Below are 144,179 nucleotides of genomic sequence, written 5' to 3' on the forward strand. Positions count from 1 at the left end.
GCAACATTTAACCCGAAGGACCTGCCCTCTGTGATGTATTAATTCCAGTCCCCACTTCTTACTGTTTAGCACTCGTCAATAATCATACTTGAAAGTCATCAAGGGGTTAATCCATGCATTAGTTCACAACCCTCATGATCTATTATCAGTTCTGGAAACTCCTCCACAGACATAACCAGAGCTTTGCTTTTCTAGTATCCTAGGCATTTCTCAAACCAGTCAAATTAGCCATCACAGAGCATTTGACTGTGTGAGAGTCCTTTATAGTTAACATGCGGTAACTGCCTAAAGCCTTGCTAGCCTTGGTTTGCAGCTGAGTGAAGATTCTAGTCCAGGAGAAGCTTGTGATTTAAAATCACCAAGTCAAACTCTTTCCTATGCCCAAATCCTCTCTTCTCTCTCTCTCTCTCTCTCTCTCTCTCTCTCTCTCTCTCTCTCTCTCTCTCTCTCTCTCTCTCTGTCTCTGTCTGTCTCTGTCTCTCTCCTCTCTCTCTCTCTCTCTCTCTCTCTCTCTCTCTCTCTCTCTCTCTCTCACACACACACACACACACACACACACACACACACACACACACACACCTTTTTCAGGCCCGACATTCTGAGTTCCTCTAATTCCAGACAGGTCCTTTGAATAGTCACTACTTTCCTGGAGCCTCAAGATTGTTGAGTTAGCGAAGGATTGAAGTCCCTAGGTAGGGAAGTTATGGCAGAAATGACTTCCTAAAGTTCATCAGACTTCTAGAAGAAATTCAGTAGTCTCTCAAGTTATTCTTCGGTCCAAGGATTTGGGATGGAGGAATTTATTTCTGGGCAGTAGAGATGAGCTAGTTTGTTGTTTGACTGTAGAAAGAAAACATTGATTATATTCAATACTTTATAATATACAATGCTTTATGTTTTCCAATGTATGGTATAACAAGTCTTTCTCTATCCCTACAGCAAGCTGCCAAATAATGACATGGAGACTTATTATTAATTATAAAAACTTGGCCTTAGCTTACACTTGCCCCCACCTAGCTCCTATAACTTCAATTAATCTGCCTTTATTAATCTACGTTCTACCACTTGTTTTTTTAACCTCTTCTCCATTTTTGTACATCTGACTTATTCCGAGTCTTGTGGCATCTCTGGTGTAATCTGTGCACCTAGATTCCTCCTCTCCTTCCTCTCTCTTGCTGGAAATCCCACCTGTTTCTATTGGTCATTAGGCTCTTTATTAACTCAATCACATCAATATATCTTCATACAGTGTACAAATATTCCCCAGTGGGGTAGTTTTCAAAATTTTTATTAGCATATATTAATTATACCCAGTGATGAATTTTATTATGCCATTTTCATGCATGTATATAATGTATTTTGACCACACTTATACCCCCGACAAGGTGCCCCTTGTGCCCTCCTCGCTCTTGCTGATCACCTTCTTCTCCTCAGTTAGTTCCTCACCTACTTTTCTATCTCAGTGCACACAGTGCCCCCCACGTGTGTGTGTGGTGTATGAATCAAGGATTCAATTAAGATTAATTGCTGGAGCATAGGTGAGGGATTATTTACAAAAGCATAGACAACTACCCGTGACCACAATACTGAAGAAAATGTCTCTACCTCACCTAATACCCATTAACTGCCTTTGAGCCTCAGGAAGAGGTGTCCCATTTATAGCTGAGCATTTAGGTCTCTTAGTCTTAGCATTCTGACCAGTTATGAGTTTCCCACCCTTGGTCATTGCAAAAAGAAGCTTCTCCACCCAAACCTGATGATAGAACGAATCTCTAGACATTCATGCCTAACTTGTCTTATTAAATTTTCCTAACCTGGGAGGTAAAGAAGTTAATAATATCACCACAAGGACACAAAAATCAAAAGAATAAACAAATTCCTTAGCATACTGTCTCCAACTCTTCCAACTGCAAGGGTAACTTGAGGACAAAAGGGGAATTCTCTTGTTCATGTAGCGGAGTGGTTCCTGGCAAAACTGAAAGAAAGACTTGCTGAGTACTCCAGCTTTACAGACTAGAATACAGACAATATTGCCAAGATTTTCTTTCTACCCACTAATTTTTATTTCTTCTTGTCATTGCTTGGATTCATCCTGTACAGAGGCTCTCTCTAGAGTGGAGAGTGTCCTCATTCATATGTTGTTACAGTTCATAATCAAAGTGAGGTCTGTCTTTACTTAAGACACTTTTAGTAAGGACTCTAAGCTTCTCAGCTTAAGCCACGTGTGAAATTCACTGTGTCAGCCCCCCTTTCCTAGAAAATGCAGTGCTTTGATTGGACGGGACCTACATCCTGTACTCTCACCTTTGTAGTCAGTGGGATAAGGTACATCCTCTGATTTCCCACTTACCAAGAGGATGAAGGAGCAATGAAGAGAGGGAACAATGTCAAGAACAGAACACTAGGGATGTGGTAGAGGTATGGAGCAAAAACCCATCACAGGTTACCAACCAAAAACAAAGTCCACTTTGTTACTTCAAAACATCACACTAAAAGAACAGGAGGAGAAACAAACTGGTTGGACATACAGAAGTATTTAAGAATTTTTTTAAAGATCTTTTATTTTTATGTGTATTTGTGTTTTATCTGCATGTCTTGCCTAGTACCCACGGATTCTAGAAAAGCATGTCAGATTCTCTGGAACTAGAGTTATAGACTGTTACACAATGCCATATGGGAGCTGGGAATTGAACTCAGATTCCCTGCAAGAGCAACAAATTCTCTTAAATGGTGAGCCACCTCTCCAGCCCTTAGTTTTAAGGAATTTTAGAAGGCTATTTAAAAATTCTTAGCCATTATTTTTTCAAGCCTCAAGAAAGGTATAGAACTAGAAATGTGATTACATATAATAATGTAAACCAAAATATTACATGTAATGCATAATTTAAAAGTTTAAAATTGTTTTGATAAGAGTGATATTTGAGAAGCCAAGAGAGCAGCCTTTCTCAACCACTGTGTACTGACAAATTTTTTACACTCTTACAAGTTATTTTATTATATGAGTTACAGCTAGGTTATGAAGACAGGAGTCAAAACTAAGGTGCAAACATTTATTGGTTTGATTAAAGATGAAAACAACCCACTGGGTGTTAAAATAACATTTAAAAAGTTGCATTTGTAAGGGGTATATGTGCGTGTACATACATGTATAAAGATGTGCAAAGATATATACATGAATATGGAGTCCAGAGGGGAATGTTGGGTGTCTTCTCTCACCCCAAATCTCTCAGTAAACCTAGAGCTCACCATTATGGCTAGCCAAGGTAATGCCACCATTATGGCAAGCTACATGGGTGGCAAGCCAACCACAGTGAGTCTACTTGTCTCTGCCACCTTCACTACTAGGGTTACAGGAGCATGCAGCCACACTTTGCTTTTTATATGAGTACTGGTTATTCAAATTCCAGTTCCCATGCTTGCAAAGTAAGTGTCCTCACCCACCGAGTCACCTTCCTAGCCCCTAAAACAGCTTTACAATGCAAAACAATTACAATCTCTATCTCCTAGTCAAGGACATTCTTAAGTGAAATGCATTTCACTTTCTGCCAGTGTATGTGAATAATAGTATATATTAGCACCTTTCCCAGGTCTATGCCACAGTAACCATCAGTGTTCATCAGCTGTACAAATGTCAACATTCTAGAAAGAGAAAATATTATTTCAGTATCATTAGAGAAATTCTTTTGACCTTCCTAACTCCTTAAGAAGGTCATGGACATATCTGTGAATGACATGCTGAAAATCAAAACTTCTACAGTAGAGGAGATTACCAAGTAATTTATTTGATCAGTGAGACTACTAAGAAATAATAATAATCAACCCAACTATATACAAAACAAATTATTCCATGATACTTTAATTTCCTTCTTCAACAGAAAAATTGGACCTGAGAGTGAAGAGTAAAACACACACACACACATACACACACACACACACACACACACACACACACACACTGTGTGTAATGCTTGTGTTTCCCAATTTGGGTTATTTGGCTCATTATGACATTTAGTTCTATTCAAATAATATAATTGTTTTTTATCTTTTCTTTATCACTGAATAATGCTCCTTTGTGTGCATATGTGTGTATGTGTGTGTATAATATTTTATTATGTGTTGGTGGGTATACACATCAATTCTATATTTTGCCTACTATTGTTGTCAGAGGTTTCTGTCCCAACAGTCCTGCAGTCATTCAGTCCCAAAAAAACACACAGAGGCCTACATTAATCATAAACTGGTTGGCCTAGTAGCTCAGGTTTCTTATTAACTCTTATAACATATTAGTTCATAATTCTTGTCTGTGTTAGCCATGTAGCTTGGTACCTTTTTCGGCGAGGCAGCCACATCTTGCGTCCTTTGTGTCTGGGTGACAACTGCAGATTGATTCTCTCTTCTCCTCAGAATTCTCCTGTTCCCATTAGCCTGCCTCTACTTCCTGCCTGGTTGCCCCACCTATACTTCCTGCCTGGCTACTGGCCAATCAGCATTTTATTAAAATTAATACAAGTGACAGGATAAAAGACTATTGTCCCGGCCAGGCAGTGGTGGCACACGCCTTTAATCTCAGCACTTGGGAGGCAGAGGCAAGTGGATCTCTGTGAGTTTGAGGCCAGCCTGGTCTACAAGAGCTAGTTCCAGAACAGGCTCCAAAGCTAGTTATGTGTCTGACTTCCCCTCTGTCTGGATGACGACTACAGACTGACTCCCTCCTCTTCCAAGAATTCTCCTGTTCTCATTGGCCTGCCTCTACTTCCTGCCTGATCGCCCCACCTATACTTCCTGCTTAACTACTGGTCAATCAGCATTTTATTAAAAATAATACAAGTGACAGAATAAAAGACCTTTGTCCCACAGCATACTATGAATAGTGCCACCAAAAAATGGATGGACAGGTATCTCTGTGGTGTGCTGACTGAGATATCTTTGAATATATACCCAGGAATAAAATCAGCTATGGGTTGAAATTCACATTTTAAGGTGAGCCACTTATAGACTTTCATAGGACCTTGCATGGGTTTAGATTTTCTTTTTGTGTGTGTGTGATTATTTGACCAATGTTTGTCTTTATCCTCACCTGATGTGATTGTAAATTACATATAGGGGACTAGATCTGTTTTCACTTGGCATTATAGATCAGAGCATAGCATCTGGCCATAATAAGTGCGTTGCAATTATATATCAAATGAAGGAGAAGATAAATGATGCTCTTGTAATGTTTTCCTTCAGCACAGGCCTCTAATACCACTGCAGATAACAGGTGGAGAGATCCACTTAGCTTTGCATTTCTTAAACATATCTCCTCTGCAATTCTCTTATTCTTTGTGATAATTCATCTACAGTGTCTATTAGATCTCTGAGAGGCTGGAATAACTATTTAATGCATGGTTGCATTCATGTGCCAACTTCCAGTTTGTTCTTAAAAAGGAAGTTTTACTGGATAAAGCTCTTCACAGAAAATGTTTGCCAATCCATGCTTTCCACAAAGAAATATATTTGTTGGGACAGCATTTTGTGTATCTCAGGCTTGTCTTGAATTCACTAGGTAGCCAAGAATGACCTGGAATAAGTGTTCCTCCTTCCTCGACCACTCAAGTACTGCCTTTGTGACTACATTCCTACCAGAAATGTGTTTTTAAAGTCCCAGATCTGTGATTAACTTGTACATATCCCTGGGCTTCCTAGTTAGTTACACATATAAAATGGTAATTGTGTATGGGAGCTTGACACAAAAGTTATGCTGGGAAACTGACAATCTTTCTATACCATCTTCACGAAAAAGTTCCCTTTGATTTGTGGATGGACTTGCTCCATACAGAGCTGAAAATTTTGACTGTTTTGCACAATGGCAGCTGACTAATTTTTTGTCTTTTCATGCTTTCTTTTGACCCTTCTTCCTTCCTTCCTTCCTTCCTTCCTTCCTTCCTTCCTTCCTTCCTTCCTTCCTTCCTTCCTTCCTGTCTGTCTTATTTCTCTCCCCTTTCTCTTCCTTTCCTTTCCTCCCCTTGCCTTTTTACACACTTAGATGTAATCCTTCCTGACTTCATACATGATAGGCAAACATTCTGCCATTGAGCTATGGCAACTACTCAACATTTCTAATGTACATCAGGTTCAGTTACCTTGCGCAGATTGCCTCATTTATTCCTCCCACCTCCATAGTGTACAGAGCATTGTTATTTTTTGCTTAAATAGATTAAGACAGTAAGACACAAACAATAGTTACATTATATACTATTGTCACATTGATTATGTAAGAACTTGAGACAAATAATTTGACCTGAGAACTTGCTCAAAACTACATACTCTTAACGACTGTATTCCAGTCTGCCTGAAATCTTCTCTCTAAAAGAGCTTATTATTCATGATTTCTGAATCGAAAGACACTCTATTATGGTATAGTTTTTAAACAGTACTGCCCTGTTTCAGGTTAAGATATATAAGAGTTTTTCAAATCCAATGCTCTGTGGATTTGAATGCACACCCATAGATTTCAATTGATGAATATCTTTATCATTGGTGTAAGTTAAATGACAGTGAGGAGGAAGAAAAAGAAGACCGAGCTGTCTTTAACAGTAGTGTTACTTCATCCCAGCCCATTGTCAGAGAAAGGAAATGCTCTGGGTATTGGTTTCACAGTCTGTGGATCTGGTTACCTCTTACCAGCTAAGCAAAAGTAAAAGTATCTCAATAGGTTGCATATTGCTCCTTGAAAACAGAACAGAAGCAAGCAGTAATCGATTAGTGCTAAAACAAAGTCAAAACAACACATTCTATATGCTTAAAACTAATGAAAACACATCTATTGAACGAAACATAACTGCAGTGTCTAACCTATTTTATTCGGTTTTCTGATAGGATTTAACAGATCTATCCAGAACAGTTGTGTCGTGACTTCATCCAAAGCCAATGGTTGGCTCTAGTTGACTTCTTTCTGAGTTTTAACCACAGTTATTATGGGTTCAAGTTAGTTCAGTGTTATCTTCTGACAGATAATCCTTCTTCCCATAAACCATTCATGTGATCTGAAGATACAGGAGCAGAAGACAAAAACAACCTAATTACCTAAACTCTAACAAACTCAAGATCTTCTCTACTCTCAGATAAGCCATACTGTTTTATGGTCACACACAGTTCCCATTCTATTTTCTGTGATAATAGCTGTACCACTTGGAGTCAGCACTGACAACATGAAGTTCCCTTGTTCTCTGTACTCAGCTTTTTGTTGCAATGGACACACTTTGTTTTTACTGTTGTAGTCTATTATGACACTTGGCTACTGGAAAATCTATTCTAACTATGCTAGTACCCATCCCCAAATATTTGATTTGATAAGGTTACTAGTTTAAGGAGCATGCAGATGATTTGTTCAGTTCCCACCAACAGTCTCATAATGTTTTAATGACAGAGTAATGTATAAAACTACAGGACTTTTCAACATGGACAGATTTATTCAGAAGTTCTATTGCTCTTTTGAAAAAATGGCATAACAGTGCTTTTGCTATGTGAAAGTATATAAAAACTCCAATGTTGCTCCCCACAGTTTTATAAATTATTACACAAGAGACATATTTTATTTATTGACCTATTCTATTACTTAATTTAGTTATTATGTGTGTTAGTGTATGTGCCTGTGTGTGTGTGTGTGTGTGTGTGTGTGTGTGTGTGTGTGTGTGTGTGTGTGCATGCCTTATGGAGTCCTTTGTCTTCTTCTACCATGTTTTTCTTGCACATCAAACTCATGTCAGGCAAAGGGGGACATGCCTTTATGTACTAGGCTCTTTTGCCAGTCCCTTAATGACCTATTTGAATTCTTTAGGTTTTTGGTTGTCAAGTACTGTATAAAGTGGGACTTTTTTCCAGCATAGAAATATTATTCATCAATTCTTTCATTCGTTCATTCAACAATCATTTACTGTGTGCCAGCCTATGTTGCAGTGCAACAATCTGGTGGAAGAAAACTCTGCCCTTGTGGAGCTTACATTCTTATTAGAAAGACAACTGGAAAGTAAGCACAGGGACTGGGGCATACTCAGTAGTAGAATGTTTGCCTAGAAGACATAAGGCTACACCACACACACACACACACAGAGAGAGAGAGAGAGAGAGAGAGAGAGAGAGAGAGAGAGAGAGAGAGAGAGAGAGAAGTTCTTTATTTAGCATTGCAAAACATCAACAACAAAAATGACAGTTAATAGTAAATGCCATAGAGGGTAGCTGGGGAAAGCCTCATGATCATGTATAGGGTATAACGATTGCTGAGCTCTTAGTAAAGTGAGAGACGTCAGGGAACTGAACTCAAAGTAAACAGCGTCAATGAAAAGAGTTGGGGTAAGACACTTCTTGAGGTTTTCAAGGAACAGCACAGAAGCTGAAAGGGCAGAAGCCAACTGGAGGAAGAGGGGCCTGAAACGAAATGAATGAAATGAAAGACCATGAGACATCTGGCAACCCGAGACACTGTGTGGTCCACTGGCTGGGTCAAATCTTTTGAGTTTATCGTATGATTCAAAAAAAAAAAAAAAAACTAGTCTTGGTTTTGCACTTTTTAATTTTAGAGTTTCTATTTATGAACTAGATGATTAATTAGGAATGTTTTATTTTGATATCTTGATATTTAATTGTGACTGTTGAGATAGCTTGCATGTATCTGAATTAGCTCAGAAGTTTTCATTTTCACAGGAAACATGATTCAGAAATGAAATATGAGCAGAAATAACAGGAATTGATGCATGTATGGTGTAACAGTTATCACTGAAACAGGCTAGCTCTCAGAAGACAGCTTGGTTTTTGGCACGATAATGTCTGACATTTAAAAAATGCTTTCAGATTGGTGATCTCATCGGACTCTCATAACAGTCCCCAAGACGTGGGGAGGACAGGTGGCATGCTGGTGGGGAAAGGGGAAAGTTTGTGTAGCTTAGCCCGCAATTATTCAGCCCTTGAGTCATTATAGAAGGCTCAGACTCCCAACTCTAAACACACTCATTGGCCCCCAAAATGGATCATTGAGTAACTTTTTGACTCAGAGGTCAGCAGTCTGAATCGTCCAAACTATTAACTGTTTCTCTTATCTCCCAAGTGCATAAACATGTGAGTTAACAGCGGAGGAGGAGTCCTTGGTTTTTTCCTCTCCTTTAATTTTTTTTTAAAAAAAATTTCCCCAGACTTGAGTCATAGACAGGATGCCTGTATGTCACTTTCAAAGCACAGCTCTGTGCTCGAAGAAGAGATGGGTGGATAGGGCACTGAGCACCTTGAAGATCACAAGAGTTGACTGCTCGGTCCATTTTCTACCCTGGCAGACATCACTCTGAAAGTGTGTGTGGGGGGGAGGGGTGGTGCTCAGCTCTTTGATTCCTAGTTTTATTTTATTTTATTGTTCTTTGGTTTGGTTTGGTTTGGTTTGGCTTGGTTTGGTTTTTGCTCTGCTCAATATTTTGACAGGTTAAATGTATGTCTCCTTATTCTCCAGCCATTGTATGTTAGCATGTTCCTAACGATAGCTGCTACAAAGTGAAAGTAGCCCTGCCCCACACTGGCACTGTCACCTTCCACAAATGAAATGCCGATCTGACAGGAGAGCCCATTTTGGACACTGACAAGAAATTGGGTAACCAAGAACAGAGAATTCCAGACTTCAAAATGCCAGAAGTGAGGAAATAATCCATGAGTCAGTAAACTCATTTTGTGACGTAGCCTGGGGCCGAATTCTCAGTTATTTCCAAATTCATCTAGACTTTCTCCTTTGGCAAGCTTCACATGTCCCTTCTGTTCTCTATTTCCAAATCAAACCTCCCAGCCAATCTTCCGAATACCGCATCCACTTGCACACTTAGCCTCTCTTGTGGGATGTCACAAAGCATGGGTAGACTCCAAAAAGCTTCCTTCCCTGTCTGAGTCTTGTCCTACACAGTTGTCCTTAGGGATTCTTGACTATCTACCTATTCTCTTCCTATCCCCAAACCTGGGGTTTCTTAAGGCTTTTTACCCTTGAAAAGTATTCAAAATGCATTTCCTTCTTTCCGTTTCCATAGACTCCACAGGACTACCTCCTGTTACCTAGACTACTGCAGCACCCCCGAATGCTCCCACATCTACATTCTCTCCCTTTGAATCTCCTATGATGTTATTGCATCAAAGGCAGTTTTTCTGGGATGAATGCTAGAGCACCTTCATGATAAAACTATCACGGCTTCTTCTTACCATGCTCTGACCATAGGCACCAAACTCTTACGTGGCCTACCATATGATCTGGCATATGCTTGTTGGCGGCCTCATCTTGAACTCCTTCAATCCTCACACTATCTTAAAAAATAAACAAAACAAAATGACCAGTGATGGTGGCATATGCTTTTAATTCCAGCACTTGGGAGACAGAGGCAAGCAGGTCTCTGTGAGTTTGAGGCTAGCCTCATCTATAAAGTGAGTTCCAGGACAGGCTCCAAAGCCAAACAGAGAAACCCTGTCTTGAAAAACCTAAATAAATAAATAAAATAATTTTTAAAACATCAAAACAAAACAAAAAAACAGATTTTCTTTGCATACCCCAAGCTAGCCGCTAATTTACAATATTCCTATCTCAATCTCCTGAGATGACAGATGTGGGTCACCACCCCCATTTAATCTTTACACTCTTGGCCATTTTGCTCCCTTTGGATGTAGAACTTTCACGTATTTTGGTTTCTCTGTAAGAACTAAATACTGATTTTCTATATTTCTCAGGTCTCTCTGAATTATCTTCCTAATCCAAGTATAAACAATGACCTTAAGATGGCTTTTCTTGAACTGGGCAGTGGTGAAGCATACCTTTAATCACAGCACTTGGGCTGCAGAGGCAGGCAATTCTCTGTGAGTTCGAGGTCTGTGAGTATGGAGTGAGTTCAAGGGCAATCAGGGCTACACAAAGAAACCCTGTCTCAAAAAACAAACAAACAAAAAAAACGAAAGGAAAAACAACAAAAATAGAAGATAACTCTTTTTGCTTCCCTGACTAAGCCAATCAGTCAGTTATAAGGTGCCAGAGCACTGTGTGGTACGACATCTTAAAGGTTTTTTTAAAAATTCACAATAATTTACAAAATGGTGGTGGTGCATACTTTTAATCCTAGCACTCAGGAGGCAGAGGCAGGTGGATCTCTTGAGTTCAAGGCTAAACTAGTCTATAGAGTGGATTCTAGGATAGCCAGAGCTACACAGAGAAACCCTGTCTTGAAAAAACAAAAATAAAGATGAAAACTAAACAAAGAAAAAAAGAATTTATAGATCTATATCAGGGAATGGCAGTCAGCCGGACAGAACTGTATAGCCTTTGCCTTCCTTGTCAAAGGCCACATCACTAACCGGTTAGCAAAGACTTCTCTTCCCTTCTCTTTCTCTCCACTCCCAGCCACCCTACATTCTGCTCCCCCTCTTTCCTTCCATTTACTTTCCTTGTTCTCTATTAAACTGTTGTAGTTTCCAAAACAGACTTATGCTATGCACTGCTGATGGGGAAAATATTGTATAGAGTTTTGTATTGGGTTTGGATCGCTCTTGTTTAGACAAAAGGGGGAAATGATGGGAAAACCTTGTTACCAATTATCTTTAAGAGGTGGAGCCCAGGTAAGGCGTGGTTTTCTGGGACTCAAGAAAAAATGTGTGCACCACCCAGGTGCTCTCTCTCTCTCTCCCCTATCTCTCCCCCCTCCTCTTTCTCTCTCTCTGTGTCATTCCTGCAGGACACTGCTGTGCTTGGATTGCTCGTTTCCTGTTTAGAGAGTTTTCCCATTATAATAAATAAAAATATAATTTTTGTATCCTTTAGTTAGCCTGGTTATTTCAACGTACTGTAGGCTGAAGTGGAAGTCACTGCACAGTCCAGGCAGGCCTTGACCTTGTGACCCTCCCAACTTTACCACCGAGGTAAACGTCAAACCCCTACCCCATTCCTTCTTTCTGGTGACTCCTGTCTCTAAAAACAGCCAAGTCACTTCCTGCTCTTCCAAGTCCCACAGTAAAAGGGTTTGTCTGTCTGGAGAACAGTCCTTCCAAGTTGCCTACCAACTCAGCGGCCTCAGCTTTGGACAGCCAGCCTTCCTTCACAGGGTTGCTCTTCCAAGGATAGGCCAAGAAGTAGATGACTTCACTGGCTGGTGTTGTGGGTTTTCATAACTTACTGTATGTCTCCACTCCCTAGACTCGAGTTCATTGAGGGCAAGATTTCACCATGGGGCTCCCAGTGCTCACCACAAATCCATGTTCCCAACAAACACTTGCGGAATGACTGACTGACTGTGTTCCAGTAAATTGGGTCAGAACTTTTTTCACAGAGTACTAAGTAATGGAAGTTTTAAGCTTTTTTTAATTCTTCCTTAAACTACTGACTAAATTGAATATCCATGCCCAAATTCAGATACTTTTCCTAGGCTTTATTTTGGTATTTTCTGTGATTGAAACAGAACACTCCTGCCAATTTAAATGCCAATGTTATGAGAGGAATAAACACAGTTGTGCAACTGGAATTCCTAGTGTAAATCACTGAAAATATTGTCATCTAATTGTGCCACTGGAATAATTTATTAACTTTTTATTGTGTTTTTCCTTCTTATAAATAGATAATAGTCTTTAAAAACAGATCTAGTTTTAGAATAAAATTGAACAGAAAGTACTTTTGAGTTCTTACATGCACCCCGAGCCTGCACATGCACAGTCTCCCACTAACATCATGCTCCAAACTGAAGCTTTGCTGCAATTGATGGATCTACCCTAATGCATCCTTATAGCCCAAAGTCGATAGTTTGCACTGTGGCTCACTTAATGCAAATGGAGTGAAAATTGTCTTCTCTGTACCTATTGATAAGATTAATTCATTTCCTTTCTTTCTTTCTTTCTTTTTTTCTTTCTTCCTTTCTTTCTTTTGCTTTTAGTTTGTTGTGAAATTACATTAATTGATTTTCTTATATTCAACCAAGCTTATAGATCTACTATAGGTCCACTATATAATTCTTTTTGTTAGATTCTGTTTGCTGATATTTTATTGAAGAGATATATATCTATGTCCATATAAGACTGGTCTGTCGTTTTATTTTCAGTTAATGCCAGTCTGATTTGGATATTAGGAAAACACTGGCCTTTAAAAGAGAATACAAAAACTTATTTTAATTTCTTGGTACAATCCATCAGTGAACACATTTGGTTCTGCAGCTATCTTGGAAAGTTATTGATTAGTGATTCAATTTTAGTAGGTTTAAAAATAGTCCACTCCTATTTGATTCTGTATTTCTTATGCATATTGGCAGAAGATAGGAATCGATTCATTCTTTCTAAGATATCATTTATTTTTAGGTTTTTTGAGACATGGTTTCTCTGTAGCTTTGGAGCCTGTCCTGGAACTCGCTCTGTAGACCAGGTTGGCCTCAAACTCACAGAGATCCACCCGACTCTGCCTCCCCAGAGCTGGGATTAAATGCGTGCACCACCACCTGACTGATATCATACTTTTTGTAGTACTCCATTACTATCCTTTTGCTGACCACAGACTCTGAGGTGACATCATTGCTTTTATTTTTAATATAGCACTGTGAGTCATCTTTGTTCTTTAGATAGTGTATCGAGAGACACATCTAACTTCTTTCCCAAGCCTGGTTTTTGGTTTTGTCGGTTTATCTGTTTTCCTGTTCAAATTTCATTAATTAATGTTTATTATTTTACTTCTTTATCTTTCTTTGATTTTAATTCTATCTTCTGTTTTTGAGTTTCTCAAGGTGAAAGATTAGATTTTTTTAAAATCTTTGTTCTTCTAAAATAAACACATTCATTGTTTAAAAATCTCCTCTAAGGAACAAAGACAATTTTTTCTTTTACTTCATTTCACAAATTTAATAGGTACATTTTTCATTTACTTCAAAGTACTCATAAATTTCTTTCCAGGTTTCTTCTTTACCCTATGTATTGTTAGAAATTCATTATTTTATCTCTGAATGTTTTGTATTTTCTCACTTTATTTTTTGGCTTTCTGAGACAGGGTTTCTCTGTAGCTTTGGTCCTAGAACTCGCTCTGTAGGCCAGGCTGGCCTCGAACTCACAGAGATCTGCCTGCCTCTGCCCCAGAGTGGTGGAATTAAAGGCATGCGTCACCACTGCCCAGCAGATTTTCTCTGCTTTCTTTTGGTCATTGATGCCTAGTTTAATTCCACTGTGGTCTGAGTGCATGCATTTTGTTATTTCTATTTTTTTGATTTGTTTAGATGTATTTAATGACTTTGAATGTGGTTTGGTTTTGGTATATGTTCAACTGGAGATTTTAAAGTGTTAAACATGCTTTAGTTAAAAGTGTATGATAATCTAATATTATTGGGTGAAACAATTTATAGGCATCAACTTTTTTGAGATAGTCTTGCTATGACTCTCAGGCTGGCCTCAAACTCAGAATCTTCCTGCTTCTGCTTTCTAAGTGCTAGAAGCACAGGCTTTTGTCACCATGACTACTTTGTAGATATCAATTGTGGCCAACTGATTGATGATGTTTCTGAATTGAACTATATGCTTACTGATTTTTTTGCATGTGGGATGTGGCTACTTCTGATGGAGAAATCTTCAAGTCTCCAACTATTTCTCCTTACACGCTGTTAGTTTGGTGTGTGTATTTGAATGCACTTTTGTTAGGTGCTGTTTTGTATAATAGTTAGAATGATCTTTGATAGCCATGCTTGAATGAATGATGTATTAGGTGCAGAGCAAGCAAAACTAAGGAACAGATAGCATAACCGATAGATAGAAACTGCAAAGAAACAGCAAATGATCCTCAAATTGAGAGTTCACAACACCCAGCAGAAGCCAGGCACTGTTGGAGCATACCTTTAATCCCAGTATTTGGGAGGCAGAAGCAGACAGATTTCTGAGTTTGAGGGTAGCCTGGCCTACAGAGTAAGTTCCAGGAGAGCCAGAGCTACACAGAGAAACCCTGTCTCAAAACAAAACAAAACAGAAAAACAGAAAACAAAATAAAAAACAAATAAATAATCAACAACAAAAATCACCACCCAGCAGAGACACCTTGACTGAAAGAGCAAGGAAACTTCATCAAACCTAAGGCTCACAAACATCCGGCAGCAGTTGCCTGGGGAAGTTGAGGCAGTCAGCTAGAGTTCCTCATTGAGCTTCTTCTCCAAGGATAAGTTTCTGACTCTCGGTTTCCACCATAGGTATTTTTATGCTGTGCAATAAACTCTGTTGGAAATGTTTTCTCCTAGCTGTTCTCCAAGGCATGAGTGTTTATTCTTGGGCTATTTTTTTCCCTTCCTGAGTTACAGAGTCATGGAGCCAGCATGACAGTAGATGGTGAGGGAGCACGGGGAGGGGGGGTGACATAAACATGCCATGCGTCTGGGATGATGGAGGGTATCCTCAAACCCACACCCTGATTTCAATAAGTGTAAATAGCACACGACAATTTACCAATATATTGTATATTACAGGCACATGCACATTAAGGATTGATATACAATCGCAGAGAATTTAGTCATTATTTTGTAATGGCCTTTAAAAAGTATGGTGATTTTTCTGTCTTTGATATCCACTCTCTCTAAAATTAACATAACTAAGCCAGACAGTGGTGGTGTATGTCTTTATTCCCAGTACTCAGGAGCAGAGGCGGACGGAGCTCTGTGAGTTCAAGGCCAGCCTGGTCTACAAGAGCTAGTTCCAGGACAGGCTCCAAAGCTACAGAGAAACCCTGTCTCAAAAAACCAAAAATAAAAAAAAATTAGCATAACTACATAGCTAGTCAAGATTTTGTTTACTGTTATTGTGATATTTTCTCCATACTTTCACTTTAAATTTGTGTGTCCTTATATTTACAATAGGCTTCACACACACACACACACACACACACACACACACACGGTTTTTAAGACAGGGTTTCTTTACGTAGCCCCAATTGTTCTGGAACTTGCTCTGTAGTCCAGGATGGCCTCGAACTCAGAGATCCTCCTGCCTCTGCCTCCCAAGTGTCGGAACTGAAGGCGCACACCACCGTGCCTGGCCTTTTTATCTTTTTTTTTAAATTAAATTTTAACGTACATAGTAACATATTTCATTATGGTAGATTCATATATATGTATCATTATCATAATAGGCTTCTTACAGGGGAAATATAGTATGGTCTTGTTTTTCTTTCTTTGTTTTTTTTTCGAGACAAGCTTTCTCTGTAGCTTTGGTGCCTGTCCTGGAACTAGCTCTTGTAGACCAGGCTGGCCTTGAACTCACAGAAATTCACCTGCCTCTGTCTCCCAAGTACTGGGATTAAAGGCGTGCGCCACCACCACCCGGCTGTATGGTCTTGTTTTTCTTCCATTTTATAACCTCTTTTAATTAGTGTGTTTAAAACATTGATCATTAATTATTAATATAATTGGGCTAATGTATGATATTCATTGTTATTTTCTATTCATTGTCCTTGTTCTTTATTCATCCTGCTGTCTTTCTCTGATGTTAAAAAATTTTTACTTCCTTTTAAAAAATTATTTTATTATTTTATGTGCATGAGTGCTTTGTTTACATGTGTGTCTGTGTACCACATGCATGTCTAGTGCTCACAAAGGCCAGAAGAGGGGGTTGGATCCCCTGGAACTGGAGTTACAGTTTTGAGCTGACGTGTGTGAGTCCTGGGAATCAAGTCCAGGTCTTCTGCATCTTAACTGCTGAGCCATCTGCCAACCCCAGTCATTTAAGTTTTAAATGACTGTTTTGTGTGAGTCTATCCTATTTCCTCTCAGCATACCAATTACATTGAAAAGGTTTTGGTAGTCTCCCTTGACTTTACAACATAGTTTTGTAAATAACTCATTCTTTTTCCTTAATGTGTGTGCTTACATCCATACTATTTGCTTTTGGTTTTCTGTTGAAGTTGCTTTTACTGTGTAACTCAGGTTCTTTGAACTCATGGTTCTATCTTCATCAACCCAAATGCTGGGATAATAGGTATGCACCACTACCTTGTCTCAAGCCACTTTCAAATAACCATCCACTGTTTCATTACCTTGTATCTTTTTAAATGATTACTGATATGTATTATACATAGATATAAATATATTATATGCAAATATAACTTAATACATTGTCACTATTATTATTTTGTACAAGTATGTCATCTATTAGATTAATTAAGATTATGAAAAGCTTTTATCTTCCTTTTTTTCTTTTTCTGTTTCTTTTTTTTCGAGACAGGGTTTCTCTGTGTAGCTTTGGAGCCTGTCTTGGAACTAGATCTGTAGACCAGGTTGACTTCAAACTCACAGAGATTGCCTGCCTCTGCCTCCCAAGTGCTGGATTAAAGGTGTTAGCCACCACCTCCCAGCAAGTCTCTTATGTATATATAACTTTATAAATATATATATAGAGAGAGAGATAGATATAGATAGATATATAGATATATAATTCTCTTTCCTTCTGAAGACTTCATTTTAGTATTATTTATTTTATGTGCATGACTGTTTTTCCTGAATGTATGTCTGTACAGTATATGCACACCTAGTACCTATGAAAGGCAGAATAGGGCATTGGATCCACTAGAACTGTCATTATAGATGGTATGAGCTGACATGTGAGCCCTGGGACTTAAACAAGGGTCCTCTGGAAAAGCAGCCAGTGCTCTTAGCTACAGAACCATCTCTTTAACACTCTGAAGAACTTAATCTAACATTTTTGGAAAGCAGATCAGTTTTAACAAATTTCCTGGGCAGAAGAGATGGCTCAATGCTTAAGAACACTGACTGCTCTTCCAGAGGACCTAGTTTCAATTCCCAGCACCAGCACCCACATGGCAGCTTACTACTGTCTGGAACTCCAAGATCTGACACCCTCACACAGACACACGTGCAGGCAAAAACACCAATGTTCATAAAATAAAAATAAATTAATTAATTAAAACACAGATATCCTTAATGTTTATGTGCCTGAGAAGTTATTGTATCACCTTTAGTTCTGAAAGAAATTTTTTCATGATAAATAATTCTAGGTTGCTATTTTTATTTTCTATGTCCTCCCAACATTGAAATGCTTCAGTGCACTCACTTACACAATTTTTTAGAGAATCATGCTATTCTAATCTCTATATAAGATTTCTTCGTGCTGACAGTGGTGGTAGACACCTAAATCCCAGGAAGTGGAAGGCTGAAACAGGAGGGACAAAGTTTGAGGCCAACCTGGGCTACTAAATGAGTCCCAGGTTAGCTGAATCAGTTAGGTAAAACTTTTTCCTCTTTCCTCCTATATTCTTTCAGATATTTCTTCTTTCTTTTGATTTTTGTAGTATCTTATGCCTAGCTACATAGTGGTTTTGATTGCTTATTTGCTATTCATCCTTTCTGAGTTTCTCTTAACTTTCTGATTGCATAGTTTTATGTCTCACAGTAATCTTGGTTTAAAAAAGAGACATTATGACATACTTCATGATTGTTCTTGAATTTGTGATCCTCCTACCTTAGCATACTAAGAATTAAGATCACTGGTGAAAGATAAACCTGCTTCACATTAAGCATTTCTTAGGCATTGCTATTTAAAACGGTTTTCTGTTACTTTCTCTTTCATACCCTGATATGTCATATCCTTTAGAGTTGACTCATAGCTCTTGAACATTGTGTTTTGTCTTTTCTGCAGGGTAATTTTCACTTTGCTTTTCAGTTTGAGATGTGTCTGTTCACATATCTTTTAGCACAGCATTCTCCCTCAAGATAAGTTTCTCTGTGTAATACTTCTGGCTATCCTGGACTCAATTTGTAGACCAGGATGGCCTTAAACTCACAGAGATTCACCTGCCTTTGTCTCACGAGTGCAGGGATCAAAGGTGGGTGTCACCATTTTCTGGCCAAGCACAACAATTCTTGACATAGATGTGTTCATTTTACTAACAAGATTGTGATGGTTATTCATGGTTGTCAACTTGGCTACATATGGAGTTAACTAAAATTCAAAAATGGAGAAGCACACCTCTGAGAAATTTTTTGCTTAATTTTAAGTTAGAAGATCCACTTCTAATCTGCATCTTTGAGGTGGAAGACACTTTTAATCTAGATCTTTTGAAGCAGCAAGATCTACCTCTAATCTGGACCACACTTTCTGCTGGAAACTTATATAAGAACGTGGAAGAAGGAAGCTTTTGCTCTTTGCCTGATTTTTCTAGCCTTCCTGGCAAGTCCATTGGCACTAGAACAGGCTTCTATAGGATCCTGGTGTATACTGAGGACCAGCTGAGACATCCAGACTAGACTGAACAACTACTGGATTCTTGAATAGCTATTGTTGCGGTAGCTGGACCACAGCCTGTAAGTTATTCTAAGAAATACCCTCCATATATATGTATGTATATATATGAATATATATATACATACATATATATTCATTCATTCTGTAAGTTGTTACTTTAGGAAACCCTAAATCTTTCTCACACTGTCCATCTATTCAAGTTTTGATTTGTTTGTCATTTGTCTCAGTTCCAGAGATAGAACCTAGATTCCCACAGTTCCATGTTTACATATTACCAATGACCACCTCTAGCCACACTCATTTGTCCTTACTCTTTGTGGTAGTTTGAATGAGAATGACCCTCCATTGGCAATACTTAGCCACCAGGGAGTGGATCCATTTGAGAAGAATTCAGAGGCACGGCCTTGAAGCAGAAGTGGACTTCTTAGAGGAGGTGTGTCAGTGGGAGTGGACTTTGAGGTTTCAAAAGCCCCAAGCCAGGCCCAGTGTCTCTCTTCTTTCACTGCCTGCTGCCTGCAGATCAGGATGTAAAGCCCTCAGTTACTGCTGCAGCGCTATGCCTGTCTACTTTCCACCATGATAACCATGGAACAACCCCTTCTAACTGTAAGCAAGTCCCAAATTAAATGCTTTCTTTAATAAGAGTTGCCTTGGTTGTGATGGTTTTTTCACAGCAATAGAACAGTAATTGTGACACTGGTTTATGACTCTTTCTACAGGATTCATTAACATATGAATCATAGTTGTTTTAAATTGGCAATCTGATCATTCCAACTTCTTTGCCGTATACAAGTCTGAGTTATGGTGCTTGCTCTGTCTCTCAAACTTTGCTTTTTGCCCCTCCCTATACTTTGTAATTTTTTGATGAAATCCAAACATGAAATCAACTCTATTAATGAACATCTATGCATTTGATGGTGAGATGGGGTGGGGAGAGGAAGCAAGCATTCTCTAGTCTTATAAGTACCTTTTGGTCTATTAGTGATTCCATGCCCATGGGCTATGAACCTCACATTTCTCCCTCAGTCTTGAGTGAGACAGACTGGCTAGAGTTGGAGCCCATCTGTATTTCTGTTTTCCAGATAGTTAGATTGCAATAACAGTCTGATAGCTTAACCTCTGGTAATAGTTTCTCTTGAGGACAGGCCTTGGAAGGAACAGAATATATTGGCCTTTTTCAAAATGTTTAGTCTTCCCTTTCCCCTACAGGAAGCCCAGGGTCTCCAACCCCCATCTTCAATATGGGACCCTAGAAATCCTGAGGTAAATCTTATGGAATTACCAGTAAATAGATTTGTCCACACCAAATGTGCATGAATCCATCAATTACAGTTTAGATTTTTTTTTCCTGTTCTATATTCTTTTGGAGATTTCTGAGATAGAGCTCTGTGAAGGGAAGTTGTCACTCTCTTCGTCTCCCTGTCTCTACAGTTTGGGGGACAGTGACGTTCCTTTTGACTCTACATCTCTGACTTCTAACAATTATTATTGATTCTCCCCCCCCCCAGTTTGTTCAGTGTTTTATTTATTAGGATTAAGTAACAACTTCCACACTCTACATGCTGGGCAGGAAACCAGAAAATATCTGTTGGGCCTTGTGATAACATGAACACAGACATCTTTGCAACTCTTAGATAAAATTCAGGAAAACAGTAATATATGTTGAAGAGTAAGATATTGGCAGGCTAAAAAATACAGTCTTCATTATGTATTAATTGTACAACTGAACAAACAGTTCTGATGGTTTTTTGGCCATGCTTAAGTTTTCCATAAGAGAAGAATATCAAACTTGGGGTGAGGCAGCAATAATGGTTGCTTTCAGAATACAGAGGTTACATCCCAAGTCACACTTTATTTATTTGTACTGTGTTCAATTTCTGCGTGATAATTTCTTCTCCTTGTGTTATTAAAAGATAACATTCTTGGTTGAGTCCTCCAAATGTCAATGAGTGGCTGGAGAGTCCCTTAGTGGTGCAATATCCATGCTCAGATGTATAAGAAAATCTAGTGACCTTTTCCTCTAGTCCTTCATTGTTTAAATTTCCAAAATTCTGTTTTAAGTCACAACCTGCAAACTCCCCAAATGCATTATCACTCTTACTCAGCATGAATATTTTACTCCTGTAAGGCCAATTTTAGTTTCCTTCTCCATATACTCTGTTCATCCCCAGTATTCATCCTTGCTCATACTGTTTCTTCTCCCAAATTACTGTCCTGTTGTCCTTTCTGTGAAGCTTGCCACCATTATAGCACTGGCTGAAACAGCTTTATTCATTAACCAATAAAAGCAACACATATACAGAAGGACTTCCCACATCAATTTGTCAATTGATAACGGATCCTGTAATTCTTAGTGTTTACTAGATTTTTATTGGTACTTATCACATGCAACAAATAAAATCTAAGATGGACATGGTCCAAGGTTTTAATCTCAACATTTGTGAGGCAGCCTGTGGAGGTTTGAAAGAAAATGACCTCCAAAGGGCATGGCACTATTTATGGGGCGTGGCTTTGTTGGAGTGGGTATAGCCTGGTTGGAGGAAGTGTGTCACCATGGAGGTGGGCAGTAAAGGACAAAAAGCTAGTGAAGATGTAATTGAATGAGAGGGACATGTTCCAGTCCCAGTAAACAGCAGAACTTTATAACTTTGGCCATGCATTATGGAATTTACCTCTGCATCTAAGAAAAACTACTGAGGCCAGGCATGTGTCAGGGGTGTCCTGGAATGAAGGCTTAGAGAGGCTATTGAGTGAAGCTGCAAAGTTGAAGCATGGATTTCCTTGGAGACCCCAAAATGTGGAGATGCCAGAACCATGAGATACCTATCCAGGAAAGCTGCTAACAGGGAGTGGAACCAACCTAAGAGAAAGAAGTATGTTGTAATCAACAGAAATGAAAAGAGTTGGCAACCTGAAGAATGTTTTGACATCAGATATGGAGGTGCAGAGTTTGGAGACTGTCCAGCTGGTTTTGGCGCTTGTTTTTGTCCAGTGAAAATTTCCTCACCAGCCTCTCTTCCCTGTTTTGGGATGGTAATGTCTATACTGTCCCATTATATGTTGTAAGTATGTGATTTGCCTCTTGATTTCAGTTTTACAAGTGAATAGAGTTAAGAGATTGCATGACTCTCAGAAGAGATTTTGAATTTTTGACTTTTAAATAAGTTTGGGACTGTTATAGACTATGGAGACTTTTGAAGTTGGACTGAATGCATTTTTACATTACGATATGGCTATAACCCTTTGGGGGTCAGGGAGTGGGATGTGGTAGTTTGAAAGAAAATGGCCCTCCCAAAGGGAGTGACACTATTAGGAGGTGTGGCTTTGTTGGAGTGGGTGATGCCTTGTTAGAGGAAGTGTGTCACCGTGGGAGTGGGATTTGAGGTCTCATATATGCTCAAGCCATGCTCAGTGTGGCACTCAGAACACTTCCTGTTGCCTGTAAGATATAGGACTCTCAGCTACTTCTCCAGCACTATGTCTGCCTGCATGCTGCCGTGTCCTATCATAATGATAATGGACTGAACCTCTGAACTCTACGTGAGCCACCTCAGTTAAATATTTTCCTTTATGAGAGTTACCCTGGTCATGGTGTCTTTTCACAGCAACAGAAACCCTAAAACATAGATGCATGCAGATCTCTTCAAATTTTAAGCCAGCTTGTATTACATATGGTGTTCTGGGACAGCTATGTCTACATAAAGAAACCCTGTCTCAAGAATATAATTAACAAAACAAGCCAAAGAAAATGAGATGGAAAAAACATTATCATTATCTAAACGTGGCAAAACTCTGGATTTTCAGGTATTAGCTTTCACTAGGAGCTTTCAACTAAGAACTGAATGAAGCAAGGGTGCCTCCTGAATGATGTGTTTGTAGAAGGATACTCAGAACTTATGAAGGGAGATAAAGGAAATATAAGCTAGAGGACTTTTCTGAGGACAGAACATTCTTATTGATTTGAGGGACTGTGTGGCAAATATGGAGGATCACAGCAGTAGCCAGGTATTATGCTGTTATACAAGATAAACTGAAGAGCTTTCAAGGGAAATCTCAGAGGATGATGGCTTAGGAGACACATGGTATTTTTCATTTCCCTTCTCTCTCTCTCCATCTCTCCCTCCCCTCTCTCTTTCTTTCTTTTCTTCTTTCTGTCTTTTTAAAGTCAGTTAAGCTTTAGTTTAACCGACATGGCACTACACAAAATAAAGGATAGACTGTTTATACTGGGGGAGAGGAAGAACAAATCAAAGGAGGGAAACAGTAATATGAAAAGAGACATCACTCCGCAAAGAGCATCAAACCTTGAGTTAAGTTAAGCCATAACTACTAGTTAAGACTGCTTTCTCTGCACAAACTGCTATAGAAATGGACTGAAAATTGCTGGTGTTGGCAGACATCACAGATTTGAATGAATTCTATTTCATTCCTGTACTCGAAGTCTTCTCATCCATAAATGAACAAACTGTTTTTCTGTGACAAAGCAGCAATAACAGAAAGACTTATCACTCTTAAACTGCATTTATTGCAAAGCCAGTGAAATGTAAGAAGTTCTTTAAAGTCAATCCTATCACTATGCAGATTCCCAAAAATAGAAAAAAAAAAAACTTATCATACTATGTGACTTTTGCGTCTGGCTTCTTTCACTTAGTATACTACTGTCAAGGCTCATCCATTTCACAGCATAGATCAGCATTTCATTTCTATAAATGAGAATATTCCATTGAATGAATACAATATATCTGGTTGTTCAGTTAACTGCTGATGGGTATTAGAGTTGAAAAATATTTCACTATGGTTACACAGTTTTGCTTTTGTAAATAATGTTGCTATGGACATATGTGTACATTTGTTTTCATACCCATTTTCAGTTATTTTGGGTAAACATTCGAAAATGAAGTTACTGGGTTATTCAGTAACTCTTAAGTTTTACATTTTGAGGAAGAGATGAAGTACTTGCCCAGTTAGCAGCACCACTTTGCTTTCCTAGCAGCAATGTGGGAAGATTCAGTTTTAAGATATACTTGCCAATTCTTATTACTTTTCAGGTGATTTTTCTATATTGTTTTAGCTATCCATGTGTATATGAAATGGTACCCAGTTCTTATGATGTATATTTTTCTAATGATTAATGATGTTGAATATCTTTTTTTACATGATTTCCTTTTTCATCATTTTCAATGTAGATGAGTTTCTATTTCAGAGCATTTCTGAAATTTCACAAATTCTTTTATATAGTGCAAAAGATGAAAAAATGAGGAGAGTGAGAACGCCACTGCTGGGAAATGATATTTACAGGAGCTCAAATGTCCTCCTGTCCCTAACTCCCAAGAATGCTATGTGATTTTTTTTAATCAGCATTAAAAAGTCCTTTCCTGTTATTAAGCATACAGGCTTGGACTATTTGTTGATACGGCTAAACCAATACCAAGAATAAAATGGCATATATGGAATAAGAAAAGCAATAGTGGCTGGAACACACTACTATTGAAGCGGATACATCCATTGCACACATGGGATTTTGAAACGTGGAATGAATCTTTGTTGAGCACATGCAAATAAAGCAAGAATAAATTGGGAAAATTATATCAAGGAGAAAAAAATTTTTTCCTTCAAAATTTATATTTGCTTTCAGGCAGGTGTGGTGGCCCATTCCTTTAATCCTAGAATGCTGGAGGGTGAAGGCAGGCAGATCTTTGAGTTCAAGGTCAGTTTGATCTATGTAGAGAGTTCCAGGACAACCCAAACTACACAAAATAGAGAGACTCAAATCAAATCAAAACAAAACAACCAACAAGCCAAATACTGTATTTTTTTCATTGACACATTTCACACAAATTGATAAGATTTTATTTTCTTTAGATATTCTGGATTTTTTTTTAATCCAAGCAAGTTTTCTATAACAAAGGTGCTTGTATAAATATTGCTTATGGTTAAGTTATGAAACCTCTGGGACACTAAGGAGGTAGGCAATGTAGCCCAGCAGGATGAATGTTGAGCCTAGAGTGCAGAGATGACTGTTTCCCTTTCCAGTTCTGAAACAAGTAGCTCATAGCCTTGCATCAATTGCTGACTCTCTTGGAGTCTCCTATGGAAATGAAAAAAAGGACTTGGACTCTAGACAATCTTTAAAGGATGTTGTAGCCCTAAAATTCCATTTGAAAAAAGTTTACTGTTAGTTACTTCACATTTTAAAGGCGAATCCATATTTTTTTCTTGTTCATATTTTGTAGTAAGTGAAAGCTTGCTTCAGTCAAACTTATATCAACAAAGCACAAACCTAGGAACACAGACCTTGACGTTCCAAAGCCTCCTTTTGTTTTATATACTATCAGAGAGATTTGATGTAATTGTGTTGGTGATGATGTGCCCTTAGCCCTGAGGTTCTTAATCTGTGTTTTGCAATATGTATCATATTTGTTTTTTTTAATCAAACATGGTACAGCTAGTTCTGACAGGACATAGCTGTATTTTCTAGCCAGTAGATAAAATATTTGGCATCTTTCGAACTTTTCCAGTCTTAACTCCATAACTTCTGTGATCTAAAGTGATGTCACTTTGACTTTCATGTGATCTGACAGTATGTTTCTGTTTCCTACTGGGAGTACTGGTCTTGCAATACCTTCCTCCCAACCCTACTTGCTTGAAGGAAAAGTCATAAAAATGCTAATGTGACCCCCTGCCACCAATGAGACCTCTGCAGGCTTGCTAATGTAGGTTCAGATCAGGGACAACGCATTTACCTTTGGCTCTTTGTTCCAATGCAAGATTATAGACAAGTTTATGCTCAGCTGTACGTAAATGTAGCATAACCCTGCCTAGGTAGTGTTATGGTAAAAGTAAAATGCTGAAGATCACCAATGGCTGCAGAAACGCTGCAGGCGCCCAAGCGGCAGCAGTGGGCAGTGAGTCGTGTGGCAGCAGGCAGCCAACAGTGGGTCCCAAGAGCAGCCAGTCTCAGGCAGGGACGGCTCAGTTCCCCCTGAGTAGCTATAGCAGGTCACGAAAAGAGACAGACAAATGGGCATGCCATGAGACCACTCCGCAGGTCTCCAAAGGCAGCTGGTCCTGAGTGCAATGGTCGAGAGATAGAGACATGGATAGGCACGCCTTGCAGAGTGAGTAGGCATGTGAAAGCAATTTGGGCAAGGACCATTCTTCTGTCTATCAGATGAGCAAGCCTTTCTGATTGATATCTTCTGATTTTGGAAAGGATATGAGGAAACTGACACACACACACACACACACACACACACACACTGGCTGAGGTTTTTTCAGAAAGCCTCGGTCTGACAAGATCTTTAAAAATGTCCTCTCTGACATCATTTCTACTCTCTGGTGTCTCCTTACAAAGAGATTTTGTTTCGTGATTTTGCAGTGGTGGGGATTACTAAATCTTAGGGTACTGTGTAGTCTGGAAAGTATTTTACCACCAAGTTGTATCAACAGCATATCTAAAAAAGTTTGGCCAGATACCAAAAGATACATGTGCAAGGATATTAATTGGTGCACTAATTTCTAAGAGTGAAAAACTAAGTAAAAATATATTAGATTTATTATTTTTATGTTTTGTATGACTGTTTGGCCTGCACCTATGCTATGTATGTATACCACATGCATATTTGGTGCCTGCAGAGGTCAGAAGAGGGCACTAGAACCCCCAGAACTGGAGTTACAGATGGTTGGGAACCACCACTAGAATGCTGGGAATTAAACTCAGGTCCTCTGCAAGACCAATAACTTATTATAAATGACTGAGCCATGCTTCCAGGCCTGAGGCAAAAATTGTAAATGTTCATGTTGAATGAGCTCTCAGAAGGTTGAGGTTTTTCACAGATTCTGAAAGCCACCTACCTAGGTAGTCTGGATTAGAAGGGACTCTCTTCAAATGTATAAATTCACCTTGAAAACATTTGTTTTAAATTTCTTCTCATGAAAAGGGTCTAGGATGTTAGGGGCTGGAGAGATGGCTTAGCAGTTAAGATTGCCTCTCTGCAGAGGATCTAGGTTCGTTCCTGGAAGTAGGCCGTTATGAAAAGAGGCCTTACTTCTCTTTTAGGTGGGTGCATAGGTGCATATGGTAATTATTGTTCTTTTTAAAAATAATACCATGGTGGGATGTCCCGGGCAGCTCGCGGAGCAGCTGCAAGTGGCAGCGCCATGCGGCCAGGGGAGTCAAGGTCCCCGGGCGAGCGGCAGAGTCAGGCAGCTGGATGCGGTGGATGGCAGAGTAAATGAACATAAGGCTATACATAAAGCTAAACATTTATTACTTAAAGAAAGGAAAACATAGACAAACATAGAGAAAATAAAGACACATATACACACACACGCGCGCGCACGCACCCCCCCCCACACACACCAGAGAGAAGATGGCTGCGGGGAGGTCCCAAGTGGCTGGGGTGGGCATGGTTAGTTCTTAAAGTGTCCCAAAGTAATAACAGTAATAATCTAAAACAAACTTATTCATCCACATTCATGTTTTCCTAGGTTGATGAACATCCAGGATTTTTGTCCGGTTATCCACTGTTAGAAATAGGAGTACCTTAGTTTGCTTTGCGCTGTTGTGATGAAATATTCATCAGAGGCAGCTTAGGGGACTCAAGGGTTCCTTCCAGCTCACAGACCACCAAGAGAAGCCAAGGCAGTAACATGAAGGCAGGAACTGAAGCAGAGCTCACAGAGGAGTATTGTGTACGGACTTGCTCCTCATGGCTTGCTCTGCCCAGACGTGGCACCATCCCTAGCGAGCTGGGCTCTCCCAAGTCAATCATTAATCATGAGAATGGTGAAAATGGAGCTCAAGAGATAGCTCTGTGGGTAAGGGCATTTGCTGCCAAGCCTGACTACCTGAGTTCAGCCCCCAGGCCCACATGGTGGAAGGTTTCCCTCTGACCTCTACACCCACACATACAAAATAGACAAAACAAAACAAAACGAAACGAACAAATAAGCACTGTTTCACAGACTTGACTATGAGACAATCTGATGGAGGTATTTTCTCAATTGTGGTTCCTTTTCTCTGAAAAACAGCCATAAAGCAAATAAACGAACCGGTAGACCAGGATTAAAGGAATGAGTGTGTATAATATGGTTGGCTTACTGGTTTTATTATTTAAACACATCGCTAAATGTTTTCTATTTGAATAACAGATACATTTTTTATAGTCTGTGTCATATAGAGCCCAAGTAAAGTAGACTGTTTTTATCAGCATTTTAACTTAAAGGATTACAGACTGACAATTTTGACATAATTAGGGGGATTGTCTATTTCATAGAATTCATAAACTAAGGGAATATTGGAACATTGTAGGGCACAGGGGACAGCATTCTGGGCAGACATAGTTTTGTGAAGAAAGTAGCTCAAGGATTTTCGACCTTATATTTAATTTTTTTTTAAAAAAAAGTCAGTTGACAATTAAGAACCTGAAGAATTGATGTTCAATACTGTTCTTGTAGCATTCTTCCTTTATTTATTTTTAAATTCTCCTGTGTAAGATGAGAGAACATTGCACCTGAGAATTGTCTCAGACTTTTTGTCACTGGGAAAAAGTACCTGACAAACAAGTTGAGAGGAAGGGTCATGCTTTGGTTCATGGTTTCCGTGCGTCATCCTAGGCTTTGTTGATTCTACTTGGAAAGGCAGAACATCATGGAGGCAGGAGCACTTGGCAGAGGCTGTTCACCTCCCAGCAGCCAGAAATCAGAGAAAGGAAAAGAAAGGAAAGGACTGAGAGGCAGGTGCGACCAATGGCAAGCTCTACTTCCTCTACCTAGCTCCTGTGGCCTACAGTTCCTACTGCTTCTCAAAATAGTGACACCAGCAAAGGACCTAGTTCATTCCAAATGTACCCTATGTGGTACATTTCACACTAAAGCCATACTAGTAATTCCTGCCACCATTTCTACACTAATGTTACAAGCAGGTATTTTAGGAGCGCATTTTCATTTCATCCTCCTTCTGATGAGTCTTATGATTGAGATACATATTACCTCCAAATTGCAAGTGAAGAGGCTGAGGTTGAGAAACAGGTCGCATGATTCAGTGTAGGATGGTAGGCGTAGGTTCAAATCCCTGATGGTTTTTCCTCCTACCACTATCAGGTATAATAGTGGGTGATTCTGAGTAAGGCGCATTTAAAGATGTCCTTTTACTGGCCATTTAAGATTGTAACTTATATTGTATGTTAGAAGGAAAGGAGAAGGGATTTGAGTCAGCTACAAAACTGGTGATCTGTCTTGTTAATCTAACATGACTAGGTTAGAAGCACAAAGATTTTCTTAGATTTTATGACTACACTCTCTTTCTCTCACGGCTTTATGAACAATAGATATTTTTTTTCCTTCTTGGCAAGGTTGCTAAAGCAATTTTTAAGGAACCCTGCCAAGATTTATTTAGGGGACATAGGAGTTTTTAAAAAGAAGTTTCAAAGGAGAAACTGAACTGAAGTTTCATTGGACTTTGCATGCCAGCAGCTGTGGGCACTTGCACATGTTCAAGCACGTGTTCAACCTGGCCTTGGGGTTGGGTGCATGGGGTACTGACAGCTGATAGATTCGGGGCAGTGGAGGTGGGGGCAGGGAGAGCTAGTTGTTTTTAAGGCTGTGGCCTTGAGTAAATTGATCAAGCTCCAATGGACGGTCCCACCCCATGAGTACATGTGTGGCACAAACTGGAATCAGTGGGTTATGAAAAACACAGAAGATATAAAGTTAGGAGAGGCAGTAGGGAATGGAAGGGTAAATTCAAGAGGAGTTATGGAGAACAGTGGGGGTGTTTATGAATAAACTCACTGAATAAAACTCTCCAAAAATTAATTAAATATTACATATTTAAAACATAGGGTCTTAATAGAATAACTTATGAAGACCTGAGTCATTATACAATCAACAACATTAAAATTCCTGTTTTACGGCGTTAGATGGCTTTTCATTTGCTTGGGACTTTCAGTGAGGCTAAAAACTGATGAAATATATTTGAATAAAAATAAGTGATTATTAGAAAAGATAAAGCAGTGTTCAAAATAAAATTTATATCTAACGAGTACACCTTTGATCATTTTGTGTTTTTTTTTAATTTATTTAATAGAAGGGATCAAATCCAGTGACTTATAGCTGCTAGGCTGTGAGAGCCAAAGTTACTATGCCTAAGAGAAACAAAACTCTGCTAGGCAAGCCTCTTGCTCAAGGACAATGCTGTAGGCTGTTGTTTATGGGAGATAAGAAGCCACATGTTTTCACTCCCATAAACACGTTTGTTTGTCCCATCTGCACTAGATGGGCTTGGTCATATGTGGGCGGGACGCTCACATGCAGGAAATATGTCAGAATATACACATACCCCTGACTGGGTGTAGGCTGGAGGTGAGTTAGAATGTATGCTTGCCCCGATGGACCAGATAGGAAATGCAATGAATTATGGGTTTTTCTTCTTAAGATGTTGTAAACCATGACTCAGGACTATTGCCTGGGAACCCGGGCATGGACCTGGCCAGAGCCCATCCACCTGACCAGTATTTAATTAAAGCTTGATTCAAAACTGGCTTTAAATTGTGGTAGTGGTCTTATTCTTGATCAGTGCAATTAACGTTTTCTGGAGGCCCCCTGTGAGATTCAGACCACCCACCCAAATTTTAAAGCTGGACCTGCACTCCAGAACTCCAGGGCTGAGGACCACTTCAGGAGGCACATGCCTTGAGACTTTCCAAGGCTCCAAGGTTGCCTTCAGTTTACAGACTGTTGGAATGGACTGCATGCTGAGAAATGCAGCAAGCATCGGTGGAGGCCTCCTGATGAGTCATAATCTCAGTCTGCTTTGTGGGATCCCTATCTGAGAGGTGGAGGGAGTTCAATAGGACCCCAATATTCTCCTGTCCAGGGTCTGAGATATATAAATGTCTGAGAATGTGAAAGGTTAAATAAGTTCCGAGGTCCTCAGAAAACAATTTAAGATGTATAAATGTAAGTTGTAAAGATATAAATAAATGGTTTAAGGTATATGAAATTTATTTCCCCTTCTAAGCTGTTGTTACACTAAGATTCCAAAAGTTTTAAAATTAATCAGTGGAGTTCTGACAAGCTGGCCGAACTCTGACTCCCTTCTGCTTCGTCACAAGCTCAAAATTTTAAATTTCCGTTGGTTGTCTTCTAAGTATAGACTTAATAGTGCTTCTCATTAGGTTTAGAACATCTCTGTCCAAACTGTATCTAGCTCTCTGGACAGAGGAAAAAATGTTCATGTGTTTTAACCCCAAAGGTGAACGTCTACTCCAGCTATTTTACAGACACCAATTACCTGCTTTTTCTACAGTGTGGATTCCAGTATAGATTGGTAATGCTAATGATACCTAAAATGTCTATGTTTTTTGTAAACTGAACAAAAATTCATGTAAGCTTCAGAGAATCCGGGGAAGACATAAGACTTGGGTCTACTTCTCATAGGCCAGAAGGACTCCAGATAAGTACAACCTAATTTCCTCACCTGTTTCTTCCTGAGGATTGTATTTCTTCTTCTCCTGTTCTTGGGACTTCTCTTCTTCCCCCACCTACTAGGATAATTGGACCTGAAAATTCCAAATGTAAGATTTTCCTTTAAGTCCCTATACTTTAACTTCTGTCCCTAGTCTGTATCTGTCTCATCAGATTTCCACTTAGCTGACAGACACATCCAAGCATCATCTGCTGACTACATCCTGCTCCAAATGACTGAGAGCCGTGAACTTGCTGAAAGCTGATGCGTTCCCATTGTTGTGAACGCTTCCTGTCTCTTCAGCTGGACCAGTAAACCAGATGCTTCTGATGAATGTCCAATTGCCTGAATTCTCTCCTTGCCTTTGGCTAGCACTCCAGTCTTCCAGTCTTCCTGAACCCTGACAACAGCCTAAACAACAGTTTCAACAGGAAGTAGTTACAGAAGAAAGTATGTTGCCCCTTGTTTCCTCACAGGCTGGAATATTAGATCAAAAGGAACTCCCTAGCATATGAGACAAAATAGCTACCAAAAGTGTTTATTGGAATACCAAGAAAGGTACCTGTTAAAACCAAATAGACCCAGACCTATCAACAGGTAGATTCACTAGCTGAAATAATTCTGTAGTATGATAGGGTACTCAACCTGCTCTGTGTAAAACAGAGAGGTGAATGTATAGCTTTAAAAGAAAGTTGTTGTTTCTATATTAACCACTCAGGAATCATTAGAAATAATCTGGCTAAAGATCAAAAACACTGATGACAACTTATGCTGCAGAGGTTGTAGGGAAAAGGGAACACTTCTGCATTGCTGGTGGGAGTGCAAGCCGGTACAACCCCTTTGGATGTCAGTGTGGCGATTTGTCAGAAAGTTAGGAAACAACCTTCCTCAAGACCCAGTAATACCACTTTTGCGTGTATATCCAAAGATGTTCAATAGTGCCACGAGGACATGTGCTCAACTATGTTCATAGCAGCTTTGTTTGTCATAGCCAGATTCTGGAAACAACCTAAATGTCCCTCAATGGAAGAATGGATAAGGAAAATGTGGTACATTTACACAATGGAGTACTGCACAGCAGAAAACAATAACATCTTGAATTTTGCAGGAAAATGGATGGAGCTAGAAAACATTATTTTGAGTGAAATAACTCAGACCCAGAAAGACAGTTATCACATGTACTCACTCATAGGTGGTTTTTAAACATAAAGCAAACAAAAGCAGCCCATAATCCCAGAGAACCTAGACAACAATGAGGATCCTAAGAGAGACTTACATAGATCTAATTTACATGGGAAGTAGAAAAAGACAAGATCTCCTGAGTAAATTGGGAGCATAGGGACCTTGAGGGAAGACTGAAGGGGGGAGGGGAAAGGCAGGGTTGGGAGCAGAGAAAAATGTAGAGCTCAATAAATATCAATTAAAAAAAAGAAACCAAAATTAAAAAAAAAAGAAATAATCTGGTTGCACTTGGAAAAAAATCATTGCAAAAAAGGGGAACTGAGATGAAGGACGTAACTTCTCATTTCCAGGTTCCTTGTTGATAGTAACCCTGTCAGTCATTTCAGGACCTTTGGACCTTCTTCTGCTGCTAGCTATTGTTGATTCTTGCATCATTGGTTCCTTAACTAAAAGATAATTCCTGTCTGGTCACCATTAAGCTGATGGTTATTAGATCCCAATACAAACAGATAACCATCACAAGGTCAAAGATTTGACTCAGGACACAACTCAAGGGTGGAATGTGAGAGCCAAAGTCACATTTTAATTTTTAATTACTATGCCTAAGAGATCCACGACGCAAAAATGTCTCTGATCGGCAAGTCTCTTGCTCAAGGACACACAGTTCCTGAAATGCTGTAGGCTACCGTTTATGGGAGATAAGAAGCCACAGGCTTTCATTCCCCTAAACAACATTGTTTTTCCCATCTGCACTGAGTGTGCTTGCTCACGTGTGGGCAAGAGGCTCACAAGCAGGAAATACGGCAGGATATACACTTCTCCCTGACTGTGGGATGTAGGAGGTGCATCAGGATGTATGCTTGCCCTTGATTGGACCAGATGGGAAATGCAATTTGTTATAGGTTTTCCTTCTTAAACTGCTGCAAACTATTACTCAGGGCCATATCCTAGGGACCTAGGTATGGACCTGGCCAGCGTCCATCCACCTGGCCAATATTTAATTAAAGCTTGCTTCAAATTTGGCTTTATACTAAGTAGTGATCTTATTCTCGATTGGTGGGATTAGCAGGATTAACAGGCAAATGCGGTATCACTGAACTGTACCTCCAACTCTGTCTTTGACCCGTTTTGAAAAGTCACTTAGTTTATTATTTTGTTCACAGTGAGATCATTGTCTGAGGTTTCTGATTTCACTAGTTGCTTCAAACAAACCACTAAAGCAAATATTTTGCCTGGTTATCAGGTCTGTAAAAATAAAGTTTGTGAATGGCAAGGCAAGCTCTACCATAATTTGAGTATTCAAATATTATCACAGGGTCCTGCTGCTTGTTATTTGGGCTCCAGGAGGGAATTATTCTAGTAACCCAAGAAGTAAGTTTAAGATGCAAAGACGTGGTACGTAGTCAGTGAAGAACAGTTGTTTTCTGGCCTTCCATAAATAACTAATGCCAAGAGCAGCCTGGCTATCTGTTGCAGCTTCTCATTACACAAGAGCAAAGCTAGCAAGGCCTAAATATCAGTGTCTGCCAACCGAGCAGCCTGTTCAAGTCTATTTAGCTTCTAGAGGCTTTCTTTTTCCTATTTTTTTTAAAATAGCTTTTAAATGAAGTTTTAACATTAGCATACAGAGTAATGAGTTTCATTATGACATTTTTATACATATTTTGCTTTTGTCCCTCCATTCTACTGTTCTCAATCCTTCCTCTATCCGGTGTCTCCCCACCCCATAATACCTTTTCTGTTTTTCTATCGTGTATATCTCCCTTTTTATATTGTATTTTGAGTCTGGACAATTGTATCTTATGTTTTTCTAACTCTCCCTTTGTGTCTAATTTGATTTTGATGAGATGCTGCTGCCTGTGCTTCACAGAGAGCCTCTGGGAGTGATGGGAATTCCAAAGTCTAGGACCCGCTAGTTCTGTGACTGGACACATTGTTTCGTTTGCATCTGTTTCTCCATCTTTCAAAGATAGTAATCTCCCATCTTCCTAAGGCATTAAAAAAAACTGCACGGGCTCTAAAATGTCGGACAGCTGTTTGGGGGAGGGACAAAGGTTTTGCTCCAGGATCATAGGTCTTAGAGGTCTTTTCTTGCTTCCTTCCCTTCCTTTCCTCCTCTGCTCCCTCCCTCCCCTCTCTCCTTCCTTCCCTTCATTGTTAGTAGATAGAGTATGATCTTGAGACAGGCTTTCATTTTGTAGCTCAGGCTGGCCTCAAACTTAGATCTGCTTCTGTCTCCAGAGTGCTGACATCACAGACCTGTGCCATTCATTACTCCTTGCTCTTGGTTTTGCTCTTTAAAAAATAAAAAAAAAATACAAAAAAAGTGGTTCTGGAGGTACTGTGGAGATGTTTGTTTTCATTTGCTTTTATTTTTGTTAATTTGTGGTTTTTAATTTTTTAATTAATTAATTGATTAATTAATTAATTTTTGAGACAGGGTCTCGTGTAATCTTAGCTGACCTAGAACTTCTCTGATCCACCTGCCTCTGCCTCCGAAATGCTGGGATTAAAGGTGTGCACCACCACACCTGGCTGTTTTCTCCCTTGCACAGGTGGCTTTACTTTCTTCTTCATCCTAAGTGTGGTTGGTTAGAAGTGCAGGAAAAGATCTGGTAGATAATAAATTTGACAAGAACTGTGGGCACTAATTAATAGTTTAAATGATAAAGATTTTGAAAATACAAGTAGCTTTTTGGTCTGGTAGCTATATCTATCTATCTATATCATGGCATGTATATCATATATATATATGTATGTATATATAATGAACACATATATGTATGTGCATATGAACAAAACCCAATAGCTCCCTTCCTTTACACCTCGTAATGCTGGAGGGTCTTCTGTAAGCTCCTGAGGACTATTGTATTCAGAAGAGTTCATTTAAAAATGTCTGGGCTACGTGATTGATGAAGGAAACTAGAAAAGTCTTTATTATTTACAAGTTCTTTTCCTGCTTGCTCTAACAGGTTGAGTTATGTGGAACACTGGGTCTGTATGGTACCTGGGTTTTAGTTCCATAACTAAACTTTACGTTTGTTGCAGGAGTGTATGTTTGTTCCTCCAATTTCTTTTGTATTAACTCGAAGATAAATGACAGGTCTCTGGACAGTGTAGGTCCCTGGTAGAATATAGAGCCAGCTAATAATTATCTGTTTCTGGTATTACAAGAGGATCTCATAAAAACAAAGATGACAATTAAATTTGTTGTTTGAAGTCCTGAACTTTCTAGGTCACTCTTGAGAAAGGAAAAGTACACGAAATGGCTGTAGGCACATTGTATTCAAGTTGGTGGCTCTGGAGGAAATAAAAGAAGCACTACAGCTTTGAAATAACAGCTTACGAACAAACTGAAGGTCTCCGCTCTCAGTCAACCACACGTACAGTTTGTGCCCTTCGAGGTGCTTCTTAAAACTCAAATGTCAAAAATTTCACCTATTTAAGATCCAGATCAAAACATCTGGGGATTATTTTTTCTAGGTCCTCACATATGATTATGATACACATTAAAACTTAGCTACTGTAGCCAGCCATCTGAGATGAGCAATTGTGTGCGTATTTGTGTGTGCCACACAGTCATTCTATAAGGAAAATGAAAACGAGTAAGTAAAACACCCACAATAAGCAGAAGAAAGCAGCCAGTTCAGCCTTATGCTTATGCGTCATAGAACTAGAAGACTAGTTGACATTTCTCTCTTTCGGCGGTATATTCTTGACAGTTTGTTGTGGCGTATTCACAGTTACAATCTGTCTTGAAGCCCTGAGATAGTCTCTGGAATTTTATTTAGAACAATAATTTTTCAACTCTTTGGGGAGGAAGCAAGATGATCTCACAGTAGTGGCCTGACTTCTTTTTTTTTTTTTTAATCAGTTGTGGGCTCTTTTTCCTTGACCGAGTGATGTGCAAAACCCTGGCTTCAAGAGACATTTCTTGAGCCCGAGGGAAAAAGGATCTTAATACTAAGGATGGGTGGTTTTGGCTCAGGCTTTCAGGATCTAGAAGCCAACAAACTATAGGAAGCACGAGGTAGTCCAAAGATAGGTATCTACTAAGGACAGCTGGAAGATGACCTGGGGGAACTTTCGTCTTGGGTGGAGCCCTGGGAAGCCCGCTAGGGCGTGGGCTTGTTCCGCAGCTCCCTGCCGTCGGGGACCAAGCCCGCGCGGGAGGATCTGCCTAGCACTGCGGGATCGGCATCGCAGCTACCGGCTCCAGGGAGCCTTTAGCGACCCGCGGCCTCCCCCTTCCCCCGGTGGCAGCCCTCCTTCTTCGCAGCAGCCACGACCCCAGCGGGCTCCGCCTCTTTGGCGGTGACGTCCTCAGCAAGCGGGGGCGGGCGCGTGGGTGGGCCGAGCCGGCGGCCGCCTGCGATTCGGCGGGCTCAGCCACACCACCGCGCGCCCCCGCTCCGCCCGCCCCTCCGGGCGCGTCTTTTCCGGGCTCGCGCCGCGCCCCGCCTCCACTGGCCGTCCGGGTTGCGCGCGCGCCGCTGCAGCTTCTTTTATTTTTTCCACTGCGCTCCGCGGCGCGCCCCTCCTTGCCAGGCAGCTCCGGAGCTAACGGGCACGCGGGTTCGTCTCCGCGAGCTTCCTTCCCCTTAAGGCCGGACCGAGTGGCGGAGACGTGGTGCACGAGGCAGCAACCTTGGGTGAGTGATCCTAGGCTTGGGGAGGCTGCGACTGCTGGGTCGGCCCCCCCCCCCCCAGATCCCTGGCGGGCTCCGCGTTGTTCACCTGAGCTGGCTGGAGGTCAGGGGGCGCTCGGATTCCCGGCAGCGGCCGCTGGCTCCTGAAGCTCCTCGGATTCGGGGGAGATAACCACTGTCCCTATCTCCTTGGATGCTCTCCGGGATCTTCTAGAACCCCGCCTGACTCGTCCCTGTAGCTTCCTGTACCCGAGGGCCATCAGAACTCTTCCTTTTGGGGGTACAGGGCTTTGCCATGACTCAGTTGACCTGAGCACACAAAAGTGCCTGCTAGACCTCCAAACGACCTTTAGGGCGCCCCTAGACCTCAGCTCCATTTTGTCCCCTCCCAGTCACTCTGTAACAGGGTCCAGGCGCGCGCGGGTGGGGGGGGGGATGTGTTTCTGGCTCTAGAAAAATCTGCCCTCTCGAATTTTTTTTTGGTGGGGGGAGGTGTACCTTAGGTTTCGATAGATAGTCTCTCAGCATCCATACCTTTAGGTATGTGAGCAAACAGCTGGATCCTAGCTTCGAAGCATGCATGGTGTGTTCTTCCCGTCTTCGTCCCCGCGTTCAGTAGGTATATTTAATATTAGGTTTATTCACTTCCTCTTCCTCTCATTCGAATACTGAAAAGAACTGTGGCCGATGTCTATAGACAGAGAAACCTAGGAGAATGTGATTCATTGCCTAACCGGCAACATATTTGAAATCAGACGTCATTTCTCATTTTCACTCCGGCATCTCTTTCGAAGACATTTATTTTTCATTCTCTTGAAATTAATTTGCTCCTTCTTACTTTTCATCTTAAGAGAAAAAAAAAGCCAATCCTCACTCAGAGAAACGACGGTAAGGATCGGAATAAAGGGAAATGAACCTTGCTGAAGAAGTAAGCCGTGTGCTTTACTGGTTAATGGTTTAATCAACCAACCACTCAGTTTCCTCTTCTGTGAAAATATGCCCAGCTGTCATGCAGTTGGATTCAAGCATAACCGAGGTTCCTTCTCGTGTTTTGTTTCTTGGACCTCTAAATTCATGCTTAGTAACACGTTGCTATGGACATTTAGCCTAAGAAAAGTCGTTTCCTGTGCTTTCTTGTAACTTTAGTTTTTCTTTTTTCACTTCCAACAAGCAAGTCTTCCAAATGTTCTTGATATATAAATCAGTAAGTTGAGATCAATTACAGTGCTGCTACTAAGCATGTCAAGCAAAAATTTAAATGTAAGGCCTCCCTTAAATTGCAGAATAGCTCATCTTTTCGGCTGAATCTGCGAAAGTGCAAAACATGCTAGACTCCTGTTCGAATGAACCTTCTCTGCCACTTCCATGGAGGAACCAGCATTTATAGTGTACTTAATACTTGTAAATTGGGATAAAGGAGCTTGACATAAAAAAAAAATTCCAGAAGGGTTTATTGTACCGATTTAAAAGTTTGAGTGAGTTCAGCTTTGTGGGTTCTTTAAAAAAAAATACTCTTAAAAACTAAATCAAATACATTTTTTTTTGTTACTGAATTGGGTAGGAGAAAGAACAAAGAATCTTGCCCAATTAGGTGGCAAGAGACCTGAATCCAGACTCTGGAGACGTTCAGATTCTAGCCTCAGCTGTATCTATCTAACTATAGCAACCTTGAACAAGGAAAGCACTTTCCTTAGTTTTCACATATATAAATTAAAATAAGGCTATGCTTGGCAGGATGATTCATAAATCTCTCATGTTGGATTCTGTATTTTGAAAATAATGAGATTTTTATGCATATATATGTATTTTAATGCACTTCACATTAAGGCTGTGGCTGAATCTTGTTATGTCAGTTTAGAACATTTTCTCAAAGGTCTGAATATCAAGTTATTCTTAGTTCTTAATTCCTCATGACTTAATGAATTACTTTATGTGGCAGTACATAATTCAGAAGCAGTTTTACAAATGTTAGGTTAACTTCCACTTGTGGATGGAAAGTATGAACGCCGCACTGGATTTTAGACGCCCGTGGCCATTAGAAACTTGTAAGAGGATGTGGACATACTGCTTCAAAATTATAATCGGCTAGGAACTTTAAAAGCATACACAGAGGGGCTGGAACGATGGCTCAGTGGTTAAGAGCAATGGTTGCTTTTCCAGATGTCCCAGGTTCAATTCCCAGCATTCACATGGCTCACATCTGCCTGTAACCCCAGTCTCTAGGCATGGATCCAGCGCCCTCTTCTGGCCTCTGTGAGCACCAGGCGTGCATGTGTTGTAAAAACATGCATGGAAAACACCTAGACACATAAAATAAATATTCAGCTGGGTAATGTGGCCCCCTTGGATGGCAGAGGCAGGCAGAGCTTTGTGAGGCCAGTCTGGTCTACATAGAAAGTTCCAGAGCAGCCTGGGCTACATAGAAAGACCCTGTCTCAATCAGCAACAACAACAACAATGAAATAGTATTTAAAAACCAATTTTAAAAAGCATATGCAGACATCTCGCTCATTCTATTTATAAATTCATTCCATTCTCTTGTTCTTAGTGACTCATGTATTTTGTGGTAGACCTTCAGGATATGATGGTTAAGAGAACAACACCTATTCTGTGAAGTTGTAGTCTGAGAGGGTGGTGTGATTTTAATGAGACATGGGCATGTACTTTATTTTTATAAAAAATAGTAATATCCAAGTCAGGATGAACAAGATCCCCTCGAAGTTAAACCTCAATAGGGTAGGAGATAATTGTATTATATTGTGGATTGTTGATTACTTTTAGCTGTTTTTGGTTTTATTTTTTGAGACAAGGTTTCTCTGTCTAGCCCTGGCTGTCCTGGAACTTACTCTGTGGAGCAGGCTGACCTGGAACTCATTATCTAAATCGAAATAGTTTGACAAAACTATAGTTTTTCAGCAAAGTTTTTTTTTTTAAGTTATCTAAAGCACAAAGTTTTGCTTTCATTTAAACACAGCTTGAGAGTTTATTTCTGCATTTTGAATAGTGAAGTTACAAATCTCAATTCTATTCTTAGTAGGCTTTTTCTACTTCTCTAAAAGAATAAGACACTTAAATTTGTCTTCACTGTATCTTTTTCTTTTACAGTCATTGATTGTCATTTATTTTAACTGTTTCTTTTGTATTTCTTTTGTAACTGTTTCTTTTGTAAGGATAGAGGCCAGGACCCTGCTCTACCACCAACCCTTAACTGTTTTTGCAGAGAATATTGGCTGCTGGTGACGCTTATACTATCATAGTTTAAAAATTGTGTGTGCCTGTTCGAACTTGCTAGACTAGTGATTAGTGTAAGAATATTCATCTTTATGGTGGTTCTGCAGTAATCACTTGTCTGTTGTGGCTTCCATATCTGCTCCAGTAAGTGTGCAGTAGGGTGTCAAATTCCTACTAGAAAAGAGAACAAACTGGTGTAAGTCAAGGGACAGAAAAACACTCCCTGTGGCCAAATCATGTCCACCACCTGTTTCTGTAAATAAACTTCAATTGGAACATAGCCATATGGCTTCATTTATGTATTGTCTGGCAATATTCACAGGGACCCCGTGGCCTCCTAGGTCTGTTTACTCTCTGGACCATTAGAGAAAATTTTTTTTGATGAACTCTCAGATAAGGCAACTTTAACTGGGATTAATTTCTTCTATTTTATAAAGGAACTTTTTATAGCCTTTGCTTTTCTTTGAAGATTGCTTTCATTTTCTTCACCAAGCCTGGCAGTAGAATTAAGGCCTAGAGAACTTGGGAGATTGCCTTCTGTTGTTGAGGTGAGGGTGATTTCAGAATGAATGTCAGTTTACTGCATGGTATATTACAGTCCTAACAGAGGCCTATGCAGTTGAGTTATTCCAGGCCAAACCGCTAAGGAGTGAACTCGGCATTACTGCAGTTTTGCACCAGAAACTGCTCTGTAACCTTTAAGTCCACAGTAGGAGGCTACCAAGTTGACCTTCCGCTGTGCTTTATTATTTTGTTTGCACAACTTCCTTCCTTTGTTAACTTGACACTTTAGTTCTTTTAAATTTCCTAAGTGTCATGCTGAAAATGGAAATGAAGTCAGGACATTCGACTGCACATTTGGAAGGAAGTAGATCCCATCATATGCAGAAGTATAGTAAATATATTTTACAAATATAAATGCATATTTTAAGAATTGTGAAAACCATAAAGACAGTGTAACAAAGTCAAAAGGGCAAGTGGCAGATTTGTGAGGGGGGATAGTTTCTGAATATGCTGTAGAGATTTTAATTGACTTCTGTTTACCTGATTCCCGGTATTAAATGATGATTTTCATTCTTTGGTAAGAGACACTATAAACTGAACAATTGCTGCTAATCCAGTGTGCTTGTGTGCCTACCCGCTGGGCTTATAGGCTTTACTACCGAGCCTGGATAGTTGGTGTACATACTAGTGCTGATGCATGTGTTTGCTGGGGATGGAACCCACAGCCTTCTGCATGAAGTGCTTCACCACTGACCTATATCTTCATATTGTGTATTTAAAATATATGATTTAATATTTTATAAACAGATAAAATATGAGTGGGTGTAATTGGCATTTTTACTGAATCAAGTGAAATGATACTCAGTGTGTGGGAGTCACTTCACATCACATGGCAGGTGGGGGATGGCGGCAGGGAGTGGACATTGAAGAAAACAATTCCGCTTATGGATAATGGTTGAAACTGATGATGATCACATTAGGTCCGTTATTATGAATGATACTGAATTGTTTCAGGAAGAGTGGAAATTGCTTTTAAAAAAAGTATGCAATTAGGTACTGGTAAGACAGTATATATTTTATGTAAATACAGAAATTTGGATATTGTCTGCATGGTTATTGCTTTGCAAGTTTCTTCAGTTCCTTGACATTTGTATCCCAAGAATTCAGTTTAAATTTCTTTGCAATCAAGAGAAACAAACGTCTTGGCTTCTTGGACCTATATCAAGAGTTTGGTGAATGAGTCTACTTTTGCCACTGATAAAATGAAATGAAGATAACCTGAAATGTTTGCTAAGTGATGCATTAAGAATAGTTTTTCACTTGAATTTACCTTTTATATTAACGGTTCTAATTCAGATTAGATAAAGGGATTTCTACATGATAAGCATAATATGTAATGAACCTATTGATCCATGGGAAAAATGTACAGAAAATGTTTTTCTTCAAGTATGGATGTGAGCTTAGAAAAAGCAGCAGAGGGGGCTGGAGAGATGGCTCAGCAGCCCTGAGCACTGCAGCAGAGCACTGACTGTTCTTCCAGAGAACCCGGGTTCAATTCCAGCATCCACATGACAGTTCACAACTCTCTGTAATTCTAGTTCCAGGAGACTCGACACCTTCAAACAGACATACATGTAGGCAAAATACCAATGCACATAAAATAAAAATAAATAATTTTTTAAAAAAAGGATATTCCATTAATGTTTAAAAAAAGAAAAAGAAAAAGCAGTAGAGGGTTGTGAATTGATATCTTCCCTCTAGATAAGTAAAATGAATATAAAAGAAAAGATCCTCAGGTTTATCCGATTTACTAGGGAAATGTAAACCAATTGCAATAAGATACAATGCTAGAATTTAAATATAATAATTTGAACAAATGTACACACTACGTAACTTTTTGGTAAAGAATATCTAAATCCTCTCATTTAAATGGGTACGCATATTTTGGCCACTTGTGGGGGTGTGTGCCTTTAATCCCAGCATTTAGAGGCCAAGGCAGGGGGATCTCAGAGTTGAGTTGGAGATCAGCTAAACTACATAGTGAGCTCTAGGCCAGTCATGGCTACAGAGTGTCTCAGAAAATCAAAAATGAATATTTTGCTGTGGTACATAGTATCCTAGAACAAAGAGAAAAAGAAAAATTCCCATCAGAGAGACCTAGATGAACTGACATAGGAGATCTAGAGTATAGTAAAGGAGTTACAGAACGTGGTGCACCGTGATTCCATTTATCGAAAGGTAAACAAACCTTATCATGTATATAGACAATAAAAAAGGTATGATTGGTAGCATACTGCAGAGTAGTTATCCCTAGAGGAAAAGGGAGTGGCGTTAGAGGAAATCTGCTATTCTTTATAAAATCTGTAGTGTATTTAACTTTTTTTTTTTTGGTTTTTCAAGACAGAATTTCTCTGTAGCTTTGGAACCTGTCCTGGAACTAGCTCTTGTAGACCAGGCTGGTCTCGAACTCACAGAGATCCACCCACCTCTGCCTTCCGAGTGCTGGGATTAAAGGCGTGTGCCACCACCGCCTGGCCACGTATTTAACATTTTTAATTGTTGTTTTATTGGTAGCTGTACAAGTTAATAAGAAACATATGCCCACTGGAGGATACTTATGATTACTACATAGCATACGTAATATTTTGTACTGAGTGAGCATTCAGGTGGTTTATAAAACGTAACTTTTTCTCCCATGGAGAATCTTCTTCTTTTTTTTTTTTTTTTTTTTTTGAGACAGGGTTTCTCAGTAGCTTCAGAGCCTGTCTTGGAATTGGCTCTTGTAGACCAGGCTGGCCTCAAACTCATAGAGATCCGCCTGCCTCTGCCTTCCGAGTGCTGGGATTAAAGGCGTGCGCCACCATCACCCGGCGAATCTTTTTAATTATTCTACTCTGATAAAAATACATGTTCTATTGTTAACTTTCTGATACAGATATTTGTATGTACATGTGTGCATGCATACAGACACTTAGTATTCATAGATACAAACATCTAGACTGTCTACAAAATGAATTCTTACTGTACATACTGATTTGTAATTTTCTTTTTTTCATAGTGTACTGTAGGCATTTTTGAGGATTGGTTACTGTGTACGTGAAAGAGATACCTTATGAGTAAAAACACATACGCACACTGTTGTGTCATATAGTATTTTTGTAAAAATAGCTGGTTTGGGGGGCTAACTGTAATCTTGTGGGGAACGTTAGTCACCAGGTGTAAATGACCAACAAAGTTTTATATTCTCAACGTCAAGCCAGTTCAGATGATTTTGAATTAAAGTATGAACAAGTTGCGGATGTATGTCACTTTATGATGGGACTATATTCTGAGAAATGTATTGGTTGCTTTCATCCTTGTGTGAACATCATGGCTTATATTTATACAAAGCTAAGTGGTAGAACCCATTGCATATGTAGTGCACATAATTACATTCTGGGGTTCAAATATGACTGGAGCACAATGGGTTTGCTTACACTAACAACATCACAAATGTGACTAATGGATTTTTCTACAGCTTTACTAGGATATAAGGATTTGTAAACTTTTTTATAGTCCTATAGGACCACCATCAAACACACACACACACACACACACACACACACACACTCATTCTGTTAATGATGGTAGTGTCTATACAGACCTAACCTGTGTTAAAATTGTAGTTAAAGGTCGGGCTAAGAGTGCATGCTATTCAAACATGAGGGCTGAGTTCCAATCCCCTTGTAAAAAAAAGCCAGGCATGGTTGAATGATCCCTGTAAACCCCAGTGTTAGGGAGGACGGTGAGGTGGAGATGGCAACAAGCCCTAGTTCCAGGTTATGTGACAGACCCTGTCTCTAGACAGGGTTTCTCTCTATAACAGCTCTGGCTGTCCTGGAATTCAGTGTGTAGACCAGGCTGGCCTCGACCTCAGAGAGATCCACCTGCCTCTGCCTGGGATTAAAGGGGTGTGTGTGCTGCCACCATCAGGCTACCCCTATTTTTCTATTATGATGGTTGAAACAGCCCAGTTTTCAAGGCTGTCTGTCTGCCTCTTGGCCTCTTGGAGTTTGATTTCGTAGCGGGAAGATTCTCCACTCATAGGTGCAGTTATAAGGTCACAGACTTTATAGGAGCAGCAATATAGTGCTTCTCTATTTCTGACTTGGTCGATGAGGAAAGGTTTTGTAAAGTTACTGGTGAATTCTGGTGGTTGTGAATGAGGCTAATGCGGCGGGGGGGCGCTTACTGAAATGCCTGTTTATCTGTCTTTCTGCTAATTTCCTGTCATGTATAGTCCCATTATCGTCATACTATGAAAAAGCAATGCCAGGCTTCTGCAGAGGATCACTCATCTAAGAAAACCTGGAAAAGTGCCCAGAGCTGTTACTTGTAGTTGGACTCTTCTTGTAGTCAGACTTTTCTTTGGGCCACCAGCTCACAAATAATGAAACAGAGACTTATTAATTATGAAAGCTTGGCCCTAGGTTAGGCTTGTTCCCAACTATCTCTTGTAACTTAATTTACTCCATTTATGTTGGTCTATATGCTATCACGTGGTGTTACCTTTCTTCTATCTTGGACCTCCTGTTTTCTCTCCGTGTATCCTGGTGTCTCCCGCTTGCCTAGATTCCTCCTCTTCTTTTCTCTCCCTGGAAATCCCGCATATACGTCCCTCCTGCCTAGCTATTAGCCGGTCAGCTTTTTACTCCACCAATCACAGCAATAAATCTTCCCAGGGTTACTGCTGAGAGGCTGGCGAGTATTTCTTGTTCTTAGAATGTGTTAGGCATTACTGCTTCTCGGTTGAACAGAAAACCTAAGAGCTCTCAGACAGGAAACAGGAACTTGGGGGAATGAACTGAAACGTCGGTCGTGGCTTTGAGAACAGAAGATAGAAGGCGCAGTCATAAGCACTGGGATGAATCCGAGGAGAAGAGGCTGTATTCCACATGGCCGCTGAAGCTCCGTAGCTTCTGGAGGAATCGAGAAGTTAGAAGAATAGTTGAAAATCCATAGCGTTACCAAAGGATAGGACTAAGTACTAGTCATAACCCTTGCCAGGGAAATATTGTTCAGAAAAGTAGAGTAAAATAGGCCAAGCATAGTGATATTTGTAGAGTTGGAACCAGAGACTTTCACCTTTGGTTAAATGCAAGCTTAGTTTAGCATGATTTTAAGGTCTTTGGAATATTTAGAGTGCAGAGAGCATCAGGTCCCAACACAAGACCAAAAACGTTTCAGAGAGTATTGGGAATTTCTGTGCTCAAACAATTTTTTACAGAATGTATTCATTGCTTTTCTGTTGCTGTCATAAAATATGAGCAAAAGCAACTTATGGAGAAAACTTTTCTGGGCTGACAGTTCTAGAAGGATAGGAGACCATGGGGCAGGGAGGCATGGTGGCAGGGGTAGATATGCAACAGCAACAGGCTGGGAGATTACATCTTCAACCTTGAACATGAAGCAGAGTGAATTGAAAGTGGTGCCTGTCTATGCCCACCTGAGTTGTAGACTTCCAACTAGGCTGCATCACTTCCCCAGACTGTGCCACCAACTGGGGGCCAAGTGTTCTAATACGTGACCCTGGTAGGGGGGCATTCTCATTCTAACCATCACACAAAGAAAGGTTAGGATTTCTTGGAAGCTAGTTGTTTTCCTTAATTGGAACCTAGAAAAGGCGAGGCTCAGGTGCACCTTTTGTGAGTTATGCAACCCTTAATTGGGAAGCCATGTGGTGTTTGTTTCCACAAATAGAAATGTTGGCATTAGCATCTTCATTCAAACACAATTATACATGGTATACTTCTTTTAAAAGCTAAATGACTGATCTCCTAAGGATGTTACAATTCAAAACAACCCCTAGAAATTTTTAGACTTTTTTACTTAGGTTTTGTGTTTAGTGCCAAGTATATATGACCAGGATTTTTATATGCAACTCTGTGTGTGTGTGTGTGTGTGTGTGTGTGTGTTTGCATTAATTTTTAACATCTTCCTGATTACCAAGCCATTAAATATTAAATTATTTATAGAGTATATTTCTTTTCCAAAGAATTCCTCTTATCTGCAGTTTTACTTTTTAGTTTCAGTTACTGAAGTCAACCTGAACATAGTAAATGGAAAATTCCAGAAATGAATAATTCATGAGTTTTAAATAAAATTTCGCACAATACCTTGTTATTTTACTAATATCTAGTGCTGGGCATCTCTCTCTCTACCCAAGTTCTAAGTTAAACTTTTTTTTTTTTATAGAGATGCGTCTGCAGGGAAAGATTAGTGTAGATAAAGTATGATACTATCCACAACTGCAAGCATGAAAGGAATGCCTTGCATTTTCCTCCATGGTAACAGGGGTGGGTGCTGCTCTCCCTTACAGGTGGTATCCTTTTAAACAACAGGCTAATTTAGAAGAGACAGCTGCAAAACGAAACCTTTGCAGTGAATCTCCTACCTATTTTTAATTCCTGAATTTTTTCATTTATGTTTTGAGGTTAAAGTCTCAATATGTAGTTGAAGTGACCTGGGATGCCCTTTTATTATTTGTGTGTATGTGCCTTCGCACACATGGAGGTCTGAGGCCAATTCTTGAGAATTGCCTCTCTCCTGCAACCTTGTGGCCTCTGGGGAACAGACTCTGATTGTCAGGTCAGCACATGGGTTCCTCTGCTCGCTGAGCCCTCCAGCTGGCCCTATTACTGTTTTTGAGCAATATCACATCTACAGCTTTGCATCTCTCTACAGTTCTCTTGGGACTTTCCTAGGTAGAACTGAATAATTGGTCATTGTCAGGTCCCGAAGAACAAAATACTGGGATGAAAAAGATACTTGTCCCCCTATGGTGGTAGGGGTCTAATACTGGGGGACAAGTGGACATAAGGGCTCCACAAAAGGTATGTGTGAGGAAAACATTACTGGTGCAGGATAGCTTCCCAACTCGCGTCTTTATCTCCGTGTTGTCCTACATTTCTACCATGTCCTCTGGTTACATGGAGTATTTCTCTGTAATGATTGGCCTGTCACTGCAATGATAAAATTTAGTAAAATGGGAGATTTGTTCTTAGCTAACAAGTTTGAGATAGCCGGTGCTTTTCTCAAAACAACTTTACCTGTAAGGACCATTATATCTTTGTTTTATTCCTAGGGGGCTAAAGTTTCCAGCTGTCTGTCTTGAACTTGGAGAGTCTTGTCTTTAATTGAAGGATCACATTTACCAAGACACTCTTGAAGGAAAGAGGAGGTGAATGATGTACAAGGTCATTCATTACCAAAGATGAGGAGGAAGTGACGGTGTCAGTCTGTACTCCGTGTACCTTGAATTGGGAAAACCAGAACTTTGCAGTTCAGTTCCTGGGAAGAAGGAACCTCAATTGAGAAAAATGCCTCAGTCTTGTTGCCCACTGGCAAGTCTGTTGGGGTATTGTTTTGATTTAAGATTGATGTGGGAGGGCCCAGCCCACTGGGGCCATTGCCATGCCTTGGTAGGTGGTCTTGGATTGCTTAAGAAAACAGGCTGAGCAAGCCATGAAGAGTAAGCTAGTAAGCAGCACTCCTCCATGGCCTCTGCTTCAGTCAGTTTCCTGAGTTCCTGCCCTGACTCCAGGCTCTAAGGTGAAATGAACCCTTTCTTCCCCAAGTTGCTTTTGGTCATGGTGCTTATCACAGCAATAGGGAAAAAAAGTGGGGCAGCTTCTGTGGGCTGGCTAGCTTGTTGTGAAGTGCTACACAACAAGTGTTTAACTTGATGAATGAACACATTCTCCAGTAACAATCTGCAAATGCGAGAGTATTGTTAGATAAACTACAATGGCTTTTGACAGGTAGCAAACAGCTCATTTGGAAATAGTGACTTTGTTTATAGTTGGTTTTCAGCAAAAATTCATTTCTCTAGTGTTATATTATTCACTATATATATTATATTCACTATATATATTATAGTTAAGAAGCATTTTAAGTCATTTAAAATGTTTTCTGATGGTTATAGCATTTTATTACAAAATCATGGAAAATATTTCTTTTGTTTAGGAGAATGACAGCAGATTTAAGGTGGAAAATTAGTTTTTACTTCTGGTCAGCTGATGGCTTTATTTTTTAAGGTTTATTTTATGTGTATGATTGCTCTACCTGCATGCCAGAAGAGGACATCAGATCCCACTATAGATGGTTGTGAGCCACCATGTGATTGCTGGGAATTGAACTCAGGACCTCTGGAAGAGCAGCCAGTGTTTTTAATCACTGAGCCATCTCCACAACCCCGGCATTTTTAAAAACCAATCAAACTTGTGATCCTTTTGCCTCATAACCCTAAGTGGTAGGTAGGATTGACTTCTGCCTCTTGGGTTAAAGAAAAGAAATGGCAGTTCGAAATTGTTCCGTTAACTCATTTGACTTGTATGTATATGACTGTCCTAAAGACTGGTTCTGTAAGGTGTGTCCTTGCCACAAGATGATGTCATCTACAATGTTCATGTTTGAGCACTGCACGACTTGAGTTACAGCAACAAAAGGCAAAGCCAGTTCATATTGTATACGACTTTATAGTGGGCCAGATTCATAACTATCCTTGTCCACCTTTGGCCCAGAGACTGCCGGTTATATACCCTGCTTGTTGTTTAGTTCTTGGCCAGGTCTGCAACCATGCGTTGTGGTTGTTAGAGCACCCCTTCCCCCTGGTATCTCTGGCACTGCCCCAGTGCTGTTGAAAGACTAGGATTTTACCTGGGCTGGGCACCTGGCTCTCAACCTCAGTGTTCGATTTTCAGGCATAGTGACCCTGGAAACTGTAAGAGAAGGACATCAAAAAATACCTTTTGATTCTTTTTTTTAAAAAAAACTCCTGTCTGAAGAGAGCACCAGTGGTTATGCGCTCTTGCAGAGGATCCTGTTCCTTTCCCAGCATGAACATGGCAGCTCACAGTCCTCTGTAACTCCAGTTTTGGGAGATCTAGTGCCCTCTTTTGATCTTCATGGGTACCAGGCATACCATACATTCAGGCGAACCACTTGCAAACATGAAATAAATCTAAAAAGATAATCGTAGCTGCAGGTCACTCTCACATAGCTAGCTGAGTGCATGATGATGCATGGTACAACAGATTGTTTCACAACATCCTCTTGTGCTACAGACGGTGGCCTTGCTTTTGAAGAAGGTTAAGCAACAGATTGCCCCATCTACATGAAAGGACAAACTACCTTCTTTTACTGCTGCTGTTGACATTGATTACAGATGCTTCAAAGAGGATTGAATTAAGGCCTACTTTCAAGGTGGCATATTTGAGATTAAGTAACCACAGACATCACTGCAAAGGGATGTCTTAAAAGCACTTTCTTTGTTGATCCAGCAGATGCTAAAATGTATTAGGGATTTATGGGCAGTTTTCACCAGCATGAAATACCAACACTTACTGAATGCTGTAGGTAAATGCATAGCTCACCTTCCTTAAACAGGGTTTCATTGAGATGGAAGAAGGCTTCTCTTCTGCTTGGCATCTTCTAGTAACCTGCCACTTCACTTTTGATCTGTTCTTGTTTATATTTTACTCTATTTTGCAGTGCCAGAGGTCATGCTATTGAATGCTTTACCACTCAAGCTGCACCCCCAGCCCTAAGCTTTGCTTTTGGCAGTCTGGATACGTGTCTCATAATAAAGCATTTTAAATACTTAGACAATAAAGGTCTGTAATATGTAGTTGGATGAGTGAATTGTCTCATAGGTGATCTTGTCCTGTTGTACCTCTGTGTCGATGTTAGGTCGCTGTCTAAAATGCTTATTGAGTACTAAATTTCATGAGGGCAGAGGACAGTTTATGCTTATGGAATATTTCTTGAACAAATACTTGCTCATGCATCTGCAACTACTAAGGGTTTGGGAAACTAGGTGTTTTTAAATGTGAAGTACAGCGGGGCAGTGGTGGCCTTTAATACCAGCACTCAGGAGGAAGAGGCAGGTGGATCTCTGTGAGTTTGAGGCCAGCCTGGTCTACAAGAGCTAGTTCCAGGACAGCCAGGAACAGACAGTTCCAGGACATACACAGAGAAACCTTGTCTTGGAAAAAAAAAAAAAAAAAAAAACCTGTGAAAGGAAAGGACTGTTTGGTTCTTTCCCTATTCAACTCTCCATGTAATGGTGCTTGCAAAACCCAGTCAGTAGACCCCTTAATGATTTGTTTTCTGCTTCCTTAAATCTGGTACAGCAGGGTAGTATTATTTGAGTATTTAAGGGAGACCCACTGATAAAGTTGTCTCTACATTTTCGTGTTGTAATGTTAGAAACTTTGATGACTTCTTTCTTATAAAGTGTATACTCCGGCTGGGCCGTGATGGCGCACGCCTTTAGTCTCAGCACTTGTGAGGTAGAGGCAGGTTGATCTCTGTGAGTTCGAGGCCAGCCTGGTCTACAGAGCTAGTTCCAGGACAGGCTCCAAAGATACAGAGAAACCCTGTCTTGAAAGAACCAAATAAACAAAAATCAAATAAGTAAACAAATAAATAAATGATTAAATGAATGAATAGAGAGTATACTCTGTCTTTTTAAATGTGATGTTATTGCTGATGTTATTGCCTTTAAATGAACACTTTTAAATTTTGGGCATTATTAAGCTCATAGCAAATATATTAGAGATAGTGCTACTGTCCATGTATAAATGGTGCTGTTTCCCCCAGTTTTCACACTGTATACAACATAACAGTGACAAAACAATTATAAAAACTAGAATTAACTTTGTATTTCCTAGGTATTATTTTCTGTTGCAGCATCCAAAATTATACATTTTTAGACTATATAAATAAAATTATAAAAATAAACAACATGTGGGTAATCCTTTTACTCAAGAGATACCTGATATTTTAAACTATTTTATAAACACATTTGTCTATGTTTTTTCCTATGGAAAATATAAATTCATTGATCAGAGAATCTGAATTTCCCTAAAAGCAAGGCTGCTGAACATATGCCTTTTTCTTTTTTGCAGATAAATATAACATTTATGGCTTGTTTCCTTGATAAACTTCTCTTTTATGTTTACTATTTTTAATAAAACTTATTCATTTTCCTAAGATATTTTGTTGTATCTATTTCTTTGTTCAGCTGTTTCTTTATTACACTAAGTACAAGGCCAGCTGTGTGTGCTTCCCCACCTAACAAACCAGAGAAATGTGTCTGTCAGCAGTAGTACTGGCTCAATATATGTGTACCTTAAGTTGGACCATTTAAATTGGTGGGTTTTTTTCAAAATTGTATGTAGTGAATTTTTTACTATTACGTTCTTTTTGGTTGACCATGAAGTCTGCAAATGGCTTTGCCGGTTTTTTTCAATCTCCCTTTCTTCACTGAGAATCCACATTTAGACTAGGGAGCTGACGCAAATCTTTAGACCAAAGTGCCAAGCAGACTTACCTTCCACAAGCCTCTGCTGGACAGTGTCCTTAAGAGCTACTCCAATGGCTAGAGAACTTACACTTGAGTGTGTTGCCCATCAAAACAAGAGAAACAGTTTATGCAGCTTTCAGGTTAAGCTTTGTCAAACAGCCTCATAGTTCTCTCTAGGGTTCATGTCTGTGTTGGATAGCTAGTGGCAATGGTGCCACCAGGTGGCAGTTTATAGGCATGCAGCTAATATTGCTTCAGCATTTGCCACCATTTCAAACACTTTTTCTCCTGTGCTCTTCTGTATTCATGGTTTTATCTCTGTTTCTTTTCTCCGCTCGTGACACTAATTCTGCAAGGTTTGAGCTGATATTTGGGGATTTGAACACTAGCTGGGCAATTGGCTCTGATAGTCTAGTTAAATAAAGACTTTGGACTATGAGACATGTTATTAATAGTAAGTGTAAACATCATGAACAGATTCTTGTTTGCTCTGCTTTATGAAATTATGGTTCTTTGTGTAAAGGGGGTATCTACTTTGTACTTGGTAAGAATATGATTTTTTAATGTAAAACCTCTCAGTGTCTGAGAAGAAACATTCTTATAAAGATATGAAGAGGCACATGCTTCAACCTAGCATGAAAGCTGTAACTTAGAAATCCTCCTTGAGCCAGGCAGTGGTGGTGCACGCTTTTAATCCCAGTACTCGGGAGGCAGAGGCATGTGGATCTCTGTGAGTTCGAGACCAGCCTGGTGAGTTCCAGGACAGCCAGGGCTATACAGAGAAACCTTGTCTTGACCACCCCGCACCAAAGAAGTCCTCCTTGATTTTTCTCTCGCCATCATCTGATTTATAATTTCACACAGTATTTATTTAAGAAAGACTTACTATGAATCTATTTGGAGCCTTCACTGCATCTCTATGGGGTCCGAGTGGTACAGTGGTGAACAAGACCAGCATGGCCTCCATCTTCAGTGGGAGAATCAAAGCAGGAGAACACAAACTTAGAGAAGTATAAGTCAGTGTTCAAGGGTGCTTTGGGGCCCAGTGTCAAGTGCACATGGCATAAATGGGCAGTCAGAGAAGGCTTTCTACCAGTACTGCTTAAATTAAGCCCTAAAGGAAGCCAGAAAAAGAATAGAGCATTCATGGCTGAAGGAAAAATAGGTGCTAGGAAAGGAGGCGGAAGATGAAAGTGAATACTTTTGAGAATGGCAAGTGCTGTGGATATTAGTCACATGTTCCTCCATTTTATAGTTGTGGTCACTTCCCTCCAGTAAGAGGAACAGCCAGTAATTGAAGACAGGCTGTCTAGTGGTGTCTATCGATTCCTGCTTGCTGTGCAAGTTGCCTCTCAGCTTCTTAACCTTGGGTGGAGCACTCAGTGTACTTGTGAGCCGTGGACTTTTTTCTCATTCCTTCGTATGCTGACTGTGTGGCTGCACACAAATCACTAGCATTCCAGCAACTACATCTGTAGAATCTGCATTAGATTATAAACAACCAGATTTGCTTTGTCAATGGCTGGTAATCAAGCAAGCATTATTTCCTGTGCATTGCTAAGGTTCCCAGAGAGTTATGAATGGGAAATTACAACTGGTTATATTTGTTTACAAAACAGCATAAAATGTGCATTACTTGCAAGGGTAGAAATTTTGTTTGCTTGCTGAAGTTAACTTGACAATTTTTTTCTGGTTTTTAAATTGGATTAATTGGAACTCATTTTCAAAAATAGGGACTATAGTCTTTTAAACATATGAATGTAAAACAAGCAAACTGTAAGTGGAGATATTCCTTCCAGTTTATCTGACTTATTTTAAAATAGAAACTTTTAAGATGAGAAATTTACTTAAATTTTAGTAGACGTTGTAGTGTGTGTGTACGCGTGCATGCCTATGTGAGAGAGTGGGAGAGAGACAGACAGCGAGTTTAATGGTATATAGCTAGCGCTCTCTTTCCTTACACATCACACTTGACTGTGGGTTCAAAGAGGAGTGTGTACCTGGGAATGTTATGCATAGTGAAGGCTAGCTTTGGCTACTGTGACCATACGTCCTTACTTGCTGTATGTAGGAACCAAAGTAGGGGCTACCTAGAGACATCTTAAGAGTATTTTTCCAAGAAAGGGAGTTTGATTCTACTCTCTGGGACGACAGGCATATAGCTCAGTCATAGTCCTTGGCAAGCTGGGAAATGGAATCACCCTAATTTTAACGCATTCTCAATGGATCATGTTTTTGAATAGAAGTGTGTCAGTTTCATGCAGTTACATATAAGCAGTGGGGCCGTGGACATGCGTTATGCTTTGAGTGAATATCTTGTTGTGTATTGCAAAAAAAAATCCTGTGCATAGCACTTGTGTTCCTTTCATAATTGTCAGTACTGTGGACTTCCTGCAGCTAGGCCCTTCGAGGTTATTGGAGGACACTTTCATAGACATGTTGGCTTTACAGGAAATGAGATTACGTAATGATACTTTATTGTTGCCTGAAACATTTTGAAATGAAAGCTTTGAGGGAAAGAAATTCAGCCATCCGAGCCCTGCTTTGTGAAGTCAGCCTGTGTAGATTTTGCAAGGTCTCCCAGTTGCGTAGAATGTCTGAAGCAAGACTGTGTTAGGTAAGGGGCTAGCCTCCGGAGTCTGGATATTTGTTCCCAGAAGCCAGATGGTAAACAAGAGAGGATTAATAGCAGTCACTACTGAAATTCCCCTCTCTTCAAAAACTCTTAAATACCAGTGTAGAAATCAACACTCTGGGTCTAGTACACAGACAGGCATTGAAAGAGAAGTTCTTCTTACAGGCTTCATAGATACAGGGACTGAGTCTGCTCAACTAGAAATGTTTTCATTACAGAATGAAGGAATGTATGATGTGTTACCTACTAAGTATTATTCAGTTGTCTTCTATTATTTGTGTTCCTGTTTGTTTTAATAGGAAAGGTAAATGGACCTGTGGTATCCACAGATATGATTTACACTTTCAACTGTGTGTGGAACGCTTCATGGTTGTTGGCTTTTTGATACCATCTATTCACTTAGTGGTAGTTAAAATATTTCTGGGGGTGACTCATGTGGAACCTAGGCAGTAGTGTTTTTTCCTCCCCCTCCTTCCTTGACTAGCATTTATGTGTCTGTGCTGAGGGATAAAGCCAAGGCACGTGCCTTAGTCTTAGCAAACCGTTATCATTTTAGTTATAATAGGAAATATTATGTTTATTTGGCTTTGAATCTGGTTTAAAAATGGAAGTGTCAGCTGGGCAGTGGTGGTGCATTTCTTCAATCCCAGCACTCAGGAGGCAGAGGCTGGTGGATCTCTTGAGTTTGAGGCTAGCCTGGTCTACAGAGCTAGTTTCAGGACAGCCAGAGCTACACAGAGAGACCATGTTTTGAAAAGTGAAGAAAGGAAGGAAGGAAGGATCCAGTCTACTTCTACTAGTAATTTAAACTCAAAACCAACCAGGTGGTGGTGGTACATGCCTTTAATCCCAGCACTTGGGAGGCAGAGACAGGCAGATCTCTGGGTTTGAGGCTAGCCTGATCTACAGAAATAAGTTCCACAACAGCCAGGAGGGTTACACAGAAAAACCTTGTCTCAGAAAACCAGAAAAAATTAAAAAAAAACTTTGTTGTTTTTAAGTATCATTTATTCTCATGAGTAGGTAGGGTCAAAGACCTTTGGGGCCATATTGTTGCCAGCACACACACACACATCAGCATACATTAGATATAACTGAAAGACACTTGCCAGGTTTCTACCATATTATTAGTGATAGATACAAGGAATACCTTCTCTGTGGAAGCTGTAAAAAGTGTAGGAAAAAATTAAGGTTAAACTTTGAAAAGCCATAATCTCAGTCTTTCCATTTTGGGGTATTGCTTAGGTGAATTTCAGAGTGTTATACTTGAAGTTTCATCTCAAACCAGATTTATTTCCCATGTCTTGGATAATTTCTCATCCACAAACACTATTCTTTAACAGTGGTGCATTTGGTACCACAAGAACATCACTAGGTTACAGTCCCCCTTTGAGGGTCTTTCCTAATGTTCCCCTGTCTCTACCACAGTGATGGCTGTGTCTTACTGTCTTTTGCATGAGTGTATGTGTGCATCTCCGTCTCTCATTATTTTCAGTTCTAAAAGTACAGTCTTTAAGCTAACAGTCGTGAGATATGACTTAAGGACTCTTGCCACACATTGCCAAATTCCTTTCTATAAATCATGTGCTAATTTATACCCTTAATACCCTTTACTTCTTTCTTTTTGAGAAAGGGTTTCTCTGTGTAACCCTGGCTGTCCTGGCACTCACTCTGTAAACCAGGTTAGCCTTGAAGATCTGCTTCCTGGAGTGCTGGGATTAAAGGCATATACCTGGCCAGTTTCTACCCTTTTCAACATCATATAAAGGTCCTTTTGTCTGACTTTGATGTCACCATTTTCTTTTTGTTGGCCCTACTTTGGCTGACACTATAATGTGTTCTTACCTGTTTCAGTAAGGAAAAGTTCCTGGAGACCTGGAAGTAGGTGTGCGGTAAATACTGAACTCTACAGAGCTGGTAGTTCCTGATGACACTTTCAGAGTCACATGAACGGGCTCTAAGATCTTGGTTTTTTTCTTTCTTTTTTTAAATCTTTTTTGTTTTTGGGGTTTTTGTTTGGTTGTTTTTTTTTTTTTTTTTGAGACAAGATTTCTCTGTCCTGGAACTAGCTCTTGTAGACCAGGCTGCCCTTAAAATCTCAGAGATCCTCTTGCCTCTGCCTCCAGGGTGCTGGGATTAAAGGTGTGAGCCACCACCGCCCGGCAAGACCTTGTTTCTAAAGATATATTTTTTTCTTACATAATTTACAGAGGAAATTGCAAAAATTTTCCTAAAGTATTACACCAACCACTCGTTATGTTAGTCATTTCTGTGATTATACCTATTTACACAGGGTGTGTGTGTGTGTGTGTGTGTGTGTGTGTGTGTGTGTGTAAGAGAGAGAGAGAGACTTTTATAACTTCTGAATTAAAAAAAATCCACACATTGTATGGAAAGTTCTATAGTAGTAGTTTCTCACCAAGATCTGTTAAGTAGCATGTACTTCCTTGAAGTATTGTTCAGCTCTTTAATACTTTAAATGAAAGCTTGGAAAGCCCAGGCTCATCCAAGGTATGAGAACACCTTTTTGGTGTTTTGAGCAGGGTTTATTTGTATTAACCCTGGCTGTCTCGGAACTTGCTCTGTAGACCAGGCTGGCCTTGAACTCCCAGAGATCTGCCTGTCTCTGCTTCCAGAGTGCTAAGTTTAAAGGCGAATGCCACCTCTGCCTGGCTCAGGACACTTTTTGAATCAGCTTGCCAGGCAGATAATTGGCATTTCAGAGCCTGCTCTTCTACAGTTTGTCGCCTAAGATGTTTGAGTTGGGGCTCTGAGGTCATGGCAGTGTTCATCTCTTCAAAGCTTCTCTCACCTAGGGTGCTTCAAAAAAGGTCAAGCAGGATCCACCACTGATAGCATAAAAAATAAAGCTCCCTCACGTAAAACTGTCTTAAGAAGCATGCGCTGTACAAACCCTAAAGGAGAAATGAATAGACTTGTTTGGCATTGTCGTTGCTACACATACTCTTTAGATTTACTGTAAGTTCAAGAACTGTTATAGCTATACAAACAATTGTTCTACAAGTAGACAGCAATTAGTATCCCATCTTTTAAGGGGTTGGGGGCATGATTGGTTTATAAAAGTTGAATATATTTAATGTTTCCAGTTTGGCAAGTTTACAGATAAGTGAATACCATAAAATCACCACACTGTCTGTACAATAAGCCAGTCCAGCACCTGCTGACCTTTCCTCTCATCTTATTATTTGTATTTGGCTGACAAGTAATACTCGACAAAAGTTTTCTCTGCATGTACTGGCTTTGTGGGAGCCTAGTCTGTTTGGATGCTCACCTTCCTGGACCTGGATGGAGGGGGGAGGAACTTGGACTTACCACAGGGCAGAGAACCCTGACTGCTCTTTGGACTGGAGAGAGAGAGGGGAGTAGGGGGAGGGGAAGGGAAATGGGAGGTAGGGAGGAGGCGGAAATTTTTTAATAATAATAATAAAAGAGTAAAAAAAGTTTTCTCTGCAAGATGTCAAGTCTGCAAGACAGTGTCGTTATCTCTAGTCACCATATTGCAGAATAGATCTCTAGGAATTATCTTGCATAACTGAAACTGTGTTCTTTGACTACTACAACTTTATTTCTCTCCAAGATCCTGGTAACTACTGTTCTAGCCTCTGCTTCTATGACTTTGGTTGTTTTTGATTCCATTCGTAAGTACTGTCTCATTTGGTGTGTCTATGCCTTGCTTAGCATAGCGCCTTAGCGTAATGTTCCTGGATGTATCTACGGGAAGAGTTCCCTTTTAAAACTGAGTTCACTTCTTCCAGTCTAATATTTCTATTTATTTATTTATTTATTTATTATGTAGTTTACTGTATTCTGTCTGCATGTATGCCTGCACCACAAGAGGGCACCAGACCTCATTACAGAGGGCCGTGAGCCACCATGTGGGATACAGAGATAGTAAGATGTGGCTCTTGCTCTTCAGATCATAACACAGGACAGAATCACTCAACTTAAGGACTATTGGAAAAGAGTTTTAAGAGTTCAGAGAGGAGCAGACATTAAAACTTGTGGCCATGAAGATATTCTTAATAAAGATAGCTTTGGAGCACACATCTGGGTAGAAACAAAATCATGAACTAAAGTTTCTAAAACAAGGGCACTTCTGAAAATGGGATTTCAACAGTTTTTCAGGTAGTAAATGGTTTCTTTGGGACATAGTACAAGTAGATGTCTTTTGCTTAGTAAAGTAACAAAGTATGGTGTTTATATTATTGTAGACTGTTGTGCACTGCTGATAGAACTATAAATACAGATGTTCTTCAAGGCAGTTTGTACTGTATGTCAGCAGACTCCCCACGCATATTCCTCTCTCTCCCCATTCCCTGGAAAGATATTTGGCTCGGTAATCTTGATTTAGGAAATACAGGGAAGAATTTTATAATCTTTTTTGTTGTTGTTGTTTTTGAATTTGTTAATGGATTTTAAAAAGCAGCTATCATGGCAGGGAAGTGAGAAGATGACCTGGAAATCAGAAAGGAGATACCTTACTACTAAAAAACAACACTAAAAAACAAAACAAAACAACAACAACAAACAAAAACCAACCAAACAAAAAATGCACCTTTGACCAGAAAGCTTTCAAATTGAAAAGAAAAGCTAAAACTGGTGGGAGCAGATGCAGAGACCCACAGCCAAACACTAGGTGGAGCCAGAGGAACCCCAGCAGAAGGAAGAGGAAGAATTGTAGGAGCCAGAGGGGTCAAGGACATTATAAGAAAATGGCCCACAGAATCAACTAAGCAGGGCTCATAGAGACTGAAGCGACAAATGCGGACCCTGTGTGGGTCTGACCTAGATCCCCTGCATATACCTTATGGTTGTGCAGCTGGGTGTTCTTGTGGAACTCCTAACAGTGGGAGTGGGGGTGTCTCTGACTCTTGCCTGAGCTTGGGACCCCTTTCCTCCTACTGGGTTGCCTCATCCAGCCTTTATATGAGGGTTTGTGCCCAGTTTTATTGTATCTTTGTAAGCCCTTTTTCGGGACTATCCCTGGAAAGCCTACTCCCTTTTATTGAAGGGAAACGAAGGAGAAGGAGTAGATCCGGGGGAGACGGGAAGTGTAGGAAGAGACTGGGAGGAGTGGAGGGAGGGAAAACTGGTTGGGATGCAATGTATGAAAGAAAGAATGAAAGTTTAAAAAAAAATGCTATACTGAGAAAAATGTTTACAGTAGTTCAGACAAAAAAATTATTTCCATAATAATGCAAAGGACGCTTGATCGATCAGCAGTGAATACCTAAGTAGAAATAGGGAGTTGGGCAGGGGACATGAACGAGAACTGAAGAGTTGAATGGAAACTGTTTTAGTACAGGCACAGCTCAGTGCAGTGTCGGAGAGGGTATGGGAAAGCAGCACACTGGTGAATTATTTCTGGGAACATGAAGTGGCAGGCCGGTTTTTTTTTTTTTTGAGAACCTGTTTATTTGCTGAATATTTTTTAGGCATTGACAAAAAACCATAAAAACACTCTGCGTCTTTCCCACAGCTTCACTTAATCTTAACACCTTGCATGCAGTAGTATAATCATCGACACTGTTAGAGAGGGTGTGCACTACCAGATCACAGAGCAGGGTTTCTGCTAATCTTTTTCTGCATTAGTTTACAGCCTGGGGTCATGTCACCTTGTTCTAGCTCTTACTCTCCTGTTACCATAACGCCTTTAAAACAATTCTCTATGCTAGGACTTAGCGCCTCACGCTTGGAGGCCAAGGACTGCACCATTGATCTATATCCCCAGCTTCCCAGCGCTGATGGCTTTGTAGATGAGATTCTTCAGTTTCCTCGTTGAAGGTCCCTAGTTTGGACTTCTGCTGTTTTATCCATGACATCTTGAACTTATTAAATTTAGGCAGCATTGCCTTGGGAACACTGTGCTCTTGCAGATGTGTCATACCAGAGGACACATGATGATAAGTTTCACTGCTCTCATGCTAAACTTCTTCACTTGGTTAAGGTTGTGCAACTGTAAGTTACTGGTTTTTTCTTTTCTCAGAACGCTGTGGGAATGAAATTATGTATCGGGCCAGGACTTACTTGTGGGATGTTGCTAGTTCCTGTAACTAGTGAAGGTAGCTGTGATCAGTTAGGGGTGTGCCAGTCAACTGGGGTTCTCTAGAGTCGGATTTTTATTTTTATTCATCTGTTTGTTTGAGGCAGGGTCTCACACTATGGAGCCCTGGCTGACCTGGAACTTGCCATGTAGACAAGGCTTCTCTTGAACTCACAGAGACCCACCCACCTCAGTTTCCCTAAGGTGTATGTCACCATGCCTGGCTTTTGTTTTTATATTTATAATAAAAATCAATGTTCGCATTCTATTTTATCAAAACATATTTGAGTGGATACTTTTGAGATCATGCAATATCCAATTTCAACTTCCCAATTTTTCCTGTTGATGCTAGCATTCATCAGTTGGTGGGTATGAGCAGGGCCCGTGGAGTCCAGAAGAAGGCATTGTTAGATCCCTTGCAACCGCAGTCACAGGCAGTTGTAAACTGCCCAGTGTGGGTGCTGGGAACTGAACTCAGGGCCTCTGCAAGAGCAGTCAGAACTTTTAGTCACCACTGGACTGTCTCTCCAGATCCCAAGTATACATTTATTTTATGGAAAATTTAGAAGATACTAAATTTGCCTGGAAATACAAAAGCATACACATATTCAACAGCCAGATTTAATATTTGGCATAAATGTTGCATATATGTAAAACTCAAATATGCATGTATTATAGAACCATAATTGATTTGGAGATCGATATTTTAAAGTTTTAAGCTGTTTTCCAGGACAAATAGAGGATTATCTATTTCCCTGATAAGATGTATAAAACATCATTATTGCTTAGGAAATTGTTTTGAATTGGCCTGGTTCGAGTTTACTTTGAGGTTTGAACATAATGTGCTGATTTCCTTGCTGTTTTTCCATTCAACTCTGAAACATCCTATTTTCAACTTAACATTGATGCCTGAGACATTAATTACAGGAGAGCAACTCATGCCTGAAACCATTTCAACAGATGCTATCACAAGTTTAGTATTTACTTGACTTTTAAAGGAATGTTTTAAAACGATTGCTTAATAGACTGCTTTACTTCCAGAGAGGCCCCAAACCAAACACTGGGATGGTTTGTTTCTGAAGTCTGTTCCCAAGTATGAGGTTATCTAAAGGTTAAGAACACTTCCATGTATTTGTAACACTTTGGGATCTCCTTTGGAAAAATTCATTTGTTAACTCTCCATTAGCTCTATGGATGTGGTTTTTCACCCTTGTTTTTGGTGAATTAGAATTTTTCAGTTCTGTGTCTTCCATAATTGTCAATCTTCAACAGTGTAGTTTTCTACATTACCAGGCTTATTCCGTAGAAGCAAACCATATTATATGCTTTCAATGTGGGAAAATTTTGCTAAGCTAAGACATTTCAGTTTTCTGATTGTTGTGGTCCAGCTGCAGCCTGGGCTCAGGTCCTGAGATGGGGAAGGGGTGTTGGCATGAAGAAATGAATTGTCTGAACACCAGATGAGTTTCACGGAAGTGGCTGGCCCTAAATAGCTCCAGCCGTCTTTATTTATACGTCAAAAGCAAGCATGCTTTTCCATACTAGCAAACAAGTTTTCCCATCCTCCAGTCTTAACCTCCAGCAAAACCAAATATGTTTTCCCCCAGTTTTTACGTCAAAACAGCTTTAAACCAAAAACAACACTTATCATTTTGCTCGCTTGGCCAAATATTGTGCCAGGCATCTCTTGCGTCTTTACGCAAGATAAAGGTGATAAAGATAGGGTTAGGCACACATTTTCAAGAGTAGCAAACCTGTTCAAAACAGTTACAGAAATAGGGGCGATCTGCCAGCACTGAATTAGAACAGCTCCTGGGGTCTACAGTGGCAGCTGACATCCCCAGACGAAAAACTCGAGAAACATCAGCTCCCAGCGAGTTTTAGGGGGAAGATACTCGAGAGAAACTGGGGTTTCTAGGAATGATCACATCTGTCCCGTGCATGACTGACAAAATGTCACTAAAACTGCCAAGAAAATCATCACTCATTATAAGAAGAGCATGCAGGCTTCACAGTCCCAACAGTATTCTGCTCTGTCCCCAGAGTCCACTGGTTCTTGCCAAGTGAGTCTGCCCCTGCAGGCTTTTGCCTCATCTGGAGACCCCTTGGAAAAGCAACTAGGCCACATGGCTCCCAACGCCTTATGTTAAAAACACTTGTATATTCGTGATGAAGAGAATTCTGAGTAAGGTTTGCTTTATAATTTTAGCAAAATCATCCCTGTTTCTGATCATCTGTAAGTCGAACCTCCTTATGATAAGCTGCATAGGTTTTCTGTATTACATTAGCTCTCGGTTTATTTGGCTAGAATGAGACTGGGAGGAGGGTGCTATATTGTGGAGGGAGCCAGGGAGGGTTGAAGATTAGTTCTGTTGTGTAGGGAATTCTGGCTAGATTAGAGCATGTAATTTGATTTCCTTTTCTCTGGTGGGCAGCCATTACATCCTTCATTTTCCTATTTGGTGCTAGGTATCACCGCTCTAGTTGCTGGCATCCTAATCCTGGGAAAGCGGGACCAAGAAAGCTAGGTGGCCGAAAGTCTCGTGCAATACCTTAAGCACAGCGTTAAGCCAATTTATTCTGCGTGTTAAGTAGAATCATGTGAGTAAGGTGTACATCACAAGGACAAGTCACACATGGCAAAAGCATGGTTTTCCATAGAGGCACAAGAAGAACAACAGCTGAAGGAAGCGCACTCCTGTCCGCGACACCTGGGAGGAGCTGGAAAACACATCCCAAGAATAATTTGGTGTTTTTGAAGAAATTGAAGCCACAAGACTCTTGCCTTGTTTTCTTGGGGTATTCTCAAAAGCATTCAGAAGTCCCCTCTCCTGACCCCATTTTTGGACTATGTTCTGATACTAGGGAATCAGGCCCAATGCCACATAGGTTAAGCCTGGGATGTACTACTGAGCTACACCTCCACTTCCCTTTTCTTACGATGAAGTGGCTTTTAAGGCTGTAGACACTGAGAACTATTTTCTTCCCTCTTTGAATTTTTAAAACTGCATTTACTTTATGTACATGAATGTTTTTGCCTGTATGTGTGTTTGTCTGCCGTGTGCATGCCTAGTGCCTTTGAAAGGTCAGAAGAGGGTGTTGGATCCCCTGCAACTGGAGTCCCAGGTAGTTGTGAGCCACCACGTCCCTCTGCAGGAGCAACAATTGCTCTTAACTCCTGAGCCATCTGTGCAGCCCTGTCTCCTTTTGTGTTGAGAGTTGCTTTTGCACTGCTGGTTTAGTGCTGGGGATTGGAGGTGAGCAGAATATTAAAAACTGGCCCGCTCATCTGCCCATGAGAGCGTTCTGATGCCTGTCTTGTTTTACAGCTTCTTCCTGGAGTATCTAGACTTAAGTTTTTGCTAATCTTTATTTACAGAATTATTTTCTAAACTAAGCAAAGCAGTGGGGAGTTTTTAATATATTCCCCTACCTCCTTCCTCTCACATCTTCCTGCCACCTAAAAATTTTTATTTTTGTGGTTGGTTTTTAAAAAATTCTTATGTTGAAGTTACCAGGATTTTCTATGAGGAAATTATATGATTTGTATACAAAGCTGAAGTTTCTCTTCTAGACCTTTCACCTTGTGAACTCTTTGGACTTTATTTTAATATGTATCTGCCTTGGTGCCCCCGTGTTAATAACTGGAGAAAAAATAAAGAATCTCAAATAGTGTGACTTTTACATAGGCAGACACTTGCCTCAGACATTCTGTGACTATGTCCAGCCTTCCCTTCCCAGAAGTGTATCATACATATTAAGTTTAAGTTGGAAAAAATTCTATTTAATATAGCAAAAGCAACCACCTGTTGGTTACGTGTTCCCATAAAGATTATTCTTTCCTATGCACCAAGTATCACAGCAGGAAACTAATGCTTCCAGTTGACAGCAGCCCTTTTGATAACGAAGGAATCAAAAGTGCAGACAAACCACTAGGAACAGGACTTGCCTCTTGTCTTTTTCTCAAGGTCGCGGCTGCTGCCCCTTTGAGTGAGCCCCACTTGCTTAGCTCACCTGAACTCCGAATGTTACTACTTGACATCCGGCACTCATCTTAGGAGTTCCGTATTTTTCCCCCTGGTAGCTGGCTTATCCTGAGCTATGGTGCTCAGAGATGTGAGCTGTCACCTGGTTTTCTTTGGCGAGGATTCATGTCCCATGTCACAGTACTCATAACCCTTGTCTCTCACTGCAGAATCAAATCGCGGGAGATATACCTGTTCTTCTTAAAAGGGAAAGAAGACATCTGTAAGTATGTGTCCTTCAGGACTTAAAATGTATAATTGTATCCACGTTTTGAGGTTATTAAAGGAGCAACCTTACCAACATCTATAATGTTAAAAAGGCAATATTTGGGAAAGGGAAATGGAAAAACATGTTTATTTTATGTAACATCTAGAATTTCAACCATATGTAATTCAGTTGTGAAAGGGGAGGACTAGTTAAATTCTTTCTTTGAGTCATGCATCCCCAAGATGGAGTTCCAGAGTTCCAGTTCTAAGTACCAAAGTGTCCAAGCTAGTTTTTGGCAGGCCGAAGAAAGAGCTTTCTTGTCTGTAAATGGGGCTGGATAGCAAGCACACAGCCACTGATGCACCGTAGCAGTGAATGCTCATCTCAGAGATGGAAGCTTATTATTGTACCTCAGTGGCTCTTTCTCAAGCTGATGTTACTGAGCGGATGCACACAAACTTAAACAGCAGCATTGCCCTTCCCTGAGGTGCTTATTTCCAGACTGTGATGTGGAGACCCAAACAAATGCAACAGAGCACTTGAAGTCATCATGTCTGAGACTTAGAACTGGAAAATCACCCAGTTCAGTGGTTCCCAAATGCGGATTTGTAGGCCAGTGCCAGCTAGTGGAGAGGTTTTTACGAGGCCACTCTGGAGCATGGCAAAAAAAGGAGCAGTAGGCTTGCATTCTCTTTTTAAGGCTAGCTATTTTCAATGTAAAGGCTGTGCTGGTCTTAATTGGGAGAGGTAAGTATGTACTTCATTGTAAAAACAACAGGAACAGTAAATGCTAGGGGCATTTTTAACACCCATTCCTCACAACAAAATAGCTCTGTGTGGTTATGCTTGTCCTTAAAAACCAAGCTTGTCTTTGATGTGTTGAAATATGAATCTAACTTTCTAATTTTACAGATGAGAAGTGACAGACTCATTTGTTTCAAACCTGACAGCTCAGTGACTCTGACGCTGCCTCTCTCGTATTTCTGGTCTTCTACGCATTGATTTCAGTGTACTAAGTTAGGAATTTGAAACAGAAGATAAGAGTAGCTCTTCCGTGCTAATGACTACTTTCCAAGCATGAGAAATTCAAAAGACTTAATGCTCTTACATGTCTAAATTGATGGCCTCTTGTTAGTTCACATTAGGAGAATCTTAAACCTGACCACGGATGAGGCCAGAATTAGCTATCTGGGCGTTCAGGTCCCTCAGACTCTGTGCTGCTACATAATTGACAAACTAGGAGGCAGATAAGTATGCTCAGCTTTCCCTTTGGAAAATAGGCTGCTGCCATTGGGAGCAGTGTATCAAACCTCTGGTGTTACCTCTCCGGAGAGCACTACCTTGCTCTTGCATGTACACGGACATGCACAGGTACGCACTTACAGCAGCTGGCCTGCAGCAGCTGGCCTTGGCCAACCCGAGTGGAGTCCATCTAGGCTCCGGCAGAAAACACGCTCTAGCAATTGGCAGCTATGCTCAGGAGCTTTCAGATCGTGCCCCGTGGCGCTTTGGAGGCTCTCCATCAATTGTCATAACTTTGCTCCAGCTATCTCAGAATAGATTTCAAAACAAAACTAATTTCCTTATTGCCTTTGCCTCCCTCGCCTCAGTGAAACATGGGCCAGATAAGCAATATGAATGTAAGAAGACAGAGCAGAGTGGAATATATTCCTGACCTTAGCATGGAGATGCTAACATTAAGAATACTTCTCCATGTTTTTTTTTATTTGACTTTGTATGATTTCATTTTTCAGTGAAGAATTTATTATTTTTTGAATGTCAGAAGCACCCATAGTGAATTGTTAAGGTAAAAGTGGCATTTGGGAATTTCTTCTATGTGCCTCTTTCCCCTTACTCTCACTGATTGGCCATGACATTCTAACAGGTTAATTAGTGTTGAAGTTTTTGTGCTTTTTTAAAGATCTCTTTTTTTATTATGAATACCATGGCCTTCCGGCCTATATGCCTGCAGGCCAGAAGGGGGCGCTAGATCTCAGTACAAATTATTGTGCGCCACCACGTGGTTGTGGGAACTGAACTCAGGACCTCTGGAAGAGCAGTCAGTGCTCTTAACCACTGAGCCATCTCTTCAGCCCCCGCTCCCTTTTTTTTAGACAGGGCTTCTCTGTGTTGTCCTGGCTGTCCTGGAACTCACTCTGTAGTCCAGATTAGCTTTGAACTCACAGAGATCTGCCTACCTCTGCTTCCCACCGTGATCAAAGGCGTGTACCACCACTGCCTAGTAAATTCTGTTTTTTCTTTAGTCTTATTCATAAGATATATGTAACATTAAAGATCCAAGTGTTCTTTAAAAAAACAAGAACAGTGTGATAGAAATATACAGCAGGATGGTTGGGCAACTGGGTTACTTGGCCTCTTTATAAGAAATGGTTTAAGACTTTGTTGCATAATTTTTAGCAGTATAAAGTACTGGGAAACACCATTGGCTAAGAACCAGCCTAATAAACTGCCTCCACCTCTATCAAGTAGGGCAGGTGGTGTGTGTGTGTGTGTTAAATATTTAGTTGCAAAATTCTGCCTGTAACACAAAGGCATTCCTGTGGAAAATGTTACTGGTTACAGGGATTCTTTTTAACTTACATTCAGTTGTTGACAACTATCCTTCAGTTGTCAAACTTCATTATAATATGTAAGGTAACAGGAGATAGATGCATAGCTTACAGACAGGCTGTGCAGTTCTTATTTAATAAAAACATAGTCACTGTAACAGCTTTAAAGGTCGGTCTGTAGCTGTGTTATTTTGGTTAACATATGTTAAAATTAAAGCTAATATGTTCCAACCGAGGAAGCACCCCTGGTGAACCAAAGGTCTATGGACAGAAAAAAAGTCTACACAGTAGGTCATTATTTGGACAACAAGGCTTCGTGTACAGGAGCCTGTAGAAGTTACACCTTAGCTGCCTTTCTAGGACTTTGACATTGTCTTTGTGCTGCCTGCTTCGCTTTTAGAGTCTCAAACCATTCATAGTTCTTTCCAAATACTTAACTCCCAGGAAGCTTTTCTTTTCACAATGTTTAATGAACTTGGATTGTAATATCATGCTTTGCCAGTAGGTGGTGCCACCTGCTAAGGTATTTTTCTTCCAAGTTCCTTAAAACTTTTAATTAAATTATATACAATTACTAACTGTAAGAATACATATTTAAAAATTAATTGTGTCTCTTATCACTTAGAATGAGTACTAGATATCTAGTTCTATGCAGTATAGATGTGACGTGTGTAGGCAGTAACACTGGCTCCTAAATCTCCATATTTCAACATACAGAGATAGGATCCCAATTATACTAAACTATGACCTAGATAAGCCATCTGATGCATGCTGGGGATCCTCTTAAGGCATTATGGGAGGGAGGGAGCTCTTTCTAGAGCATGAACGGGTGTCTTCACCATGGCTGCTGGGGTGCTTGCTTTGCTGGGAAAAGCTGGGAAGAGACTGGCAGGATGGCGACTTCAGGAGTTAAAGCTTCTCCAGGTGATGAAATAGACAGGTTTGCTAATCTTAAGAGAGACACACTCAAAGATCAGTTGTACTCATGAAATACTTTAAAGCAAAACGATAACTAGTTAAATGTACATGTTGGTGGAGGGGAATGTGTGTGAGCATGTGTGTGCTCGTGAATGTGTGCAGATACACACATGTGCAAGCACACACGCACACACACACGTACATTTTCCAAACTTTTATCTAGCCCTGTTTTCAGTTTTAGTAACTGAGTTTTAAGTTTGATTATACAAATTATTTGGTATTGATTAAAATGACTGTTGTTTTCAGTCTTATCTGTGTTTGAGTCTGACCAGGGGAGCCTGACCTATATATTCCATGGAAAGATTTGGTGTTAGCTAATCTCAGCTCATTTACTGTCTTAAAATGTTAGCATTTTGTACGTTTTAAAGTTAAGCTGTCAAGCGAATTGGATTGTAATGTATCTCTTTAAAGATTGATCTTGTTTATCAAGTGTAGGCATCCATTTTGTAGTTTTGTATGTGATCATTCTCATGTTTCAAATTCAGAATGTCTATAAGAGTATGGGAAATAATTTTTTATAAAGCACTCCACCCTTTTATAAAAACCTTGATGACGCAACATCTACTTAGAAATATGATCTTTTACAGTATAGCAGGTATTCTTATCTGTTTAATCTGTTGAAATTTTATAATTTTATGATTCAATGTTTGGTAGATAGGACTGGGCAAATTATCTTTAGTTGATGTTTAATTTATTCATAAATAGTATGTGACTTCAAAATGTGGCTAAAATAATATTTGTATAGTTGATTGTTGATTTGCAAAATGATTTATTAAGCATTTTCATAAAATCTTGGTGCAGTGTTTCTCAACCTTTCTAGTGTTGCGACCCTTTAATACAGCCCTTCATGTTGTGTTGACCTCCAAACATAGAATTATTTTTGTTGCTGCTTCATAACTGTAATATTGCTACTGTTGATGAATTGTAGTGTAAATATCTGATCTGCCACTGTTGTGGGGTCGCGACTCACAGGTTGAGAACCACTGTCTTAGCGTGAACAGTATATGGTGCTGGTTTGTTATTGTGGTGGCAGATGCATTGATCTTTGCTTGGTTTTGTTCATTTCTAAAACTTTAGTAAAAAGGATCTTGGCATTAATCATAAACTGGTATTGCATCACACGCTTCTGGTGGAGAAATTTCTTTTAAATTCAGACTTTACACAGTATGTAATGTTTACTTTGGGCCCTAGAGCTGAATGTATCGCTAATGCTTTTTGTGTTTAACCTGTCTCAGGGTGTTTGAAGTAACTGGAATGAAATACTTACCAAATCTGACATCAGAACAGAAGTAAACCAATTGTATCTGATTCTTCACTACACCTTTTAGAATTTTCTAGACATCTGAAGGGCCTTTGGCCTTGCACAGTGCTTTTGGAGGAAGGGCAAGCCAGTGCTCTCAAATCGTTGCGAGGATTTCTTCCTGTATGAGGCTGCCACCCTCACCTACTTCGAGTTCCAGTCTGAGCAGATGGTAGAGATAACGGACTTGCAAGTGAATAAACTTGAGTCTACTCTCCTCAGCTGTGCTAACTTTGGCTAACTCTGTACCATCCCTGAGTTTCCTCTAGCTGTAAAGATACCCCCTTAAATTTCCCTGACTAATCCAATGAAAATGTCTGTCTAAGACTTTCCCCCTTAAATTTCCCTGACTAATCCAATGAAAATGTCTGTCTGAGACTTTCCAACAGTAAATACGTATGAAAATGCTCCCCACCTGGAGTAGCATAGGTCTGAAGGCGTAATGAACTCTTCCCATGGGTGGATCCTATTCTGAAACACAAGTCCATCACCTGGCTTCAAGGAAACCCAACTCAGTTTGGACCCTATTAACACGGGGGTGCGGTGTGCTCTTCGTACAGAAAATGGCAGCATACCTTCCCTTCTTCCAACAGCAGTCAGTCTTTGCGCTCTGCACTGGGGAGTCTTACCAGTTTTATGTTTTCATTAAACAATAACTTTTTCAAGTTTATTTTAGTTACTTTAAAAGCATTGTGTTTTCCAGAACTTTGGCACAATATTATCTTAATGTAAAGCTGAAGTTAAGTATATTCAGGTTATTTTGTTTGTAATTTCAGTTTCTAATCCACACCAGTTCCATGTATGTTTTTATTCAATACATTTATTGAGCAGCTCTTGTGGTTGGCGAGGTTTCAGCAGCAAACTGCCTCTTCATGAAGTTTCTATGCTAATGGAGACACAGACAGTAGGCACGAAAAATAGGACCCAGTCGTTTATTAGTGGAAGGTGGTGAGGAGAAAAATAAAGCGAGGAAGGGAGTGTTTAAATGGGGTGGCTAGGGAAGGTCTAACTGGAAAGGTGATAGTACTTGATTAAATATAAAAAGTAGGCAAAAAATAACATACGTGAGTATCTTAGGAGAATAAATTCAGGCAGAAAGAATACAAGCAAGCCCTGAGTCACAACTTAGTATAGCCCAAACAGTAATGAACACATGGGACTAGAGCAGTGTGCCCAGGGAGGGCGCAGTAGGGGGTGAACTCAGAAACTGGAGGAGCAGAGAATATACTAAAAGAGGCAAGGCCAGCTAAGATGCGATTATAGAGAGCTTTGAGCCTGCTGAAATTTGGGCACTTAAATGACTTCTGCATATAACCATCGAGGAAACCGTTGATTATTCAAATTTGAAGTTTAAGGGGACTTTTGGGCTTATTCGAGAATCATTACCAAATGTGATATTTCAGTCCATGAGAGGAAATGAGATCAACACATATGGTATGAGTCTGCGTAGCTAGAGAAGCAATTAGGATTGACCACTGTAGTATTGAGGGATCAGGGAAACGAGGAAGAAGTAAGGATGACTTGGCAATGCCAGCGAGTAGGAAGGAAGGGAAATCTGCTGTCTTGGGGAGTGAATGGAAGAGATTTCAGGCAAGAAAGGAAACAGCTGTGTTAAAGGGTTGCCGTGAAGGAAGATGACTGCGGGGCTTTAACTGACCTCTGGGTGCAATGGTGAGGAGGTTATTGGCAGCTCTGGTCAGAGACCACCTTAGACCATGTTGTAGTGGGGGACAAAGACCTGAGTGTAGTGGGTACCAGAGAAAACAGACATGGAAATTGGGTGATGGAGTACACAGACAGCTCTTTCTTAGACTTTCTTTCTTTCTTTCTTTCTTTCGCCCTTCCTTTCTTTTGCCCTTCCTTTCTCTCTCTCTCTCTTTTTCCTCTTTGGTTTTTCAAGACAGGGTTTCTCTGTATAGCGCAGGCTATCCTGGAACTTGCTGTGTAGACCAGGCTGGCCTCGAATTCACTGAGATCCACCTGCCTCTGCCTCCCAAGTGCTGGGATTAAAGGTGTGCGCTACCACAGTCCGGCATTTTTTTTTTTAAGATTTCTAAAGAGAAGAAATGGGGTATAGCTGAGAGTTAGGTATAAAAGGAAGGATGGTTTTCAAGGTGAAATAAATGCTAGGCTGTTAAAAGAATGCTGATGGGAATGATTAGTAGAGCAGCAGATTGATGTGTAGACAGGCATGATGTCCCGATAAAGGGATGGGAACATTGGCATTTCTTCCCAGTCTTAGAAGAGAGTGTGAGCTTATGCCATAGATACATGGAAGTGAGTTTATAGCTAATGATCAGAACAGCAACTGAAAATAAGAATGTAGAGGAGTAGATGGAGGTCTGAAGACAAGGCAGCCAATTGAGAAGCCTAACGCAGTGGGCATGCTAGTTCAGTATGGTTTCTGTGTATCTTCCAGTGAAGCATTCAGCACAATAGTGTGCTCCTGCGAATTAAGCTGTCTGGGCCCAGGTGCAGGTTAGCATGTGATTTAGCTGAGTCAGTAAACCAACCCAAGTGAGTCCTGAGAGTAGGGCAGAGGCCAGTTCTGATTACTCAGGGATTTAAGTAAGGAAGACAAAGTGTTCCTCCAAGAAAACTATGATGCTGATAATTCAGATGAAGCGGGTGCCACAGATCTTTTCAAGCTTTTGCCTGTTGAAAGCCACACTTGATAGTAGAGACTGAGGCCACACATGACTTCTCCTAGCTCAGCCCAGCATGCTCTTTGTCTGGGATGCCAAACTTGTGGATAACAGTTCATTTCCCCTAGAACAAGAGCAGAGTATTTATCTTTTTTTGTGCTAAACACTGAAGATTATGTAGAAGGTATTTCCCTTCTACCAAGACTTAAAGCAGGCAGTTATAAGACATTATATACTATAATATATTTTATAATTATTGCTATTATAAATGATTTAAAAATACAGTCTATTTATAGTCAAATATATAAGTGTCTGAGTTCATTTTCTATTTCTTGGTATTTGGTGCCCCAAGTTTGATAATTCCTTATTTGAGAATGGGGTGGTACTGTTCCTTTGGGACATTGTTTAAATTTGAAGACATGCTTCTTGTCTTCAACTATTGTCCCTGAAAATGTATATACTCAAACATTTTTTCAAGTTGCTTCTCTTTTTACTTTTTTATACAGCTATTAAGAACTTATTTTTTAAAAATTATGCATGTGGGTAGCTTGTCTCAGACTGTCTTTTCCGACTTATCAAGGAGTAACAAAACACCTTTGTTGCAAGAAAGAAACGTTGGAGCCAGGCTGGTGGCACATACCTGTAGTCCTTGCACTTGGGAAACATAGGCAGATGGATTTCTGTGAGTTTAAAGCTAGCCTGATCTATGTAGTGCGTGCTGGGCTAGCCAGAAATACACAGTGAGGCCCTGTCTCAAAAAAAGATGTTGTTTTAGAACTACTGGTCTGTGCTTTAAAGTTAGCCACCCAGATGTGTGGAGGTGATGATGTAATAAAGTAGCAGGGGAGAGGGTAGGTATTTTTAGTGGTGTAGGAAAGTAGATGAAGGGAATATTATTGTAAACTTAGGCAGATAAGAAATTTTCGATGGAAGAGTGATCTTGGGTGTTTGAAGGCTGGACTCCACAGACACTTGACAGCTTACTTGAGGTGAGTGTCTAGACAGACATGTCAGGGAGACCAAGAAAGCAGTTTCTAGGTTTAGTGTAAATCAGAATGGAAACTTGGAAAATCCCAGATAAGTCACGTAAGCACAAAATAGTAAGGTAAAGGTTGATGTCATCTATTTGGGTTCATGAAGTGTTTTGAGGAATTCCTTGATATATAATCTTCTTGAATCTGTGATGAGTAGCGTTCACTGGGTTTTCAAAGGATTAATTTCTTTTAGAAAAAGTAAGGCTCGTTAATTTAGTCTGATCACAAAAGATTGCTCAAGTTTACATAATCAGAAAGTAGCAGAGACACATATTGAAACCCAGTGGTCAAGTTTCTTGTTCATTTCACCATACTGAGGTTCAGCTTGCATCTAGCCATCACCAATCCCTCGTGGACTCTTGGCCATTTTGTTTTGCTCCGAACTCTCCTTCTATCAGTTGCTTGTGCTACACACTGTAGTGTAGTTGAGGATCATATCAGTGTCTTGCAGTGGAAGTGCCTTAGGAGTGAGGTTCCGGGGAGTTCTGAGATCATAGGATGTTCTAAACCTCTGCTTCACCTAGAATAATTCCAGGGCGGATATGGGCAGTCCACATGAGTTGCTATTTAAAGAAGTTGTTTAGCTGCTCTCCCTGCTCACACACCCCATCCCAATTTGAACAATAGTAGATCTATCTTATACGCTGACTGCATATATGAGTATGCTAACTTATTATAGACTAGGGCTAGGACTTAACACTGTTTCAGACCTACACTTCTCCCAGGTAGTTGGTACAGTTTTGAGCACAGTATAGTCACTAAGAAAGAACTCTATAATTGTATTTTTCCCATTTGGGGAAGATGGTGATCAGCATTATCTCTCAGAAATTTACCTTAATAAACAAGTAAGGATAATATATCTCTTGGGTGTTCTTTGCAACCTCATGCATAAATGAGAGCATGAACGTAGTATTGCTTGCCTGATTTAGAGAAGAATATAGAGTACTCTTATGACTCAGCACAGAAAAAAATGAAATTCAGAAGTTCTTGCACTTAAAAAATGTTTATGTCAATAATGACTAAATTTGAAAATGCCAGCATTTCATGCCAGTTGCTTCATATTTCCATATCAGATCAATTATATAAACTAATAAAGGTCTGAATATTTAAATTAATTGTGCTATCAACTTGCTAATATTCTTTTTTTTTCTATTCTCTGCCTGGTTCATTGTCTTTACCTACAGGTGTACTTTATTGTCGGCTTCCAAAGATTACTAACTTTTATCTGTATCACTAAAATTGAACTACCTTGGCTATACTGCTACTCTTGCTACTGCTTCCATTATTGCCTTCTCCAGAAACCTGAGGCTTTCAGAAGCCAAAGAATAACAACAAATAGGCGTCATATTAGAAGCCTTTCCACTATGAAACTTAAGCTAAATGTGCTCACCATTATATTGCTGCCTGTCCACTTGTTAATAACAATATACAGTGCCCTTATATTTATTCCATGGTATTTTCTTACCAATGCCAAGAAGAAAAACGCTATGGCAAAGAGAATAAAAGCTAAGCCCACTTCAGACAAACCTGGAAGTCCATACCGCTCTGTCACGCACTTCGACTCACTAGCTGTCATAGACATCCCTGGAGCAGATACTCTGGATAAATTATTTGACCATGCCGTAGCCAAGTTTGGAAAGAAGGACAGCCTTGGGACCAGGGAAATCCTTAGTGAAGAAAACGAAATGCAGCCCAATGGAAAGGTTTTTAAGAAGGTAAAGCATTTGTGTCTTTTTTATTTGTTTTATTGACGAATACAGGCTTTTTATGATTTTTGTCATAAACCAAGTGCACGTTAAGAATGCTGGCCCTGTATCACAGGCCTTGGTAATGAACTCTCAGAGGCCTCATAGTTTCTGAGTATTAACATAATGGGATTTTTTCAGAGTTCCGTGTTTTGAATAGTATTGTGATTGCTTATTTGAATAAACACTCTGATAGTGGAAAATGTCTCACTTTTAACAGTTAATTCTCGGGAATTATAAATGGATAAACTATCTGGAAGTGAACCGCAGAGTGAATAACTTTGGAAGTGGACTCACTGCACTGGGACTGAAACCCAAGAACACCATTGCCATTTTCTGTGAGACCAGGGCCGAGTGGATGATTGCAGCACAGACCTGCTTCAAGTACAACTTTCCCCGTGAGTGCCTTGTGCCTTTGACGGGGGCAGGAGGAGCGTTGCTTACATGGGATGTCTGTTCTGAGGTGCTTCTGTGTTCAGAGTGGGCTAATAGTATAACTCGTTGGTTAAGCATTTTTATAGCATACTTGAGATCCTGGATTTGTTCCTCAACACTGAAAAAAGAATAATTACACACAACACACAAACACACACACACACTTGAAACAAAGAAGTCTTCCTTAGCTATTTTTCTGTGTGATTGTGTCCGTAAAACATGACTAAGGGCTAAGAAGATGGTTTGGTAGATAAAACATGTGCTGTGCAAGCATGAGGATCTGAGTTCAAATCCTTAGTACTGACATAAAGCTGACTGTGGTAGCAAAGTCTACACTCTCAGCTTTCCTAGGGCAAGATGGGAAGCTCATGGGCCCGCTAGCCTGCGTGAACAGTGGAACAAAAGCAATAAGAGACCCTGTCTCAAAGTGGGAAGTGAAGACCAACACCTGACATTGTCCTTGGATTTCCACACACACACACACACACACACACACACACACACACACACACACAAACATACCATGAGCAAATATGTGCCCATGCACATACACACACTTTGTACACACAGACTAGATAAATTAAAAATAAACTAATTGCTCCTCTTAAGGATATCAACTTCTAAGAGTTAGTTTGGGAACTGAGACCTAACTATATTTAATTCAGAATTTTATTTTTAAATTAGAAATGAGTGATAACTAGAGGCTGTACAACAAAAGCGATTGCTTGCAAATATGTAGTTCATTTTTGCACTTTGAACCTTCTTGTTTGACTTCCTTCATTTTACATACAAAGTCATTTGCCAGCTAGAACTGGCATTAGAGAGAGAAATCGAGTAAAACTGGGTCATGTTTTTGTAAACGGAGCATTCTCCCACAGCAGATTCTGGTTGATAGGCATTTGTTTATGCCATTGTACAAGCAAAAAATTTGTTTCAAGATTTTTAGTTTTAATTTTTGTGTCTATGAGTATATGCCTACATTTTATGTAAATGCACTGTGTGTGTGCTTGGGGCCCGGAGGCCTTTAACTGGAATTACTCATGGGTGTAAGCTGTGGATGTTGGAAACCGAACCTTTGCTGCAAGAGCAGCAAGTCTCTTAGCCACTGAGCCTCTACAACCTCAGGGACTAAGTTTTAAAAATTGAGTTCATAGAAATATCTGTTGTACCCTAAGTATTTGGATCTTTCAGGAAATAGAGTCCTGAAGGTTAAGTGTAAGAATCAACTTGCATTTCAAACAATGATAGATGCTACAAAAATGTACTCATGTGTCCTGATGGCTCACCTTTAGTAAACAGTAGTGAAAGGTACCTGCTACTGACTGTACGGGCTATTTCTAGTTACTAGCTGAAAGCCGAATCTCTGTGTCTATTCTAAGTTTAGCAGATGTTACTCAGTACCAACTGATTTTGCTGTTAGTTTCCTCTATAGTCTGGTGAGTCCTCTGGAACGGATCTACCAGCCTCTCCCAAAGTATGGAGATCACCAATGGGATTAGAAATTGAACCCACTGGGAAAGCTTGATTGTGGGTGACCTTCTGACTTGAGATCTTGAAAATTTTGAAAATTGGCTTATCCATTCTTTTGGGCAATGAGCAATGAAAGGGAAGTCATTGCTGGGCTGACCTCTGACCCGACTTCTCCCAGGACCTGTTGACTTTAAATATCTCAGTTTGATTTCTGGGAATTTGTATGACTAAGTTTGAGGTGTACCTAGAGACCATGAAATCAAATCACTTCATAAAGTACTTTTGTGTCTGTGGTGTTGCTGTCCCTAAGGCTTGACTTAAATAACATATCAGCCTCAACGGTGTCAAGTGTACAATTTTCATGTTTACTTTCTATTATGTAGTCGTGACTTTATATGCCACACTTGGCAAAGAAGCTGTAGTTCATGGACTAAATGAATCTGAGGCTTCCTATCTGATTACTAGTGTTGAACTTCTGGAAAGCAAACTGAAGGTAAGTATGAAATTTAATTATTTTAAATTTTAACCAATAATGTAAAAACATGCTATGTGTATAATATATGTGGTACCATGTGATATTTCAATATATGATCACGTTCTGTAATACTCAAAATAGCTTAAAACATGTTCCCATACACATTTTTCACTTTTTATGATGAAAACATTGAATATACTTTTTAGTTTTTTGAACTATATGGCACATCAGTATAGCCATTTTGCTGTGCAGTTACACCATATCTTCTTGCTTCATATTCAATTGTAACTTAGTATCCATTAATCAACTTCTCTATCCTGCCACTCCCCCTGTACCAACCAGTCTCTAGTAACTATTATTCTACCCTCAACTTCTTTGATAAGGTTTCTTACATTCCACATGGATGAGATTATATGCTCCTTAGCTTTCTGTGTCTGACTTATTTCACTTACACTAATGATCTTTAGCTGCAACCAAGTTGTTGCAAATGGAAGGCTCTCGTTCCTTTTATGTCTGAATAGCTTTCTAGGGTCTATATGTAACTTATCTTCTTTATCCTTTCATCAGTTGGTAGACTATACCCACTCCTTGGCTATTGTCAATAGTAAGGTATTGAACATGAGAGTATAAATGTCATTGACATAGTGGCAGGCTTTCTGATAGTAAGATTGTTGTGGTCATGCAGTAATTTTATTTTTAAGTTTTGGAGGGCCTTCTGTACTGTTTTTTTTTAATAATGACTATATTAGTGTAGATTTTCATCAACAGTGTGATGCAAGGATTCCCCTTTCTCTGCAGACTTACTAGGGCCTTTCGCCTTTTCGATGATAGTCACTCTCTTAGGAGATAGGTGAAATTTCATGTGGCTGCATTTCTCCGATGATTAGCGATGCTGAAGATTTTTTTCTTGTATGTGATGCTTATTTGTCTGCCTTTGTGGGCTGTTGATGTAGCTGTTCTCCATTACTTGGTCTTTGGCATGTTGCTGCCGAGTTTCTGGATATGTACTATGTGTCACGCGCAGGGTTTGCAGTATTTTGTCCTGCCCTGAAGGCTCTTCTCATTCTGATTATTGTTTTCTTTACTATTTAGAAACTTTTCAGTTTCACATAATGCCATTTGTCTGCTTCTGTTTGTTTTTTCTATGCTTCTGCGGTTTATCCAAAAACTAAACAAAAACAGCAACAGTGGAAAAAGACCTTTGCACCTCTGTGTCCTGCAACCTATTGTCCAGCCTGGACCATCTCCCCAAGCCCTGTTGCTCTTCCTGTAGACACAGTTCTTCTTCACCTTCATCTTTTGTATTGAAGTTGATTTTGGTTAACTCACTTCTTTGTTATTTCTTTTCTTCGGCTATATTTTGGTGTTTGATTAGTTGATTTGCAAGGTTTTTGAGACTCGACAATGGTTTGTTGCAGTCTTTCCCCCTTTTTAATGTAGAATTTGAATTACTGTAAACCTCAATTTTGATGCTCTTTTTTTGTAGCCTGTACGTTTTAATATTTTATATCATCATTTTCATTTGTTTTAAGAAAATTTTAAATTTCTTTGTTTTTTTTCCATTGTTTAAGTTTTTTAATGTTTGTATTTGTATAGTTTATAAAACTTATTAATTATTGTACTGTAGTCAGAATAGATACTTGACATACTTTTAACTTTAAAAGTTTACTGGAGCTTGTTTTGTGTCCTATCCAATTGTTTGTCGTGGAGTATGTTCCCTGCATTGTTAAGTGGGGACATGGTGTAGGGACTATGGGAGATGCGAGGAGGATAACCTATAAAAACACATTTTGTTCAAAGTGTCATGCTGTGAAACACCTTATATACCGATTTAAATGTGAAAAATTATTTTAAGAAGAAAATGTTTATTGGGCAGCTGTTGGAAGTTTTATAGGTGCCTATTAGCTCTATTTGTTCTAGATTTTGTTGTTATTGACTTTCTGTATAGATAATTTGTCCATTGCTCAAAGTGGATTTTAGGTTGTCCCTGTATTGGAATCAGTCATTCTCTTTCTGGATAATTCTTCTATGCATTTGGTGCATATATATTTAGAATTGTTTTCCCCTTGCACAATTTTTTTCTTTATTCATGGGGGGGCACATACCACCATGTGCATGCGTAAGTTAGAGAACAATTTGAGGGAGTTGCTTCTTTCCACTCTGTAGGACAGGCTTGGAGGCAAGCACCATCAAGTCATATTTGCCAACCTTGATTCCTTTATCGTCATATAATGAATGGCCTTCCTTGTTTCTTTTTACTGATTTTGATTTAAAGTCTATTTTACCTAATATATTGTATATGCATGTCCTTTGAAATGTGAGTTTCTTATATGCACCATATAGTTAGGTAACCTTTTTATTTTTTGAGACAGGATGTCAAGATAACTTTGACTATCTTGGAACTAGCTCTGTAAACCAGGCTGACCCTGAGTTCACAGAAATCCACCTGCCTCTGCCTCGTGACTGCTCAGATTAAAGGTGTGCACCACCACTGGCCAGCTAGGTAATCTTAATCCATTCAGTTATTCTGTCTTTTAACTTTAATCCATATGCATTCCAGTTAGCTATCAGAAGGTAGGGCTTTCCTACAACCATTTTGTGGGTCATTTTCTAGTTTTGTTAAAGTCTTATCTCTCTGCCTTAGAGTCCTGTGTGTGGTTAAGTGGTTTACTCTAATGACATATTTTGGGCCCTTGCTTTTTATTTTTGTTTGCCTATCATTGGTTTTTGCTTTGTGGTTACCATGGAGCTTACAAAAGTATATTTTGTGACAATCTACATTAAGATGTTAAGAGATAGGTATATGATCAGAACGATAAGAAACAAAAAGAGAAATACGCTATTAAGAAAACTATACATGTACTCCTTTTCTGCTGCATTAAAACTTTGTCTTGTCTAGTTTTTCATTTTTTTATATTGCCTGTCCCTTAGTATCTTAATGTAGTTGCTATTATTTTTGAATGTTTTGGTCTTATCACTTTTCATCCTAAAGAGATCGGCGGCTTATTTAATGTGATTACAATATTAGAGCATTCTGAATTTGTCTATAATTACCACAGTGAAATTTACTTAGTGAACATTTTCTAGTCCTATCAGTTAATATTAATTCTAATAGCTTGCCAAATTGAATAGCTGGCTTTTATTTCCATTAACAGGCGGCATTATTAGATATCAATTGTGTTAAACATATCATTTATGTGGATAATAAGACTATCAATAAAGCAGAGTACCCTGAAGGGTTTGAGATTCACAGCATGCAATCAGTAGAAGAGTTGGGATCCAAGCCAGAAAACTGTAAGTTAATTTCCTCATATATTCGTGTTTGTTATTTTAGCAGATTAATAAAAGAAGTGACATTAGTAAAAATGATGAAGCTGCTTAATCTTAAAAGTTTAAAAGTAACCAAGATTGTGTATGACTGGAATTTTTTTCTCCTGAAGAAGGCAATCTTGACTGAATTTCTTGAAGACAGCAAGCAGATTTTAGGCTAGAGATGGGGCAGATTTATTTTCTTCAAAAACAATGATTGGAATATGCATTTATATCATAGAAAAGAAGCCCGGGGGTCAAATATTTTAATCTTTTTACTGCTCTGGACAGTAAGCATGCCTGTTACTCACTTTAGAAGAGTATGCATCCTTTGAAAAGACAGTCCAGAGAAAGCCAGTGCCTCTTCTGACTTGATGCACAGAAATATAAGAGATCCATGGAGAATTGTCTGTTATTATCAGGTTGGCACTATGAAATTGGTGCATGCTTCACTGGGAAGTTTTGATCAGCAGGGTCTGCTACTGCCAGTTCTGGTGTTTCACCCAAGCATGACACAAAAGCCCAGAAGATACCCTGTCAGTCCTCACAGTTTTGATTGAGAGTCGACATGAATTGCTGGCATCCATATGTCTCCAGGATAGATAGGATTCATATATTTTGGGGACACTAGTTTACCTGAGAGTCATTATCATAATGCGCCATCATAATAGCAGCTAGTATATGTAGAGATATTATATATATTATAGTCTGTGAAACTTTACCTGAGTAGGTAAAGTATTATTATAAGGACACGTTTTGCATGCTTACTCAAAAATAGACAGATAAGAAATGTCATATTGTGTGCCTGGTCTGAGAAGCACATACTGTGCCAGCAAGTACCAACTTGTTGCTGTTCAGTCGATCCTCAGATGGATCCTTGTCCTGGAGCCCACCAATGGCCATGAACATCCTGAAGGAGGAGTCGATATAACCTGTTTAACTATATAACTTTGACTTCGGTCCTTTCAGTGGTATGCCTTGTCATCACCCCCAACCCAGACAGGGCTTCTCTGTGTAGTCCTGGCTGTTCTCGAACTTGCTCTGTAGACGAGGCTGGCCTCAAACTCAGAGATTTGCCTAACCGTGCCTCCGGAGTGCTGGAATTAAAGGCACTCACCACCATGCCGGGCCCTGAACCATTATTTAGAACTAAGGAATCTACACAGGATGCTATCCTCTCAAAGCCTTAGAAACACTTCCCAATTCTGTACATAACTCTGTGAAAAGACTTGATCAGATGGGGCTTAGGTTGAAAATCCTGAAAATAGACCAGACATTGAGTTTGAAATCGTTCAGTCAACCAGCATTTGATAACCATTCTTACTGTTTATTAATCCAGGCTAATTTTTGAAATCTGTGTCATTATGTAAAATGAAAATACCTTGTCAAGTAATTTACCTTTTGAAGTGAAGAAAATGTGCTTTTATGTTTGTGTAGCAAGCATTCCTCCAAATAGACCAACTCCTTCAGACATGGCCATTGTCATGTACACCAGTGGTTCTACTGGCCGACCCAAGGGAGTGATGATGCATCATAGCAATCTGATAGCTGGAATGACAGGCCAGTGTGAAAGAATACCTGGACTAGGGTAAGAGAGTACCACTCAACCTCTTTAGAAATATATACCAAGTTCATTTAAGTTATGAATTTGAAATGTCTTTTCAACGTGGTTAATCTTGTTTCTCTTATTGTAGCCCAAAGGACACATACATTGGTTACTTACCTTTGGCTCATGTGCTGGAATTGACAGCGGAGATATCTTGCTTTACCTACGGCTGTAGAATTGGCTATTCTTCTCCACTTACATTATCTGACCAGGTGACAAACTCTGTCTTTGTTCATGATTTATTTAGTACCAAGGTCCCTGTGGCATCAAACATAGCTTTCCATGAATAATATGGTACTAGCGTTGATTTAGGCCAATATTTTAAAATTATTTTGAGGTAATTACTTTCATCTTTGTACATTAGATTTTACTCTGGAGAACTTATAACGGAAAATAGATTCCCTGAACCATTGGCATACTGTTCTAGACCTTTAATTGGCTCCTGGGAAGAGGTGTAGGTTTTAGGGCCTAGTTTTCTTCTGAATGTATTCTGGACCAGTGCCACAAGCCCCATCTTTAAATAGAAATTGATTAGAATTACATGTACAGCTTCTGCTTTCTTGTTTTATTTAACCCCACATTTCAGGTTCCTCATACCTATGCGACCAATTGTGTTTGACAGCACAGATATCAAATATTTGGCCTTTGTAGAACATTGTGTTGGCTAGCATTGTAGAATCTCCAAGGCCCACCCTCAGCTTTACACTGACTCCGGTTCTCCTTTCTTTACTGTTCATAGCACAAAGCCCAGCAATAGACAGCACTCACTCATAGCTTAGGCACATTTGAAATCACACACAGAAAACCACTTTAAGAAGAGAAAAACAATTATATTCTACCAGTAGAACCTATGTGGTACTTCTTGTAGATTTCATTGCTTCTCAAGAGCTAGTTTTCTTTCCTTTATTAGGCTGGTTAATGCATCATTTATCCAAATTTGTAAATGATTAAATCACGTTGTAGGAGATTCTTATTTTTATCTACTTTTTTCAGTGAATGACTTTATTAATTTTCTGCCTGTGATTAATCTGACATTTGAAATCCCAAGTGTTATTTATGCATGAAAGAAATTGTGCACATTGATGTGTATATATATGCTTGCCGTCACTTAGCCACTGGCATTGTCCTTACTGTGCTACTGACTAGAATATTAGCAAATTATTATTTCTGTGTGATATTAATTGATGTCCATAGTGGTCATTTTGAGTTACATCTTTGCCTACTGAGTAATCAAAGAAAGTTAAAAATGCCTTTAAAGTTTCGGGTGTGGTGGTGCATGCCTTTAATCCAACAGTCCAACACAGGAGGCAGAGGCAGGCAGCTCTCTGAATTCCAAGGCCAACCTGGTCTACAGAGTGAGTTCTAGGACAGCCAAGGCTACACAGGGAAACCCTGTCTCAAAAAAAACCCCAAAAAAGCCTTCAATTCTGTTTTAGTGATAAGTCTGCTTTAATGGGGCTTTGTGAAAATTGGGACATTTTCTTAAATGCAGTCTGTTATGTTTGATGGTACATTATTAATACAAATCTTTAGTTCACCAACATGTCCAATTCTATTTTTATCCTGGATCAGTTTCTCTTCTAGGGAAGGCTGCAATGTGCTAGAAACCAAACCAACAGAGTAAAATAGAAAAATCACGTACACTTTGCACTTGGAATAGATGCTGTAATAAAAGATTACATCCTATGTGTAAATTCTGTCTTTGTTATTAATAGTTGAAGTAGACCTCCCACGTGCATTTTTCCTAACATCTGTTTCCCTAATTGTATTTGCTTTTTCATTAATGTAGTCCAGCAAAATCAAGAAGGGAAGCAAGGGTGATTGTACTGTACTGAAACCCACTCTGATGGCTGCTGTTCCGGTGAGTACAGAAGAGTCAGACAAGTAGAAAAGAGTCACTCATACAAAGTCTTGTTTACACTTCCAATTTTTTTTTAAAAAAAAGTAATCCCTTTAGGTATTTGTGTACACTAGCAGAGTAATTGTACTTTGAACTGTTGGCATAGATGATCCTTAACAACGTAGACATGACAACAAGGTTGGAATGTATACTGTGAGTGTTTGCTGATGCTTGGAAATTCAAGATGAAATGACTCAGAGCTGAGGCGTGGTCCTAATATCTTAAAGTGGAAATGTGCTGTCTAGATCATTTTGTTTATTAATCTTGTAACGAAAAACAATTAAGGCGGTCCTGCGGCATTGTCGAGAACCGTGGCAGCATCTCCAAGGTTCTGGGCCAGGTTGGTGATAGAGCTGAGTCTAAGGGGCAGACAGCACCTCTTGCTCACCATACCACATGCTACGGTATCTGACCTGTCATCTTCCTGTAGTGTGCTTCCTAAAGAAATCTGCTGATTTCCCAAAGCTCCCAGAGGAGTAATGTTCTATTTCAGTTATATAAAATCCTTAAAAGGAGATAATGCTTTTTAAAAAGAACCAGATGTTGCACCTAAAACCATGTAGTGTGATGAGTTGAAAGCTCTAATGCAGTGTTTTACATGTGTATAAATCTGTTATGTTTTAGCACATTTATTTACTCTCGGTGACTCACAGGGAGAGTTTATTACTACTACTTGTATTAGAATCAAACTTTCAGACATAACCTTTTGTCTTCACAAGTTAAGTTATTTTTGTGCATGAAAAGTCTGAGATTTAGATGATGTTTTGTTTGGTCCAAATTTTCTAAGCATTGCAGATGTAATATTAATTTATTGTCCTTACTTTCTTTTTTACAAAAATTATGAGAGTTAGAGTATTTCATAAAAGATTTTGTCCTGTTATTTAGAGGTGCTGTAGCATTTGCCAAACTGAAAGAGGCTTTTGACTTTGTCGATAAATGAGGACATGGATTCCAAAGCACCAGTATTTCCCAGTAATGTATTCAAAGCTGGAATCTGTTAATGGATTAGACCATTGTTTAGCTCAGAGCCTTCATGATCACATGATATCTGGAAGTCACAGGCACATCTAGACTAATCTAGGCCTCACTTAATCCCAGTGAGGGATTTGGATTGTTTGGATTAGGACAACTGAAGACCCTCTTAAAAGATTTATTTTTCCTGCTCACTTCCTGTTGGGCTATGAGTTCATCAGTTCAAGACTTGTTGGTTCTTATTGGTTCTTATTGAGTCTTATTGGTTGGTTCTTATTGATTCATATCAGGTTTTTTCCCATGACTACTGTCCTTGTTCATACTGATAGTGATATTTCTTTATCTTCTTCAAGCCTAAGGACAGTAAATAGTCTTTGGTACAGAGTATAGGTATTTCATCAGACCTGCTTGCTTTCTTTAAATCCTCCTGTTGGATTTAAGGATAGGTGAGCTTTTTAAAAGAATCTTTTATTCAGATTTCTTCTTGTAGATTGTTTTCTGACTTCATTACCTTCCTAGATGAGAGCACAATGTAAGCTTTAGCATTGTGGATATTTACGAAGAGGATATAGAACTTGATACTACTTTTAAGTACAAATAACTAGATGGAACATGAGTATATTGTTAGCCATAATATACTTAGATAAGAAGTGATTTGATGAACTAACTATAAATTCTGCCACCTTTTAACTATTGCATATCTCATTCACAAGACCTTCATGCATATGACTAGTAGGCAGTGTAAGAGATTCTCAAATGCTGATGTCCTTCCCATGTATTTACTTTTGTGTCTATATTTTTGAATCCCTAGAGCTTATAAAGGGGTTGGTCCTAGTATGTTAAAGAAGAAAACACTGGGATTTCTCAGTCACAGACCTACAGGAATACTCCAGTGATATAGTAGTGATTCCATTTGTGGAATGGAGAAGACAGCTTTATGAATACCACGCTTGACTTTGTTGTCAGCTTTTTAAAAGAATGATTCTGCTGGCCTCAATTTGTAAAATGGCTGTGATTTAATAATGAAAGAAACATCCATAAATGTATTTGTTATAGCACAACTTACTTTATACTGATGATAGATGCCTTTAGTATTTAGAACCAGGTATTTATGAACAGTTGTGCTTTATTGTAGTAATTTTTGCTAAGCATTTTTAAAAATCATCACTTAGTGATTGAGGTATTTGTTTTTGCCTTATACATATTTGCCTGAGCCAGTGTATTCCAAACCTTGTCCTACCTCTAATTTGACAAGTATCTATCAGCAAGAAGCTTATAATTTTAATCTTTGTTTCAAGGAAAATAGCATAGAAATGCCTAAATTACAAGTACATAAGTTTTTAGGGGCTGGAGAGAAGGCTCAGAGGTTAAGAGTACTGGCTGTTCTTCCAGAGGTCCTCAGTTCAATTTCCAATAACCACATGGTGGCTGACTACCATTTGTAATGAGATCTGGTGCTCTCTTCTGGCCTGCAGACATACATTGAAGCAGAACACTGTATACATAATAAATGAACAAATAAATTAAAAAATATATTTTTAGGAAATGGTTAAGACCCCTGCTATGTTTTAAGAGAGTCACAAGGTCATAGTAATAAAGAGAAAAATATCACGATTTGATTCAACACAGGTATTTTTCTGCTATATGAAAATACATAAATTTATTTGACATGGTTTTTTAATTATTAGAGCTGAATGAATTCTTTCCATATTAAGATTTTTTGCCCCCAATTTTATTAAATTTCTTTGAGAATAATACAGTATATTTTGATCATACTTTGCTCCACTTCCCCAATTTCTTCCAGATCTACTTCTGTATTATCTCCTTACCCACCCAACCTCGAGTTTTATGATTCATTTTATTGTTGATGATGTTGTTTTGCTTTAAACTATTGAGTCCAGTAGTTGTGCCCAGTTACTCTTGGCAATGGTACCTCTGTGGTTGAGTTACCCAGGGTTACACCATTGATGAAAGCTGACTCTCCCTTTTCTAGCAGCCAATGCTTCTTAAACTGCTAGTAGGATTTTCTGCCTTGCCTCCATGGTGGGATTTTGTTTGGCTTGATCTTGGTTCAATCACTGTGGGTTGTTAGATGAAACTGCCCAGACGTGTCTGGATTTCTTGAAGTTACTGCCACTTCTGTCTTCTATGGTCTCTCTATCTTCTCTTTTGCGAAGATCACTGAGCTTGCTCGCATTCTCCCCTCCCCCAAGCATCCACAGTCCGTTTTCTTCAAGCTGACCAGTTGAGGATCTGTTAATCACTTTAGGATTTTGTTTTGTTTTTTAAAGATTTTAGATCAACTTAATATCTTGAAACAAGGTAAATCTTACACTTGCACTGAGTCTTTTTAAAATTAAATTTTTGTTTTTATTTTAGATTGTGTTTGTTTATAGGGTGCGGAATGCTAATATATATTATCTTTAGTTTCTTAGATGTAGTGAACAAGTCAGTAAAATTCGTTCTGTAGTGAAGGAAATAGGTATGTCCATTATCCTAGATAAACCTCTGCCTAAGAGGTATCAATGTATCATCAAACCAAGACTGTCTTTAGTGGTGTTGTAATTCTTTTAAGATTGTTGAATGTTTTGTTTATCTTGCAGGAAATCATGGATAGAATTTATAAGAATGTTATGAGCAAGGTTCAAGAGATGAATTATATTCAGAAAACTCTATTCAAAATAGGATATGATTACAAATTAGAACAAATCAAAAAAGGATACGATGCACCTCTTTGTAATCTGTAAGTACATTTCAAAGACCCTGTAGTTTGAACCTGTATCGTGTTCTGTTTAGTACGGTGTAGTTTGGTATTCAATTTTTAATAGTTTCCAGTCTGGCTTCAAACTTCTTGACCTTAGTGAAGCCTCCTACCTGAGCTTTCCAAAAACCTGGCACCATGAGCATGTATCAATGTGCCTATAAAGTTTTGTGTTTTGAAATCTGAAAGTTGACCAAGTAAATGGCAAATTTATTTAGTTTAATTACCATCATGATTTAAACCTCAATTTAGTCTATATTCTTAATCCTACTGTTTATACAAGAACGAAAAGACTGTGGACTCTGAATTTGATACTTTGACTAATTTTAATAATGAAAAGTAATTATAAATGGGTCTGTTAAAGAAAACTGGGCTGGGTAGTGGCGGTGCACACCTCCCAGCACTCGGGAGGCAGAGGCAGGCAGATCTCTCTCAGTTTGATATCAGCCTGGTCTACAAGAGCTAGTTCCAGGACAAGCTCCAAAGCTACAGAGAAACCCTGTCTTGATCAAATAAACAAACAACCCCCCCCCAAAAAACCTGAAATATAGTTTTCAATAAAAACATTGAAGTTTAAAAGTTTATGTGTATGATACATCCTCGTATGTACTAACTCACAAAAGTTATTTCCTGGATTATTCTACATATTATTTTCTCTTTATTGTGTTCATGAAATTATAGTAAGTTGATGAACATAGCAGTTAAAGTGCAGCAATGGAGTTTTTCTTGAGAAGGCTCAGAAGATAGTTGACTGAATGTTCCATAGAAAGCTTAAACCTTTTCCCTTGACATCATTTTCTTTTGTTAGCCTGTGTCAGAGTATGACGCCAATATTGCACATGTGGATTTGAGCGATGGGGTGCTTTTCTGGCCTATGGAGAAGGTGTTATTTGCTGTTGTTGCCTCCCATTACCATGTTATTTGGAAATGTCTGTGTTTAGCCCATTTGGAGAACTTTATCACAGTTTCTCGGTTAGCTGGGTACCAAGAATAATGTGTGATGGTGTGACTATCACTTCTTTCCCTTCTTTTCAAGGTTGCTCTTCAAAAAGGTGAAGGCCCTGCTGGGAGGGAATGTCCGTATGATGCTGTCTGGTGGGGCCCCGCTGTCTCCACAGACACATCGGTTCATGAACGTCTGCTTCTGCTGCCCCATTGGTCAGGGATATGGACTAACAGAGTCATGCGGTGCTGGCACAGTTACTGAAGGTAAGCATTGGTCATGTGCCAGCATCACTGAGACAGCCCAGCTCACTGTAGAATTCTTTTTTTTCCTTTTTGAGAGAAACCGTTACGATTCCTTTTAAGTAATGCAGGGCTTGTTATAAGCGTACCTAGCATTAGTTTCATAAACTGCTTAAAGTCTCATGTGTCTACCCTTGATTTTTAAGCCTCATAATTCTGTCATGTTGGTTTAATTTTCTTTCTGTAAACACTTTTTAAAAATAGTAATTTTGATTCTTTCAAATTTTCATACATTAATGCAACAGATTTTTGTCATATCCATACACCACTACATCCCTTCAACTTCCCCTTGGGCTCTCCACTCTGTCTCCCCTGCTTTTATAATTGAGAGCCACAAGTCCACTGGTTTGCAGGCAACCTATTAAATAGCCAATAGCTCCCTTGCCAAGGGTGGAGGCTCGGGGACCCTATGGAATTATTACTGGCTTAGTCCTGTGCAGGTCTTGTATAGAAAGTATTGATGCTGTGAGTTGATATTTACAACAACCATGTCATGTTCAGAAATGATCATTTCACACACACACACACACACACACACACACACACACACACACACTGGCTCTTCCCTGCTTTCTACTCCCTCTTCTGGCTATATCATTTCACATTGGTCTTTCTGGTATCCAGAGTCTTATAGTGCTTGCTATAGAAGTCTCCAGATGAACGCACAGGCAGTGAGCAACGCAATGCAAGTACTCCCAATGCAGATTAGAGTGTGTGGTCCTTGGAGAGGGAACATCCTGATAGATTTTAATGTGTATGTGACTGTATCTGAGTTAGATGTATCCATGGGGCTGTGGTGAGCATAAGTCATTATGGAATGGATTTCTTTTTTTTTAATTTTTGGGATTGTAATTTAATTAAACATTACATTTTTTCTTCTCTTTACCTCCTCCAAAACCCCTTTATCTCCCTCCGCAATCTCCTTGTTTTTCTTCTCCCTATGATTGCCTAGAAAAGCCCTCAAAATGGGAATGTGAGGTGTCAAAAGTCACAATCTAAATGACATTGTGAATCCAAAGTTTTTTGAGAATTCTTGGGTTTTGCACATTGTGGGAAAATGTCCTGGCTTTTGATGCAATGGGAACAGCCTATGCTATTAAATATCAGGGACATTTAACCACAAAGGACATTCTCACTATCATGAGACAGCATCCAAGACACAGTGCAGTTTTCTTGGTTCTCTTGTGTTTCTTGGTTTTCTCATATCTAACTCCTTTTTGAGACTACTCTGTCCGGTTATTGATTTCATGACGGTCTGTGGGATATGATAACTGGTAATTTTCCAACCTGGAACTATTTGGTAAAGGCTGGAGCCTGGATTTGTCATAGGCTCTTTTTAGGACTGACGTCATTCTAGCTTCTCAGGTCATTTCAGTCATCACTTGTACATGCAGACAAGGACTTACGTGTTCTCCATACTGTTTCACGTACATTTCTCCCTGGGTACTTTGCTGATGGTCAGGTCTCTGAGGGATGGGTCTCATCATCTTTTGTATGTTAGTTCACAATGCTTAATATAAGTACTGGATTCATAAAAAGCCATCTGTGAAGATGTAATTATTGCTGAGATTAGTCACAGATTGCCAGGGAAGGGCTAATTAATACCATGATGGTGATGATGATAATGATGATGTTTGAGAACAAATAAAAGGTTTCCTGACCATTCTGTCTGTGACAAGTATTAGTGAATACATTGAATCTCCCCAGTATGCACTTATATGAAGTCGGTGTTTATATAGGTGAAGAAATGGAAACTAAGGAATTCATAACGATAGAGCAAGAATTCTCATCGCATTCTGTCTTAGCAGAATCCAGTGTAGATAATGGTGGACCTAGTCCTTCACTTGTAGCAGAACTTTTTTTAAAAAGGTAATTATCAAAAGTACAGCCCAGAAAAGCAAGAGTGCACTGAAGAAATGGGAATCCAAACCCTGAAAAATGAAGAGTTGGCACTCCCCCATGACTTCTTCTGTCATCTGTTTAGACTCTGTTTCTGGTGGCTTTGTGTTGCACTTCAGAACGATTGCATACTGATTTTGTCGCCTTTGCTCCCACAGTTACTGACTATACTACTGGAAGAGTTGGAGCTCCTCTTATTTGCTGTGAAATTAAGCTGAAAGACTGGCAGGAAGGTAGGAGTGTCCCACAAGCTCGAGTGGCTCCAGGTGTGCTAGAAATGTCTGGATGCACTCTAGATGTCTGCAGCCTCAGGACTGCCTGCTCCCTGGGTTTTTTCTCTGCTCGGTGGGGGACATGTCTAGATTTTATCCACTGTGTTGTTGTTGTTGTTTTTTTAATTTAGGAAATACTTGATGGCAAGGTGAGGGAAAGAGTCTAATTGGAGTTTTCCCTGGCAAGATCCTGACCTTAGCAGATTTCTGTAGTCAAGACTCAACTATGTAGCTATTTGCAGTAAATATTTACACAAATACTTACAGAGGCAGGGCATTTAGAGGAAGCCGGAACCATATGTATACTATTGATAATTCTTTTTACAAAGAGCTAGAGACAGAAGTAAGCCAATTTTTCTATGATGGACATGATAAACTATAATAAATATACATTAATTACAGCAAATTGGTTTATTACATAAATAATTAGACAGCCTTGCTATGCCAAAAAGAATTGCTGATAGCTATCAGTCTTTTTAATTTTTTTTATTATTATGTATACAATATTCTGTCTGTGTGTATTCTGCAGGCCAGAAAAGTGCACCAGACCTCATTACAGATGATTGTGAGCCACCATGTGGTTGCCGGGAATTGAACTCAGGACCTTTGGAAGAGCAGGCAACGCTCTTAACCACTGAGCCATCTCTCCAGCCCTCCTATCAAACAGTCTTGCCCCTATTTAAACCCATAAAATTTCCCTCCATTTCCCATGGCCCCCATTTCTCCCTTGCTTAATGATATTGCCTTCCTCAGGCACTTCCTGTCTCTTATCTTTCACTGAAACTTCTCTGAGCATAAAATCTGAGGAGTGTTGATAGCAACACATTGATGATTTACTTACAACAGCTTTAAGTACTGCTCTTGTTTAGGATGGTTTCATCTTATGAGTCGTGTGAACTCTAAGCTTTAATTATTTCCTCTGTGTGTCGTGGAAGGTTTGGGTACGAGGTTTTTCAGTGGTGATATTGTAGTGTTCTCCTGTGCCTTCAAATTGTTCACCTGTTATACTCCTGTAACTGACTAAATGTAAGCTAAGAGTCTCCCATAAGCACAATATATAATTAAGAATAGCAAAGCTTTAAGAATTAATGAAGGGTTTTTGAGATGGATGACTCAGTGGCTAAGTGCACTTATTTCCAAGCCTGAAGTTGATCCTCGGGACCCACATAGTGGCAGGAAAGAACCAACTATCGCAAGGTTTTCTCCGACATATGTGCAATGTGGCAAATGGATATATGTGCAAGAGCACGCATGCATGCGTGCGCACGCACACACACACACAGTTGTAATGAAGAATTTATAAAGGCAGATAAATTTTGCTTTAGGATAAGTGATTTCAATTTAATTTTTTTTAATTTAAAAAAATTATTTCTAGGTGGTTATACAGTTCATGATAAGCCAAACCCCAGAGGCGAAATTGTGATCGGTGGGCAGAATATCTCCATGGGATATTTTAAAAATGAAGAGAAAACTGCAGAAGATTATTCTGTGGATGAAAATGGACAGAGGTGGTTTTGCACTGGTGATATTGGAGAATTCCATCCTGATGGTTGCTTACAGATTATAGGTCAGTGTATTCTCTTCTCTATAATATCTTTCATTTTGTGACTTCGGTGAGCCTGAAAGACAATATAGGTCCGTTCATCCACGGGGTCGATGAATTGATTGGTTACAACTTTCTGCAAGTTACATATGCCCTCCTGCGTGACCTCTCTCTTTACAGGGCAGCTGCTGGTGTTAGATGAGTTCATAAATGTAAACTGTTCAGAGAAGTAGCTGAATCTTTCAAGTAGTAGTAATAGTGGTAGCAGTCTTTGAGGTGGGGAAACTGGACAGGAAAAGAAATAACTAACTCAGTAGTTTACACCAGGGGGCCAGAGTTGAGGTGATGGATGTCCTTTTTTGATCACTTTCTGGGAAAACAAAAATAATTGAAGATTTGTTTGCTTAACTCTGCGAGACTCTGTGGAACCATTTTCTGTCACACACACACACACACACACACACACACACAATTTTAGGCCTTGCCTCCTCGTTATTGCTCAGTGATCACCAAGCGTCCATGTTTTCCTGTTTCTATTGACTCTAGCTGTCCATAAGAGTTTGAAAATGATAGTTTCAATCTTCAGAACCAGTCTATTTTGAAAATGAGTGTTGCTTTGGCATTTTCTTTACTGGGCTTACAGAAGTAGACATTTTTCTTCAAAATACAACTCCAAAAGTAACTCCAAGCAAATGCTATGTTCACTTTAAACAGGCAAAGGCCCTGTCTAGTTGTGAGTGCCACTCTGCAGGGCCTATCCTGTCTTCTAGTCTTATGTGCAGTTGGTCATAGTTGGTAGTGACTCGCGTGCTCTGCTGCTGGACTCACACACAGTATCCGAGCAGAATGTAATTAGAGATTTCCTGGGAAGCTTTGTCTTCACCTCTAACACTGACTCATTTAAAATCTGCTGAGCTTTTTTTTTTTCTTGATATTATGTTCATAGTTCTTTTTATCCTCGTCTATTGGGGAGTAAACCTAGGTTCTTATGTATTCTAGAGGAGTACTGTATTATGGATCTACATCCTAAGCTCTCCTTTGTTCCCTGCCAGCACCAACTGTTTTTTAGACATGGTTATATTATGTTATGCAACCTCGTGTTGACTGCGGTTTCTGTCCTGCCTGGTTCCCGCAGTCGTTTAGTCCCAAAGAATCACACAGAGGTCTACATTGATTGGCCGATTAGCTCAGGCTTCTTATTTACTAATTCTTACATCTATTAGCCCATTATTCTTGTCTGAGTCAGTCACATGGCTTGGTACCTTTTTCATCGAGGCAGTCGCATCTTGCTTCCTCTGCGACTGGGTCATGACTACAGAACGAGCTTTTCTCTTCCCAGAATTTTGTTCTCATCACCCTGCCTCTACTTCCTGCCTGGCTACTGGCCAATCAGTGTTTTATTAAAATACAATTGACAGGGTACAAACCGTTGTCCCACAGCAACCTGGCCTTGAACTCACAGCCTCCTGCTTCAGACTCCTAAGAGTAGGAGTTGTGCGCATGTGTCAGCATGCCTCTCTTCAATTTGTGTGTGCGTATGGATTTTGTACTTGTTCATAGGTGGCACATAAATGTGTGGGTAAACCAGGGGGGCAGAAGTTGAGACTTTGAATGTCTTTTTTTGATCACTTTCTGGCTTATTTTGCGACATTGTCTCCCTGAACCTGAAACTCATCAATTTGTCTGGGCTCCCTGGCCAATGAGTTTCAGGAATCTACATGTCTATGCCTTTTTCCCAGGACTGGGCTTATAGTTACATGCCACTGCCCAGCTTTTATGCGGGTGCTGGATATCTGACTAAGGTCACTGTGTTTTCATGGCAGGCACTTTATAAACTGACCATCTCTGTAGCTCGTGTGTGTGTGCTACAGAATTTTTATTATGTTGATGCCATGCATACAACCTTACAATTGTGCATTATAGACAAAAGTAAACAATTGTGATCCAAATATATAAATATTGTTAACACAGATATGCATATAAACCATGCATGCGCACAAGATTTTCATAGTGTTGCTGTAGGCTTAAAATGGAAAAGGAAGCCAGATTTAGTAGAAGCCAGATTTAGATTTAGTAGAATGTCAGAAAGGTTCTTTTGTAGAGAAGTCCCTGTCAGTCTTTTTTAGAAAAGCAATTTGTTTTACACACGAATATAGTGCATGTTGATCACAACCATCCTCCCTCATCCTCCTACTCCCCTGCCTCCCTGCTATTGCTCTTGGTAGGCAACACATCATTCACACAAAGGATTTTCGGCAGGATGACAATGATTCAAGTTTAGGCATCCGATGACAGTACTTTCTTGTGGCACTGTCACTTTACAAAGAAAATGTCAAATGGGGAAGATGGGAATTAGCATTTGTTGAAGTGCTGATATACAAGAAACTATGACTTGCTTCTGGGAAGTCGGCAGCGTGATCCCTGCCATAAACAAGGTGGAAAGAGGTTAACTGAACTGCCAACCATCGCGGCCTGTACCAGACGAAGTTCCCATTTGAATCTAATGCTCCAAGTTCTGTTTCTTCCCTTACTGTCACTGTAATCAGTTAGGAGAAGATCATTTTTATTAACTTTTTCACGCAGTGTGTTTTGATCATGTTTCTACTTCTTCCAAGTCCTTCTGGATCTTACCCACCCCCCTACCCACCCCACTATGTGCTCTCACACACTTGCACACTCTTTCAAATAAACGGGTGGGGGGGGGGATACCATGGAGTCTGCTCTTTTTGTGTGGGCTAACTACTCTTAGGGATGGGACCTGCCATACTACGTGGTTGGTATACCTCGTGACACTCCACTGGAGAACTGATTTGAGAAAGACTCTTGCTATATACCTCAGACTGGACTTGAACCCACTATGTAAACCACGCCTGTGCAGAACTTACGATGCTCTCGCCTTACACACCTGCTGGATCTTTATAATAATACCTGAGGCACTTTTTTAGTGATATGCATGGGAAAATATATATGGCAAGATTTTAGAGCAAATACCTTTGTAAATAAAGACTATGGCAATAAAATTGAAATAGAATTGTGCGTTCCTTAATGAAACATTGTGAATCTGTATTTTTTATTGAAAATAAATTCTTCTTTCATACAATACATCTGGCCACAGTTTTCCCTCCCTTCACTCTTCCCAACTGCTCCCCACTCCCCCCGGCCCCGGATTCACTTCCCTTCCATCTTTCTTCAGGAAAGAGCAAGCCTCCAAGAGACAATGATCGATATCCAATTTAACCTGCGGTTCCATATTTTTTATGATTGCAGATCGTAAGAAAGATCTGGTGAAGTTACAAGCAGGAGAATATGTGTCTCTTGGAAAAGTAGAAGCAGCCCTGAAGAATTGCCCACTGATTGACAACATCTGTGCTTTTGCCAAAAGGTATCTCTTTGTTTGTTGTTTGCCTGCTTGCTTGAGTTCTTTGTGTAGCCATGGCTATCCTAGAACTAGCTGTGTAGACCAGGCTGACCTCTACCTCTCAAGTCCTAGGATTAAAGGTGTGAGCCACCACTGCTTGACTGGTGACTCTTTTATTTTTAAAGTATTATATGTATTTGTCTGTTTGTTTGTTGGGGGGCGGGGGGCATCTGGGACAACTTGTAGGAGTTCTCTCCATCACCATGGAGAACAAACTTAGGTATCAGGCTTGATCACTATTTTGCCAGCCAAAGAGTAGTTGTGTTTTGTGCTTCAATACTTACAGTATTAGGAACATTATAAATAAATTCGCTTGTGTTTAAGCATGCAGATACCATCAAACTCTGCTTAGAATTTTGATTGGGGTTAGGAAAATTAACATGAACGTTCTTGGATTTATTTAACAGCACAAAGATCATTTCAGTAACATTTATTATAGTTCTTTATTAGACATCTGCCGTGTCTTGCTAAGTGTCTAACTTATGCCACAAGTTCTTTCATGTTGGATTCATAACAGCTGAGACTTAGCATGAATAATTTCTCTAAGAGTTTACTCATCCCATGGTAATACATAGTTAATACATGGTGGGGTGAGTTTTTAGTTCACAGTTTTCTAAGTTAAAAGCCTGCAACATTGAGCCACTTGCTTTTTTATTAGTATCATATAATATGTATATTTAGAATTACCTTACTGTACTGTTACATTGAATAACTCGCAAGTAATTTTGCTCATTTTGATTTATGTTTTATTATCTAATTTTTTCAGTGACCAGTCCTATGTGATCAGTTTCGTGGTTCCTAACCAGAAAAAGTTGACCCTTTTGGCACAACAGAAGGGGGTAGAAGGATCTTGGGTTGATATTTGCAATAACCCTGCCATGGAAGCTGAAATACTGAAAGAAATTCGAGAAGCTGCAAATACCAGTGAGTGAGGAATTGCTAAGCTGTTGAAGTCCATAACAGTCACCTAATCAATATTTTGTACATTGCACTAAAAAATTCATGCATGTATATAATGCATTTTGGTCATATCTGCTCCTTACTACTGCCATTAGGCCCCCTTAAAACACTTCTCCCCAACTCTCTAAAACCTGAAATATCATCTGCATATAAAATCAATTTACCAGTTAAAGAACATCTAATATTTTGTTCCTTGAGAATTTTTATCATGCATATAATGAACTTTAATCATACCTATACACCTTCAACTTCCCTCCAATCCTCCCTAACAATGGGTCTCCTTTCCAACTTTATGTCTCTCACCCCGCCATCATTTTTCTAGACAAGGTTTCTCTGTATAGCTCTGTCTGTCCTGGAACTAGCTCTGTATGTAGACCAGGCTGATCTTGAACTCACACACACAGATCTGCCTGCCTCTGCCTCCCAAGTGCTCTCTTCTTTCCTTTTGAATAGCCTACAAGTGAGTGCGGGGGCCATCAGCAGAAGTGTGGGCAATCTATCAGTTGCCACACATCCCACAAGAGATAGCAACTGCCAGTAACTCTTCAACTAAGGTTGGGGCCGTCTGGTGCATCCCCTTGACTTTGACAGGATTGTCTGCATTTTTGAAGTCAGTAACTATATAATTTTATTATCATTTTGTATGTTTAAAGTTTTTTCAGTATATAAATATTTAATCTGTTTGATTTTTAGGTGAGTAGTACTTTCTTCCACTTTAGTAAAGCTTACCACATCTTTTCTGCAAAATAGTATTTTTGTGTGTGTATGTGTTCAGGTGAGTGCATGTATGCTCGCAGACATGCTTGTGGAGGCCGGAGATCATTCCTTGAGAAACCATGTACCTTTCTTTCTTTGAGAAAGGGTGTCTCAGTGAGACCTGCAACTCCCCTCAGTAGGCTAGGCCGGGAACGCCAGGGGTTTCCTTACTTCTCCCCAACTCTGAGAGAGCAAGTACATGCCACTATGCACAGCTTTTCTAGGGATCAAACTCAGGCCCTCATGCTTGTGTGACAGCAGTTTAGTACCTGAGCCATCTTCTCAGCCTGTGTGGGACTGTTTTCTTGGTGTGAATTTCTAGACTAGTATTTTGGAGTCAAAAGAAAATGACATTAAAGGTTTTGTTTTCTTTTCCTCCCAATTACTGAAGTGGTCCCCATATCAGGAAAGCGCCACTAGCTTGTGGGGAGGACAGGGTTTCTCTGTCACTTTGGAGCCTGTCCTGGAACTAGCTCTTGTAGACCAGGCTGGCCTCGAACTCACAGAGATCTGCCTGCCTCTGCCTCCCGAGTGCTGAGATTAAAGGCGTGCATTGCCACACCCACCTATTCTACTAGCTTTTATTTCTGTTAAAGGCATATCTGCTGCCACATTTCTCTTTATTTTAAAAGACAACAGATTTCATTTTGATTTTAAAATATAGGTTTTAATCATAGTTTTTTAACCTCAATTTGTCTATTTTCTCCCAAGAACTTTCTGAACCCTGAATGAGCACTATAAAAATTTCATCAACTGTTTCCTATTAAAACAATCACATTATTAAGGTGCTTACGTATATAGTGTATATATGTTTTATTCACTGTTTTTCTCTTTCCATTCTCCTCCCTTCCTCCTCCTTTCTATACTCCTTGCCTCTTTCCTACCCTTCTCTTCCTTTATTTATTTCAGTGAAATTGGAGCGGTTTGAAATTCCAATCAAGGTTCGATTAAGCCCAGAGCCATGGACCCCTGAAACTGGTTTGGTGACTGATGCCTTCAAGCTGAAAAGGAAGGAATTGAAGAATCATTATCTCAAGGACATTGAGCGAATGTATGGGGGCAAATAAAATGGCGCTCTCTTATTTACATTTGCACAGGGGTGGCCTGAAGGTTTTTCAGTTCTATAGTTTAAGCCTTTGTTGATCTATCTGTTAGAATATTATATCTTCTAAAGACATCAAAACAAAGCAAAACAAAAATCAACCAAAAGTGGTTAAAATAGTTGCGTCTACTTTAACTTAGTTTTAAGTAGTTCTAGTGAAGCTGAAATGGAAAAGACATTTCCCTTTAGCTGTGATATTAATTTTAGAGCAGAAATTCTGTTTTTAAATTAGGCTTAGATAAACTTGTGTTTTTATAAAGAGAAGATACTTCATGCTAAAGTAAATAAATTGGAGTTGAAGTAGATGTAGTTGAGGAAATTTACAGCTTCCAGTGTCTGTTGTCTTCCTAGTTCAAAAGGTCCAATAGTAATCATGACAAAATTATGGATTAACACTACTCAAAGCAGGAGTGCTGCAGGACTTTAAAATTCTCTCGCAGCTATTTACCTTAAAAGGGGAAAAAAATCAGCTGTAATATAATATGGAGTCAGTATCTTGGAAGGTATTATTTTAAGATCATAATTTTCATGTAGGTTAGACATAGAATCATTACAAATTTGTGAATAATTACAGTGCCTGAAGTTAAGAATAAAACAGCATATACATACCAAAAATATCCAGTAACATGTTTGAAGGGAAGCTCAACTGCCCCTTTGGATGCCTGAGAACTAAAATCAGCACCTGTAATTATCCGAATGTCCCAAGAGAAAGTACACTTTGTCAAAGTGGCCTTTCTGTGTGTGATGTAGGGAAAGACAGACGAAGAGGAAAATGGCAGAGTCCATTGCAATTCAACAGGATGCATTGTTTTTCTGATAGGAAGCTCATGGAATCATAAAGATTCGAATCCGGATCCTTGCATAGCCCTGAACCTGGGAAAATAGGTTTAGACTCTGAAATTCTCTTTGATAGCGGGCTTGTTTTTTAAAAGGCTCTTGTATTAATTACATGTGTAATTTATGGTCTGTTTGCTGTTGCTGATTTGATTCTTGATCAGTAGTGTGCATCTCAGAGAGCCTTTCTTTTGCTTTCATTGCAGCAAAGCGGGTTATGATAAATGACTTCCTCAAAATCTCATTCAAACCTACGGGTGATTAATGAATTGTCTTGGATGAGCCTGGGGAAGTTAAAGGGAAGAAAACACTGTTACCACTTTTCCTGTTTGTGGAGAGTTAGAGACTGGAAATGCTAGACTTGCGAGGAGGGCAGAGTTACTTGATTAAGGACTGTCTGTGCAGTAACCTGGGGTGTGGGTTTCTTTTTAAATCTTCAGTTAAAGTCTGAGAATATATATTCTTGATAGATATTCACACTTGAACCATAGTTACTGTAAAAAGCAAAAATTCTTAATACTGTTATTCTTTGCACTTTTTCGTAATCATTTTATACACAAACGTGTATATATATATATTATATATATATATATATGTTGCTTACATTGTGTTGTACAGATGTGGGCCACCACTGCAACAAAATGAGTTCTCTGTGCTCTAAAATATTTATAAAGAAATTATTTAAATGTTATGTATATGGTGGTAATAAGAAAAAAGTCATCTGGTATTATAAGCAACAGCGAAGGTTTTTTTGTAAAAATTTCTTTTCAGTGTTCTACAAAATAAAATTGGAGGCAAGTTTTCCCTGAAGTTATATATGAGTTTTCTCATGCTTCCTCACTTGCCTTTGAAGTGTGAAAAGACATTATTAGCAAGTGGACTACTATTCAGATTCCTGTCCCCTGTGAATCCTGTAAGGGTGGTTTTCTTAGGCTTTTCCAATATGTGTATTCATTTGGAATGGTGATTTTCAATGTGAGTGCATGTGTACTATCTTACTTCAGATAATTGCACCCCACCCTCCCCATCTCCCAAAAGCTGGAACACTGCCAACTAATCTGTTGACTGGGTCCTTAAGAATCACAGAATTAACACTTAAGGTTGGGTGCTGCTAATTCTTCATGAAAATCCAAACGTTAAGGGACCAGGGAGATGCCACTGCCCCCTGACTTTTCATCAGAAATATACATGTTTATGTAAACAGAAATATTTTCCATTTTCATAGTGACTTTTTAAGTATTTGAGCCTAAAGATTTTGATCTCCATTTTTATACCTATTTAAATTGTTCACAGTTATTACATGTCAGCCATCAAATAAAGCTGTACTTAATAATGATTTTAAGTGTGTGCATTTCTAAGTTGAACACTCATAATTTTTGCTTTAATTACATGAATGAGTCTTGTTTCTTTGATATTTGTATTCATTCTTTTTTCTGTAGACTGGAGGTATGAATGATTCATCTAGTCTGAAGCAAGGGAGAGTCCTGTTTCTTTGTTCATAGAGACTGATTAGTAATCTTTGCCTATACTTTCCTGGAAGCATATGACAAATGTTTCTACAGTGACAAGCTGAGAACAGGTTAAAGACTGGGTGGCATTTGGGAACTGGAGAGAAATAATTTTAATTTTGAATGTAGTTACAAATTTTGTATTCATATTTGTACTTTCTGTTAAAATGCACGATTGTAGGATTGTTATTTAGATTTTTTTGTGTTTACCCTTGAAAAGCTTTGTTTGTTTTTATTTTTAAGTTTGCACTTGAATCTTATGAAATAAATCCACCTATGTTATCAAACCAACTTGTTCTTACTTACATGTCTGCATAAATCTACATTTGAATGTTACCTAGGCCTTTTAAGTAGTATGTTTGGGTATGTGGAATTATATTAAGTGGTTAACCTAGCTTTTATTAATCCCATCCATTAGTTTGGTTTATTTGAACCCAGGACTATTACTTTAATACAGTGAGTTGAATACCTTGTAATACTGAAACTGGGACAGAACTTAGTTATGGCGCATGAAATTGTTGGTAAATTCTAATAAATATTCACTAACTATAGGCTAAATGCTTACATAGAAATATGTGAGTTATATCATGATACACAGACATACATGTTATGTTAATAGCCTCTATTTTTTTGTTTTTGAAACTCTGGACTGGTGACTTTGAGCAAGTTAGCATTCCAGAGCTCCAATTCTCTATCTGGAGAAATTGAGCAGATTGACAACAGGATCCACTCCGTAGGTTGATAGGACAGTTGAAAAGAAGTAATCCATGTGCAGGATTGCCAGGACTTTAAAACTGAAATGGTTTTGTTTTCTGAAGGTGGGCCAGTACTGCACTGGGCTTGTCTTTTAAAATGTCTCTCTGTATGCGACATTTTAAAACATTGGGACAGTTGAAAAAAAGTAACCCATGGAAAGTGTTTAGCACAAGTCCTTCAATTAGCTATTATGATAATACCATAACCAGATCATTCATTCATCTGTCGGGTGGCTGGAAACTACCGACCAGCATACCAGGGGCCTTAAAGAATTCCCTCTTGTAGAGGAGTTCGTGGAAAGATATTTGGATTCAGAGGTCAGAGACCCAGACTTATTCTGTGCTTTGCTTTATAGTCATAGGCAAGTGGCCTCTCTCTCTCTCAGTCCGTCTTCCTCTCTGACTCTCTCCCACCCTTTTCCCTTTCTCCATCCCTCTCTCTTGGAGTCTTTTTTACCTCTCAGATGTAGCCTCTTAAAAGTTTACTATTTGGTGCTGAGGATGGAAAATAGGCTCTTACACATTCTTAGGCAAGCAGCCTGCCACTGAGCCACATCCCTAACCCACCCCCTTTTGGCGAAAGTTGGTGTGGTGTGTAGCCCAGGCTGGTGTCATGTTTAGAATCCTGATTCGGCCTACCTAGTGCTGGGATTACAGGTGTCCACCATCGCATACTGCTCAACATTTTATAAGACAAGCCCCGCTCGGTACCGATCAGCCTTCAGAAAGCAACGCCATTTCAATGTTCAAGTCCTGTCAAGTCCAATCCTATTAGATTCTCTGTCTCAGAACACAGCACTTAGGAAGGGCACCTGAGCTTGGTCTAGTCCTGCCAGATGCTACAGGGGACAAGGTGTCTTGTGCTCACCTCACATGTAACACGCTAAGAGTGTTTTAGAAGCAGAACTGTGAGGGAATAGTCTCCCTCTGTCCACAGAGGCTCTTTTGTACTTCAATATCTGGGAAGACTTCTTTGAAAGCCCCTAGTATCAGACTAGACTAATGCAAGAGAGGCAAGTGACTCTCATCATATTTTGCTAGAAACATATAACCTATCAACACAGACAACTCTGGGCCCATGCACACACATACAAGGGGAGGGGGGAGGTGTTCATTTCCAAAAACCTGGGTGACTAACTACGTGGAGTGAGATCATACACCAGAAATCTCCCGGAGATTCCATATGTGCCTGAGATACTGGTGCCCTCTGCCTTCAGGGTGGCCCAAACTCCAGACAGGTTGCTTTCTTACCCAATTTTCCCAGGGGATCAGCTTTTATTATCACATGTACTGAGCAGTGAGAACAGTTGAAAGCCCTCTTTTAGATAGACTCCTTTTCTTTAGTATGGTAACACATGGCCTGGTGTTTTGTCTGTGGTCCCAGGCAGATTGTCATAGGCTCTTGGCATAAAGGCACTCTGCTAATCTTAAACACTGCTAACATCTGTGCTGGCTACAGAGTATATGAGGAAGAAATAAACTTACGGGTGAGTGCAGTTTGGATACTCTGGCATGTTAAGGACTTGCAGGAGAGGTAGACAATAGGGCTACAATCAGATCTGCTCCTGCTGTGTCGCAGGCAGTTCGGAAGGCAGCAGAGGCATCCAGAATTGTTCATGCTTCTAGGCAATGGAAATCAACAGGCCCCATCACGTATTTAACGTATTGCTGTATGAATTGTGAGCCGCTGAAAAGCATTACTGTCCAAGAACAAAGTAAAACGTTCAGACAAATGGCAGTTGACACAATTGGTCTTCATTTCTCCCTTAGCATTGAATTTCAAGGCAGGCCCTGTCTATTCACTGTGGGAACAATTTCTTTCACGGTTTGGGGCCCGATTGCAATAATTCCTGAATGTTCCCGTATCATTTTTCAACTCAAGAGGCCCGCACCAAGATTCCTGCCACCCTCACATAGAGACCTTCCCTGCTGAGGTACAAGGGAAGGGAAGTGAGCCCTGCATGTTCCTTGAAGGTGTTAAGAATTGCCTTCCACAAAGCCAGTACATGCAGTAGAATCAGTACATGCCATTGTCCTTGGCTTCTCAGTTAGCCCTCATTGTCAGCCATATTCAGAGAGTCCGGTTTGATCACATGCTCCATCAGTCCCATTTTGTTTATCATCAAGCAAGATAGGAAAGCTCTTGGCAAACTGTAGGTTTATTTTGTTTCTACATGTTGATATTTTCTGAGAGGTTACTTTGCTTATTTTATTTGCAATTATCCTGATTAGTATAATACTGATATGCATTCTCTTTAAATGTGTACTAATTTGTATTCACACTTTTAAATAAACTTATATTACTTCTTAAAAAATAAAATAAAATAAAAAGAATTGCCTTCCATAGGCACAAAGAGCAGAGAGTGACTGCTCCAGACTGTTGAAGCTCAAAGATCATCTCCGGCATGATAGCTTTGGGGGAAGTAGGTTTGGAGTTCTCCCAGGTTCAGTTAAAAACCCCTCTCCTGCTTCCACAGCGCCTTAGCCTTACTGTTGAGAATGAAATAACAATGGCTGCATGCTTAACATTATATGCCAGGCTCTGTGTGCCCTAAGTACAGACATTTTTGTATACAACCTTTGCCACAATCCATTGTATGTGTTAGGAAAGTGGAGCACAGAGATATAGCACACAGTGACAGCTGCTAGGTGGCGAAGATGCACCTCAGGCACAGTTCATAGGTTTGTATGAGACTGGAGCTGCCAATTTCTTTTGTTTGTTTTTTGAGATGCAGTTTCTCTGTTTAAACAGCCCTGGCTGTCCTGGAACTCAGTTTATAGACCAAGCTAGCCTTGAACCCACAGAGATCCACCTTCCTCTGCCTCCTTTAGTGCTGGGATTAAAGGTGGACATCACCACCATCCAGCTGGATCTGCTCTTTTTTAAATTAATTTATTTCATTTTTTCTTTTTTTTTTTTTTTTTGCCTGCGTGTATGTCTGTGTGAGAGTGACAGATCCTCTGGAACTGGAGTTGCTGACAGTTGTGAGTGGCCATGTGGGTGCTGGGAATTGAACCCAGGTCCCCGAGAAGAGCAGTCAGTACTTTTAACTGCTGAACCATCTCTTGAACCCATGGATCTGCTATTCTTTAGCACTTTGCCTTGCTGTTGACCTCTACCAGTGTTTTCTGTACCCTCTGTTATAATGGTCTGGCTGGCACCAGCCATTTCTTTGCCTTCTTGAGAATTTTAGTTCCATCTCAGCAGGAAAGCATCTTCTCTGGGCCCCAACCACTAGAAATACTAGTTTAAAAAGTTCGGAAGAAATGTGAAAACTCCAGTCTGCCACCAGATGGCACTGTGGGAGTCCAAGGGCCCCTCATGCTTCCTCTTCCCACACCTTTCCCACTGAATGCTCCCAAAAGCATAGCAACACATTGTTTTCTTCTCTTGTTCAGGGAAGACCGAGTGGGTAGGGGAGACATTTTTCCAGATAATGTCCAGGTAGGAATTGGCGCAAATCTTACCAAAAATTTTATTTCATGACCTATGTCTTGACCGCAAAGGGAAAGTTAACCTTACTTCATTCTTTGAGACTCATGTACTTTTTCCAAATACCTCCAAGTGCTTTGTAGATCCTTGGCACCATTAACAAGCTAGAAATAAAATCAAGAACTGCCTAAAGCATGGAAGGAGGTTGAGCAGTGGAATGAAAGCATTTCTTGCCTGGAAACAAGGTATATTTGGATTCTGGTGGCTTTTGTATTAGTTAAATTTCTTCTCCTATCTCCACCTTTGCTTTCTCAGTGCATGTAAAATGTGAAGGCTGATCAGACATCCTGCTTAAAAACACCTTTTTCCTTTGGACACAGACAATAGCAGAATTATGATTTGGTTCAGATCTCAGCTTTGTCACCTATGTGATTTCACCTATGTGATTTGGGGCAAGTTATGTAACATCTCATCTTCCTTACCTCTTGGGCTTCAGTGTCCTTACATATACATGGGAATGGTGCTGCACCTACTGCCACAGGGCTGTCATTAAGAACCGACTGAGATTCTTCATGGAAAGTGCTTAACACAGTGACAACACGCAGATACTTTCAATAACAGTGGTTATTCCATAGAGCTGGTGCACACATTTTAATAACTTGTGTGGTTGTTCATTTAGTGATCATCAAACTTGAGGGCAGCATAAGACCTCAAAGCAGACTTTTCTTTCTTAGAAGTACAGAGGCAAGTTCGTTTCATAGATGCAAGACTGGTGTAGGAGGTTATTCTGTCTATGTGTTGCTTTCATTGGTTGAATAAAGAAACTTCCTTGGCCTTTTGATAGGGCAGAACTTAGATAGGTGGGGAAGACAGAACAGAATGTTGGGAAGGACAGTGTGGCAGATGCCATGGTTCTCCTGCCCAAGACAGAGCTGGTTAGAATCTTTCCCGGTAAGCCACAACTTCATGGTGTTACACAGATTGGTAGAAATGGGTTAGATCAAGATGTGAGAGTTGGCCAAGAAGAGGCTAGATATAATGGGCCCGGCAGTAATTTAATTAATACAATTTCTGTGTGATTATTTTGAGTTCCAGCCGGGTGGCTGGAACAAAGGGGCCCCGCACTCCTACTACACAAGACAAGGTTGTACATGGGAATGAAGCAGAGGACTGCAAAATAATCACGTGATTGAATTCCTCATCCATTACTTGTGAGAGCACAAAACTTTTCAAAAATGGCTTGGCAGTTGCTTATAAAGCTGAACCACATCTTTTCTACAACTGAGGATTTCTACCCCTAGGTATTTACCTTATGAAAAGTGATGCATATATCATGAAGAGGATTTCTACAATACTACTCACAGCAGTGTGATTGCTAATAGTCAGAAATAGAAACAGCCTGTGTGTGCTTCAGTAGGAAAAGGAATAAAAAACGTCATGGAGTCCAGCAATCGAGTAAAGCTCAGCAATGCCAAGGAACAGACTGCTTATTCGTGCAAGAGCATTGATGATTTTTGGAAACACAACTGAATAAAAGATGTCTCATTTTTAAAAGGGAGTAATATACATTGTTGGTGGGTATGCAACTTAGTGCATTCGCTGTGGAAAATGAGTTGAGGGTACATGGGAAAAAAGCTAAATGTATAAATGTATATCTAACTATCTCACTCCTGCATTTGTAGCCAAAGGAAATGAAGTCAGTGTTCAAAAGAGATACCCATTTCTGGCTATGCTGCTCACAACAGCTAAGATAGGGAACCAACCTAGATGCCTATCAACAAATGAGTGCATAAAGAAAATATGCTACATGAACACTGTAATAGCTACTATTCTATTGCCGTGAAGAGATGCCATGATGAAGGCAACTTTAAAAAGAAAACGTTTAGGTGGGGGCTTGCTTACAGTTTCAGAGGGTGAGTTTATATTGTCATGGTGAGGTGCATGGCAGCAGACAGGCAGACATGGCACTGAAGCAGTAGCTGATCGCTTACACCTTCTTGGCAAGTTATAGGCAGAGCCAGAGAGACTGGGTCTGATCTGGGGTTTTGAAACCTCGAAGCCTACCCCCAGTGGACATATCTCCTCCAAGGATACCATATCTCCCAATCCTTCCTAAACTGTCCACTAACTGGAAACGTACATTTCAGATATATAGGATCCATTCTCATTCAAACCACCACCACACACAGTATAGTATTACTCAGCCATTCAAAAGAGAGAATCAGGCCATGTCAGCAAGGACAGTGAGGCTGGAGGACTGCCTATAAAACCAAAGAAGGCAGACACAAGAAAAAGCATTGCTTGCCCTTGCTCGTGTAGAGCCTAAAAGTTGACCCCAAAATAAAATAATTTTTACTGGAACAGGGCAGTGGAATTAAGAATGGAAGAAAGGAGGGAGGGATGGATGCAACCCATGTGCACAATGTACACTGTGGAAATACTTCGCTAAATGCTTTCAGTGTGTACAATTAATACATTTAATTTTTTTCTGTTAGATTTTGTTATGTTTTGTTTTGTTTTGAGACAGGGTTTCTCTGTGTAACACTAGTTGTCCCAGAACTTGTTTTGTAAACCAGGCTGGTCTCAAACTCACAGTGGTGTGCCTGCCTTTGCCTCCTGAGTGCTGGGATTAAAGGCATGGTGCGGGAGAATTGTCTGTATTCTGTCAATCATATTTTAATAAAACGCTGATTGATCAGGCAGGCAGTATAGGTGGGAAAGTCAGACAGGAAGTAGGGGTGGAGCAAAGAGACTGGGAGTATTCTGGGAAAACAGGAAGCTCCCTCCGCAGTTCTGCCCAGACCACCAGAGAGGAAAGATGTAAGCTGCCCTGCTGGAAAAGGTACTGAGCCATGTGCTAATGTAGATAAGGATAGTGGGGTAATATAAGTTATAAGAGCTAATAAGTAGCCTGACCTAATGGGCCAATCAGCTTTATAACTTATAGAGATCTCTGTGTGATTGATTTTCTCTGGGACTTGCCGGTTGTGGAGTACCGGGCGGGAACAGATACCCCAACAAGCCGGCCGTCATGTTACAAAGGCATGTACCACCATGCCTGGCTAGGATCACTTAATTTTTTAAAGTATTTTCAGCTAGGAAGATTTGGTAAATCACTTGCCTTGTAAGTGTGAGGACCTTAGTTCAATTCCCAGGACACACAAAAAAGCTAAGTGTGCTATACACACATACACACACACACACACACACACACACATGTACACAACCATCTGCACACACATGAGCATATGTGTACATGCACACAGAAAAGAAGTCTTATTTTATGAGCATAAAATATATGTATATAAAATCATAGCATCCTCCTGTAGTATGAGGCCACTTATTCATTTCACAGCTGCCCAGACTCCTGAATAATCACATAGAAACTATATTATTTAGATCACTGCTTGGCCAATCACTTAAATGTATTGCTAGCTAGCTGTTACATCTAGAATTAACCCATTTCCATTACTTTATATTTTTCTATGAGGCTCATGGCCTACCAGCAAGGCTGGCAGCTTATGTCTTTCTCCTCTGGCGGGCTCCAGGGCATCTTGGACTTGATGTCCTTGACTCCACCTACTTTCTCCCAGCATTCAGTTTAGTTCCCCTACCCCCCGTGCCTATCTCTATTCTGTCCTGCCAGGCCCAAGACAGATTCTTTATTAACCAATTGTATTTACAACATACAGAGGGGAATCTCACATCATCCTCCATTATTCTCTTATCTGTTTTATTGTTCTTCATAGAACTTATTATCCCCTCCCAGATATACTTGTCATGTGTCTCTTCTAGCAGTAATATATACAGCTATCAAACAAAGTCTCCTTTGTTTGGCAGCTATACTCCAGTCTTAGCATGCCTAGCACTTAGTAAGTGCTCAAATTTTTCATTGAATAAAATATATGCATGTTGAGTGTTGTTATATTGTCAATCACTTTGAAAGTATTTAATAACAAAAATGAAGTGCATAGTGAGATGATTTGTTTGTATTGAGAACCACTAAACACTAAGTGGAACATGCAGTTTGTTTTCATTTATAGAGCCTGTGTCCTCCTTATCTGTCAGGGTGGTGGGGGGCCAGGGCTATAGGAGCTTCTGCTACAGAGCTGGAGAGAGCACTCAAGACACCAGGCGGGAACAGGCTGGGGGAAAACCTGGGGATCTCCTGGTCAGGAGACATTATCAGGCAGATGTACATCTTGGGCCCAACCACAGTGTTCGTGTCTCTAAGGTCATGCATGCTCAGTAACCATCTCAGAATAATAAGGCTTACACTAAAAGAATTATGCTGTAATAAGTCTATTTATTATGACCTGCCATTAACAGGCAACACCAATTCAACAATGGAAAAACTTTACAGAATATTTGCCTCTGGATCAAGGAGGCAAGTACTTAGGAGGAACTGTGAGTGATGGTAATGACATGTTAATATTTGTCAGTTTTTAAAATAATGTACAACTAATATTTATATAGTTGATTGTGTGTTGATTTTAAATTGAAAGGTAAAAATAAATAATTTGTAAATACTGAGATAGGAGTAAAGCACTTAAGGGTGTGCTGATAGCAGATAATGGCTCCATTGGTAGAGGGTGAGTGAGGAATGGGTACTGTTAGTATAGGATCTGACAAGCTGGATGTCTTGTGGTAGGCAAGCCCCTCAAAGTAGTACTGATATGTAGGGTAAAATGCAATAAGGCAGACAGCAAGCAGAGACCACCTGAGGCTTCTTCAGACAAGGCTTTGCACTCTAGTGCTTAGAGTGTAGATACACAATTCTTCCGGATCCAGAATTCTGTTTGGGTTTTTTGTCCACTGTTCATCCAACTCCATGTCCTGGAACTCCCTGCTTGTTTCCAATTCACAAATATGTACCTGGGAGAGTTATAAATCCACGAACGGTTCATCTATGAACCACATGCTGATGGTGCTGATGTGTCTCTAGGACCCAACATGGGGCATTGCACAGAAAAATGTGTAAAAAGTGTTGGATGAATGCAAGCTTGAAAGAAGGACTTCTGGAATGATGTGTTTCCAGTCCACAACTGGTACTTCATGAAATCATTCCTCTCCAGAATCGTGGCTTTCCCAGTCTTCTGGCCTCCAGCAGTGTGTGTCATCTGTGCCTGTCCTTTGTCAACTAGCCAAACCCAACAAAGTTCCATTCAACCAGCTTCCATGGAGCTGCTCTGTTGCAAGGACTCAATCTGAAGAAATGGGGAAAGCATGTCCTAGTCCATGGTGCCTCAACTGTATTTTAAAGGCAATCTGGACATGGGTCAGAGCCTTTTCTAAACAATTTTAATACTCAAATATATTATTATAAATGACTTCCCTTTTCCAACATGTGTGATTACCATTCAAGAAATAAATGGTGACGGATTATGGATAAACAGAAGATTATTTAGCAGGCATGGAACAAGTAGGGGGAGCTGTAAGGCTGGGGAGGGTTAAGAAGGAATCCCTGTCTGACACAATCAGTCTCATTAAGTGTGAAAGGGAGGACGAGTGGTATCTCAGACATTCAGGACTGTCCTGGGACTGGGGTTTGAAGGGATGCTCAGTGTAGTCCCTGGTGGATAAAGGAAGCCAGATCCTTTCCCCCATGTGATGTCCTCTTTCTGAAGATTTGCCTATTTAAATTTGATTACTATTCATTTCTGCTTCCATCTTCATATGCACATCTACACACCCAATGGAACTGCACATTAGTAATTTGCTTTTGTTTTGGTAATGCTTTCTTTTTATGGAATTAGTTGTACTCTTGTATGTCTTCGATAGAACACTACTTTCATGGATTTAAAAAATTGTTATTATACTAAGTTACATGTGGCCATTTTCATTCAAGTACATAACATACTTTGAGCATAATCCCCTCCATGTGAGTGCTCTCTCTTTTCTTCCCTCTCTGTTCTTCTTGTTCCTCTCGAGCAGTGGTTCCCAACCTTCCTAATGCTGCGACCCTTTAATACAGTTCCTCATGCTGTGGTGACCCCAACCATAAAATTACTTTTATTGCTATTTCATAACTTTAATTTTGCTACTGTTATGAATCATAATGTAAATATCTGTGTTTTCCAATGGTCTTAGGTGACCCCTGAGAAAGGGTCATTTGACCTTCAAAGGGGTCTCCACCCACAGGTTGAGGACTGCTGCCTTAGACTGTTTCTGCTTCTGCTTTCATGCCATCTACACATACATGATGATATGAATCTCTTAAACCTAGGATCGATAGTGAACTTCTAGGAATAGCAGAAATATTACAACAATGAATCATTTAAATAAGTGATAGATCTATTGTCTGGAAGGTTGTCTAGAGAATGAAATTATGTTTTCAGAAAAGAGAGCGTGGCCTGGAGAAGTGCACAGCATATTACATGAGAAGGATTGATTACTGGGACAGTGTGTGTGCATACATGGCTGTACACCTATGCAGGTGGGAGAACACGGACAATTGATTTGGGGATGCTTTGTGTTTTAAAGGATCTTTGCATTTAGCATTGCAATCTAGATTTGGACAGAGTCGGGAGGCGTGCACTGTAAAAGAAGTGGGTAGTACTAATGGGAATATGGTACAAGACTTCCTTCAGCCAGTAGCATTCATTTTGTTTGCTTTTGAGACCTGCTTTTCTTACTTAGCCCTGTCTGGTGTTGAACTTGGAGCAACTCAGGATGCCAGGATTATAGGTGTGTGCCACTGAACCTCACTCTTTCTCATTTTGAGCAAGGCAAAAATGCACAAAGCGTCAGAGAAAACCCCCAGGAATGTGCTTTTATTTTTTCAGTTGGAAGGAAGAGAGGTTGTCTATTGGTGGTCAGAACTCAAGGCCCACCAAAAAACACTGGGTCTATTAAAGAAGCCATGGGGAACAACTTGGGCTTCCGGATCTAGGGAGAATTGATTGCAGTGATGTTGGAGAAGTATTCTAGCCACAGCAGGAGGGGGCGGGTTGGGTTGTAAGCAGGGAGATTTGCCAAGAGACTCTCAGTCTGCGAGTTTGACCTGGGTAATGAGAGCATGGATTAAGCACATGGCAATAAAACCCAGAAAGGAAGAAGCGGCTGGATCTGAGAGATGCTATGCAGAAAGGATCAGAGCTGGAGATTCACATTTGACTAAGTACTTGCCAGGTAGCAGGTGAAACTATGGAAAGCAGACACTTTCCAAGGTAATGGGCATTAAGAGAGGATAGCTGAGGGCTGAGTGTTGGGGATCCCAACAGTTAATTGGAGGAGTGAAGAAGAGGGAGGGGCCAACAGAAAGCAGAGAATGATGGATCAGAGAGATAAGAAGAGAAACTTGAGAATGCAATGCCAGGCGTGCCAAGGCTAAGACAGTGACAGGAAGGACTTGGGGGCTGCCATGTCAAATTTACCTTGCAAGTCAAAAGGGAAAACTGAGGAGAGACCTCTGAATTTGGCCAGGAGGCCGCAGGTGATCATACAGAAAGAGGGGTTTGGTAGAAAGTATTGGGCAAAGGAGGGAAGAGGAAGGAAATAGATGAAGCTCACAGACCCTACCCACGTAAGGAGAGTCATGTAGTAGGGGCAAGACAAAGGTCAGATCTTAGAATTTTGTTTTGTTTTGAGTCAGGGTCTCACTCTATAGCCCTTACTGGCTTGGAATTCAGTACATAGATACACAGAGATCCGCCTGTCTCCGCCTCCCAAACTCAGGGATTAAAGATGTGTGCCACCAACACCCAGCCAGACCTTACAGTTTCAGCACTACTACTTGACTTTCTTAATCTGTTTCCTTTTTGGAAAATGACAGTAATATTATGAGTTCATGAAGCTGTTGAAAAGTCCAAGGTTAATGGGTTATTCTTTACGTTATGGTGAGGAGCATTTTCGCCTTACACACCGTCCAAACCTTAGTTATTTTTAGGCATGCTTCAACAGACAGGAGGAGTCTTTCAGTTCGACAGCTTTATCTCTGGAAAGTCGCTGCTTTGGAAAGTCCCTCGTGGTGTCTTATGGCATTCATCAGTTTAGCAGTCATTCCCTGTTCTGAGCCCTGCTGAGGTGAGAAGCCTGGGGCCCCCATCCAAGTCCTGTGGAATGTCTCTGTGGTCTGTTACAAGTTGTGAAGCTGAGATATATTGGTACCAACCTTGTCTAAACATCTTTAAGGTTGGGGGCCCCTGATGGGAGAGTGGACAGAAGGATAGCTGGGGCAAAGGTGCCAGCAAAGCCCTTTGAAACTCAGTGGCAAGGCTGGAGATGTGGCATAGCAGACAAAAGGACTTGCAGCTCTTTCAGAGGACCCAGTTCAAATCTCAGGATCTCGCCCAGTCCCCCACCATGACAGCTCACAACCATCTGCAACTCAAGTTCCAGGGGATTTGGTATCCACTTCAGGCCTCCCCAAACACCAGACACACATGTTGTGTGCAGAAACACATGTGGACAAAATACTCAAACAATAAATAAAAGTAAGTTTTAAGAACTCACGACACTTACAGCTTGGTCCCTGAATCAAATGGTATTTATTGATCAGGCAGCCTTGTCTGCAGAATGTCCATAAGATAGACTTTTTCCTGCTATTTTCTCATGTATATGTCTCTCTACAGCCAGACATGACCACAACTACCTCATTTTTTTTTAACTTCTTTTATCTACAAATGCACCCTTTTTGACTTTGTCAATCCTAGTCTGTATTTAATTTAACACAGTCCAAAGTTTTGGCACAGGACATGACTTCCATATACAACTGTGTTGTACTGTAGTCTATCCCATGAAGCATGTGGCCCCCAGTCCTCGGCTTAGACATGCCTGGAACTGATGTTCATCTGAGTGACTTGCTTGCTCCTGCCAGGAGATACCTCCCTGAGGAAACATGACTGCTCCAGAAGCCATCAGACACTAGAGTTATTATCAAGCCCTGGAGAGTCACACAGCTATGTGCAGGCTTGACTGAGAGTAAGTATGTTTTCTAGAAATGGCATTTTTCAGACCCTGAGATGTCTAGGGAGTGTAGTCATAAACTTCTTGCTTTCCCTGCTCCTCCTAATGGTAGAATTTTATTTCATTTCTGGGAAGATGGCTTCCCCAAAGGAAACAAGGTCACATTGTGCATAAAACACAGACGTCTTAAGACACGCGAGCGACTGTCAAGTTGTGGTATAAGAGCAAGACTAGCGGACTGTGTACCATCTGCAAGCATTTTTGAACAACCTGGGAGTCTTCCACTGTGTTGGCTTTCTGAAGTAAGTACCTGATCCCTCAGGTACCAAATTTGGCCTGGGTATCGTCTAAATAAGATATTCTCTTCAGACTGCGGGTGGGAGAGCGTGAGAAAAAAGTGTGAGGACTAGAAACTAAATAGGCCTCAACTAGGGGAGTAACAGGCACAGGATGCGAACGGGGTGGGGGTGGGGGTGTCTCAGCTGCTACAAACCAGCTAGAGCTGATGGAAGACTTCTGAAGTCTTGCTTGGGCGCTCCAGGGCAGGTCCTGCCTTGGGGGAGGCAGGCGGCTGCTGTACCTGGGCCAAAGCCAGGCCTGCAGGGCTGGTGACTAGAACTTGGAAGGAATTCTCTTCCGCAGCCCAGGGTCCAGGCTTGGCCCCAGCATGCCGCCCTTGCCAACCTCTGCTGCCTGGGGCCTTGCACATTCCGAGCTCCCACCCCCTCCGTCCCTCCTCCGGGCTCACCCCGTCCCTTATCCCCTTCTCCTCCCCCTACCAGCTGTCCCCTTTCCCCTAAGTGGCGAGACAGTCTGAGCCTGGAAAGAGGCGGTGGCGAACTGGAGGGGGCGTGGTGGGGAAGGGGAGGAGGAGCGGGGGGTGAGGGGATAAGGAGGCGACTGCCCGCGCCCCCAGTCACTGCGCGCAGCCGGCTGGGGAGTTGGGTGCCACCTCACTGTCGAGGTCTCTGCTCCCTGCTTGCTCTGCCTGTTCCCTTGCTCGCTTGCTTCCCCTCGCCTCGGGGGAAGGGTCAACGGCGTCCTGGAGCCTCCGTGTCACTCTCCAACAGCCATGAACTGCAGCGAGAGCCAACGGCTGCAAACCCTCTTGAACCGCCTGCTCCTGGAGCTGCACCATCGGGGCAACGCCAGCGGCCTGGGTGTCGGCCCGGGCCCGAGTATGGGCATGGGGGTCGTGCCTGACCCCTTTGTGGGCCGCGAGGTGACCAGCGCCAAGGGCAACGATGCTTATCTCTACATCCTGCTCATCATGATCTTCTACGCCTGTCTAGCTGGAGGCCTCATCCTGGCCTACACCCGCTCCCGCAAGCTCGTCGAGGCCAAGGATGAGCCACCTCTGGCCTGCGTTGCTGAGCAGGAATGGGTCCCCGCCGCCTCCGCAGACCCGGAGAATGGCCAGGGCTTGCTGGCTGAGGGCGGCCGCCAGATCGCACCGGGGGCGCTGCCTGCCATAGCCCAGGGCGCTGAGCGGGTCTAGATCCACTGCCCTCCTCATTTTGCTTATCTCTGGGCCTGGCTTCCGCTCTTTCACTGTCCTGATTTCAGATCTTGCTTTACCAGGGGCCCAGATGATGATGAGAGGTCAGAACACCTTCAAGGCAAGGCCCTGGGAGGAGATGCATCGTCTTACTCACACCTGACCACTTTCTCCCCTCCCTTCCATGCCTGCACCCCTACCCTGCACATGCAACTGAATTAAATTGCCTCTGCTCTCTTGTCTTCAGCCAGCCCCAACACCATGCTCCAGCCTTCTGGGAACAGAATCCAGCACGTCCAACACTTGGCATTGAATCGAAGCAATGAAGTCTAGCAGAACTCTGGACCGTCTAACTGGCAGCTGCTCCAGGGGCTGCCAAGGACTGCTCACTCTGCACAGCTAAACGGGTTAGCCATCACTGCCAGGCCGGCTGCAGCAGCTCCGGCTTTCTGTTGCCCTGGGGACAGAGACAAAGAACATGAAGAGACTTCAGACATCTTTTCCTTCTCTCTCTCTTCAGCAGGCTATTAGGGAGACACTATTGTGGGATAGAATGGACTGAAGGGGAGGGAAGGTTCAATGGGAAAGGAAGATCTATGGCCCCAGGGGTATGGTGTTCTGGTCTCCCTGTCCTCCTAATTGTCATCCCAAAGGTCTGAGCATTAGCAATTTGGACATCTGGCTTGGATAATCATTACTAGTTGCTTAGCCTTAATGATTCCAAATGCTTCTCTTATATTGATTCAGTTATTACTGCAGTGTGTGCTTCATTCAGTATGAGGCTTAGTCATCCCCAGCTCTGTAACCCTGGGGAATGTTACAGGCAGGTAATAAAGGTTGTTAAACAGTAACTCAAGACTCTTGCCTCAAAGATCCCAGCCTTGAGACGGGCCCAGTATTGCATAGAAAAGGAATTGTTTATTTTTCATTTGGAAATGATGTTGGAATTGGAGGGTTGTAACATATATATTTATGATAGGCCAAATGTGAGCAATGTGTGGTGGGGGGAGGAAAGGAACAGAGTCCCACCTACTGAGGATGTTGAGGTAGGAAAATCACTTGAACCATGAGTTCAAGGCCTTCCTGGGCAACATAGTAAAGAGGTTTCTGTGCCCAAATGACATTGTTTAATGTGTTTCAGAAGTTACAACTGCTTTATCACCTCTTCATCACTTTAAATATGACAGTACTAATTAAGGATTTTCTACCCCCTTTTTTGTGGTTTTGCAGAATGTGCATTTAAAATGAAAGCCTTCAGGACATGGAAGGAGATGGAGGGAGGGGGTGATGTAAATACATGTAAATACACACATATAAAACTTAAAAATTAGTATAATTTTGAAAGAAGTTCCCTAAATACTAGCTGAAATCAAAGCTAATGTTATAGCTACCTTTATAGTTATATGAGATTTACACAATGTAAAATTGTAACCCTGAAGTCAGAGGTGTGCATTTTCCTTTAGTTTTTATATGCAAGGTTAAGACAAGGTTTCACTATACATTTGAAGCTCACCCCAAACTTATTATGTAGCCCAAACTGGCTTTGAACTCATCATCCTCCTGCACCATTTTATCTGGCTCTAGAAGTGAATATTTACCGAGTCATGCTCCTTGCTCCCAGTTTGTCAGAAACTAACTTGCTTAGGACTGAAATACTTATACCTATAATGATGGTTTAGAATCCATCAGATACATATGAAATTACTTCTTAAAAGTCAACCAATTTGCTCCAGTACAGTTGGTTTGCCAGTAACAGCATGACAAAGACATTATGGATCAGTTACATGCATTGATAATCTGGAAACCTCATTCAAGCCATTGCCCTTGACCTTCCAGCTCATCTGGTGTTTTACTGGAGCTATTAATAAGTTAAATGAACTTTCTTTCATTCCCAGGCTTCATTCCTTGAAGCAAGGCTGGCATGGCCTCATTGGCTCCTCTCCAGTCCCAGTTCCAGACCTAAGGTCACCTCCTTTTCTTGAAGGTGGGGGCTGAGAACGAGAATTAGGCAGGAGTCCAGGACAATGATGGGAAGATAGAAGATGCTCTGAGAGCCACTGCAGCCATATAGGGAGGCCTGAGAAAGCTGTGGAGGAGGGGTAGAGATACGCAGCCATGCTGAAGGACATGGGAGTCAGTCATCAGCATGTGTTAAGTGCAATGGTGCCACTTGTTTCTCTGGTATAATTGAGCAAGAAGAGTTGTTTTGGAAATGAAATGTAATGACTGCTTTAGGTGCTGAAACTTGGGAAGTGTATTTGTAACCATTACCAACATCTGTAAGTACTTATTGCTAAAAGTAAAAGAATACACTAGACAGAGTTGAAACAATACCCATCAAAAAGCATTCCAGTGCTAGTAGAATATCGTCAGTCCTGATTTTAAATACATTTTATTTAACCTTTCTTTTTCACAGTGACTTAGGTGCCCTTTAGGAATTACCACCCACAATAACTGTACAGAAGGCTCCTTTCCAGAAAAGTGAACTGGCTGAAGGGAATGTGATCTGCCTCACTGTCTACTTGGTTTTGTCAAATACTTTCATAGTTAAAAGTTTTCCCCAGATAATGAAGTTTCCCAGAAGTTTGGACACTTAGCTATCTACCAACCAGCAGCATTGGTTGTCCATAGCATTGAAGTGAGCTTGGTGGCATGAACCTCCAGTCTTGATAACATAGCCTCAAAGATCATGAGGTAACTCTTTAAGTCTAGAAGATTTAGACTCAGCCTTAACTGATTTCAAAGGTGGTAAACCTTCCAAGTAAATACAAGTGACCAATTTTCCCTCACCTGATATTCTGTTTCCCTCCCTTGCACACACAGATAGATCCTATTTCCTCGCAGGTTTGGATCTTTGCTCCATAGCAACAATGAAGCAGAAGAGACATGCTTCCTGTAACTTGGGGCTCTCATCAGAGGAGAACTGAGCAATGTTTGCGTTACAGTATGCCAAAGTGCTCATGACCGGCACAGAAATGAACAGAAGCCTTTCTTCCATCACAACCATACTTCTGTGTGGTACATTTTCGTTTTCTAGAGAGATGTAAATGGAGCCTTTGATTGGTTTCTAGTTACCATCTTCTTTTCAATTTGCCGCTGCTTTTATAAACACGGGCTCTGCACAGGATTTGAATCCGCAAAGAGGAAAGGGCTTGGGCTGCTTTCCAAACAATCTTGCCTGATGGTTAAAGCAAAATGTACTGTGATGTCTTAGAGAGAGACAGAGGACCAGGGATCCCCAGAACTGGAGTCTAGCCATGGCATTGCCAATTACCCAGTATTCTCTATTAGAGTGAGCTGCTTAGCCTCTCTGGTCTCAGGCCCCGAGAGCTCTGGCAAACGTGAGGATAAAATGAGGTCATGAATGGGGAATAGTTAGGAGAAATACAGAGCTAAAGATGTGTGAGTGTTCGTTTTATACTTTCTTCTTTAGGAAATTAAATAACAGAGAAAAGGGTAAGAGAAAATTTCCCACTCTGTAGATTCTATTCAGATTGCCTGGAGAATATTGGCAACACCTTATTCAACTAGCAACTACCACAGTTTTTAGCCCGCTTTCTGCATTCTCACAATCTTGGCTGGGTAAGAAGCCATGCCGAACTGTCTCAGCGCTCTCCTCCCCTTTGCTTCCAGGCCCAGAATTCTCATGTAAAATATGATTATAATCCCATGTGCACAGGGCTGTACCAGGCACAGGCCCAAATGGAGTGGTAGAGTATAAGAAAAAAAAGCCAGGATTCGGGGGCTTCTATAGTTCTCCCTGACTTTCCCTGTTGATTTGCCAAGCTTACTCCTCTAAGGAAGGGAAATAAAAGCATAAACCAAACATCTCACATACCTTCAGCTGCTGCATTTCTCCTAAGTCGTCTCCTGGAAGTTCAGGACCTCATTAGATCCTAAGTGACAGTCTCAAGTAACTGGTGCAGTCCCTTGAAATGATGGATCTTGTGAGACAGGTAAGAGGGAGAGTTGTCTAGAATGTTCTGTGCAGATAAGGGAACATGACTGGGTGCTACCAGGGGTGAAGAGATTGGATTGAATCAGCAGCCACCCTAGGTGAACTTGAACTACTCATCAAAAATGGCTGTGGGAGAGGGTGATGGGAAGCCATCTTTCAGCCCTGTGGCTATTTAACCTGCAGCATGCCCAGGAAAACAATGTGGTCAAGATGACTTTAGTTTTTAGTGCTAACCCCTCAGAACAAGAGGGCAAGACCATTCATTGTCCTGTCAACTGAGTCTCGAGGGAAAGTAGGACCACAGTCAAAGCTGTGTCCCACGTCTTTTCCTCTGAAGGAAATCCAGTCAAGGAAGACCGGACAATGCTTCAGATATACTTTGCACAATTGTGGCAAAACACCTATCACGCGCACTTGGATCATTTTGCCAGAGAACACTGGCCATGTTGTGCCACAGTGCCCTTTAAAGTCAGAGGAAAGGGCAAAGGGCTAAGTTATAGAGAAATGATTGAGCTTTTCCATTGCCTCAGAGGACTCCCTCGAAGCATTTACATGTTAAATGAATCCCCTGGAGCAAGGTAAAAGTGAACTAAGGAAAGAATCCCTAGTTGTAGACTTCAGAGGAATAAGAATGGAGAGATACCTAGGAATGGCTATAAATGAATAAGGGAGGCTATATGAGTAGGAGAGGGTATTGAGGGATACACTGCATAACATTCTGATCTTGCTGTCAGTTGCTCTTGGGATCCTGAGGAAACATTGGGGTACCCATGAACGGACTGGTCTAGTCACTGTAATTTACCAAATTCACATATATCTGATTTAAAAGATGCCCTTTTATGGCAATGCACAAAAAAATTTTCCTTTAGGTTCTTTTTAGGATCTGGATGTGGTCTGGCAGAGGTGACATTTTCGGGCTGGTAAGAAAAAATGGAGACAAATGACTTATTAAGCACTCCCTCATGTTCACTGGACCACTTATTGAAGGGTGCTATATGCTATAGGATTAGCATTTACCTCATTTCCTCCTTTCTTTTGCCCATCCCCATTGTCAGTTCCAGGGCTTCAGACTCTTTCTGCTCTATTGCTAAGACCCAAGGATCTTATTCATGCCTATTGAGTCTATGCTGTGTCCCAGCAACAACCATGTGGATGTGTCTTCAGTGGTAACTCTTGAATAGCCCTAGAAGAGAGAGGGATACAAAAGGCAAAGGATCTTCATCTGAGGGCCTACAAATCCAATATAAGGCCGCCTGTGGCAGCACATTACTCTTCTTTAAGGGCAGAAATTTGTGTTTATGTTCATTTGTTTCACCCTATTTTGCTGCTTTGGGGAGAGTTTGGAAGACAGAGAGTGATGCCTATCTAGGAACATATCTGCTTTTCCATGTGAGCCTCCTGCGGTGGGGAACAAGATTAGTATGGGATGGATTATGGGAAAGTAGAATGCAACAGAAACCTTTGGAATGTTCTCTCTTTAGCTCTCTGTCCACTAAAGGCTACCTTCACAAACAGGACCCAAGAGGAAAGATGAGATGCCTGACCAAAGAAATAGAACGTTGTTCTCCTGGGGTTGTGAAAATGAATTTTTTTTATTATCTTCTAAATCTGTACTGAGTCAAGAGCACAGCCAAATAACAAGTCCTGCTTAGAGGCAGATGCTCCAGAATCAGCTAGATTGCTACTGTCCATGCTCAAGTAACTGGTACCATCTTTTGGAAGTCGGAGAGTTTCCATTAGCAAGGCCATTAACTGGTTAGTTCAAAAGCCATGTCTTTTCACTTTCTTCATCACCCACTAAAGCAAGAATACAATGCATAGAGCATAGGCTATACATAGTCCTACACAGTCTGGGAAAAGCCTAACAGTCTATTTCTCCCTGTCTCTTCTCATGGCTGTTCTTTGCATTACCCACAAAAGTAGACTATAATCCCAGGCCCTTAGGATGCTTGTAACATCCTGTCTGATTTGACCCTTATCAAGTTCTCCAAACATTGTCTTCTGACCCAGCAGTTCCTCTATGCAGTTTTGCTTTCCACAATTTCAGTCATCCACAGTAAACTGTGGTCTGGAAATATTCAACGTGAAACTTTACAAAGAAACAATTTATAAATCCAAAACTGTGTGTTCGTTCCTCTTTGTAGTGTAATGAACTTGTGGGCAGTCCCACATGGATGTCAGTCATCCTTTTGTGCAGCACATTCACAATTTATATGCTATCTGCCCGTATGACATTTAGTAGTTAGCTCAGTTATCAGACAGGTTATAAAACTGACTGTGTATTTATCGCAATGTTTAGGTTCAAGTAACCTTCCTTTCTAGGCAATAATGACCCAGGTACAAAAATAGTGATGGTGGCAATTTGAATGCTAAAGATAAATTTTAAGTTACAAGTGAAAGTCCTCAACTTATTAAAGGTTTTTGTTTTTTTTAATTCAAATGCTAGTGTCACTAAGATCAATGGCAAGAACAAATCTGTCTATGAAATTGCAAATATGGCAAAAAGAAATGCAGGCTGGTTTTGCTGCCATACCTCAAACTGCGAAAGTGACAGCCACTGTCAATGGAATGTCTTCTATATTTATGCCCACGGACAAAGGTTACTCTCAGTTTTAGCCTGAGAAGCTTCTCTCTGTACAGTGGTGAAAGCAGAGACTCCTGTCAGCTCAAGGAGCTAAGAATGACAGAAGGTTGAGTGCTCCACCCTAAACAGGGCATTTACACAACCTCCAAGGCCCACAGAATATCATGGAAGAGGGTACAGAAAGAATGTAATAACGGGCTGGAGAGATGACTCAGTGGTTAAGAGCACAGACTGCTCTTCCAGAGGTCCTGAGTTCAATTCTCAGCAACTACATGGTGGCTCACAGCCATCTATAATGAGACCTGGCACCCCCTTCTGGCTTGTGGGCACACATGGAAGGAATGCTGTACACACAATAAATAAATAAATCTTTAAACAAAAGAATGTAATAACATATAATGAAAAATAGAGGCCATGCATCTGAAAGAGAGAAATGAGGGGTGTATGGGAGAGTTTGGAAGGAGGAGATGAAAGGGGCAAATGACATCATTATAGTATAATCTCAAATAATAAATATAAAAAGGAATGTAATAGGGAAAAGAGCTGTGAAGAGCTGCCTTCTGGACACAATGAAACCATAGCAGTCATGACCTCATGGTCCCTATGGCTACCTGCACTGTGTGCACAAGAGTGCGACTTTTTAGACATGGATTCAGGAGAGGCTCATGGGTTCCCAATCCTCTTTCTGTGCTATAGGATATCGATGGATTTGGGGTGGGAGTCATTGTCTTCAGTTGTGTACCCACTGGTAAACCAAACAGGCTTTATCTGATAGTTTAAAAAACACCAATACGTGGATGGCCCTGGTTAAACTCAGTGGGCCATGAAACAAAAAGAAACGAATGTGAGAAAGGGGCTTGTACAGGGTGTGGCGGGGGTCAACGGTGGTGGCAGGTAGATAAGAGAGGTTGGGGAAGAGTAATCATAAAGTATTATATACGTGTATGAAATTTAATTCATAAAAAGAACAAATTTAATTAATCAAAATGTAACATAAAAGATGGAAAAGGAGACCTGACATGGTGTCATATGGCTGTAGTCTCAGCCAGTTAGCAAGCCGAAGCAGGAGGATGTATTTGAACTCAGCTTATGCACTATACTGAAACCTTTCTCCAAAGGAAAGAAAAAAATGTGATGAAAGATGGAAAAAGTACTAAGTATGTGTGTGTGTGTGTGTGTGTGTCTGTGTGTCTGTGTGTCTGTGTGTCTGTGTGTGTAACTGGGAGATAAAGGACTTGATAATTGAGTGTATTAGAACTTATCTTCTATAGAAAAGGGCCACCCTGCCACCGTCTTTCTGCCTTGTACTCATCTTGTTGCTGGGCTCTGAATGTCTAAAGCATCCTTCCTGCCTCAAAGGCTTTGCCTGAACATCCGCCTAGAAGTACCCTTTCAAGGCTGCTTCCCTGCCTGTTTGTCATCATTCACATCTCAGCACAAACATCACTTCCTTGACCATCATATCTAACTTCTCCTGTTCTCACACAATTCATCATCACATTCGACTCCCCAGCAGAAATGGTCTGGAATTATTGTTTACTCGTTACTTACTGCATTCCGTAATTTCCATGAGGGATTTATAAGGCCAGGTTTCAAAAGTACTTCTTCTGTATAATTCTTTGATGTAAAATTAATGCTAGAAAGTGAATTCACAGTTTGGAATCCCCTACCGTGACACATTTTTACCAATGTGTGAAATAATCACTAAACTTAAAATGATAAAACCATTCATTACCCTCCCAAGCTTGCTTTCTTCTTCCCTGTACCTCTCTCCTCCTAGCCAGATAACCATGATCCGCTTTCTGTTGCCGTGGATTAGTCTGCATTTCCTACAGCAAACATAATCATTCAGCACATATCTCTTCCTCTCAGTGCACTGATTTGGGGATTTATCTACGTGTTGCCTGTCTCAGTAGCTCATTTCTTCTTATTGTTGACTAATTAATTACAGACATGGACCACAGCATGCTTATCCAGTCACTTGCTAAGGAAGTTCAGGCTGTTTCCAGTCTTCCATGGTCATAAGCAAATTTACATGTAATGGGTATTTGTGTGTGAGTCCTTGTGTGCAGACCCAGGAAGACTGCAGACATTTTGCATGTCCGGTGCCTAGCGCTTGGAAAATATTTGTAAAATGCATAGTAACTGTTTTCTGAAGGAATAAATCACCTTCTTTTTCCGCCCAGGTCTGTGGAGAGTTTCACTGTGGATGTGCCCACCTGAGACTCCTGCAGTAGCCTACCTTTTCTCCCACCCCACTCTCCCTTTCCGATCTGCAGCGCCAAGGGACTCCTTGGAAGTGCCCGCTTCCATGACCGGCTCATTGGAGCAATCCAGGTTCCCTGCCAACACTGCTCTTTACCCTAAGCTGGCCCCTCTGACTGTTCAACAATCCGTTCATTCCTCGCTTGCTGACTCCCTATCACATTCCCTACAACAGCTGCTCCTAACTTCCTGCCCTCTCCTCAAGCCCCCAACCCCAGTCCTCCCCCTCATTCTCAGGAGATGACCTCATCTCCTTCATTACTGGGAAGATTGAGGCCAACTGACAGGAGCTCCTTTGGCTCCCGTCGAGGTGTCTCTATACAGCAATCTCTAATGCTTCCGGCTCTCTGGAAGAAGTGCCTCTTCTATTTGCCAAGGCTAAACTTTCCACTGGTATACTCTAAGGATATTTAAAAAAATAACAAAAAAGAAAGCATGAGCAGGGCTGTGCCCTGAATCAAGAGCAGAGAAAACAACTTTGACTCATACTGAAGACTGTCCCATAAACATATATTGTTTCTTTTTCCTAAAGGAAAAGATTCTTTTTTTTTCCCCTTTGCTTGTTTGTTTGAGATAGTGTCTCTCTTTGTGACATGACTGTCCTGGAACTCGCTATGTAGACCAGACTGACCTCAAACTGGCAGTGTCTTGCCTCTGCCCCCCGAGTGCTGGAGTTAAAAGAATGACCACCATACCTGGCCTAAGACTCATTTTTTTCAACAGCGTTACAAACGCATAAAAAAAAAATTGGTCCTCCATATCTGTTGGTTCCAAATATGTAGATTCAACAATTCAAAGATCAAAAGTAACTGGAAAAAATGTATCTTTATGGATTATGTTGGGACTTTTTTGTTATCGTTCTCTAAAAAATGCAATTCTCCAAACTGTTTACTTAATATTAGTGATCTGTATAATCTAGAGATGATTTAAAGTGTTGGGAAGAATGCATGTAGGTAATATGCAAATATCACACTTTCTACCCCTTTGACACAGGAACTCACTTATAATGCCCAGCCTGGTCTTGAACCTCTGGGCTCATGTGATTACCATATGTCAGGCTCCCAAGTAGCTGGGACTCCAGGTACATAATACTATATCTGACTCATGCGCTTTTATTTACATAAGAGATAGCAGTATCTGTGAACTTTGGTACTCTGGGCTCCTGGACACAGAAGTTGATGCAGGCTCAAGTTGCATTGTTCTCTTCCTTTCTTTGTCCCTGTGTCATTTCAACTGTCTCCTCCTCAGAGAGTATTAAACACTTTCATCTGTTACTTCATCTCCCAACAAGTTTGTACAGTCGTTTTTCTTGGTTAACGGATAAGGAGGCTAAGGATCACAGAGGCCAAATAACTGTGGGTCGTGAAATTTGTAAGTAAAGTGGAGTAGCGGACATAAAACTTGAGTCAAGCTGTAACCTAGAGCAGTGGTTCCCAACCTTCCTAACACTGTGACCCTTTAATACAGTTCCTCACGTTGTGTTGACCCCGGCCATAAATTTATTTCCATTGTTATACATAACTGTAATTTTGCTACTGTTTTGAATCAGAATGTAAAGATCTGTTATGCTACCCTCAAAGGGGTCATGACCCACAGATTGAGAAAGACTGTCCTAGAGTCTCCTCCCCTCTTCACACTTCTTCCTTAAAAACCAGAGTTAGCTTAATCTCACTCCCCACATGTGGCAAATTATCATTCTTGACTAAAATATAAGGGATTTTAAAGTCAAGTAAAATGAAAAGGGATAAACTAGGGGACCATAAAAGATTCTTTTCCAGACTAAAGAATTTGATTCCCAAACTTTAACAAGCACGCCCTGCTTGTGAAAATGACAAGTTCCCAAGCCTACTAAGTTCCCTCAGGCATACGAAGGGTAAACAGAAACTGAAGCATAAAACACTTGTTGGAGGCTGTGACAATATTCACAAGAGAAGAAAGAGTGGCCCGGACTATTGTGGCAATGGGAATGGAGAGACATTCTCAGATTTTTTTCAGTGTGATAAGGTATGCATACTATATAAAATATAAAACACTTTAGAGTGTACTGTGCAGATGGAGTTTAGTGCATACTCTAGACCTCAGTGTCAGTTTTGCAACATTTTCACTTGTAGTGGAACTGGCAGAGCAATTAGAACATATACATGATGAGTAAGAGGGATATGTCAAGTTCATTAGGTTACTGCAGCATGTCAATGGGGATAGTGGCCATAGCTCATCAAGACGAGTAAAGCAGCAAGCAGGGTCATTTGAAAGGAGAAATGAAGGAATTACAAAGCTAGGGACATGATGGTGACGGTGGTATAGGGGTGTAGGGGGGGCGCCAGCAGTGGGACTCAGACAAGCCCTGTACTAACGAGCTACAACCCCAGCCCAATATGGTAATTCTTTGAGACCTCCAAAGGAGAGGTATGATATAACCCTTTGGAACAGACGGAAATGAAGTGCGGGTGGAGCTCGGTGACTGTGGCCTGGACTACATGAGAGTCTTGTATTAGGCTAGCCTATTTGTTAGACACTGTCTCAAGAGCTCTACAGGCACAGTCTAAATGAATTTTCATGGGGTGGGATGCTGGGACGCTGGAATTCAGGGATCACAGCTATCATTCTAGACTGCTTCGGGTTAACCATTTCATCCTCCGTCTTGGACAGTAGAAACAAGGTAGATGACAGAGTCTCGGGGAACATCCAAATCTACGAGAGGGAGAAAGGCCCCAGAGGAACCCTCTGATGGAAAGAGAGGAGGCTGGAAGACCGGGTGGGGGGACAAGAAAGGTGAAAATTTGCTGAGGTCACAGGCAGGTTTCAAGAGGGAGAGTTTATGTGCTGCTGGAAATGTGTCACAGCTGAAGACTGGTGAATGTCCCTGGAAAAGCCGTGGTTTGTGGAGCACAGAGTAAGCCGGAGGGAAGGGGTTAATGAGAGAGCTGGTGGAAGAAGTAGGTTATGATTTAGCTCTGAAATGTTCCCTGCATGCTCGTGATTTGAACACTTGTTCTTCAGCAAGTTGGCATTATTTGCAGAGGCTGCGAAATCATTAAGAAGTGGGGCCAAGTCAGGCAGTGTTATTGCTTGCCTTTAATCCCAGCACTCAGGAGGCAGAGACAGTCTAATCTCTGTGAGTTCGAGGCCAGCCTGGTCTACAGAGCAAGTTCCCAGACAACTTGGGCTGTTACACAGAGAAATCCTGTCTCAAAAAACAAACAACAATTACAAAAACAAAAAACAAAGAGTTGGGGCCTAGGAACTGAGCCTTTTAAAATTATACCCTGCCTCTCTTTTTTCTTTGCCCCGTTTCTTGGCCTGTCACATACAAATAGTCTCTACTATATGCTTTTGTTACCAGGCACTACTGAGCTCATCTGCCATGCATTCCCTTCTATGGCAAATTGAATATCTCTGAAATTGAACCAAAAGAAATCTTCCTTGAGTATGTTGTTTCTGTCAGGCATTGTGGTTAAAGTTTCTGAGACAAAAAGAACTGTTACAAAACAAAAATAAGGCAGCATTGAATGTTGCAAATAAGTTGAAGGTGAATTATTATTGATTGACAAACCTTTGATAGCAGTTAATCAAAGCCTTTTGAGTCATGTGCGCAGGTTAGACTTCCCCTTCTGCCACTTACTTGTTCCATAACTTTGACTGGCTCAATGCTTTGTTAAATATTCTCTTGTTATTTGGTTTTGAGATGGGGTTTCATTCTGTAGTCCAGGCTACCCTGGAACTCACTGTGTAGTCCACACTGCCCTCAAATGAGCTAGGCTGGCCTAGCAATCCTCATGAGATCTTAACTATTGGGATTACAGGCATGAACCAACAAATCTAGCTTTGTTTAGCTTTTCATTGTATAGCCTGTGGAGACTTTGAAGTCATAAACCTCTTGCCTCTGCCTGCCCCCTACCAGCTAGGTTCACTGGCTTGTGATTTTACTTCTTGAAGGTGCAAGTCTGGCTTGTGATTTAACTTCTTGAAGTCTCAATTTCCTTAGAGTTTTACAGTGAAATTTTATGTACAAAATACACTCTGAGAAAGCAGGTACACGTTGAGCCATTGCCGTAGTTGCTTAGTAAGTGGCAATGAAAATATCATTGAGTATCGATAAGTTCCTGAACTTAGCCTATGATGCGGGAATATCTTCCGCTGCCTCAGGCAATAGTCGCTGAAGCACGAGCCCACAGTGTGGCCAGGAGCGCCTACCACTCCGTCAGCTAATAGCCGCTGAAATACCAGCCCACTGGGGCGTGGTATATTTCTCTTTTAAAAAGAGACACAGATCTGTGGTGCGGGAGAATTGTCTGTATTCTGTCAATCATGTATTTTAATAAAACGCTGATTGGCCAGGCAGGAAGTATAGGTGGGTCAACCAGACAGGAAGTAGAGGCGGGGCAATGAGAATAGGATAAGGCTAGGGAGGAGGAAACTCCCTTAGCCACTCCTGAAGCCACTGAAGAAGCAACATGTAAGCTGCCCCCGCTGGAAAAGGTACTGAGCCATTATGGCTAACATAGATAATGATAATGGATTAATATAAGTTACAAGGACTAATAAGAAGCCTGACCCAATGGGCCAATCAGTTTATAACCTAATGTAGACTCTGTGTTATTTTCTTTGTTGCTTGCTGGCTGTTGGGGTACCGGAAGGGACAGAAACCCCAACAAGCCGGCCCTCATGCTACAGATCTGGATCAGGCCCTCTTGGTTCCGGCGCTTGGTCCCGGCTCCTGCTCCCGGCTCCTGCTCCAGCGACTAGGGTCCCTTCCTGAGAGTTTATGGTGTATGTAAGTTTTACCCCCCAAAATAAATAACCCCTTAAAACATAACTGGTGTGGGATTGATTTGCCGATACTTGGCGCCCAGCGTTTGGTTTAAGAACCGCCCCACCCCCCCCACCCCCAGCTCGGCCTCTGGCTTGGCTACCTTCCGCCAGCACAGGGACACGGGGCCCAAAGCACTAGGCCTCTTTAGCAACAGGGCAGTGGCTGTGTCACGACCCTCTGCATCGGGTTGAACAGAGCAGCAGGGCAGGAGAGCCCGGCCGGGGTAGGCCAGGTTGCCTTGTTTATTGGCCACTAGAAGCTCTCTGACCTTTTGTGATCTGTGAATTTAACCTCTGGATTTGAGTGTATACATTCTAGAGTTTACTTCCTGAATCAACGCCACTGCCACGTGGATTCAGGTGCGCCCCACCTCCTACTGGCAGGCAACGGTCATTACAGGTAACATTTTTCTTTTCGGTTGAAAATAAATACATACCCTTTTCGTCAAGATGGCGCCTAAAGCGAAGAAGGAAGCTCCTGCCCCTCCCAAAGCCGAAGCTAAAGCGAAGGCCTTGAAAGCCAAGAAGGCAGTGCTGAAAGGCGTCCACAGCCACAAAAAGAAGAAGATCCGCACATCGCCCACTTTTCGACGGCCCAAGACTCTGCGGCTACGAAGGCAGCCTAAATACCCCCGGAAGAGCGCGCCCAGGAGGAACAAGCTTGACCACTACGCCATCATCAAATTCCCCCTGACCACCGAGTCAGCCATGAAGAAGATAGAAGACAACAACACACTGGTGTTCATTGTGGATGTCAAGGCCAACAAGCACCAGATCAAACAGGCTGTGAAGAAACTCTACGACATTGATGTGGCCAAAGTCAACACCCTCATAAGGCCCGATGGAGAGAAGAAGGCGTATGTTCGGTTGGCTCCTGATTATGATGCTCTGGATGTTGCCAACAAAATTGGAATCATCTAAACTGAGCCCAGCCGGCTAATTCTAAATATACACTTTTTCACCATAAAAAAAAAAGAAAATAAATACATACATACAAGTACAATTTCTTTTGATTGAAAATGTCAGAAAATATTACTATCCAAAAGTTCAATGGTTTTTTTTTAATTGCGCTATGGAGGATATTCTGAAGGATGTCTCAGATATTCCTCTTACTTTGTTATTCCTGGGATCTGTTGCTTTTCTGGTGTTTGGCTATTTTATAAGAAAGATACAGTCCTTACAGACTGAATCTACAATGCTAAGGGCAGAGATTAAAACCTTAAGAACAATTCAGACTGATACCAACCTCCTCAAAAAAGAGTTTAGAGATTTCAAGGAAGAAACTAGATCAGAGTTTGGAGATTTCAAGGAGGAGACTAGATCAGAGTTTGGAGTTTTCAAGGAGGAAACTAGATCAGAGTTTGGAGTTCTCAAGGAGGAGACTAGATCTTTGTTTGATATGACTCGGTCGACTGACCAAAATATCAAGAAGGTACAGTCTGATATTGCTTCTTTAGAAGGGAGCTTCACTGCTCTGGAGGAGGGGACAACCAAAATGACTCGTAACCTCCAGTCCATGACTATAAGTGCTGAAACATTAGCTGAGAGGATTAAAACCATTGAATGTGAAAATCGGACTTTATCAAAATGGTATGATAGATTAATTGACAGGATTTCCATACAAGAAGGCACAGTACATGCCATGGATAACTACACCCACAGAAAGCCTGAGAAAGCTTGGGAAAGACTAGAGTAAAGCATTTCATTTTTCAGCCGTAGGAGGAAAAAAGCTGCACTGTTTTAAAATGCCAGCTATCTGGGCCATCCTGCCAGGGAAAACTCTTGACTTTCAAGCAGGCAGTCCAGACTATGGAAACACTGTTGCAGCTTGCTTCCTGGCAAGGACCTTAAATCACCTTAAGAGCTTTTGACTGTTGTTTTCTCCATATTCCTTAGCAAATTAAAGACCCATTTGGTCAAAAAAGAGAGATATACACTAAAGAGAGATTCAAAGAGTAAGAAAACCTCTAAATGGTTTACATTATGTTAAAAATATATACAGGCTAAAGGTTAAAGTTCTCAAACTAAAAGAAAGAAAGAAAGAAAGAAAGAAAGAAAGAGAAAGAAAGAACGAGTAGCCTGGGAGGCAGAGACAGATGGGTCTCTGGGAGTTCAAAGATAGCCTGGTCTACAGAGTTATTCCAGGACAAAGGTATACAGAGAACCTGTCTCAAAAAGCCAAAAGTTAAAAGTAAAAATCAAAGAAATAGAGGTTAAAATAAAGCCACAGAAAGATGGAAAATACATGGAGAATCTTAATATTGTTTGTTATTATGCTCTCTTTAAATTGTTTGAATGCGGAGGAAGGAGAAACAGCTGCTAAGAGGTATTTGCTTATAAATGCTGCAGAATTAATCCAAGATAAGTATTTTGAAAATACCTTGGCTTCAAAATTGAAGTCAAAAGGTATGTTACTTTGGAGAAGAGATTTTGCTTTTGTTTCCACAGAAAATGAGAGGCTCTGGATTTATTCAGAGTTAAGAAAAATCATCTTTGACCAAGGGAGACCACCTGAGCAATCTCTGGTAGGAACAGATGGCCCAGATGTCTTGAGTTGTTCATCCAGAACAGATTCAAAACTGCTGCCTGAGATGATCAAGACTCACAGGATACTTCAGTCAGGACTTGATCACAACTCTAAATTTTCTTTAGGTCCCCATAAGATTATCAGCGCCCCCAACCAGCAGGAAGTAGCCTGAAATACTACGCCCACATTCCCAAAAAATGGACTATGGATAGTTTCCTTTGTTTTTTTTAAAAAAAGAGGGGGAAGTGGTGCGGGAGAAGTATCTATATTCTGTCAATCATGTTTTAAATAAACGCTGATTGGCCAGGCAGGAGGTGTAGGTGGGAAAACCAGACAGGAAGTGGAAATGATGCAAGGAGAGCAGGAGAATTCTGGGGAGGAGGAAGTTGATTCTTCCCACTCCTGCCTAGACCACCGAAGCAGCAGGATGTGAGCTGCCCCACTGAAAAAGGTACTGAGCCACATGGCTAACATAGATCAGAAAAATGGGTTAATCAAGATGTGAGAGTTAGCTAATAAGTAGCCTGACCTAATGGGTCAATCAGCATTATAACTTATAGAGATCTCTTGTGTGATTTTTCTCTGGGACTAAACAGCTGGGGGGCTGGGCAGGACAGAAACACAAACAAACAGGCCTGGCCCTTTCATGTTACAAGCCTATATAAATAACCTTTGAGATCATTCATGCCTAGACTGCAGTCACCAACTGCTTTCAATAAAGAGTAGTATTCTTGGGGTTACTCCAAGTGGAACCAAGTGGTGGGAATTAAACTCCACCTAAAGCAGCTTAGAGCAGATGAAGCTCAACACGGTACTACTCTGGAAAGTGAAGTGAAGGAAGCTGTGTACACTCTCCACATGTGTGGCTTGGTAGAACATCATTGGTTCTCTCGGAAAAAAATGATTTCAACACGAACACGTTCTTTCTTTGCATACCCAAGGATGCAAAGAAACTTTGCGAGCTTAAAGTTTTGGAGCCTTTGATGTTAAAGTGCAGTACTGACCAGTAAGATGGACAATTCCCCATTTTGCTCCTCCCCCTTTCCTACCCCCATATGACTTTATTTATTTGTTTATTTATTTATTATTTATTGTCAACTTGACATGAGCTATGGTTATTTTGGGAGAAGAAACTTCAATTGAGAAAATGTCACCACCAGACTGGCCCGTGAACAAGCCTGTGATGCATTTTTTTGATGATTGACATGGGAGGGCTTAGTTCACTATGGATGGAGCCACTCCTGGGCAGGAGGTCCTGATTCTAGAAGGAAGCAGGCTGATTCAATCCTGTGGAACAAGCCAGGAAGCAGGACCCCTCCCTGACCTCTGCATCAGCTCCGGCCTCCAGGTTTTGGCCCTGAGTTCCTGCCCTGACAGTAACCCTAACCCTAACCTTAACCTCTAACCCTAACCCCTAAACTAACCCTGACCCAGTTGTAAACTGAAATAAGCACTTTCCTTCCAAAGTTGCTTTTCATCATGGTGTTTTATCATAACAATAGAAAGCCTAGCTAAGACATCCCCTGCTCTCATTTGAAGGCCTCCTGAAATACCCCCCAAATGCTAATGCCTTCACTTTAATACATGCATTGCTAAAAACTCTCCTAAGTATTTCTGAATCTTTCAGGGTTGGAAAAGCATTTCAGAATGTTGCAAAACCCACAGAGGTCAGAAACACTTAAAAGCTGCAGTAAAATTTCCAAAATCTTTATGGATGCAAACCTCCTCTTTGAAAGTTGCTTTTATTTTATTTTAAATCATTGCTTCTACCAGTTGGTTCTCCTTAACCTTCATTGCTTGCTGACTTCAAGACATATCTGTCCTTATTTGAGATTTCCAAGTATATGACCAACAAGTATTTATCTGAGACACATTTCCCCCGATAGTGGTTCCAACCTTCCTAATGCTGGGACCCTTTAATACAGTTCCTCATGTTGTGGTGACTCCCAACTAGAAAATTACTTCATTGCTACTTCATAACTGCAATTTTGTTACTGTTATGAATTATAATGCAAATAATTTTGGAGATAGGCAATTGCCAAAGGGGTTGAGATCCACAGGTTGAGAACCTGGCTTAAACCACACAGTATTGATGAAGTAGCTTTCATTTCTGGAATAGCAGTTAACTGTAATGTCCATCCGCCCAGAGAAAAAGTGTTGGCTGAGGTCTCCTTCGTCAACACAATGACTATGGCTCTTGAAGGGTTTTCTTGAATGGCAACACACATAAAAAGGGATTTTCTTCATATTTTCATCATGTTGCCCTTCTACTCTTCCAAAGTTTCATGATTTTTCTGGCATTGTTCCTTCCCTTGAGGTTTTGGAGTTACCATCCCCAATTGTACTCTTTCCTGTTCCTGTACCTAAGTCAGCCTTAGAGCCATCTGAAAGTTGGAAAAAGTACCTCCCTGCAACTGGAATTGCTGCCTGGGCAGACACTCGTCATTCCTAAATGGGAATCTCTTTCAATAGGAGTCTCTTCCAGGAGAGAACTGGATGCAAGCTAATGACTGGGAGAAAGAAAGGGTTTGTGGAGCTGATTCAGGGAAGCTTGCCATGGAGTCAGTCCTGTCAGCCAATCAGAATGGCATCCTTGGTTTCAATGAAACAAGCCTGTTCCCATCCATCTAGACAAAGGCAACTTTTGTTCTCCAAGTCCAAGGCCAACTTTAATACAGTCTGCTGTTTAAACGACAGGATTCATACATACAGATGCCATCAAGCAGTGGATGCATACAGCTGGCAAAAGTTGAGCACACACTGAACATCGTCAGACTATTTTTCTGTTCATTCTTTCCCACAGCACACGGCCCAGAACTGTTCATATGCAGTTACACAGCACAGCATCACAGGTGTTAGAAGTAGTCTAGAAATGATTGAACCTACCTGGGAGGATGCATGTGAGCTCCATGCAAACATGTGCCAGTGTATGAAAAGCATCTGAGCACCCACAGAACAGGGTTCCGATATCAGTTTCCTGTGGATACCACAGGATAACCCGACAATGTGACAGAGCTCACTGATTTTTGTCCCCTCATAGAGTAAGCAGAAATTTAGTCCACAGGCGGCTAAAGCCATGTGAACAATGTGATCCATCACTCTTTTCTAAAGAAGACCAGGGTGTTTCAGAGAGTGATTTTTGTTCTTTCTGAGTGATTCTGCATGGATGGGCCTATAACATAGTAAGCCCTTTGGGCCCCTCTAGCCCATGACACCGGGTCACAATCACAGTCACACTTCTTCTTTCGCCTGCACTGAGTAGGAAGTTGGATCTGTCAGAGAACATCCTGCTTATTTCTAGAGATTTCCCCAAGTCATACCTCTTGTATGCCCTTGAGTTGGTTTGTCTGTCCATTCAACTACTTGCCTCGTTCCTTTCTTCCTACGTTGGGTTTTGTTGGTAAGGGTAGCCATCACAAACATGTTGGAGTTCAGGCCTAGGCATCTAGCTGGCTGGTACCACCTTTTCCACTAGAGAGCTGAGTTATGGGCAGAGACAGGAAAAAAAATCATTTTCTCTTTAATTCTCTTCCATACTGGCTCAGTGGGACCCAAAGCCATGCCAGAAGTCTCAAGTTGCTGTGTTTTTCCTGGTAACCACTAGCCCTCAAGGGAATGGTTTCTGTTCATTCTTCTCATCAGAAGCACTTCATCTGAATTCCATGGGCCAGAGGGGAAACAAGACTTGTGCCTGTCTGCTCTCCTCAGCTAAACTTCCCCTTCTATCAGAGCAACCTTGTCTCCCCTTAGCAAACAACCCCCCCATCTTCTGTCTCAGACAGAGTGGTCTCAGCATGATACCACATACATACCAGTTCAGACATCTTTCTGCCAAATCACAAAATTTGCTTTTACAGATGCATAATTAGAAGGGACACTTCGGAGGCCAGGTGTGGAGGCACATGTCCTTAATCCTAGCATTCAGGAAGCAGAGGCAGGCAGAATCACTGAGTTTGAGGCCAACTGGTCTACAAAGAAAGTTCCAGTACAACCATGGCTGGTAAATCAGAAAATCCTTCTTTCTTGGGGGAAAAAGATTTCTAAAAAAAGAAAAGAGAATTAAAAAAAAATAAGGGACACTTTGGAATTGAACCTAGGGGTGGTGGTGAAGCATGTATTTTTTTGCTTCTATTTCTCAAGAAGGAAGATGTTTGAGCATGTCTAAATGCTGATAGCAGGGGCTGGAGAGATGACTCAGCAGTTAAGAGCACTGGCTGCTCTTCTCGAGGACCTGGGGTTCAATTCCCAGCACCCACATGGAAGCTCACAACTGACTATAACTCCAGTTCCAGGGGATCTGACACCTTTACATCAATACACATAAAATTTAGGGAAAAAAGTTTTAAAAATTGTTTAAATGCTCATAAGAGGATCTGGAGAGAAAGAAGGTATTGACACTACAGGAAATGGGAATTGGGAGGGGATAATAGTTAGAGCCATATCCTAAGTAGATCCTTGTGAAGGGAGTTTTAATAAGTTACAGAAGACAAGGTTAGGTATGTTCAAGATTGTACGAGGGCAGGAACAAACTACAAAGGGAACGAATATTATGTATTATGTGGCAGCAACAAGGAGTCAGTTGAGAAGATCCATCCTGAGCTGACTTATTCTGTAGGGGGATTAGCAGCAGGTAGGACGAAAAGTTTCCATTATTTTCAGTGGAAACAACTCTGCTCTTTCTGGCAATAGAAAAGATCTGTTTTTGAGTTTTGGATTCATCATAATCTGTGTGAGCATGGGGCAATTAGGTGGCCTTGGCACAGTCTTTACTTCTGCCTGAAAGGGTTGTTAAGTGACCAAAAAAGGGTAAGAATGGCAAGCCATGTTCAACACATGAAAACAGAAAGCCCGAAGGAAAGCAAAGCAACTCTGCTATGCACTCTTTTATTTTCCTTTTACATTGCTGGGGATTAAGCCTACACCTCATATACATAGGCAAGGGTTACCACTGAACTACATACCCAGGCCTTACCGTGTGCACATTGAAAGATGAACAAAGGAAAATGTTGAAATGGAAATATTTTGGACACATACTATAACTGAAATATTTGAATAATCTAATTCTAGAGTAAAGTTACAAAAAAGCTGTAAGACAGGGTTGAAGAAATTGATCAACGGTTAAGAGCACTGGCTACTGTTCCAGACGACTCAGGTTCAATTGCAAGCACCCACACGGCAGCTCACAAGCACATGTAACCTCAGTTCCAGGGCACCTGATGCCTTCTTCTGGTCTTCAAGAGCACTGTATACACATGATGCACAGATACATGTGCAGGCAAAACACCCATAAGCATAAAACAAAAATAAATAAATTATAAGACAAATGGAACATTTGTGCTACATCTAATTTTCCCTATTGCTGAATCTTAAATCTTAACACTAATGGAGTACGTTCATGACAACTCAGACCACTACTGATATGTTATTACTATCTGCAGTTAATACCTTAGTAAATTTTGTCACATTCTGTCTAATGCCCCTTTCCTGTTCCTGGATGCCACTCAGAACACCACAGCACATTTAATTGTCATGTCTCCTTGGATCCCTTTGAGCGGCGAGTGTCTCATGCTTCTTCTGGTTTTAGATGATCTTGATGGTTTTGAGAAGCAGTCAAGGTATTTGTGGTGTCTAGGTGTGTCTGATCCTTTTTCAGGGTGAAGTCATGGTTTTGTAGCTTCGTAATATTTGTGTCTAACTTTTACAACTAGGCTCAATAACAATACACATTCCTTTTAAGGTAAGCCATTAAGCAATGCTGGGGAAGAGCAGTCAAGTCACCAAAAAAATAGAGTGTCAGCTTTGAGTAGTTTGGAAAGGACACATTGAATGTAGAATGTCCCAGTTGCCCATCGTGAGAAACTGCTGAGGGGAGAACCAGGACACGAAGCAGGGAGAGAGCGTCTCCAAGGGGTACTGAGATCTTTCCACAACAAATGTCTCCTAAATCAAGACACTTTTCCAATCGTCAAGGACTGACTATTCAGTGCCACATTAAGTGAGAATTCCTCAGCACCTTCTGCGTAGATAGCGACTTGGACAGAGGAACCCGTACTGAGAAGGTCGAGGCATGAGGGCAGCCACAGCACTGGTTCTATTTTGGGAACATTTCCACATATTCTGCAGCATTATGTTTACACTTTGGCAAAAACAAGCAAAGGTTCAAAGAAATAACTCCTGGCTTCTTTTTTGCACCCCGTGTTTTCGGCTAGAGAATGGCATATTCTGGGACTAGAGGAGAACGCGAGATGGCTGGTTAACTAACTAGGATGCCACGTGGCCATTTGTGGGCGTTGGTCACCCTGGATTTGAAAGAGCAAGTGCCCATGATGTGGGGTTAATGGAGGCAGAGAAGGATCAAATCAGTGAGAAACGAGAGAATCGCTGTGTGGAATGCTTGATAATAGCACATTCACACACTTCATGGAGGAAGGAGGCTTGAGTTACATGGAGCAACTGCAGATGCTTGAAAAAAATCGACCTTAAGCATTTGTAATCTGCTGGCTCCCTTCTGTATCCCAAAGGGACTCACAAGCTGACCCTTGGTCCTGCTCACCCTTTGCTGGTCTGCCTCTGAGATTAGACACTCTCCTCACCAGGGACCCTGTAGCTCCGCACCTCAGGTGCTACATGAACTTAGACTGAAAGATGCTTTCCTCTCCTATTGAAGGTGTGCCCCAAGGGGATGTCTATATACTGGCGCGAAGGACGTCCCACAGCCGGCTGGTGGAAAATGAGCAAACAGCTGGAAACACTCCAAGGCAAGATAGAATTTTAGATCCGGAGCTGCTAGGGGGCAGGAAGATGAGATGGGGGAGGACTGGAGATGGTGGAAAGTAGAGGGATTTAGGAGCCTCTGGGGATATTAAAGAGACACACCTGGTCAAGGGCTCTGTACAAACATTTTTGTACACATTAATGAATGCCCTAATAATAAATAGGATTAGTTGGGCACATCAAGATTTCCCGAGCATTGCTCTTTTATTTTATCACCTTTAATTCTTCAATACTCTGCGGGAGGAATCATCTTATTATTATTGTCTCCATTTTGCAAATAAGATTTGGAGTCCTAGTGAGGTCAAGGACTTTGTCCAGGGTGGCAGGACACTGAGTCAAATTCATAGCTTGTGCCGTCATCTTCTTCCTGCAACAGAGTAAGTCAGGCATGACAGAGTAAGGGGCCCAATTTCCCAGCTCAGGTCTTAAGCTCCACTCAAGCTGTTTTCTCAGAGTAAATCCTGTGGTTTTTTGCTATTAATAAGATCTCACCCGCATCTCCAAAATATGAGAAGTGAGGTATGGACAAGAGATGCTATCCACCACTGGACTTTAAAGGCAGGGAACTGTAAGAGGTGGAAGCAGCGCAGATGGCCGCTCTCTGTCTTATTCCCTGCTCCTTTTCCAAGTGTTTGTTTGTACTGCTTTACCCACTGCCCCGGATTCTCACCCTCTTGTAACAAGAGGCACTTGCTATGTCTGACCTTAACGGTTCAAGTGATGGGCAGTGCATCCGGGGCTTCCACAGGGTCCTTTACCAGCAGGTGGACCGCCTCACCAGCTCCAGTCCAGTTGGGAGGGCCTGCATGCCTTTCCTTCCTTTTCCGATCATGCCACAGCTGCCGTCATCGCTATAGTAATGCATTTGAAAAGCGTGAACATAGAGATTTCGCTGAGGTATGGGTTCAGAACATTGCTCCGTGAGGTCCTGCTTTTTTCCCACATTACTGGAGCAGCCACTGGGCCATGCTGCTGCTGACAACTGGGAACAGCCGCTCAGGGATTAGCAGCTGCTTCGCTGCAAGACTGCAGCTGACCTCCAGCGCCAGGTTCCTGGAGCCCTCTCCTTTGCCTGGGGCTCTTTCTCCTGCGTCCTCTTCCCTTTCTCATTTGCCTGGCTGTTTGTAGTCTTTCCTGCTTTTCTCTTGTTTCTACAACCTTTCTGCTAACTTTATCTTCAAATTGCTTCTTTTCAATCAACACAACAGTATCTACTGGTAAAAAGGTCCCCTTCTTCCAGGAGCTCTCAAGCACAGTCAGCATTCACAGTTTGGTGTTTGTCTACTGTTCTCATGACTAGTGTTAAACAAAATTCATAGAAATATGTTGGTTTGCACTGAGCACTTGAGCCAGGCTGAACAACACAAAGCAAGACTAAGTCACTTTCGTTGAAGTTGGCTCTCTGATGTTCTAAGAAATTAGGAGCAGGTGGGTCTGGGGGAGCTGGAGAGGAAAGGAGATGACAAAGAGAAGATAAAGAATTCTTCTATACTGTGTATCCATGAGAACCTGTCAGTTTGAAAAAGCCTCATGTGCTTAAAGGAATTTTATTACTATTATTTTATGTGTATGGGTGCCCTAGGTATGTGTGCTTTCTGAGGAGGACAGAAGAGGGTATCTGGTCCTCAGGGACTGGAGTTAGAGATGGTTTGGGGCCACCATGTGGGTGCTGGGAATCAAATCCTCTGCAAGAGCAGCTGGTACTCTATAACCATTGAATCATTTCTCCATTCCCCCTCATGTATTTATTGATATCTGTATTTCCACATCTGTTATTTGGCTGCTTACAACCTTTACCAAACCTCTTGGTTGTTGTTTCTCACGGAAGAATTAAAACTTTAAAAATCATAGGGCTATTCTGTTTTCTTTCACCTGAAATGTTGAAATTTTCTCTCAAGATGTTTTTTGGTGCATGCTTCTCTCTCTCTCTCTCTCTCTCTCTCTCTCTCTCTCTCTCTCTCTCTGTGTGTGTGTGTGTATGTGTGTGTGTGTGTGTGATGTTCAGGTGTGTATGAGCATGTGTGTGCAAGTGTTGTTGCCCATGTATGGCATGTGATTTCTGTTTCAGTCACATTCCAACCTTTTCTCTAAATCTGGCTCTTGCCTTTTTGGCTAGACTGGCTGACCAGTGAGGTCCCCACCCCCAGATCTGTAAGGTCAGCCTGTCTCTGTCCCTTCCCAGATGCACACCACATCACCAGGTTTTTGTATAGGTGTAGCCAGATGCTTTTCTGTCTCCTGCCTGGTCCTGTAGCTGCTTATAAAATAATCACTCAGAGGTTATATATTAATTATAAATGTTTGGCCAATGACTCAGGCTTATTACTGGCTAGCTCTTATATTTAAATTAACCCTGTTCTATTAGTCTATATTTTACCATGAGGCTCGTGACTTGTCACCTCACATCTCACATCTTGTTTCCCCAGCAGCTGCTGGTGTCTCTCTCAACTCTGTCTTCTTTCTCCCTGTATTCACTTTAGTTTTCAGGCTATATTCTGCCCTGCCATAGGTCAAAGCAGCTTTATTCATCAACCAACAAAAGCAGGACATATTTTCAGCATACAGAAGGGCATCCCACATCACATAGGTACTGGCAGTCTAGACTCGGCCTGAAAACATTTTCCCCACTGAGCCATCTTTTGAGCCTCCAAATGAGAATTTTATGGTGTATTTTGCTCCACAGCAGAAAGTTTTAAAAATTCGTTGCCAAATTGATTTATCTTTTTTTGTGGACTTTAAATTCCCTATTTTGCTAAAGAAAGCCTCATGTATTCTACATGCTTTCCGTATGTTTGTCTTGAATTTTCATATGAAATTTTATATTTATAAATCATCTGGATTTTATTTTATTATGTAACACAAGGTTGAAATTTTTATTTCAATTTTATTGTCAAAGTACACTCCTTCCTAATGAAGAAAATCATGTGGATTGAGTGCAGTACTACAGATAAAATCTAGACTATCACCCGTGTTAAGCAAGCACTGAACTCTCTTCTTAGCTCTTTTCTCCTTTTTTGTTTGAAGACAGGGTCTTGCTATGTTCCCTAGGCTGGATTCAAACTCATTCTGTAGTCCAGACACCTTTGAAGTTGTAATTTTCCTGCCTCAGCCTCCTGAGTACCTGAGATTACAGCCTGTACCACAAGGGCAGGCCTATATCTTTGATTGTGCTTATTAATTCCAGCCAAACAAGCCCAAGGTTTGCAAGGAAGTTTATGGAGAGCTCAATCTAGAGACAGTTTTATCTAATCACCAAGATAGACTCAATATTTTCCATTTGTCATTTTAAAAGGTATATATTTAAAAATTCATTGACAAATGATAGTTAAGACTGGCGAGGTGGTACATGCCTTTAATCCCAGCACTTGGGAGACAGAGACAGGTGAATCTCTGTGAGTTTGTGGCCAGTCTTGTCTATAGTGCAAGTTTTAGGATAGCCAGGTCCGTTATACAGAGAAACTCTCTCTCGAAAAGCCAAAAAAAAGCAGACAAAAAATAATTATAATATATTTCCAGTGTGTAATTTGACATGTTGACATACGTATACACTGCATACATATCAAATCAAGCTAATTAATGTACTCATTATCTCATGAAATTACCATTTTTCTTGTGGTGAGAACATTTCCAATATACTCTTCTAGCTATATTGAAATATGCAGTATATTCACATTGACTGTGTCTGCCACATTTTGCAATAGATCATTAAATGTATTCCAGCTATCCAGGTGAAACTTTGTACTTTTCTTCATCCATGGTCCACTCCTACCACCATTCTGCTCGTGGCTTCTCTGAGTTCAACATTTTGAGATTCCACATAGTACTGATATCAGGTGGTGTTTGCATTTCTGGGCCAGCCTTATTCCACCAAGCAGAACATTCTTCAGGTTCATTTACCTTAGCTTTTCTGTTCTAGCACACTGAGAAGCTAGGGTCCTTTCTCAGATAGATCTGTAGCAGCCCAATTCTGGTATGACCTTTTCTAGCAGTGTTTCCCATACTTTTCATTGAATTTTGGTCACCTATCAGATTGACATAGATGTCTCCAATATTTGTCTTAGAAGTATCTTGTCATTACAAGCATCTGTAATGTCAGTTCCAGTGGACCTGACAACCTCTTTTGGCCTCTTCAGGTGTGCAGATGGTACATAGATATATATGCAGGAAGATCAATCATATATACACATGAATAAATCATAACAAATTTGGAGGTACTATTTTAAAGAAGCGCTCTCTATAATGAATTTCTACCCAATTTTTAATTTCAAGTTTCATTTCTTCTTTGATACAGGTTTCTCTTCATTCTACATAACTAAGATGCTAACTTTATGTTAAATTTTTCAGGATGTCTGTCATTTATTCCTTGACAA

General features: G+C 40.6%; 3 protein-coding genes across 8 annotated transcripts; all 3 read left to right on the forward strand.

Annotated features, from left to right (window-relative positions):
* Nucleotides 1–37,407: 37,407 nt before the first annotated feature.
* Acsl4 (acyl-CoA synthetase long chain family member 4) lies at nt 37,408–102,583 on the forward strand. 6 transcript variants are annotated; one of them, XM_048428521.3, is made up of 16 exons: nt 37,408–37,548; nt 65,522–65,578; nt 75,271–75,801; nt 76,052–76,229; nt 78,120–78,229; nt 81,367–81,505; nt 82,958–83,108; nt 83,215–83,338; nt 84,916–84,987; nt 88,602–88,741; nt 89,796–89,968; nt 92,062–92,136; nt 93,551–93,742; nt 96,986–97,100; nt 97,903–98,060; nt 99,762–102,583. In XM_048428521.3, exons 3-16 carry the CDS (start codon nt 75,451–75,453, stop codon nt 99,917–99,919), a joined length of 2,136 nt encoding a protein of 711 aa, XP_048284478.1. In that variant the 5' UTR covers nt 37,408–37,548; nt 65,522–65,578; nt 75,271–75,450; the 3' UTR covers nt 99,920–102,583. The 6 variants fall into 6 exon arrangements, with proteins under 6 accessions (XP_048284478.1, XP_048284481.1, XP_048284482.1 ...); XM_048428524.3 differs by having other exon boundaries at nt 75,562–75,801; XM_048428525.3 differs by having other exon boundaries at nt 75,565–75,801.
* A 13,711-nt stretch (nt 102,584–116,294) lies between these two features.
* On the forward strand, nt 116,295–117,740 carry Kcne5 (potassium voltage-gated channel subfamily E regulatory subunit 5). Its single transcript, XM_048428501.3, has one exon. It carries the CDS (start codon nt 116,464–116,466, stop codon nt 116,887–116,889), a length of 426 nt encoding a protein of 141 aa, XP_048284458.1. The 5' UTR covers nt 116,295–116,463; the 3' UTR covers nt 116,890–117,740.
* A 13,209-nt stretch (nt 117,741–130,949) lies between these two features.
* On the forward strand, nt 130,950–131,444 carry LOC148117290 (large ribosomal subunit protein uL23). Its single transcript, XM_087902885.1, has one exon. It carries the CDS (start codon nt 130,959–130,961, stop codon nt 131,427–131,429), a length of 471 nt encoding a protein of 156 aa, XP_087759011.1. The 5' UTR covers nt 130,950–130,958; the 3' UTR covers nt 131,430–131,444.
* Nucleotides 131,445–144,179: the final 12,735 nt, after the last annotated feature.

The sequence above is a fragment of the Myodes glareolus genome, chromosome X, assembly GCF_982192425.1.
Source record: "Myodes glareolus chromosome X, mMyoGla1.1, whole genome shotgun sequence".
In the NCBI taxonomy this organism is placed as follows: domain Eukaryota; kingdom Metazoa; phylum Chordata; class Mammalia; order Rodentia; family Cricetidae; genus Myodes; species Myodes glareolus.

Excerpts from the sequence above, each read along its gene's own strand:
- Kcne5 (XM_048428501.3), top strand. The coding sequence starts at position 116,464 with ATGAACTGCAGCGAGAGCCAACGGCTGCAAACCCTCTTGAACCGCCTG.
- LOC148117290 (XM_087902885.1), top strand. The coding sequence starts at position 130,959 with ATGGCGCCTAAAGCGAAGAAGGAAGCTCCTGCCCCTCCCAAAGCCGAA.
- Acsl4 (XM_048428521.3), top strand. The coding sequence starts at position 75,451 with ATGAAACTTAAGCTAAATGTGCTCACCATTATATTGCTGCCTGTCCAC. Across the intron at positions 78,230-81,366 it reads TTCTGGAAAGCAAACTGAAG|GCGGCATTATTAGATATCAA; the intron begins GTAAGTATGAAA and ends TTCCATTAACAG. Across the intron at positions 83,109-83,214 it reads GAAAGAATACCTGGACTAGG|CCCAAAGGACACATACATTG; the intron begins GTAAGAGAGTAC and ends CTCTTATTGTAG.